The 121896-nt window shown below is 38.3% G+C and overlaps 2 protein-coding genes across 4 annotated transcripts in view; both read right to left on the reverse strand.

Annotated features, from left to right (window-relative positions):
* Positions 1 to 29854, reverse strand: part of MYO6 (myosin VI) — a 119173-nt gene extending 89319 nt beyond the window's left edge. For both annotated transcript variants that reach the window (XM_082047896.1, XM_082047895.1), the window contains exon 1: positions 29767 to 29854. The gene's annotated coding sequence lies outside the window, so the exon portion shown is untranslated. The remainder of the gene's footprint in view (positions 1 to 29766) is intronic.
* A 12484-nt stretch (positions 29855 to 42338) lies between these two features.
* SENP6 (SUMO specific peptidase 6) lies at positions 42339 to 117753 on the reverse strand. Of its 2 annotated transcripts, XM_082047576.1 has the most exons (24): positions 117040 to 117753; positions 100299 to 100392; positions 94332 to 94395; positions 93743 to 93885; positions 87435 to 87536; positions 82680 to 82700; positions 75786 to 75856; positions 74084 to 74226; positions 72466 to 72871; positions 71348 to 71580; positions 68672 to 68842; positions 67737 to 67779; positions 66274 to 66453; positions 63267 to 63493; positions 62601 to 62707; positions 62396 to 62512; positions 61835 to 61957; positions 61489 to 61581; positions 55835 to 56268; positions 52843 to 52946; positions 50612 to 50700; positions 48119 to 48187; positions 47877 to 48027; positions 42339 to 44942 (listed from the first exon to the last, which is right to left on the reverse strand). In XM_082047576.1, the coding sequence occupies exons 1-24, from the start codon at positions 117089 to 117091 to the stop codon at positions 44733 to 44735; spliced, it is 3447 nt and encodes a 1148-aa protein (XP_081903702.1). In that variant the 5' UTR covers positions 117092 to 117753; the 3' UTR covers positions 42339 to 44732. The 2 variants fall into 2 exon arrangements, with proteins under 2 accessions (XP_081903702.1, XP_081903703.1); XM_082047577.1 differs by lacking the exon at positions 82680 to 82700 and having other exon boundaries at positions 117040 to 117752.
* Positions 117754 to 121896: the final 4143 nt, after the last annotated feature.

Genomic DNA, 121896 nt, shown 5'->3' on the forward strand with positions numbered 1-121896 from the left:
TTGTTGTTGGTTTTTTTTAAGCTAGAACTAACCTCTGAGTACAAGTGTCCTTGTGGGCACAGTTGCTAAACAGCTGAGTTTATTTCTGGATATAACCAGGCCTTCATTTCTTCACAAGCCTATTATTTGCTTTTGAAATGCTAGTTCAAATTAGTACTTAAGTGATAAGTCACACAACCACTAAAACACAGCTCTCTTTTACATCCCAAGTAGCATGGCGAGGGCTCCAACTAACCATGTCACACAAGAAACAAACCCTGAAATTACTGCCAAAATTTCTGCCAAAAGGTAGAATCTGACCAACCCAATTAGCGTCCAGAGGCTTCTGTTTTGCTTACTGACATGGACTTTTGCATTCTTAGGTTTGCATTCTTAAGCCTACTTCATGATTTATTAATAAATTACAATAGGGGAGCGTCATGAGCTACAAAAATGCTCTTGAAGGAGAGCAGTGATTGAATTCAGCCACCACCAGGAAATGCATGTTTAAGAAAAATACCTGAGGCTTTGCAAGCATCTAAGAAGCCATTGGGTGAAAGCATCTAAATACAAGTGTAGTAGCTACTCACAGGACAATTACTTTTAATAAATACAGTCTTCTGAGAAGCAACACAAAACCAGTTGTAACATTTTGGTTTTGGCACCACTCCATCTGTCAGCTGGATCCTGACAAGCAGCACATTAAAACTGGCTACCAAAACCTATCAGGTCATACCTGCTCTATTATTTACCTCTTCAGCTGGAGTATATGCCATTGCCCTTGAGACAGATGCATGAATCTATTTCTGAACCAGCTCTTGAATAAGTGGTTTCCAGCCTAGCATTTTAAGGTAAATAAAAAAACCCTGAAAGTTCAGCTACCTAATATAAATCCTTTAGAAAAAGAAAACAATATTTTTTCAAAACATGAAACTATGTTTTACTGATGAAAACATACATATCACAGAATACAAACTAAGAAAAACATAGATTTGGATGGAGAACCTACAGATCATATTTTCCCTATTAAAAAAACAGCCCTAGTCTGGTTATTCAGTAATATTATTCAGTAATAGCTATCAGTGGGAACAGGTTTTTTTTTTTCCCATGTGCATCCATCCAAATCAAATCTACATGCAGCCAACCTCACTATACTGCTGAAAAAGCACACCATTTCTGAAAACTATGAAAGCAGAAAGACACATATCCAGGCTAAAAGCACTAAGGCAACAAATTTGAGAGCCACAGCACCAAACACAAGGAGTCACCTGAATGGTGCTTTCAAAGGTTGTATGTATGTCCTAAATATATATTAAAGTAGTTGATTGCAAATTGCTAAGTCATTTTGGTCTCCACAATTAAGACATCTTCTAACACAAAGGAGAGAACTCACCAAGGTTACACTTGTAACAGGAAAGCCAGACACCTTTTTTCTACAGTCAATAGAAAAAGAGACCAGGAACCCCGTACTGGAGTTGGTTTCTCCTGTCGGTCAGGAGAGGGACAGGAATAAAACAAGCCTTCGTCTGAAGCTGGTAAACTTAATACCTATTCCTTCAAATGTCAAATTTTATATTTTTATAATTGGCAAGCGGTGAAAGACCTTGCCTTTATTATCAGTAACAGTATTCAACACATCCAGCACTGGCTAAACACCAGTAGCCAGCAGTTTGAACAGCTTGCCAGACAAAACTATACTGCATTCCCCAGACTACAATAGCAAGAAAAACACCTGCTAGATCTTCTTTAATTTTTTCTGTACTATAATTCCCTCTTTTAGAGAATGTTTAATGATAATGTTTCTCAAAAAAAAAAAAAATCTAAGTAAAATATTGAGTATAGGAAACAACTAAGAATTCCTCAGTCGAAAGTTGGTACATAACTATTACTGATTTTAAAATAATGTCATACAACTACATTTTGGGTTTGTAGAACATTCAATAGGAAATCAAACAGAACCATGAAGTGAAAGAATTCTAGGAAGGCAAAATATAGTAATGCAATGTTAAGCTTGTTACCAGAGTCCAAAGGCACGTATTTCCATGACCTGACTCTATTTACTATCCTATGAACAGATGACTATACTAGGACACTGTACTAATTGCTGAATTAACTAATTAAAACAAATAAAAAATTTAAACTTCATCAAACAATTGATGGTATCTCATTAGATTGGCTGAATCCAAGGAAAATAAATTAGTCAGAATAGGTACAGTAGCTAATTATTGCAGGAGAATTACATAGATTATTTTATATTTAAAAAAAAAAAAATCTACCATTTGGTGTTTACAAGTTGCTCAAAATTCTGTAGGTTACACTAAGCACATGAGAATGCTTTGGGAAAGGTCCCGTGAGCATAGAGGACAGATCAGATAGAGGAAAACATCGATACGTGGTGGTAGCTTACTGACAGTCAAGTTACCTTTTCAGCCTTAGTTCACTGTTTAACTGAAACTTTAACAAATCAAAGCTCTACTGCAGGTGACATAATTTTTCAAAGGAACTGAAATACAGGACAGAGATTATTTTATTTCTGAGCTAAATACAATTCAGTCAAAACCGCACTGTTTAACTGAATATCAATCCCATTCAATCTTTATTTCTTATTTACTTTTTCAATTAAATATAAAACTTCTTTGCACTAAACCACTCCAGTTTTTTTCATTTTACTTGCCATAACATCAGTAAGGTAACAGTGTCAAGCTGAGACTTCTGCCAATCCAGAAAAGAAGAAAACAGGCTAGAATACAGCATGGCAGAAATGCATCTTCAAAAACAATTTGCCTCGAAAATGTTAATGCTGACATGTTAATTTCCAATATATTTTGTAGATGCATGCAAGTAAAACAAAAGGATAGAGTTCACACATCTGAGAACTACTAGATAAAAGCTTATTTTAAAGCTACATGCTCTGACTGCCAGGGACAATCTGAACACAACAACTGATGGAATCATTCTCATGACATGTTCATTTTCCTGCATATTTGCAGGTATTTGCATGTTTTCGATACTGAGCAGCTAGAAACTGTTTACTGTAGTGCTTCTGTAAGCATCACTCTTTTGTATTTGTATGTACTTCATATCCAACATTCACCTACGAAATACCTAGTCTGCTGTGGTGTTTACTGCTGAAAAAGTTTTTGAAAAGACAAGCCAATCCAATCCCTCATGTTTAAATCAGAGGAGAAACGTCATTTTATTTTCTCCACATTAAATGTGGCAATTCCCAATTACAAAAAACTTCAGGACTTTAGTAACACAAGCCTGCAACACTCCATATCTTTTCTCAAACGCCTTCGCCTGGAACATCCACACTCCTGGAATAACAAATTTTAAGAAGAAGTAGAGGTGGTGTGGTAGGGAGAGGATTAACGAAAGACCTGTACAGTTTCCCCTAATCCATCTCACGTTCCTGTGTCTCTCCTGCTTGCTGGAGGCATTTTGCCCCAGCCGTGCTCCTGGTTTTGCTCCCTGCTCCTGCCTCTTCCCCTCCTGGACACCTTGAGAAATGCTGACGAGGGGCAGGAGATGATCTGAGTAAAAGCACGTACTTTGCAAAAATACACAACTACTTTGTCTGCAAATATTTAAAGGACTGTTGCATCCAAATAAGTTCCTAAAAAGAACAGATACGTTAACTCATCTAATGGTAAGAAATTTCCTTCACAGGAACTGAATGTTTCATATTTATCACTATTCTGAAAATGAGGTGTTACATGCGTCACACTGTACACAAGTACTCTTCCAGTTTTGAAATACATTTGTTCCATGCTTTTTCAAATGCGTCATGTTTAATCAATTATCACTTTTGTATGCATACGTACCTTTCACATAACAAAAATTAAAAAAGGATGAGATCATAAAAAAGCAGCTACCATAGGAAGCTTATCTAACATAATTCGTACTTTAACTGAACATACTTCTAAAAGGTCAAGTGTTTTTCCAATGTTGTTTACTAAGTGCCAAGGGCCTCAGTACCACCTAAGAAACAAAAATAAATACTGTGTGGCCATGAAATCTGCCATGGGAGGTTACAGTGAAGCTCCAAGAAAACCAAAGGAAGGACAGTTTGGGCAATTGCAACAAACACACCAGCTCTGTGGGTTTGGTGGAAGAAACGAGTATGCAACAGGAGACAGAGACAAAAGGATGGTGTATTACATGCAAGCAAAGGAGAAGCAGCAAATGCTCTCACAAACTGTCCTGTGTGAGAAGACGAGGAGTGGAGAAGACAGAAGGTCGAAAGAGACTTAGCAAAGACAGCAACACGTGTTTTAGATTGCCTTGCAGATTGGTAGTGCCTTGTATTAAATCCTGAGGTAATCCTGATGGTGTTTACACTTGGCCTGGGGTACTTCCATGATGAAGCACCAAGGAATACATGAAAGGAAAAAAAGGAAAAGTTAGTTTCTATAAACCTAAAAGAATAAACTGAAGGGAACAAGGAGCTTTGATCTGTCACCAATGTCAATACATTTAGCTCTCAGCAAGCTGTAGTATGGAAAGATTTGCTTAGACCTTTAAAAGAAAAAGCCATTGCCTTATGTGAAATTTCATTAGAGGACCCTACGCAAATGTAACAGTAGTTCTAGCTAGAAGAATTTCAAATCTACCATAAAGCAACATCTCACTTTTCCTAAGCCTAATCAAAACCATGAGAGGCAAAAACCTTGGTGGAAAGTCTTCCCGTCTGCCAACAACGGGCACTGCAGGAATGAGTCATTATGGAGAAGCTTTCCAGGGGGTGTCTGTTTTTTTGGAAATGCACCCCTCACCAGACCCCGTGAGCACCAAAGATCCTTGTGGCACCTGATGTCACTGTGCCTGTGTGCACTGTGCCCACCTGCACTCCCCACAGCACGTACTGACTGGATCCATCAAGATGTGGCTTATGCAGTAGCATCCTACTGCAGTAACAACAAAAAAATCCTCAATACCGTGAAAGCCAGGCTGAAACAGCTCGTGTTTGCAGCAACATAGTTCTAATTAATTTCTTAATAATTTCTAGCTAGTTTTAAAATTCCATTGAAATTTAGTACCTGTTTTCATTAGCCAGTATTTGTCCAACTGCAATCACTGTTAGACAAGACTGAGATTAATTTTGTACAACTCCAAGCTTGTAAAACTCTGATCAGAGAGGTTGTGGTCTTTGACTGTGACACTGGGAAGTTAAACTTGATTCATATTAGGATCAACAACATCTGATGATTTCCTCTGTGATTCTTGGTCTTCTGCCAGCTTTTTAAGCTACTGTTCTCTCAAGAACATTGTTTGTATTTTAGTTCCTACTAACAAAATACAGGGGTTTCTGTCTCAATTCTTTTTAATTACAATAACCTGAGTGGAGCATCCTGACAGACCAAGGAAGAAGTATGCACATGCATTTTTGACAAACAGCAATACCTAAGCCAGTAATAGCAAGAAGCAGAAAGAGGAAAAGAAGCAAAACTCAAAACACAATGTCAAATTGCAGCAAGACCAAAAAAAAAAAAAAATCTGAAGTTAAAATTAAAGAAAGAACTCCTCAGTTGTGGTCTGGACACTACTGCAGAAGCTTTACTGAACAGAAGAGAGGACCAGAAAAAACAGATATGGCTAAAAGACAAAGTCTGACAGAGGTTTTTCCAACCAACCAAACCCTCAGACTGTGCAAGTCGGCCCTAGTGAAACCAGAGGGCAGTGAGAAGGGAAGGGAGGAAGTATAAGGCAAACTCAGCAAATAGACAAAGGCACCAAAGCACAATCAGAGGCATCTTAAGCCATCTCATGATGAAGTATAAAGAACACCTAGAAGCAGACAGACATGCTCTCTCGTAGATCTAGCTGGAATAGTTCAAGCTAACGAGGTGAACCCAGGGGTTAACTACCCCGACAGCTGAGTCAACTGTGTGACCACTGCCAGCAGCACTTCAGCACGCTGCCTTCAACCAGGCCAAACCAAGAGCCTCAGCAAGGGCAGGTAACTTCAAACCCCTTCAGCTAGTACTTCAATGGAGCATTTGCTTACACTTTCCCAAGTATTAAGAACAAATACTTATTGAAGGTTGAGGGTGACTCTCCCTAAGCTAACGAAGTTTAAATTCTCCTCCTGTTATGCTATTTTCCAGCCTCTCCTTCCCATTCATCTTGTATATCTCATACTCTCCAAAACAGAGTGCCCTGTTTCCCCACCCATTGCACCCTGCTGCCAAGCTATTGCTCATCTTCAGGTGACCTAATACTAAGAACTGATGTGTTTATTCTCTTTTAAGACTATGCACCCATTGGTTTCTCTTTGAGCTCTGTATATAAGATAAAACAAAAGCTACCAATCGGCCTCAAGTCTGCCAAACAAAAGGGACCTCAGCTCCAGCACAAAAAAGTAGAAAATCAGATTATGCAAATGAAAAAAAAACAACAGTAATGCAAGCATATATTGCATTTTACATCAGCTTTTGCCAAGCTGATGCAGAAAGGTAGAGGTAGACTGAATCCCAGTATTCTAACTTCTATGAACATAGATAAACCCAAGAAAGTTAATCCCCTCAAAAGAAAATCAGAGGCACATTCCAAACCACCAATTTAAGAAAAAAAAACAAAATGAAACTCTTTTGAGTGCTTTTGAATTTTTGGTAATTCACCAGCAATTCAAGAACTCTCCACAACTTAACTAATTTTTCAGAAAAATACTTAAAGAAGAAAGCCTACACTGAATCGTGACAATAACATACATTTAGTCCTTTTAGGTGAATCATGCTTAGTCCCTGAAGTTCAGGCAACCCTGCAATTTCAACAGAGAAAGTCAAGAACTGAATGGTAGGTAACCTTAAGCCTATAAGTAACTGGCTGCACTTGTGAATGCTTTAGAAATACTCTGGGGACACCCAAGGGGTGACCAGTTCACAGCTTGGCCCCTTCCCTGAACTCATTTGTCTTGTTGAGTTTTGAACTTAAGCTATATAAGTTTCTTGCTGCAGTGTAATAAAGCAAAACTAAGAAGTAATACAGAGATAAATGAGAAAGCAACCTGCACTGAGTTTTATCACTTTTATAAATACATACATGTATGAATAGCAGAACAGGGAGACACATTTGCATGATAATTTGATTTTAAAGTCCAGCAGTAAGAAAACATTGCCAGACACCACTTCCTGGTACATATCAGAGTGAAAATGGAACTGATATTTTTGAAAAATTAAAAATATATACTCAGCCAGGATCCAAAGTCAAATCAAACAAACGAAGCACTGCAGATGGCAGCATCAAAGGCCGCTGGAGGGTCTGCAGGAAACCTCAGATGCTTGACCTCAGGCCACTGCAGAGAGGCTGGACTGGAAAAAAATATAATCGTACTTCTGTCTTACTACCAGAATAACAAATAGCAAGTAAATCAAAGGTTTCCACATAGTACTAACTTTGATTTGGCCACTTTATTAAAGAAGAAAATACTAGAAACTAATGACAATCAGAATCTGCAGATTAACAGATGAAATCCAGGAACTGTTTATTGCCAGCCATCTCTGTACAGACACCACAATTCTTTCAGAGACAGAATTAGTTCCTAAAAATGCTTACAGTACCAGTTTCAATTACCTTTTCACCTCTCTGTATAAGCTTGTACTTCTTACAAAAAGTACAGGTGTCATTTATAGGCAATGGGCTGAAATACAGATAATCCTCTATAGACCACAGTGAACTCAGGAGAAACTCCCCTTTCAGAAACAGGTAACTCAATCTCGCCTATGAAAAAAAGACAAAAATCTGTTGCCAAGTTCACAGATGTCATTGATAAAGCAATTCTGAGAAATGAGACTGAAAGCTTTCTCTTAACATAAAAGAGCATAAGAGCTATTTAAGATAGTCTAACAGCCAAGGACAAAAAAAGCTACCCAAAGTGACACAGAACACATTTTGTCAGCAAATTCGTTGGTTTTCTTGGGAAGATGAGTAGAATGTTACTATGATGCAAGAAAATAGTAATTACAATGAAAGACAGTAATTGCAAAGAGATCATATACACTATCTCAACCTCAAAAAGATCTGGAATATATGCTTTAAGAATAAAATCCACCTAAAACCTACAAAAGTGGCGAGAGGGATGGGAACACCTCTCCTATGAAGAAAGGCTGAGAGAGTTGGGGTTGTTATGCCTGAAGAAAAGAAGACTCCAGAAAGACATTATTGCAGCCTTTCCATATATAAATGAGGCTTATAAGATGGAAAGAGACTTTCTACCAAGGCCTATAGTAACAGGACAGGTTTAAACTGAAATAGGGTAGATTTGGATTTGACATAAGAAATTCTTTACGAAGAGGGTGGTGGGACACTGGAACAGGCTGCTCAGAGAAGTTGTGGATACCCCATCCCTGGAAACATTCAAAGTCAGGTTGGATGGAGCTTTGAGCAACCTGATCCAGTGACAGATGTCCCTGCCCACAGCAGAGGGGTTGGATTAGATGATCTTCAAAGGCCTCTTCCAAACCAAACCATTCTGTGACGTTAAAATAACCTTTAATTCTTATACTATTCCAGATGAGATCGTATTTTCACAAAAGGCAACGTGCTGTAAAGCCTAAGCATCTGAACAGCAGAAATCAGAAAATATCTGTTCTTAGCTTAGCAGGGAAAACTGCAGACCATAACTTCCACAATCACCACATCCTGACCACAGCTCAACTTTCTCAATTTTTGGCAAGACACTAGCTCTCTGCAAGGTTTAGAGAAAGTCTCGGGCTTCCCCCAACCTTGGTACAGTCACACAGCTTATGGACTCTGGACCACAGCTAATCTTTGCTCAGATTTAGCCACAGCCTAAGACAAAGGTACTCCTGCCAGACAAGCTGTTTTGCTTATCGCTAACTCAGTGTCTCCGGGAGCTGCAGAAAGTGACTGACACAGCTCCCATAGCTCCACACTTTTACAGAACACAAGCGGTAGGAATCCAGCTCAAGAACAACACATTCAATTCTTGTTCAGAAAATGGTTAGAAGATCTAAGGAAAAAGATTGAGATCAAAGTTCAATTGTCTTTTACAGACTCATTTAAAAGCCTCAGATACATCATCTGAACACTACTCCCTGTCACATATAAAATGTTATTTATTAATTTAACAGGAATGTTGCAAGAAAGCACATTCCTTGAGCAAGAAAGCTCAAGAGATTCTGCTAAAGTCAACAGTGACTAGAAATTGACAACCAGCATTACCACAAAAAGAAGTTATCAATTTTCTGTCCAACAGTTACAAGATCTATACAAGAGACCAGGCTTGGCCAAACCCATCTTTCAGAAGAAATCTGGGGTAGCTTTAGGGCTTTCAATAGCAAGTCCCATGGTGCAGGCAATACAGTGAATGCACTGTCTCTTCACAGACAAGAGAACCATCCCTGAGGCTGGGAACCATACTCAAACACAGCAACCACAGTCGCACGTGGTCTCAATAAATCTGATATGAAATTAAACTGAAAATAACACATGCGGAACCACGGCTACCAGGACCAACCCTTAAGCATAATTACAAATTCTGTACAGAAGCTCATGCAGAGGACAAACCACCACAGTCACATGCTAAGAACAAGCCTATTTATTTTGGCAAGGAGGCCTGAAGTGGAGTCAAGGAAAGCTTTTAGTCAGGTTGTAAATTCAGCCACAAAATATGGCTCAGGTGTTTTTAAATTCAAAACTTCCTGAGCAATTACAGCTGGAAAAAAAATCCTGGGAGAATGAGCATTTTCATGCTACCACTGCCAGTTCCCAAATGGACTCGGCAGCTCAAAGATAAAAGAATCTATCCATGGGCCTTGAGCCTTCATTTCAGACTATGCAAAGTACTTTATACAAAGAGCACACCTCCAGAGGTTAAGAAACTTGTCTAAGGAACACCAGGTCACCAAGTTCTGCCCCCACACAGCCTTCATTTAGATCAAATGGAATAGTGTCAATCTAGATGTCCAAGACACATCCACCCAATGATAATCTGATGGTTAGACACTTCTAAGGGGATAGCGGATCTAAGATCAGATGACAGAGTGAAGCTGCCTCTCTGCTTCATAAAAAGATATGGGAATCATCATGACCACTTTTTCCACTTTTCCTCCTTCAGTTACATGAATACTTAGCTTCCATTTCATTTTCCTTTCTTTAACACATACTCCAGAATGTAACATCACTGTGGGGCTAGGATCTTACTACATCAGCTCTGAGTAACACATTTCTTACATTTTGTTGCTTTTTAACTCTTCCTGCAATATTCTGAATTAAACTGCACACATTGTAGAGTAAAACAAATTAAAGTATTATGTTTTCAAAACCAAAGATGTCTTATAGAAGTCCTGTATGGTCAGTTTTAGATATTTCTGGTTTGGATTTTTTTTTTTTTTTAACATTTTTGCACTAACTGTAAATATTTGAATAATCTCCTTTATCTCAGTATTTCAGAAATGAAGGGTATATTATTCACAGGTTTTTTTCCAAGTCATTATTTGTCCTGACACAAATTTGAAACATAAAGGTTAAACTCAATGGGTACATCTATGTTAGCAAGTAGCACAGTACAACAGAAGCAAATCTGTACAGCAAACCGGAAGCACTGAGGGGCTGGTGCCCATACTACACACATTTTGAGGGTTTTACTAATTCTACTCTGTACCAATTATCTCTACTCTGGTCCCTCAGACTGAATATGAATTCAGAGCTGGAGAACATCAGGTGCTTTTCTGAGTAGCATCTTCCACCCTGGTTTCAACCAAACGGGATCCAGTTTGGTGTCTGGACCTACAGTGCAGTAAGTGCAGACAACCAGTGGGTTCACCACAAGAACAAGCTCCTGAGATGAACTCAAACACTATCGGAGATCAACCTCTACTCATTCTTCACCCAGCTGCTGATGGTTCCTGGCACAGGAAAAGACAGAAATTGCAGACAGTCGCTCTAAAAGCCACAGGCCAGGTTAGGGCACTTTTTCCCCTTTTTTACCTGCACCTTATCTTCAACTTTATCACCATTTTAACCTAAGTTTTATTCTTTAATACTGAGCGTTAGTGATCATATAACATATAGCTATCAACCATACAGCATTACTTAACCAGCAAAAAAAGGGCATTAAAACAATGCAAAGACAGTTTCTCATGACTTTTTTTTAATAATTTAAGCTAAGTTATTTTTCCTTCTTCCCTCCCCAAAGACAGACTATCGCTACTACAATACAAAGATTTTGCTTTAGATCTCCAAAGTTCAAGACTTCAAATGTTTGCTTCTTTTAAAAAAAGGAGTTCAAACACCAGCTAAACCAAGATTCCCCCTTCAGAGCTTATCTAATTGTAGTGATCTCGCTCCCTAAAAGCAAAGCATGACTAAAAGTACCTTTAGTTCCCTCTAAATTGCCCCAAGACCTCTCCCCAGCCCCGCCATGGGCACTCACAGGCAGACCTCGCCCCGTCTGCGGGGGGGGACACCCAAAAGTATCGGCATCTCATCAGATATCAGGTCTGTCTCAAAGCGAAATGTTGCTTATAGGCTCAGCTGGTAACTTAGCACCAGCTCCCCGTCAGATGATGCTACTGACTGGAAACCTGGAAGCAGCAGCTATAGGAATGTGAGTAATTCCTGTTCCTGCATGTTCCAACATATAACCCTGTTCAGCTCTCCCGAACAAAGGCTTGCGCTTATTCAACCTGAAAACAATTTTAATCATCGTGTTGTGTCTAAAACTGGGGTATGGATTCCTCTCTCTGGAGAAGATTAATCTTCCCAATGCTTGTCAGACAGGAGAGATTTGAAATAAGGCTTTAAGCCAAAAGCACAGCTAACATTTGCACTTGTGCAGATCTAATCATGTATCAAAATTTCTGCTCCTGTTCCAACATCACAGTATAAAAAGTAAACTTTTCTTTCATTTATGGGCAATACATAAAATGTAAATCCAAATTGTTTTAAAAACACGCTGAAAGACATTATTAAAAATACCCTTGAGGAGAGCATACAAGGCTCCTACACTGGAGTTTAAAATTCCAGTACACAAGATCAGTGAAATGTTACTCTTCCCCACAAACCACAGATCCCCCCAAAAAAAACACCAAAACCAGCCTCTTTCTCCTCTGTCAGGACAGCTCAGCCCCCTTACTCACTGTGTAAAGCTCCACTCACAATCAACTAGGAAACTATCAAGAAGTATCCAGAACATTTCGTGACTTAGAGAAGAGCTTCCAAAAAAAACACCCCCAAAAAAGCAGGGTGGGTAATTAACAGCTCACTGCCCCAAGGACAAAAGTCGTGTTTCCTGTTTCTCCATCCCCTCCTCCCCTCTCAGGCAGTACCAGCCCTGGCGCCCGCAGAAAAACATCTCTGCCAAGTGCGTAGTTTAATCCACTTAAGTAATTCCTCCCAGTTCAAAAAGAGGATGGGCGAGGTCCACTGACAGCATAAGGTAGAAGTATAAGGTATTATCCGTAATATATCCATGAGAAAACAGAGGCGAGAGCAGAAACTCCTCCTTGAGGCAACAGCAAGTTGTTATGTTGGCTCTTCAGATCCCTGAAAATACGTGCATAGATGTGAAGAATCCAGTCCAAAAGAAAGAATATAGACCAAATGTCTATGGCACAGAAATGAGTCCACGTGTAATTCACAGTTCAAGTAGACTAACTTTATTCGTTTTTAACATACAATCCTATATTATACATAGAAGTTTCCTTTTACTAAAAGCAAAATATTAGATGCAAAAATAGAGAATACCTGAAACATTAACTCATGGTATTTTCTTAATGACTCAGGTTAAAAACTCAGACCTTCCTAAACCTAATGGTTTTCCCACAGCTTTGAAGATTTTCTTCAATATTTCTAAAAAGTCAGCAGGTTTTCTCATCTCCCCCAGCTGATGTTACCTGCACCATTTAGCAAAAAATCTCAAAATGCATACAAGTATGGCCTCAGCATGGCCTGAACTCAGCTCGAGTTCAGGTGAGCGGAGCTTCTGGAATTAATTACCAGCATTTCTTTGAGCTATTTGATGTCAAGGATGGTTGACATCACATTCCCAACTGTAAAAGTCAGCACTTCATGGGGATCACAGAGATCTGGCCAATATGACCTTGAGGATTTAAGTAACAGTCTTGTAGAACAGTTATTTTTAACTGCTGGTTTGGGAGTCCCCAAAAAGGGATTAAGAAAAAATAGTATTCCAAAGACCACATAGATGTCAAATTTCTGACAGAACCCAGACACCCCACGGAGACTTCAGGGGTCCAGAAATCAAAATGACTAAATTATTTTTACAAAGTAACGAGCAAAACTGATGTCACAGCTGACATCACAGGTTCAAACTATGTATCAGCTACACATCTACACATACAAAGTGCAGTCGATGTGCTCGATATGGAGACCATCAAGAAAGGCAATCAAATGGAATTGCCTAAATGAGTGAGAAAGACCAGGTGTAGGTGGAGCAGAAATGCACTGAACAGCCATTTGCACTTTGTACTTTTATTAAATTAATATTCTTGAAGAAATTTCTAATTTTCCCAACACCATTGCCAAGAAACAGGTTCAACCAAATTTAATTTAATTCAACCCGCTATATATTATTAGGATGCACCCAGGTGAGACAAGAGGAAAAAACAAACTTAATTAGATCAATTTAGATCAGTTGCTATAAAATCCATGGGTTTTGTTATTTGGCACATTTAAACCTATTATCCAGTTAATCAATTAGAGAAGAGGATAATGTGAAATAATTCTTAAGCGTGCTTCAAAGATACTTAAATCTTCTTATACTTTTTTCTTTTAATTCAAACACCTGTGATCACGAGCAGCACCTTTAAAGCCTTCCTCCAATTCTAGGCCAATCTAACTGAATAGTTTCAAAATCCTCCATATTTAAAAATAGATTATTGCTAATTTCTAAGCTTGGAGACACATTCCCTTGTTCTTCCAATGCCAAGGCAAAACATTTTATTCTTGCACATCATTACAATCTTCCTTTATATACTGAATACCAGCCACACAGAAATTGCTTGAAGTCTTAAACAAACCCTTTTCCAAACAAAAAAGGATAAGGATTACATAATCACAGGATAAATATGTACAATATTTATATTGAAAACTGACTACGGAATTATTCAATCTAGCAGAAAAAGCTGTAATACACAAGCACTGGAAACAGAGGCTACACAGACTATAAACAGGCATTATTCTAAACACAAAGGCAATCATTTTGAAAATATTGTGTAGAATTACCTCTAACCAATAACACAGATTTTAAATTAAGGCTACTTATTTTTTCCTTCCCAGTTCAATATTTCTCAGCCTGATTTGCAAGATATCACACCCGGTCTGCAGAGCAGCTGTCTTGTTTATTTATTTTTCAGCACATATACTGACATAGCCAAGGTAAGTGCTTGTGCCTTTTGCCAGAAACACTTGAGAGTCAGTTCCTGACTGGTTTCAGCATTTGCAGATATTGCAAGTACTCAATTAACATCAACAATGTTAATCAAAAGGCCTGGGAGACAGTTCAAAAAGTCCCAATGACAGAAACATTTAATTAATGCATTTGTGATCACAAGACCCTCAGTGCTCATTGTCAAACAGTAAACCACAAGAGAGTCTGATTTTTTTGCAGGAAAACTAACGTGCTGCTAGTTTCAAAGGACGAAAAACACAATTCTAAACCAAACCGACTCATCAAAAATACAGAAGAGGCTGTGCTGCTATTGAAAGAAAGACTGTGTGATCTTATGGAACTCATTATTAATGGACTCACAGGAAAAGAACCTGATGATTCCCTTGTGCAGGGCTTTTCAAAGTATCTTCCTCAGCTTTCTGGACTTCTGCTCTACAATGTTCCAGCTCTATTTCACTCAAGCACTCTATTTGGGACTCCAGTCTGGAGGTCTTCAGCACTTCCTACATTGCAGCAAATATATTTTCTGTTGTACAAGCACATAGCCAATATATCTTCTTTGTATATTCATACAAAATCTGAGCTCCATAGGAGCTTAAATTATAGTGATCAGGAAATTCTACAGGAAGGTCAGATAGATCAATGCAAACTCCTCCTTGTGAATAGAAATATTTCAAATCTCTCATGATGGATGTATCTTCACACTGTTGAAGGATCTGAGCATCCTCCTGGAGGCGTGTTATACCAAACTCCTCATAGGTTTCCTATTTTTTCTCTTTGAGGTAAAAATCTTCCTCAGATATGAGGTTTTGGTTTGGAATTATTCACAGGAACTACAAAACTAAACACTTGTGAGTATAGTTGTCTTACAATATCATATTATTAGAGATCTTCTAAGATTATCTTAGAAGCGATTCAAAACACAGAGTAAGAAAAAAATCATGTGTAGAATAGAGATAAATCTGACTAACTCAGAAGGTTAGTTCAAGTCAGGCACTTCCTCAGGAATACAGAAAAGCCCAATTCCTTTGTTTGATGACAAGACAGAGAACACAATAAATACAGGCGGTTCATTCACCTTCTACAGACCCACATGAAGTCTTGAGGAAAGAACTCAAGAATAATCAAGTTTAAAAATAGTAAGATGGTAGTACAAAGCAGTCCATTGATACAACTCATAACCCGTTGAACTGAAAACAAAACAAAACAAAACAAACCCAACCCACAGACCCATTTTGCAAAATGCATCAACAGATGAATCAGTACCTTTGTCACACCATGTTACTGGAGACTCCACCTCTCTTGAGGAAGACTCATGTTCCACCCTCCGCAATAGCATACAATTACAGGGACATACACATTTCCTTTTATTGACTGAAAGACACAAGGTCTGAAGAATTATCTTATTATTTATATTAAAATAATAGAGGATATTTAAAAGAAGCACTAGACTATTATTCAGAAGACTATATTTAAACCTGTAGTGCATTTTTGCCGCAGTATACCCCAAAAAAACAAAATCAGACAATATTTCTTTCTTGCTAAAGAGAAAGAAAATTACTAATATTAAACATCAACCTGACATTGTATTTCGGTATCAATGCTCTGTTAAAAGGAAATTCACATCTTCCACAGTTCCTGCTTTATTTTGGTAACTAATAAAAAGAACTTGTTAGCTATAATGATTTATCCTGATGAACTTAAAGAAAATACGTATGCTTCTTGAATAACTCAAATAACTCGGGAATAAGAATTGTCAAATGTCTTCTCAAATGCCTGCACAACCAGCAATAGCTGGTTCCTGCATTCCCCTCGCAGACAAGGGGGGACCATGCTGGTTAACCTCCCAGTGTTACGACCTGTGAAGGATACAAATCTAATTTTGCTAAAAGAAAAATACCACTGCATCTGGTCTATTAAGAGATAACAATTTTTTTTTTTTAGAAGTGACGAGTTAGCAAAATCTGCTGACGTCCAAGTTTAAATGCAGAACAGAGAAGCACAAGCATATTTCAAAGTTTATTCAAAAAGTATTTGTTCTTTCAGCTTCTACTCTATAAAACTCATTCAAGTTTTACGGGATGCTGTAATTTAGCTAATTTATTCACGTATTCAGCAGCTTGTGCTGTTTGATGACCCCTCGCTGATACAGAAGCTTCTGACATCATTCTGGAATCGTACCCAGAGCATCCCCTGTGATACCAGCATAGAAAACACTAATATACCAGGTGGAGCTTTGGAGACAAATACTGAGGCACTGGTGCTCTAAAAGGCTGCAGGTCTCTTGAAAGAGTTTTATACTGAAAAAACATAAGAGAAGGGAGGTTTAGGACAGAGGACTTATTTTTTTGCCTGGCCTGCCCTTCTATTGCAGCAATGCGACAAAAGATGGGCCTTGCTACAGTGAATTATTTTCAACTTCTTTGGCAGTTTCCTCCATTTCTCTAGGTATCTCACAGTTTATCTCTTCTCCCAGCTCTAAATTGCTTTTTTGCTCTCTGAAGATAAACTCTAAAGTTTCTCTTTGCTTTCTAAAGAGAAACTCACATCTGTTGTTAAAACTGTCAGATATCAGCAAGTCAAAAAACACAGACATGGCAGGATCACTGAAGATATTTAAGGGAAAACGTGCCAGTAGAAAATGTGACATCCTAGAAAATCACAAGTGATGCCACTACAGGTAAGAAAAACTCATTTAAATGCTCTGGACTGCATTTGATTTTGGGGAACACCAGGAGCTTCCCATCGTGCCCGGGAACTGTGCTGGTCCTGCACCGTGGTTTTGTCTCTGAGCCCAGCCTGGAAGGTGAATCACATCTTCTCAGTCTCTGTTGTTCAGTGTGTCTGCAGCTCAGCAAAGCCACTGTTCCAGATCCTGCTTTCCCTACATCACGTGGCTGCCTCTGCCGACATCACCCTGGTCAGCACCAGCATTAATAATTTTGTACCTCTGGTACTGCTCTAAACTTCCTCCCCCTTACACATTAAACTACAGCTAAAATTAGCTTCTAAAGTAGATCTACAGCTCAACACAGCAGTATTCCCCTCAGTTCTGTTCTTCCCAAGGCAGGAAAACAGATTGCTGCTCCAGTCTAGGAATTTAGTGAATTCACACAGACTGTGGGCAGCAAAAGGCATAGGGATTTCTCTGTTAGGATGCTCTTGGCATGGTGACAAAGTGCTTCTGCTCACCCAGAACAATATCAGTGTGATATCATCCAGTGCAAGGATGGCTGTGAGTATTCAAAGGAGTCCTCAGTGGAGCAGCAACCCACAGTAGTCTACAACAACAAAAAATGTTCCTTCCTGCTGATTTGGATGGGGAGCAAGCACGTTCCACTGCAGGGCTTCCCAGGCTGTGCTGGGCACACGTGAGCAAAGCCTGCCTGAGAGAAGCGTTTCCCACAGCAAATGTGTCCTCCACGTCACTCTCCCAACCTCAAGCTGATGAGCATGGGTAATTGTAGGGTGACAGCTTCCAAGTAATGACAGCCACCCCCAATCCAGCATTTACTGGTATGACATTGGTCATCCTCAACAAGACAGAGTAGAGAAATATATGGATTTTGATTAAAACTCTCTTCCCAATCCTAAAGTTCTGCTTCTATCAGACATTCTGCTCTGCATCTCTCCACTACCCTTCTCACTAGACACCAAGCCTGGCTGCCAAGTAAAACAAAAACCAGCATCTCTTTCATCCTCAGAAAACCGTCCTGATGCAGCCAGTTTTACTTGCTCTATTGTACAAACGCCATTTGCAATCTATCTTGTCCATGAAGAGCATGAGAAGCTGCGTGCTTATTTGTAAGGCTGACGCCATGCAAATCCTTCTCATTTCCAGCAAGTTGCAAAACACAAAAGGCAGGATATCCTGGAAGTAGTACAGTAAAAGAAAAAAAGGGGAAAAAGGCACAAAAGGCCTGGGAATAGCGCTTACTCAGGGCTTCTTTAAGGGCAGCAGCTAATCCTGAAAACAGAAGTCTGATTCAGAGGGAGCCACCTTGTGAAGCTGCCCACAAATACCTGCACTCAAGCACCAAGGATCCAGACCACACCTCCGCTGCAGCCTGGATCTCAGAGTGATCCAGGCAGATGAACGATGGGCAAGACACAATGCAATCCAGGAAGCCAATCCAGGTGACACAGTAACAACATCTACTAGAGTATTCATTATGTTTTACGCTCTGATGAACTCCAAATGAATGCTATCACATGTATCTGGGTCGAAATTTGACTGCCATTACATTCAACAGTGCAAAGAGGTGGTATCAGCTATCACGGAACCAAGGTCTGCATCCCACATATGACTCACTATAGCCTGAAGGACCTGAGCTCCACACCAAGCTATTCCTGTCCCAGCTGGGTGGGGGCCCTCGAACAAGAGCCCTGGTACCCGAAAAAGTGGAAATCCTTCCTAAGCTGCAGGAAGATCTTTTTAAAAAACCTTCATTCTTTTCCCACCTTTTCTTCTTGTTAGTACTGAAATACATGTGAAGACCTTGACAGAGATACAATTACAGAGAAGGTGCTTCAGCTATTCTAAGTTCCTAGGTACCAGTATAAGCTTTTAGCTTATATTACAAGTTGAGAATAGTCCAAACATTTGCAGGAGATGCTTAAATGAAGTGGTGATGTGGTAGAAAAAAAAGGAAAAAAATCCCACCTTATTTTTCAACAGTAGTAACTTGAAGACTGCTAAGACACAAGTCTCAAAAATTAGCAGTCCTCCATACCAATGACCAAACTTTGCTGATATGCTTGCTAAGATCACTAGTCTAATTCCTCACAACTTAAAATTATTTTGCCTGCAAATGTTGCTACTATTTCATCTGTGACTTGATTCTCCTGTATCTCCAGGTGTGTGATAGTTACACAGCTTTTCCTTAAGCAAAGGCCTGACAAAAAAGTAAAATTAAGTACCTGAAAAAAAAATCCTGTATTTATCACACAGATGTGCTTACCTCACTGTCAGACTGGCGACTACTGGTTAGAGTTCTGTGGGTTTGCCTGCCTGTAAGATGTTCGTCACAAACTCAGGCCATGAATTTAAAATGGAGCAGCTGATCAAACTTAACAAAACAAACCACACGAGCCTCATGTATAGCTGTATCTTGCCTGTTAAAATTTCTCCATAAAGTATGTACAGTGGAGAAGGCTTTGAGAAGTCTTCTCCTTTTGAGAAGGCTGCTGTCTTACCTGGATCCTCTCAGAACTCCTTGGCCATTTCCAACAAGATGACTAATGGAAATAACAGAGGCTGCTAGAGAGAACGCATCAAATTCCAGGAAAACATGAGCCAATTAGCTTTCATTAATTGCCACTAACCACACCTCAGCACGCCTTCAGATGTTACTCCAAAACCTTTGCCTGTCTTGGGGTGAAATACTTAGCCTGAATTGTGAGGCCCTGTGGTCTTGTGACACCCCCGGCAGGCACAGCCGAGGTCAGTGCCTGGGCATGTTGAGGATCAGGTGGCATCTTGCGGTCGAGGATGAAAACATGGCTTTAAAGTCCAGCCCAGGCATGGCAGAAAGGGCAACTCCTGATGCTAACCTATTTTGCCTTAAAGCAGTCAAACCAGCATTTTTCTTCCACTACAATCTTCAAGCCGCTGGGGTCCCTTTCGTCCTCTCAGCTCCTCAGCTTTTGCCACCTTGGCATCATCCTTCAGCCTTCATGTGTTCCTCAAGAAGCAGCTCACCTCAAGCTACTCCTCCTCCTCCTGCTAGTTTCTCTCTCCCCTGCTTCTACCTCCTCCCTGGGGCTGAAGCAGCAGAGTCACTCAGCAAACACGCCAGCGGCATAAAGTGGCCTTTGTCCGCCCTCTTCCCTCCCACAGGGATTCATAAAGAAACCAGGATTCATGCAGAAAACAACCCATCTCAAACAGCCAGTTGCTTTGAAACCATACGAATTTCCACTTCTATCTGATGCACTCAAGCAGTCAGTACTTACTACACATTCGAATTCCCAATATTTTACTAAAATTTTTTTTTAATAAATAACAAAATAATAGAACTGCATTTTTTTAAGGGATAAAAAAAAGTTAACCTTCTACAGAGCTCAGTAACAGTTCTAGGACCGTAAAAGAAAGGTTTGCAACAGGAGCTGCAAGGGGCAATTCAAAAAAAGAAGTCTATGAACCAGCTTAATATCTTAAAACCCCTGCTAGGCTGATTACTACATGAACAGAGAAAAAACTCTGTATCAACAAAGAAGCTGAACACCAACACTTTTTTTTTTTTTTAATTTTAAAAAGTACTTTTAGTTCCAAGTTAAAAGAAACCTGATACAATATTCTAAAAAAATACATATATGTATGAAAAATTCAGAAAGGCTGCAGGGATTAAAATTGAAAGAGAATAATCCATAAGAGTATATGGTCAACCTTATTTATTTATATTTATCATTGCTGCTTTGTTGTTGAATATATATATAAATATAATTTAGCATGTAACATAGAAATACCCATAGCATCAGATGCCATATCATGAAAAGACTATATTTTCATTTACAATAGGAAACACTGTTACAGTCTCAAGAAAAGCAGCTACTTAGTCCACTGCACTGCAAAAAACATGTTCTGTGGGTGTTGACCTTTGAGCAAGACATGACTTGTACAGTGTGATAACAGGATAAGGGACTTCATGTCTAAGACTCCTCTGCTAGGTTAGTAAGAAACAATCTTCTTCTTTGAAAGGATGGAGAACTTCAAAGCAAAACATAAAACAAGATCGAAGATTTGTTTCAGATTACCACTAGAATGATACAAAACATATTTGAAAATGCATCCTTCTCCTAACCAAAGCTCAAAATTTGTTATTGTATAAATAATCTAAAGAAATACTAAGTTGTTACACTACTTTTCCAAAAGCCCAGAATCATCAAATCATTTTGGTTGGAAAAGACATTTAAGATCATCAAGTGCAACTATTAACCTAGCACTGTCAAGTCCACCTCCAAACCATGTTTTTAAGAACCTCAAATACACATCTCCAAACACCCCAAGAAAAAATATTTTAATATATGACATTCATGCAGTGAACCGAACACTATCTCAAGGTCCACATAATTGGAGATCGAGTGTCTGACCGTGACTAATTTCAGATGCTTGAGAAGATGCAACAGTACCCTAATGCCATGACAACTAAAGATAAAGATCATCACACCATCTCTGAAATTTCTGCTTCTTCTGTACAGTTGCAGTTAAATGCTTTGTTCCTAACAGTTTCAATTCAAGACAACAACAGACAAGCCTATTTCCCTTCTGTCTCTCAAAAGCTTTGAAATTTGAAGCAACGTTCTTAACCACGGCCACAAGAAGATCAGCTACTGAAACATGTAAAAAACATTACAGTCTCCAAGAAATAGCTTGACCCCAGAAAAGAATAAATAAGGACAATAAAGTGATGATGCAACATACACATGTATTCCAACCAATGAAGACACACCTGGCAGGTCTATTTTTGGAAAAAAATTAAAAGAGGAGGAAAAAACGGGCCTGGCAGCATGCTCATCAAAAGGCAACCCAACACGTACAAAAGGAGAAACATGCACCCTGTAGCATCCACATAAAAACCACCCCATGTACTTAAACCAAGCGTTCTTATCTTTACACAGTAATAAAAGTCCACACTATGGCCCTCTGAAGCCTGTGATCTTCTACAGTCCTTTCCAATCCTACTGCTATGACTGAAATTCCCTTGTACGCTCTTTTTGTCCACATTTCTCTCTGCAACAGGGCTATTGGAGGCATTTGTGTACCTTTTGGTAGAAGCAACGAAGGGTTACACAAGTCTAAGAAACTGCAAAAAACAAGGGTAAGCTGAAGGAGTAACAGCTTACCACCCTGAGAAGGGGGAACCCCTCATTTGCCTCCCCTTGTTTCTGCTCCTCGCTATGTGCTCCCGCTGCCTCATTGCATCAGCTCTGAAATACGTGATATCCCGCTCCAGAAGGGACATCGAGATGGGAAAGGTGATGGGTTTGCTGCTCTCTGCAGAGCCAGCAGTTTGCACTGAGGTGTGGAGGAGCCCAGAGGCCATTTGTGCTGCTTGGAAGGAAGCAGAAAGGAAAGATTTCCTCCTTTTGAGGGGCTGGCAGGCAGTTACATCAGCCCAACTACCCATAAAACTGCAAACCTAGAGAATCATTAAAATTGAAGTTATTAAAAATATTTGTTAGCCTCTTCATTCCTGAATGCTTTGATCCTTGTCCTAGACACCTTGCAGCACATAAATAGGGCAAACAGCACAGGACATTACCACACACCATTAAACCTTGAACCAGCAGAGCAGCTCCAGAGCATCCTGTTCCCAAAACTCCCCAGTGCGTCGCCTCAAACAAGCAGAGGCCAGGGTGGGCAGGTTCAGCCCGCCTGCACACAGCGCTCACCCAGCTGAGAAAAAGGAAGGTGCAACAAAATAGCCAAGCTTTGCCACCCAGGATTTCGTGAAAGATTTTTATTGCTGTCACCTCCACCTCTATAAAGCACGTGTGAATGGGCTGCGCTTGTATAAATCATGAAAGAGCAAAGCGTGGATGAAGACTCAGAAGGTGATGTCCTCACGCTGCCACAGGCATGGCCTCACTCATGGGTCATGCCAGAGGACTGGAGAAGGACACACTGTGGTCCCACGGGCAGCTTCTTCTGAAACACGGCTTTTACAGTATCTTCTTTTAGTCAGATTGCTTTGGATCCAGGGCACTAAGAACGAACCTCAGATGACCAAAACCATAACAAAGAGAGCACAGCAGATGCAAGAGACCAAATTGTGGACCACACAGATCACAAGCTGGACTTGCTGAAAATACAAAACATAACAATACTTACACGACATCAGATGAGGCCTGAAGGATCCGTAAAAACACATATAATTCAGGAAGCTATTGCTACCAATATAGACACAGATCTTGCTGATATCAGAGAGATTTTTGTAAACCACTGATTTTATTACATTCCCTGCTTCTCATTTTTTTCCCCTGAATTTCAAATCAGTCCGCTAAACATTGTTCATTACAAAGAAAAGAAGTTTGTTCAAGAAACTGAAAAATTACACAATATGTAAATAATACTGTTAATTTAATTGTCCATTTAACTACCTGTTCAAAATATATTCAGCAAGCTCATTCAAGTTAGGTTGCTTCAAAAAGCAAAGATAAGTTTTCTTTTATTTGAAGTCAAAAAAGTTATTTTGCTGAGTATTTACAAATCCATAGTTCACTCAGACTTCCATGGAAGAGCCTGGGAATTTCTCTACCGAATTTTCTGAGCACAGGCTGGTCCCTGGAAGATGCGCATCCAGATGCAGCCACACCAGCTCTAGCAGCACTCACGACAGCTCCGTTCAGCACTGCTGGGGATGGATCCCGGTTTGGAGATTGGCACCGTTCTGCCTTTACCACTGTGGCCAGGCAAACACAGCAGCAGCAGCACACATGGAAAATAAGGTTTAACTGCAGGTGCCTCATCGTCCTCTCATTCCTCAAAGCAAGCAGGCACTACACTTTATCCACCCACTTGCAGAGTGAGGGGAATCATTCAGCTGACAAGACCCCCCTGGCTTGGCAGAAGAGCTTCACAAGTTGCATAAACTCTGGGTATGACCCACAACATGGTCACGGCAGCGCAGACACCATCCCACAGCAGCCAAACATTTGTGCATGCCGTGCTACTGCCAGAGGTGCAGCTGAGCTGGTAGCGCTGCAGCCAGCACCGTGTCTGCGGGGCAAACACCGCGCGGCTGAAACTCACCCCCTGGGTACTCGGAAAAAACTCATGGTGCTGCGGGAGCTCCCAAATCACCCTCATGAGGCCACGCCCGGTGGTCCTTGGGTGGCAAGAGGGTTTGGTTTTGAGTTGCGGCATGTAGCACAGAGACAGGACCCAACCAAACCAGCCCTCCCTGCCCCATCACACTTCACTCCACTTACAGAATCATAGAATCAGTTTGGTTGGAAGAGACCCTCAGGATCATCAAGCCCAACCATAACCTAACTCCAGCACTAAACCGCGTCCCTAAGAACCTTGTCTAAACGACTTCTAAACACCTCCAGCGATGGTGACTCCACCACTTCCCAGCGCAGCCTGTTCCAATGCCTGACAACCCTTTCCAGGAAGAATTTTTTTCCTAATATCCAATCTAAACCTCCCCTGGACAACTTGAGGACATCTCCTCTTGTCCTATCACTTGCTGTTTGAGAGAAAAGACCAACACCCTCCATGCTACAACCTCCTTTCAGGTAGTTGTAGACAGCAATAAGGTCTCCCTCTCCCTTTTCTTCAGGCTAAATAGCCCCAGTTCCATCAGCCACTCCTTGTTAGACTTGTGCATGCTGCTCAACAAAAGAAAAAGCAAGAACTCACTTTGGCAAGATAATTTTTTTTCAGTTGCTATGCTAAGATAGAACTATGCTAAGACAGAACTAGGGTGCTCTTTCCAATAAAATACATACTATTAAATACGTATGGTCATTACTTACAGAAATCGTTCTGTCAGAGATTAAAGAACCCACAGATTTATCTGTCTTTTTCTTGCCATCAAAACCTTAGGAAAAACTATGAAGGATGCTGATACTCCACATTTAGCTTTGCAAAACTGATATTTGGGGAAAACAAAAAACAAAACATGGCTTCATCCACAGACATTCAAAAAACTCTATCTTTTCCATGTGTTTTTTTGTATTATTATAGTGTCTACCCATATTTCAGAAACATAAGTCTCAGTGACCAGTATTTACCACAAACACAACACAGTCATTCCAACCAAAAATATAAATAGATGGTATGCTGTGTTAAAATGTTACATCATTTTTATCTGCCCAGGCATACTTCAAAAAACTGGTTCAAAATTAGGGTACCTATAGAAACATTCACTACTTAACAAGTCTGAGACATCTCATTTCTTCATAAACAGGATGTCAGTTCTTTAAAACCAATTCAGAAGATGCTGCAACATTTGGACATAGGTTATAAAGCCACACACAGTATATACTATAGTAGATGATGAATACTTCAGGTTTTATCCCTCTGATTTTCCTGGTTTAAATCACAGTATGATCCTACACTTACATTTCCTATGGGATTATGGGCTACACTCCTAAACCACAACATATAGCTGTCGAATGCAATAGTTTGGCTCAACACTAACTATTTAAAAAGCAAACACAGCAAGCTGTAACATCAGATGGCCAGCAATACTGAAACATTCTAGGTCTCGAAAGCTGAATTTCTTTTGAGACCTAGAATGTTTCAGTTTTGCCAGTCATTTTATTTCTCTTGAGCACTAAAATTACTTTTTCCACATAAACTCCAGCCAGAACACAGAAAGCACCTGAAGAAACAAAGTGCAACACCCTGCACGAAAACAAGTAAAATAGTTGTGAGCAAAAGTCTTTAATATATCCTTAACACAAGTCCTATCTGACTTTCAAAAACCTTCACAAAAAGGAGATTGCTGAACCTCAGCTTGTTCCAGTTTCCACAAAGCATAACAGATTTTATGAACTACATAAAATCTTCAGTACAAGCTAGTTTCATCTTTTTAAATACTGTCACTAATGGAAGGACAGACTACTTCTCACTAATTTTAAGACTGTGGCATCTTCTTGTCCCCTCATCCCAATCCTCTTTCTGCTGGAACTGAGCTCGTCTAGTCTTTGTAGACCACACTTTCCAAACACACGTTGTCTCTGTAGATGATGCTTTCCAAATCATTCCCAAGCCTCAAAGACCATTTCTGCCAGATTGAAATGTTTGCATTTATCTTTTTTAAAGGGCTATAACCAAAACTGAACACTTTATTCTGATAAGCTTCACTAGTACAAAAAGTTAAATGATAAGTTTCAACAGTACTGCATCCCATTGCTTATCGTGATCCTCCATAACCTTCAGATGTGCTTCCATGGCACTGCTGCCAAGTTGACTTTACCTATCTGTATTATGGGATCTCCTTCCTGAAAATCATAACTTGGACTTGAATACAGCCATCCAATTTATCAAAAACCTCTTCTCCACAACACAGCATCAAAAATAAGGCCTGAAACCCCTACTCAGACTCCTTCAGACTTTGTGATAATTCTGTTGATCAAAGACATAAATGACAACACCAAAGTGCAAAGGTGCCGGAACTTGACGTCAACAGCAAGTCGAACATGAGCCAACAGTGTGGCCTGACAGCCAAGAGGGCCAACCGTGTCCTGGGTGCATCAAGCACAGCACGGCCAGCCGGGCAGGGAGGTGATTGTCCTGCTCTGCTCTGCAGCCTCACCTGGAGCACTGTGTGCAGTTCTGGGTGCCACAGCATAAAAAAGATATTAAGCTACTGGAGGGTGTCCAGAAGAGGGCTGCGAAGTTGGTGAAGGGTTTGGAGAGGAATCCGTACAAGGAGCTGCTAAAGTCACTAGGGAGGGTGGTGGAGCACTGGAACAGGCTCCCCAGGGAGGTGTCATGGTCCCAAGCCCGACAGTGTTCAAGAAGAGACTGGACAACACCCTCAGACACATGGTGTGAACTGTGGGGTTGTCCTATGCAGGGACAGGAGTTAGACTTGATGATCCTTGTGCATCCCTTCCAAATTAGGACATTCTATGAGTTTAACTGCCCCCCAGCATCACTTAAGCTGACTTCCCAGTTTGATGACAACTCATAATCACTCAGAGTTGCCATCTCTAGACCTGGTCCCTTTGGCTCAGCTGCTCCCAAACACTTCAGACAAATAAATAATTTTTCTAAGAGCAGCCTTAGTGGGTCAGACAGCAGGCCTATTGTCTCCAGTAAGCAACCTGCAGTAGTGAATGCCTCACATGAATATAAAAATTTGGTAAATGACATCCCAGCATACTCTCCCAGGCTCCACGTGCAGCTCAGTGACTCCCTGAGCTACAGGAGGTACCCTGTACACACCAGCATTAGTAAATTTCTCTTCCATTAATTTGTCCAGTTGCTTTTCAAGTCCCTGTAAACTTTCAATATCCACACGCTTCAGAAAGGATTTCCAAGGCTTAACTAACTACACATTGGGTCAAAACCAAAACACAACCCTTTTGTTTGTTTTGAACCTGTCAGCTTAATCTCAGGCTTCCCTATTTTGTACTGAAAGTGACAATAAATTGTTACTTCCTACTCACCTTTACCACACCACTCACAAAATAGTCAAAATGCCTAAAACCTCAAAGTTTTCCTCAGACAATCGTTATCAAATACCAAGAGAATATGAAGGTTATGTTGGGTCACAGAGCCTTCTCCACCCCTGCAGACCAGGCACAAGGAAGTACTACTTCACCTTCCTAATGAGAACATTATGATTAATAGGTCAAGATACTGAACCAGTATCACAACAAAGGCCCAATGGCGATCCCAGATCCTGAAGGACACAGTGCTTAGTGCAGATTATACATGAACACCCGCTCAGGCTAAAAATATGGGGGTGGGGAAATCAGTTCAACTTACTTACGATTTCTGCAAGCTAATACTGACATGGTTTTAATTCAGAAAGCTATTAAGCCTTGCAGCAAACTTTACTGCCTTTACGTTCGCTCTGCTGGCTTTGTAGTTTCACACTCAAAGGCATAACTACACCATCACTAAACAATTTATTAACTTATACACATTAAAAATACATCCACTAAAAATACAATCAAGCTAAATCCTGATTTCTAAGTAATAACAATGCAACAGTTTCTGACTTTTGCTCTAACAATTTTGATATTTAGTCTTCTACCTCAACTAAACACTCAGACCTTTTTTACAGTTATTTTATAACCATATACTTCATAGTTAAATTGTACATTAGCACAGCTTTATGATATTTAAGCAAACACTGCAAGAACACATTCACTTTTAAATTTGCACGACAATAAACTGAATCATTGAATCACTTCTATTGTTAATAGGCTTTTTTCCTAGCATTTCCCTCGATCTTGAAAAGAAAAATCGTAGATGACTTTTAACTTTGGAGTTCATCCCTACCCTCTGTTAATTTGTCACATTCGTAACAGAAGGAAGACTCAGCACGGTTGCCAACCTTTGTACTCTGGTGGCTGCAAACCCAGTTCATGGGCCGCTCCACAGCCTGGCGATGCCAACTGAACTGTAAGAAATTAGATCACCTCAAAGGTCTTTTCCTTCTGGGAGCAGGACAGGAAGTCAGGCATGACAAACTACTTCTCTCCACCTCTGTAAAAAAAGGCTAGCAATCAGCAATATTTAGATGAAGTAACAGGTTGCAACCATCCATTTATGCAACCTGTAATCTATTAATTTAGTTATCTCAATCTTAAAGGCCTCTGGTGGCATTAGGATTTACTAGTTAGGAATCTGAGGCAAAGTTATCAGACAAGCACCAACAACAAATACGCCGCATTTCAAGATGTATTCAAGGGATGGCCCATTAAGGGGACAAACCTTTTTAACTTTTCCTAATCAGTAAAGAATAAAAGTTACATGAATTGGGGATCAGCTTTTGGTAGCACATCATGCTTACACACACTGCTCTCCAAAAACACAGCCTGCAAAAGCACTTCAATGAGGGACACGCCAAGAGAGGCTGTATTTTAATTGCACTACCAGCCACACTGTGTTGGGCCGGTCAAGGATGTAAAAAACTTTTCCGTGACAAGGACAATGCTATCAGCACGGAAACGTGAAATGAGAAACAAGAAGAGGAGCTCAGCTGTAACTCAGCAGGAACAGCATCTTACAGAGGATGATACTAAAGGGGAGGAAAAAAAAAAAAAGTATATAAATAAAAAAGAATTAAAAAAAAAAAAAGAAGGAAAAAGAAAAGAAAACAAACAAACAAAAAAACAAAACACCACCAAACAGGAAAGAAATTCCCATGACAGTTCATTTAAGGAAGTAACGAAGCGGCACTTGGGACTGCAGCTGCACGGAACCGGGAAGGTGTGGGCACCCCACCAACAGGTCGCTGACCCGCAGCCCCCGGCCCGGCCCGAGCCCCCAGATCCCGAGGCCGACGCCAGGACGCATCCGCCGTCCTCCTGGCCCGACGGCGGTCACGTTCCATTCGTTACCGAGACCTGTAAGGTGACAGCGACCGGGCGGAACAGCCGCCGCTGCCTCCCCGGCGTCCCCGCTGCCCCGTCCTGTCCCCCAGCAGCCCTTAGAGAAGTAGCCACCGCTGTCCGTGCCGCTGCAGCCCGCGTTTCTGTCCCCGCGAAGCCCCGCTCCCCTCGACGATGCCACTGGCGAACGCCGCGCCGGGGACCGATCGCACCTGCCGGCGGGCCGGGCCGCACCGCACCGGGGCCGGGCGGGAGGCGCCGGGGCAGCACGGCGCAGCCAGGCCGGAGCGCCGGCGCTTCCCCGTCGGGTGGGGGGAAGATGTAGAGGGGCGGCGGGAGGGGGCGAGGGGGCCACGGGCCTGCGGTCTCGCCCGGCGCCGCGTCCTTACCTGCTGCTGCCGCTGCGCTCGGCGCCCCACTGCCAGCCCGGCCGCCGCAGCTGCTGCGCTGCTCTGCGCCGCCCTGCGCCGCCCGGCACGGCCCGGCCGCCCGGGACGTCAGCGCCACAGGGGCAGGCCGGGGGCGGGGGCTGCGCCGGCGAGGGCGGCGGGAGCGGGGGGAGGAGGAGGTGGCTGGAGCCGGGAAGCCGGGGCCGGGGCCGCCGGCCTGAGCTCCGCACCGGCGTCGTCTGACGGGGAGCCCCGGCCTGCCGCCCGCCCCGGGACTCCCCGCGGCTGCCCCGGGCAGAGCAGCCCGACCCCGCGGTCTCGCCCTCTCGCAGCAGAGCTGTTGTTCAGGGGCTGTTTTGGGGACACTCCTTGCTCGGAGCTGGCTCGTGGTTGTTCTGGTTGGGTTTTTTTCGTTTTTCTTTGGTCAATGCACTGACTCAAGGGTCAGTTTTTGTGTTGTCTGTGTTTCAATTAACCATTAACCCATGAAGAAAGGTCCAGGGTAGGTGGCAGCTGTGCTGCTGTGAACTTGGGAGTCAGAAATTGTTGAACCCCCAATTCCTTCCCCTGAGATCCCCCAGGCCCTGGTGTGTCCGTGCCCTCGCAGCCCCATCCCCAGGCACCTGCCTTGGCAGATTTCACACGGGCAGGAGCGGCGATGGTCGTACCCGCTGCTCAATGGCAGAACAGCGTCCACCTGCCCCAGCCCTGTCCACCCGGATCCTGCAGGTCTCGTGAGGCAGCACAGGCACAGGCACTGCCGTCCCACCTTCTCCCCAGATGCTCCGCTGGACTTCACCTGCCCGCACCCGGCTGTTCATCCCCACAGCTGGTGTGACTCGGGAGAGCGGTCCCACTGGGGAGCGTTGCATCATGCTCAGCCACAGTGTCACACCACCGACAACACCTACAACCACCACTCCCTGACCAGCCATGCTGGAGTTTTGTGTCACCTCCCCGTCCTACAGCTTTACAAGCATTCATTCCTAGCATCGCCACCTGGTTTGTCAGCTTTCCTGTAAACACTTTGCTTCTCTTCACGTAATACTTCATGAGTGGCTCAATGACCCTGACTATATGCACAAAAGCCTCTTTGCTCTCCACCTGATGGCTGTAAAATTCCTGTGTATTTTGCTGACAGAGGGAAACAAACCAGTTCACACTTCAAAAAATCTCTTTTTTCCTTAATCATGAAGCCCTAACTACCTTTCCTTAGGCAGAGTGTGCTTCACTGCATCCTTTTTGAGTGTTTGGATAACACCAGGGACATTGTAAGTATAGCCGCTAGCTAATAAATACTTTAAACAAAATATTTTCTTCCAGCCATATCAACCCCTGTAGATACGATAGTCAAAACAATGCCTTGGCCTCTTCTAGGGCATAAAGAGAAAGCTCAGGGCATCTCCAGGGAAAGGCTTCTGTCAAGGATCAGTGTGGCTGTACACGTGGAAAGGAAAATGGGAGTACGCAAAGCGCCTGACTAATCCTGCATCCTGGGCAGAGCACGGGTGGAGTTAAATCCTGTGTCCCGATTAACATTCCTACAGCTCATGAAACATCCCATGAGCTTGTTTTGGTTTTCAGAATGCCCAACATGCCTGTGAAGCAACAAGGTGAATTTGACAGTTGCATCTTCACTTGAAGTAATTCAGGAATATTTCAGAATTTGGACAAATCAAAATACTGTATAACTTCAAGAGAATGGGAGTTTTTCTTTGGCATTACCATTAAGGGCAGGACTTTGTATGCTCAGCCTCACTTTTATTTATAAAAGACAGATAAGGATAATTACTATGTGGGGAAAAAAAATGACTGGACAACTAAATGAAAGTGTAAATTTGCTGACTGGATAAAACCACCTCTGTTAGCAAAACAGGATATAATGTCAGGAAATGGTCAACAAAATATTTTCAGTGTAAACAAGCCAGTCAGTTCCCTGGTGCTGGGGAAGCCAAGCAGCGCTGAGCACTATCTCACCATCTGACAGTCCACCCCCTCATCAGTAGGAATGGGTCTCTACTCTCCCACCCCTTTTTTCTCCCTGGGAAATCCAAAAGTAACCCAAGATGCAGCAGTGTCTATTCTGTAAATCTTCTGGGAAAATACAGGAAAACTCACAAGTAAAATCTGAGTGTCAGAACTTGAACCTAAGCAAAGGGGGAGGGAAAAGATGGAAAGAGAAAACAAGGCAAAACATATTCTACTGTACCCATTGTCTGTATATAAGGAGGCAGGCATCCATGCCTAGGAAAGTTTGACCAACCTTTGTAATTGTAGTTTAGCCGAGACTTTTCAGACCACCAGGAACAGCATGTCCAGGCTGGAGACACCAATCGATTTTTGTTCAATAGCTGTATGATGGACAGACACGGTTGGGGGCTGGGAGGAAGAGCCTTGAGCATCCCCCTATTCCTCCCACACCTCCGCGTGCCACGCGGGGGAATCAGCAGCGGAGGAGCATCCCTTCCCAGGGGCAACGCTCAGGTGAGGTTTGTTGGCATAGCTGTCACTCAGGCAGGTTCACACTGTACCCATCAGACCACAAGGGGCTGTTGTGATGAGCATCTTAAACAAGAAATACATATTAGCACCATCTTAAATGTGCAAATGCAACATTCTGGACAGCCTCCCAGGAATCCTGTGAGCACAGCAAAGGCAGAAGGATCCCTGAGACAAGGCAGCGCGGCATTTTAACAAAGGCTATTGATGTGCACACGTGCCTCTTTCCTGTAGCCCTGCTGCAAAAAACTGACAATATTCCAGATGTCAAAGGTGTTTTCGTTCACCTAGATCTTAAAATTGCATATTTTAATATGAATTCAGGTTGTTACAGGATAGTAAAGAGTTTCTGTCATTAAAGTTCCCACATATTTAAAAAAAAAATGTATGTTAATTGTATGAGCCACCGTATTTTATCAGAGCTGCTGAATGGTGGTTTGGAAGGATGAGCAGGTAAAGGACTCCAGGTGACTTCTCAGAAAACCCTGGGAGAATATTATGGATGTTTTAATTGCAAATAATTCCATACAATGTCCTGGCTATTTAAATTTCTATGAAAGTGAATTCTTATGTATAATTCAGTCACTCAAGATTTAGACCATCCAATATAAATACCAAAGGTTAAAGGTGCTCACACTTGCACAGCTAGAAGTTTCACTCCCAAGATGGTTGTTCTCACGTGATTAGTATTGCAAGTGCTAAGTTTCACTCCCCAGACTTCATGATGAGATATTAAATGCAAAAATCAGGTTTGACATCGACTACAAGGCTTTACTGTATGCACCTCTTCAGATGGAAAGCTTGTGTTTAAATCATGCTGGTATTAGCAGGGTTTCCCCTGTGGATTACACGTAGCTACAACTGTTTTACACATCACATGTAATGGGTAGTGTTGGGCCTGTAAAAATGTCCATGGGCGCTGACTTAAGTCACAGCCAATGACTTAATGAGGCCAGAAGTTCATTTGCTTTACATTGCTTTGTTGGCATTCTCTAAATATATATGAATGTGATGTAATTACACTGTATCTGTGTAATGTGGTCGTGTTAAAATACCTCACAGCTTGTCAGCATCAACTCTTGGAGCTTCCTGACTCTTACGTATTTCAGTTTAGTGCCTTGATACTCCCTAAAATGACTTTATAGTTTTGCAATTAATTTCCAAAAACCTAAAACTGAACTCACTGGTTTTAAAAGCATTTCAGATTTACCCGTGCGGTTTCCCAATGCAGCTATTGTAGCTGCCAGCACAATTTACCTCTTATTGTCTGGATAAAGACTAGTTTGCTCCTATGTTTGCAAAAGAACATTTCTAACTGGCTCAAGGCTTAGCAGTTTATGTTCAGAGACAGGGAAAGAACCAGCAAACTTCCTGGGACTTTTTGCAGGAAAATGCTTACCGATGCCAAGATGACGTTCCTTTCAAAATCAACCTTTGGTTTCTTTCCAAGGAGGCTTACTCTAGATAAGAGCCATTCATTTTCTTATCATGTGAATTATTTACTGGAAAGTCTTATTTTATCTGCTCCCTTTCACTTAGTTTTATGTGTACATACATAATGCTCTGATTTTAACAGCTGTGAAATGATGCTTTTTTTCCTCTTTCTTCCCAGTAGACTTTATGTGAACCCCTATTTAAACCACACCTAATTTTTCAAATATTCTGATGTTTCTACAGACCTGTACTCCGAACTGCCTTGTTCAAGTTACAAAAAAAATTAGACCTTATGTTTTGAGGCAAGAGCTCCTATTTAAATGTTTCATTTCAATTGGTAAGTAGTTTCTTCTGTTGTGTTATCAGACAACATGTTAGTTAAGGAAGGCTGATGGTTTTGCATTTCCACCTCTAGCAACCTGTGACCGGTTTCTGAAGCTGTTTTTTGACTGGGAGCAGGTCTCCTGGACTGGTCTCATTTTTGTATTTCCTCTCCTTAAAGAATAATTCAATTATGCAAACAGATATATTTGGGTAGCTCCATAGAAATAAGCTTGCATAAATAAGAGCATGAAAAGAGTCAAGAAGAATCCCTAACTTGTCAACTCATACTCCTCCTGAGGTCCATCACTTTTCATTTCACTTTTGTGAGCAGATTCATTCTATAAACCCAAATGGCAAGGACAGGAAAATGAGATTACAGCGCCCCAGAGTAGCCGGAAGATATTCCTGGAGTCATCCCAGTATTTAGGGACAGATGGATTCCATTCCTGGTGCAACACACCCCATTTCTCTTTGGCAAGGATTTGCTTTTGTTTATGCGGAAGCTTCTCTCTGGCAGCAATATCATAGGCCCACTCTCACGCATATTGAATGTCAAATGGGCCCCACTGGTTTACATGTTTCATCTGGAGGACAGGGAGGAGCTGTAGTATAGGAATGAGAAGCCAGTAAAAGCCACACAGATAACACACAAAAACAATTACCATAAGGTTTATTTTAATTTTTGCTTCCCCCTCCCCCCACCGTTCCCCCCAGCTTTGATCACCTATATGCGTTTCCTTTTTGGTGACGAACAGCAATTGTGGATAAAATAACTGCAGGCTCATCTGAAAAACAAAAGTAGGCTGCAGTAAATGGGTAACCTATAGATTTCAGGCATAGGGCTGCTCTTCCTTCATGGAGCAGAAGCTACTCTCCCGCAGTTAAACGAACTTCAGAATGGATTAGTTGGTCATGGTATTGACAGCTACTCACACTTCTTAGGGAAGTGGAGACTTAGTGAATTCTGGGAGGATAATTAACTAATTTTTAAATGTTTCTGTGAAGGCCGCTGCTCATCTAGCATGTTCCCAAATGACTGTGTCCTGTTAAACATACTGCGAGGACTTTTCTTCCATTCTATTTCAGACATTTCATTTTAGGCAGTTTTAGCTTTTGAGCCTGACCTAAGAAAATCTGAAGAGGAATGAGTGATCCACTTAAAATTCTAACGCACCTTTGGGCAGGGACAAGAGGAGGTCTAGCAGTCATCTAATTCACAGAATAAGGGGGTCCAGCTGTGGCTCTCCTACACTTCACATTGATGAAAGAAGAAAAAAAATATAGTCTCAATTATAAAGCAGCATGAGGAACATGCTGCTACGCTGAAAAGGAAGATCACTAATGCTGCTAAGACAAGAATTAAATTCTGCAAATCTCTTGCAGGCGTCTTGTTCCTGTCTAGTCCTCAGGTATCACTGTGGGGTTATTATACATGACAGAGACAGTTTAATTTACATTGCTCATTGAATAAATCCACTCTCAAAGATGTACATCTTGTTCTTGATATCCATCTGGGCAAACCACTCAACAAACTTGCCTGGGGACCACTGTTGCATGAAGGAATCTCAGAGTATCTCAGATTGGAAGGAGCCCATAAGGATCATCAAGTCCAACTCCCTGCTCCTTGCAGGACTACCTAAAACTAAACTATGTGACCAAGAGCATCGTCAAGATAGAAGAATAATACTTGGTCAGAAAAGCAGGCTGCCAAAGCAACACATTTCAGCATCTCCCTCTCTTCCTTTTCAATGCGGTTACTTGAATTCTGCCAAAAGCATAAACAGGCTACAGGTGCCTTAACTAACTAGATAACCTCAAACCTCAGCCTGAGTGCTTTCCTACTGGTGAATGGCCCCTGAGCTGAGTTTTACACCCACACTTAAATTCCATCACCAGCTCTTCAGCCCCTTGTGGTAAGACTTACAGAAGAAGATAAGGCAAACCTCACTGCGGTGTTAAACACCCACCGCAGCATGGCGTTCTCTCCTGGCATGCTTCTTCGGCCCAGGGAATGCCAAATTGTACAGTTCTGATTCAGTTACTAAATCTGCTGATAATCTGAATAATTTATCTGTTCACAGACGGTTCTAGTAATGGGACTCAGGTGGGAAAGACTAAAGATAGCCTGTTAACTTAGTTAATTCCTTGTGAAACCACATATCTGAAACATGCAGAACGACATCTCGAGCATAGACATTAAATGCAAATACTAGCAAGTGGGGTTTTTTTTTTTGCATAAATAATCAAACCTTGTGGATTCAGAATGCTGTAGCAGCTCTTCTTAGTATGGTCAGCTTCCCAGAAAAATGAGGATAAACCTTGTGGGTAAAAATAAGTTTGAAATCAAAATATATTTCCTTCAATTCCCTGAATGCAGGGGGTTTCTGACTATATAAAGAGGCTGATGATCACAGTAATTCAGTGTCACATCGGCCGAAAAATGGGAGGACTGTGGACAGAGTTTGGTATAGCAGTAGACTATGTAGGACACAGACTGAACGTCCTATATGCAAAAAGCAGCAATAATTCATAAATCACAAAATTTAATGTATTTGACAGGTTCTACTTAAAAGCATATCTACCTTGTGTGTTTCCCTAGGAGTAGCTCAGCTAAGTCATATTTCTCTTTTAAAGGTAAAGTCACTGATTCCTGGTGAGAGTAATTATGACACTTTCTAGCCACTTTATAAAGATTTTTACAAGACACTAAAGTTGCCTACTTAATTAGTTTTTAAAGCTATTAATTGAAAGACCTCACTGCTGAACAGAATACACAAATTATTCTAGATAAATAGCAGGTATCAAAAATTGCTGAGTTTCACTTTCATTTGCTGATAATAGCTTTACTAACTTTCAGCTGCTTGGTTTAAAAATTTCCAAATCATCTATTTGCTTCAAACTGAATGCTAGCTAAAGTGGTTCTGCTCATAATTATCTTAAAGAACAGTAATGCTGATTAAGCTTTGTAAGAAAGTTTCCCACAGACTTGTAGCATAGATTTAAATTTGGCAAGCAATTTCTAGCTGTGCCAGAGATGTGCCTTTTGACGTTGGTCTGACAAGGCAACCAAATTCAGCTAAGCTATGAACTTCTGATGAGCGTTACCTGCGGGCTGGCCATGATCTCCATAGCTTCGTGCTCAGAATGGCACACCTGTATCCGCAGCATGGCCCAGGATGTCCTTTGCAGCCACCTTGCACCTGCCAGGGTTGTTACACCAAGTACAGGAACTGAGAGCAAGCTCACAGAATGACAGAGCGGTTAGGGTGAAAGGGGCTTCAGGACATCATCTGGTCCAGGCCTCTGCTCAAGCAGGGCCACCTAGAGCCAGCTGCCCAGGACAATGTCCAGATGGCTTCTGAATATCTCCAAGGATGGAGACTTCACAGCCTCCTTGGGCAACCTGTGCCCATGCTCAGTCACCCTCACAGTGAAAAAGTGTTTCCTGATGTTCAGATGGAGCCTCTTGTATTTAATTGTGTGGCCACTGCCTCTGGTCCTGTCACTGGGCACCACTGAACAGGACCTGTTTCTGTCTTGTTTGCAGCCTCCCCTCAGGTATTTATACACATTAATTATATCCACCCTGAACCTTCTGTTCTGCACAGCCCCAGCTCTCGCAGCCTTTCCTCACAGGAGAGATGCTCCAGTCCTTTCATCAAATTAGTGGCCTTTTGCTGGACCATCTCCAGTATGTCCCTCTCTCTCTCTTGTACTGGGGAGCCCAGGCCTCCACACAGCACTTCAGGTGTGGCCACACCAGTGCTGAGTAGAGGGGAAGAATCACATCCCTCAACCTCCTGGTGGCTCTTCAAGTGCAGCCCAGGACACCATCAGCCTTCTTTGCCACAAGGACACATTGCTGGCTCTTGTTCAACTTGATGCCCAGTCCCTTTTTTACAAAGCTACTTTCCAGCCAATTGGCCCCCAGCATGTGCTGGTGCATGGCATTGTAACCCATCGATGGCTGGATTTTGCATTTGTTTTTGTTGAAGGTCCCTGTCAGCCCTTTTCTCCAGCCTGTCAAGGTCCCTCTGGATGGCAACACAACTCTTTGGTGTACCAGCCACTCCTCCCAGTTTTGTGTTGCTTGACAACTTGCTGAGGGTACACTCTGCCCCATCATCCAGATCATTAAGAAAGATATTGACCAGGGCTGAAGCCAGTACTGACCCCTGGGGTACATCGCTATTTACTGGCCTCCAACCAGACTTCGTGATCACCATGCTCTGGGCCCAGCGACTAAGCCGGTACTTGATCCACCTGTCTACTCATCCAGTCCATGCTGCAACAGCTTCTCTACTGATAAAGCTTCCTTGGCAACACAGGAACATGGAGGAGAAAGACAACAGTGGCCATTTCCCTGAATGTAGATTGAAGAACTGAGCTTTGAGACGTGATAAAAGATTAACAGATGTAGAGCCAAGAGAAACTGGGAGAAGAACCAGTGCAGAAAGGGAGTCACCTGGGGTACGGAAAGAAAGAAAACAGCAAGGGACAAGTGGCGCTGAGGCAAAATCTGTAACCACTAAAACAGGTTTTCCCCAGAACAAAACTAAGGTTGACGTGCATCAGCATTCCTCTGCTGTCGGCAAACAATTGGAAAAGTCAGGGGGATTTGTGCACCATATTTACTCCAGAGGGCAAGAAAATGACAACAAACTGTAACTGCTTACAGACCAACAAAAAAAAAAAAAAAAAATCAGTGTTGTGGAATTCGTCCTACTAGTGGCCATTGTATACCAGTGATGGGAGACAGGAAAACCCATATGCAAAACACAGATTAAAAGAGACAGTTTCAAACAGAGGCACTCAAAATGTAGGAAACATTAAAAAATATTAAATTGTCCAAGGAACCTTAATTTAGTCCATTTGCATGTACAAACATCTACATAATCACATGTAATGTTTTCTCCAGATACCACTTCTCAATGGATGCTAAGTCTAGTATTTATGGAACTTCAAATTTCATAGTAAAGACGACTATGAGCTGTATGATTCCTGTTGTTCCATGAAAAGGTATAAGAAAATGAAAGAACAAGTTCTCATCATTAAGCCAACTACATGCTGTATTTCAGACGTGCACACGACTCATTGCTACAGGAAAATTATCCAATATTTGGCAAGTTACTTAAAAGTATTTTTCAGTTGTCATTAGCTATGTTCTTGTTTTCAGTTGCTTAACTTGAGATGCTTCAGGTCAGATCTGCAGGAGTATTTGCAAAACCAAAAAATCAAATGACAGCTCAATACAAGTACTGTAAAAAGCACTCACCTGTGTAAAGATCAGAGCAAACACCGGAACACAGAATTAAACACTGACTTCAATGCTGGTTTCTGATAATCTCAGGTCAACCAAATTTCAGTCTAGGCAAACAGTCCTCCTAACCACAACATTCTCTCTTCAAGTAGCTAAGTAAACAGCAAGCGTCTTTTTAAGCTTACATTTCAAGCCCCACAAGTAAGAACAGCTGGAGTGTGAATTTCAGCAGGTTAGTTAAGGGTAGCTTACCTTAGTTAAACCAAAATGATTTTAACCTCTTTCCCTGAACTTCAGTGCTCAATTTTCAAAATGGAGATAATGATATCAAGCAACTTGGACTGCGGACAAGATAGTGAAGCCAAGTTCACCTTGTCTAGCTCCTAACTGGCCTGAAAAAGTTAATCTCTAAATAAAAGCATTTGAATTAGGCAATGTCACTATGAAAAAGGGAACCTCCTTTGACTCAGAACTAACTTACTTGCTTTAGACAGATGACTGAGATGCAGAGATGCAAGTTAGATACTGAAATCAGGCTGACTACACTGCATCCAAAGTCATTAACTGTAAATGAAAGACTAATTGAGAGTAGCATGAAAAACTCCCCAAAAAATTACTCTACAGGATGGTGTTGAGGAAAAAAAATAACAATTAAATTCATTCAGGGAACACTGCTTTTGCAAAACAAAGCCCTGGCTTCCCTAGGGAAAAAAAAGTGCTGTATCACTTTCTAATTGAATATCTTATCATATCATAAGCCATCCATACAAACACGTTCAATGCATTAATCCAGACATTTGTTGGAAACATGTTGCCGATTCTGGAACCCAAACATTCATTTACAGTGGAAGGAGTCAGTAAAAATTTTGTTTGAAGACTAGAAACTTCAGTGATCTTGTACGATGGGCAGAAGCTGTGCAGCTTCTCACGGCCTTTCATTGCCCTTTTGTAACACAGACAGATATTATTACCATATTGTTTACAAAGCAGTTTAGCTCTCAGAACCAAGGAACATTTAAGTAAGAAACATATTCCATTTGTTTGCATTCCAGCACAACTTAAGTCCTACTTAGTTTCAATTTTTGCTATAAAGCTTGTCATGCTTTCGTTAGTGCTGGTTTGGGCTTAGCCTGACTGTCTTGTATTACAGAACCCACACACATTACTGATGTATAGTTTGAAATAAATTTCCAGGCCTGAAGCTATGGAATATGAAGTTCTCTGGAGCTAAAATAATTGCTCTGTTTTCAGCCTGCTGCATAGTGAGCTCATCCTAGAGCTTTAAGTTGCTAACCAATTATTTCCTGAGAGTTCCTACAATTAATGTCATAGGTTTGGTTCAATATATACTCATGTCCCTATCCAGACTACCACTGCATTCTATCTTACATACACGTAAAGATGAGGGAAACAAGTTAAAAGATATGCAGCATGCATCACAACTAGCGCTGTTTACTCTCCCCCAAGAACATCAACTAGGACACTTTGGAAAAAAAATTAAAAATGGATCTAGTAAAGAAACAGCCTGGTTGTTTGAATCTAGGCTGCGGCTAGCAATTACTCGCACGACTGAATAAAGAATGCCTAAGGTATGGTGGACATGAGCAAGTTTCCTTTTGTAACCACAGGTCTGCATGAGTCCACATGCAAATTTGTTACAAGCAAGCAAAATCTACCCTGTCAGAAAACTACAACAGACCACAACAGAGACAACAGTCCCTTTCCAAATTACATCCTCACTTAACCAGGCAGGAGCCTACAAACCAGACATCTTTCATCACATCTTTGCGCAGGCATGACTTATGCAGAAAGGATTTGGTTTAAAAATAAAGGGGTGAAGGATAAGCAAAATGGCTGTTACCTCACTCCTACTGTTTCAAAGTTGTAGTTTGTAACATCAGCTCCCCTTTGATTTCCAGAAGTATACAGAAAGAGTCAAAAGACTTGGAGACATGAAGTACCTTTGTGAACCCAAGTCACTGCACAGCAGTTCTTCAGGGGTATAAAAAGTGTGACACCAAAACAAAATTAAATACTTTGTCCAGGCTCCATTACCTCTCATCATTGTGGCCCCAAGAATGAGGACTTCAAAGAACAAGCACCTTTACAGCTACTTCTACTGCTCACATGCTAAAACACAAGTATCATTACTAAGGGTAATGCAAAGCTTTAACCAGTGACTGGAACCACGTTCTATTTAAAAATCTGAGTAAAGAATTACAGTGGATTGGTTAAGTAAGGAAACTGCTGCAGCTTGTTAATCAGAAAAGTCTAGTAGTTCACTCCAATTTCCAGAGGAACTATGTTAACAGGAGTTAAAAGTCATACATGCAAAAGCTGCTGCTTCTGCTTTACTCATTTGCTATGCAGAACATTAAAAAAAATCAGTGTGGTTTTCTCATAATGGTGGAAAGTTTGCTTGATTTTTCAACTCTTTCTTTACTGAATGTTTTAGAAGTTAGATTATTCCAAAATGAGAATGCAGTGCAACCTCAAAAATCGCCACCGCAGTTCTTCTGTTTGAAGTCTCCGGTCTTTAAAGAGTGTGTTCAGTTTCTTAAGCAAGAAAAATAGGAATGTCACAAGGGACTACTTAGATCTCTCTTCTGCGTTTGCAGCTATCCTGCAAACGTGCACCAGAAGTACATGCATTTTTTATGCTGAGTAATCTAAAACTTTTATAAGAATTCTTAACTGTTATTCCACCTGATGTGAAAAACAATACAAACAAATACATTTAATTAGGTAGCCATCTGATACCTTACACTGCAAATACAGTCATGCTGTTCTTAAAGCGTTTGCGGTCTTAAATCTTATAAGGAAATATACAACAACTTTTACTTTCCTCAGTGTAGGTGTTGTCATGTTCTCACTCCACTACCTTCCACTGAATAAATCCGATTCCGAGAATTCACTGGTGAAACAGTGAATTGTGAAACACTGTAGCATAGTTGGACCATTACGTTAAGAACAAATACCTAACAAGTACATGCGGTAGTGAGCTTTTCAAATCAAGTCAGTAAGGTTTTAAATAACTCATTCTTAATTCTGTGGGTTTTTTTCTATTAACATCACATTTTATTAAAAAAATAACTTTCCTATATTTGACATGTGTATTAGCTTGCTGTTTACGACTGAAAATCTCAAGACCTTTAACATTAAATGATAATAAAACACTTTCTTCACAGCTTTGAAAAAGGGGAGAGAGGAAGAAGGGGGGGACAGGAAAGAGGACGGAACAGGAGGAAGCACCAGGTCATTCCTAGCAAGAGAACCAAATAGTTCCAAATAGTTCTACAGCATCAAATTATGAACCTGCATCACAAACGTTAGAAAAAAGAAAACTATTATATTGATCAAATTTGGATATATTCCATATAATTAGAACATACCATTGGGAAAGACTAGACTGGGAAGGAATACATTCTATTTGCAATTGTCTCGTCTATGTATTTCCAAGAAATTATTTTCCTTCTCTACAAGCCATCACTGATTTACTTGCATTTGTATAAACTACTATTCCAGTATGTCAGTTGCACTAAAGCCAGATACACAAGACCCTTCAGGAAAACAATTCAAAAATACTTCTTCACAGATTTTCCCCAACAACGGCAAGAATACTGGATAAACTTGACGGAGGAAACAGCTTGGAGGTGTGAGCATTTCATATTTAATTTGTAGTCCAGAAGATACCCCCATGTACTTCCAGCAAGAAACCTGTATAGGAGTTACCTCTAACATAAAATAACATATATATATATATGGTGCTTACATATTCTCCATGGGGCCCAGGGTCAATGCAAGAATAAAGAGATGAGGGAATGAACAACTCCCCCAAATCCCTGGGGTTACCTACGCAAAAGATGAGCAGCTCATGGTTGTGTTCTTCTATGTGCAATCACTGCCTTGGTGAGTGAACCCCCTCCTAAACAGAGGGTTTCACAGCCAGAGTCATCGGTGCAGAAATGCCCTGGCAGTAACGTCATTAGCAGCCACGTCTTCAGGGTTTGGCAACAATGAACCTGAAGTACTGGGTTAGACTTGATCTGGTGTATAAAAACTGATCTCTGGGGACACAGAGGTCAGCTCATTAATTCTCTGCTGCTTCTCTTTGGGAGGTGGGAATGGCAAATGACATTTTCAGCAGAAAAGTCAGGAGAGAAAATATTATCTGCAAGTAGGGATAAAAGGTCTTTCTTTTCCCCACAAGATTCCTTCCTGGGAAAGACAGTTCTGGTTCCCTTCAAAGATATCTATATTAGAAGACTGGAGATATATATATCCTTGCACAAAACATCTCTTACTTTCCTCATTTGACTACCAAAGCCTTTGTGCAACAAGGCAAAAAGGCTACATTTGCAGTTTAAGCAATAATGGCATTTTAGATTGTTGTGAAATCAAAATACACTGGAGATATCTAAACAAATCCCAACATTAGTCTGATGCTACCTAAAGCCAAGAACAAACAAGCAAGCAATGAACACTGGTATTTTGGTTTTTTGCGTGAATATTACAAAAAATAGTAATCATACACTTTTTTCTTTTTAAATGTTCATTACTTAGATAAAGCACATATGAATGTAACATTCAGAATTGTAACATAGAAAATGTAACGTGGGCAATCTGCTATTCCAAGTACACTTACCAAAATACAATTTTATAATGAAGAAAGTCTCAAAATACACCTGTACAACAACTGGGATCCACAAAATATGATTTAATAGTATCACTCAAGATCACTTCATTGAAACCACTGTTATAATATTGGTTGAATAGTAATCTCTGGTCAAAGAGCATTCTCCCCCTTTTCCTAGCCTGTCCCACTAAAGCAAGGGTGGAATTTTAATTGCAACGCATATCTTTTAAAACCCCAAATCTGAAGCAGTCCTATTAACTATTACACTGCTTACACTTAGATACTGGGAGGATGGGAATCACCCTCTCTGAGGCCACGGTACATTGAGACACCCATTTTATTTTTTGTAGCGCAAGCAGAATAATCTTGTAAAGGGGCAACTAAATAGGGTCAAAAGATGAATTATCACACTACCAAATCATTTCCTATGTGTTACTTAAGCCTGTGACATTATAACTTTACTGAAAAAGAAAAAGTTAACCATTTTATCCTATAAATATTTCTTTATTTGCTTTATGTTTAGAAGTTGCTATTTAAGTTCTATTAACAGAAATACATAACAAAAGCTCCCTAACAAGTGGAAAAAAAGTAATTACAAATGCTGAAAAAGTTGGCCTCATTAACATATGTACAGACTTGCTTACTTAATACACATCTTTGTGGGAATTAAATCATTTTATGACACACATTTATACAGGCATTAAACATTCCCAAGGAACTTTGAGCAGAGAATACGCCAAATCTTTAGTCTGGGCAGACAAAAATGTATATTTTAGTTTTGACTGTGGAGCTAACATGCAACAGATACAACATTCACTCTGAGCTGCTGTTGAGAAGTTGTTCTGTTTTTTCCTGCAAAGATCTTTCAACTGAACTTGGGTCCTTTTGTCCCTTCTTTTCCTTGTTCTGCTGTTCCTGCAGCTTCAGGATTATTTTTTGTATTTCTTCTCTTTTGGTTTTCATTCTTGGGCGCGGAAACCAGTCTGTTAAGTTCATTGGTAGCTCAAAGCTCAGAATGGGATTCTGAAAAGAAAGGTCATTTGGATATTACAGTAAGGAGTTATAACCTAAAAGACAGGAGACAACTGTAGTGGGGTAAAGCACATTCTTCCTCACCTCATTCCATCAGTATGGAACAAAATGTCTACCATCTGTGTGTTTTGTAATTAAGGTAAAAATCGAACTTCATTCAGTATGCTATTGAGTAACATTCATTCAGATCAGTTTGGTTATAAAAGTGCCCAAATAATCTACTCTGTTTGCTACATCTTTTAGACAAAGCATTTGACTGCATAAACATATAAAATTGTTCTAATTTAAAAAAAAAAAAAGAGAGAAAATTATAAAACTATTGTAATGATATAATATTTCTTAAGGATGACTAGCACGAAAATCTAGAGCTGATTAGGAATCCATTGCTAAATACTCTTGTTCTTATAAATACCTTTAGGACTACAGCCAACTAGAAAAGTCAGGTTTTTTTACATTTCACCCTAAAAAACAGGGCCTGTGAAAAGTCCCTGGCTACTGCCAGCCCTTTTTATACTTACATTCTGTTCTCTTGCTAGAGGTCATTTCTCCAAAGAATTAAGAGAATTATTATTATGAGACATTATCTATGCCACTTCTGTGACACTCTAAAACAATTTCACCCTCACCAAGCAATTATTTGTGGAATAGTGTTTTCTTTGAAATTTCTCTTTTTGTGTATTCCAGTTTACATCATTAACAGGGTTATTTAAGAGTAAATTACATTAATCCATTGAGCTAGCACTATCAAGGCTACATGGGAAAAAATAGTGACATTTGACACAGGAACATGTCAATGCCTGATGCTGCAGTAGCAACATTACTCCACATCCAAACAGAACATCAACTAGGTAATATGGCAATTAAAAAAACCCAAGTTGAACTGACTTTGCCAATGAAGCTACCCAAGAGCAGCAGTAGGTAGGTTTCAGAAGAATGACACCAAAGATGCTGAACACCTTAAACAAAATCTGAATATGTTTTCCACAGTTATAAAATAGGCCAGACAAAGGAGTAAGAACACTAATTAGTGTGGTTACCAACAATAGAAAGATATTTCAAATTAACCTGAACATAGCCTTAAGTGGGGCTTTTTGTTGTTCAGTTTGGGGAAGAAGAAAAGCAGGGACATGGGTGGGAAGCCAGTTGTGCTTGTATCCTGTTGCCTCGGAGCTTCCTTCTTGCTTTGCAAGTTCTTTCACCGCCAAGTGACAGCACCATCAGTACCCCAGTTCCCGCTGTAGAGGCTTTTAAGAGGTTGGGCGGCCGTGTCCCCGGTCAGAGCCCACCGGTGTCCGCGGTCGGATCCTGCCCGAGGGCCGCCCGGCCCGGCAGCGCCGCAGGCGGCACCACGGCGGCCCCTGGCGGTGGCAGCCGCGGCCCGGGCAGCCCGGATAACCCGGCCCCCACAAGACCCCCAAGGGAAACTGGGGGCCACGCATTTTGCAGCTCAGAGTTGTCCCTCATGGGCCGAAGGGCAACTCTGAACAGGCACGGTGTTAAGGGAGGACTGAAGAAGTGCTTGCTGTGACAACTGACAGGTATGCACCTTATTACACTACCTAGCCTGTCAAATGAGTCTTGGTTCTAAAAAATACACATCATGATTTCAACCCTTCTTATTAAAAAGAAGATATTTGAAATAAATCCACAAAGAAGAAAAAGATCTGCCTGAATAGTCCACTAAAATCAAATTAAGCACCCCTCCCCATGCACTCCCCATTCAGTTTGTACAGCTGCTGAAAACAGTGAGACTTTGTACATTTCTCTAATACATTAGCAGCTGAAATTAGTAGCTCAATAGCTGTAAGACAGTCAAGTACTGCACAGCCAGTACAGGTTTTCCTTTTCCACTAGTGTTACTTCTGAGCATACTCTGTGATTTGCCCTCTGACATTTCTACGTGTCAGCCCTGTTCCTCGGCAGACAAAGCTGCTCCATAGTGCAAGACCAGGCAGGAGAAGGGATTCAGCCTGATGTAATTCAGCAGTTTGCAAAAAGGAGGGGCCAAGATTATTAAAACTTGGTTTCTCCTCATATCCCCTGTGTGCAAAACAAGAAGTACTCAAGGATGGTTTTAAGCTCTCAAGGGCTCATTAATAAAGCAAAAGCATATCATGTGTTTGGGCTTTATTTTGCATAAATGCACTCTGCTAAAGCCTAAATGCTCTCATACAAAGTATGAACAAGGGGAGGGAGGAGAAATGGAGAAGAAACCAGCAGCTTTCTCAGGAAAGGTTTGTTACAGGAGAATTTAGGAGCAGTGCTCTAAAGCACTATGGACTGTAAACAGAGTCAGTGTCCCGTGCAGGCAAGCAGTATCTTATTTGACTATTTCTTCTCCCAACCCAAACTTGAGGGTGCTACTCCTTCTGCTTGTGAAAGGAACTGTAACTTGAAGGCTACGGCAGTTAAAGTAGGCATTTAACCAATTTCTTCCATGGAATCAAGATTTGACCTTTAGTTGTAATGACTCCACTTCCATGTTTTCATGCAAGTAAAAAAAGTTTAAGCTAGTGGTGGTGTAATGATGAGTATATCCCGAGTCACAGTTCTTAGAGAAAAAGAACAAGCTTTTTGTAAAACATCTTTAGTTTACATTTAGAACTCAATTCTTACCAGGTAATTTTAAAGGGTATGCTCTGTAAGAACATACAGGAAGATTTTAAATATATTTTCTTAACATTTTCTCAGAAAATTCCATGGCTTCCGATTTCTGGTACATATGTGTAGATAATAATGATAATTCGTTCATTTTCCAAAAAGTATTCATTATTATGTAAGTCAATGTTTAAATTAATTTAGAATGCATGATCTAATAAATAGCTATAAGAGCTACACTAGACAGACTTTTATAACTAATAATTCTAATAGCCCATATTTGACTGCCACGGGAGACAAAACAGTTACACAAGCAGGCATACATACCTCAAAAAAGCTCTCCACATACTGCAGTATGTACACTCCGCAATCACTGAAGTTGTTCTGTTGTGGCACTTTAGGGTTGGAACCTTTCATGACTTCTTTGGAAAAGCTTCTTTTGTTGCCTTTCCTGACTTCCCATTCCACCTCTAAATACCTATGATTAAAGACCATGCAAATTAAAACTTTTGTTTTCTTGCAGAATTTTGAAAAAAAAACCCACCCCAAACCCCAGATGTGAAACTTACTCCCTTAGTGTTTTCACAACATTTGAGCGGGAAGGGCCTCTCAGTGAGTCCATAAGCAAAATGCAGGGCCTAAGAGAGAACACAGTTTTTAAACACACAATATTTTTGCAGCAGCTTCGAAAACACAATGTTACACAGCTAGCTAGCTGTGAAGTAATTTGTGGCATGACACTGAACAAAACTAGATCAATATTATGACATTTTGACAGCACTGCTATAATCCTCTAATTGGGATAGCAAAATGCAAAGTTATCTTTAGATTTAAGCATATACCAAGTACAGAGAACTTAGGAAAGCACTTATAGTACTGTCAGACTGAAAGCATTTTTTATAGGCAAAGTCTAATTGCCTAAAGCCCCCTCAGGTGTGTAGTGTAGCACAAGGTGTCTGGGACACTGGCAAGAGACTAAAAAGTAAGGCTAAGAACCCATAAACATCCTTCTGGAGGGGCAGCCTGAGGACAGACGGGACAGTCCACAGTACCCAAGCCAACGCTAGGTATGCATGTTCCAGAAGCGATTCCAGCCAATCAATCTGAAATCTACCTGACGGTTATCCACAAAACACACACCTACCCTATTTGATATACTTTAAAAAATAACGTATCCATACACACACATTTTCTGAAGAACCAAGTCTGCATGAACACTGCTGCACACCTCAGATGCTTACATCCTATCACTTGATCTAGAGCAGGGGTGTCAAACTCATTTTCACCAGGGGCCACATCAGCCTCGCGGTTGCCTTCCAAAGGCCCAATGTAGTTTTAGGACCATATAAATGTAGGACTCCAAAAATTACATTCGGCCCTTGGAAGGCAGCTGCAAGGCTGATGTGGCCCCTGGTGAAAATGAGTTTGACACCCCTGCTCTAGACGATACCACCAGTTTTGCAGTACTTATAACCATAATGATCCTATCAGCCACCTTATATACAACAGCTGGATTTATACAGTAAAGCGAGTTCAGAAACTCAGCATTAGATGCATGATGTATTTTGAGGGATAAATAGGCAGCAAATTACTTTTCACAAAGCTCTGCTTTCTCTTTCCTACCAATAACACATATGCGTTCATCGCACAAGGCATCCTTTATAGAAACTGCAGACTAGGAAAATCAGACAAAATATCTGTAAGCATTTAGGTATAGACTTAAATTTTTAAAATTATTTTACATGTATGCAATTTTTCTCGCATAAGCATATAATCACTTCAATAATGCTTGCTTTTAATTCTACTTTCTCTGATTTCTGATAAAATAATTCTTTATATAGGCAATGCTCTTTAAAAATGCACAATCCAGTACTTTAGGAGGGTGGGTGACAAGTGAAAGTTTTTACAAGGTCATCTTCTTTTTCATGTAGAAATAATTTAAAAATATGCTAATAATAAAGTATTTAAGTGCCCTCAATGACTTCTGATGCCTAAGTGTCAAATATCTCATAAAATTTCATGTTTGGATTAAAATATAGTCTGATGGAACGTATTATGTACAGATAATCCATTACCAGAATGGGACAAATTTAGACAAGGTATAATCAGGAGCTCATAACTCTTCTTAAAATTCACAACACAGATGGATTTTTACCCCTTCATGAAAACGTAGTAAGAATAATTCATACAGATTCCCTATAACATAAAACCATATAATTTTATTCTGCACCATAAGATTGTATTGTGAAAGCCTTCACCTTTGTAGTAACCATTATATTCACAAAGAAGGAAATATAAAAATGGATAAACAGTTCATGAAAAAATACAAAGGAAACTGTCAAGACAGCAATACTAGTAACGGTATTTCTGGATTTGGAATCATACATTTCTGTCACACCAAAATACAAAAAACTGCAGTCAATGACTATTAAGAAATAATTTCAGGGTTTCAAACAACAACAACAAAAATTTTAAGTTTTCAAATATAAGCCAGGTAAAAAATTTAAAAAAAGTAACAGTTTAGCACTGTGGAACACTCTATTAGAGAAAAAAAGAGTAATACTAAGAACAGAAAGAGACAATAAAGAGAAACAGCTAGAACACTTTCAGTAAAAAATGAGGGCAGCTAATAATGATTCTCATTTTCCTGTACTAATTTGAGTGGTGACAAAGGTTTTCTTTAGTATTAGTTTAATTATTTTCAGTTAGGACATTAATCTGCTTTTTAATACAGAAGGATACATTTGAACATGCTTCTGTACCTTCTTTTTGCAGGAATCTAAGTGCAAGATATCAAAGAACACCCTTATTTAAAGAAACAACCTTCATCTACCTGAAGCAGCATACAGGCTTAAGAGGAAACAAAAGCTATTATTTCACTAGTAGTTTCATTCATTAAATTTTCTGCTCACTGAAGATGATACTACAAAGTATAAAGTTCTCAAACACTAATAACCTGCTGATTAAGGTGTTTGAAGATCAATCTATGGCCCTTTCCCATAATTACTTTCACATTTCATACACCTTTATGAAATCTCCATTTTAACTGTTTTAATACTTACTGTTTGCAGATAGTAGGCTTCAGGTGCCACTGTCCCATTTCTGAATTACAGTTATCATCTACAAGGCCACCATCATCACTACTGTCATCCTACAGAAGCAACATGTTTACAGGTATTTAAAAGCTAACACTGTTTTTCAAACAGATGCAAAATAAATTATTGCTATACTTACCATTTTTATTCAAAACCAATAACATAGGTTTAATAAAGAAGTGTTAGCTTTAATCTGAAACTATTCATTATTTGTAAAGTTTGCATTACCAACTTCTAGTCACACGGCTTCTCAAATCCATGCTGGAACAACACGGAGTGAATGGTGCTATTTACTTAACGACGGCTGAAACTAGAAAAAAGCTGCAACTGACATTTTTAAAGCATTGCTGGCTTAAAAGAGGTGCATCTCCAGTATTTAGTTACAATCCATATTATTGATACTTTCCTTTCCTAATTATTACTATAAAGTTGTTGGCTGTTTCACGTATGTTATCTTGTAGATGAAATGAGACAAAATCTGCAATGAACTCAGACGTAAAATTTGAACTTTGCTTCAGAATGCACCAAATTGGTTCTTAGGGCAAGGGAAATTAAACTGCCATGATGTTATGTATCATGGGCTGCAGAAACAGTCATGCCACACATCTAGGAATATCCTTTAACCTTTTGATTTCAATATTGATTGCTGTGAAGGATATGGAAGTCTTATAAACAAAACCACTAGGTTATTGTATCTAAAAATATCAGAGAGATCCACTGTTTCTTATCCTTCTTCTGAATTCACTATCGCTACCACAGACCATTGCATTACAGGGAAAGAGATGCTTTCCAAAAATGGGAACCCCCGTATAAGCATGATTTGTGAAATATTTGATAAAGAATTATGTACACTTCACTAACATTCAGGATCCTATGAACAAAACCCTCATTCTACACCATGAAGATGTTATCATATTAGAAACTGCTACCTAGTTGCTAATACACTTGTTTCTGTTGCAGCCTCAACTCCATTTTTGGCAGATGTGAAGGTGCACTCAGCTTGTCATGGTCTAGCATTTCTATACTTGCTTTATCCATTGTAGAAGATATCGGCAACAGCTTCAGCCTGAGTAAAGTTCTAAGCTACACTGCAACCAGGGAACTCGGCATCTTCTCCTCTTCTCAAGGACCATAGCTGGTCATGTGCTTTCTTCCCTGCCTCATGCCACGCACTTCAGATTGGAAACACTCTACTACTCATTCTTCATCTTCAGGGAACTCTACTGCTACCAAACAGACAGAAAGGCACTTCCATCAGGTGAGAATCACAGAACGTTTGGGCAAGTGTCATGACAGGAGAGGTGGGCTGAGTCTGTGTGAAAAGCATAGTTATGTTTCAACATAAACTGGAGCTTTTATAGGTGTGTGCACATATACATACTATTTGGAAGACCTCACAAATAGCTGCAGACTTTGGAAAACAACTGTTTGTTCTAGACTCAAAGGTGAAAAATAGCTAATTCCTAGAATTTGATAGGCTCAGATTCTTTATTTCGACAACTTGGAGTCATCTACCTGGAACATGAACAGGAGTTCTGATTAGGAAGAGTAAATGTGTAACTCCAGTTTGCTCACATTGAATTTACACTGTAGAAGCAACAGGGCTATGGAATAATGCCCACATACCCAGTACTGAGTCAGTAAAGGACATTTTAATGATCAGTCTTTCCACAGCTCTAAAATCTAAACGTCTTCCACTCTGAACAAGAACACCACTTGATTATAAATCCATACTGTTTAAATTTGATTTGGAGAACCACCAATGAAACAAAACAGCAGAATAGAACCTACTTATATAAAGGTGTCTGCTTATGTCTAGGAAATGCAGCTGAAAGGAGAGTAACTTGTTCCTGGGTCTGGTAGATAAATATGGGGCTGGGGGAGAACAGAGACAGAAATGTGTTTACCTTCAGAGTTTCCACTAAAATAGTTGTGCAATACTTTTACTATGCAAAAGGCTCACAAAATGAAATGCAGGACCAGTACAGCAGTTTCCTATTAAACAACTGAATGAACAAATGGACAATCCTCTCCTGAGAGCTAATTTGCAAATTTTTATAGGTATCCAGTGCTTTGGATTTGACAATTGAAAAGATAACTAGCTTTAGATAATGCACATTTACACTGCTTTTAAGCTGCCCATTCAAAATACAACACAACAGTTCATATTTCCTAAATACAATTGCTGAATTATTTACCTGGTTATCTTGGTCTTCAGAAAAATCTATAAGCTCATCTTCATTTAGTTTACTGCCATCAGCTGAGTCTTCGCTGTAGTTTAGCCTGATTTTGTGCAATCCATCTGTATCAATCAGACAGCAGTATATTTAAACATCAAATACTATGTCATCATTGAAACCAAACTCATTTTAAATATTTTAGATTGCCTCAGGATTGCTCAGAATAACTGTGATACAGCTGCCATATAGTATTTTATTCATGCATATAAACAGAAGTGAAAAGTTTTTTCTAAGTAACATAGCAGAAACTGTTCCTTATTCTGTGAAAGGCCTAAAAAAAATCTAGAGACCCAAACTAAAACCCACCATGAAATTATGCTGTAGTTTCATTAAACCTTTACAACAGTATAAATTAGTACTGCTGCCAAAAGGGACAGTCTTATTTGATCCCTAATATAAGCACTCATTCCCATCCTCAGCTAGTCCTTTCCATGTCACCAAATACATCCACACACAGAGGACCAGACTGAGAACTTTTTTTAAACTTGAACATTTTATTTAACTTGAATAATTTCCTTGATCAGATTCACTGTGAAGTTATATGAAGACTCATGCTGGTAAAAGGGAAAAAAGCAGCTTGGGAACACGTTGCTAGGGATGGTAGAATGCAGGATCAGCCCTCCTGGGAGCAGCAGCCTAGAGATGCCTGTGAAACTTCACTGTTAGCTACACAAAAGAGTATCTGTAAACTCACTCTCTCACTCCTCTACTTATTTAATCACTAGGCAAACAGCATTGGAAGAAACCATGCAAGACTTCAGAACAGACTTTGAAGGGAAAAAATAATAAGCTATGCGGAAATAAGTGAAAAATTAATATCTCATGCCAGCAAAACCTGAAATCTTCATCAGAAAACTTTTCCTAGTAAAGGGCTATTTATCTAAACAATGACAAAAATAAAAGCATTGGTTATGGTGTCACTGTAGGACTTATTACTTATGAAAGAAAAACAGATTTTTATAAGAACATTAAAGAGGGCAATGAACTAGCTAATGGAAAAAACAGAGAAGACTTGCATTCAAGAGTGCTTCAGCAGAGAAGCTGAAGTAACTGGAAAGAGGTTATCAGTGGAGTTCCACAGGGACAAACTTGGGAATTAGTTTTGCTCAGTATCTTTGAAAAGACCTTAGCACAAGAAGTAGGCCATATATTAATATGATTTATTGCCGACAGATCCATACATTAGGTAATATTTAAATTAATTAAAGGGATTTTTTCTTCAAAGATATTTAGGTATCAACTCCTACTGAGTTACAAGTCCAAAACCAGGATTTAGTTGGAGATCAAGACATCTAAGTTTAGGCTCACATGTATAGTAGGCATCTAGGGTTTCACAACATTAAGTGGAGACCGTAATAAGAGCAGAGAACTACTCAACTGAACAGCTACTCTATATCTGCTTTAGGATGAGAAAAGGAGGTCTCTTGGTTTTACTGACTATACTATCAAAGAGGCACCTGCAGTCTTTTGAGATATCCTAGGATATCCAGGACATACGTATGGATTTGGCAGAGTCAAGACCCACACCCTTCTGGAGCAACAGCTGAAGGCTGGCATGAAAACCTAAGGACTACATCCTCATTTTCCATCGGGTTGAAATGGAAGTTTAGATACACAATACAACTCCATTACTCTGCCTAAACATAGGTTTAGTGTCAATCTCAAATTGAATCTCACCCTTAAACCAGGACTGTGACCTGTAAGAACATCTGCATTAATGAAAGGGTGCATCATCTGCAACAGCTAAGCAAGAGAGTCCGAGTGCTTTAGTCAGCAATAGAATGACCATGCGGCCATAAAAACATATGTAATCCTAGCAAAAACATGTCATAAAGTACATTCTGACTAATTACAGACAAATAACAGTAGCAGCATCCAAGACATGAGACCATATCATACAGCAGCAATATCATAAAAAGTAAAAAATCACACATAAAATGAAAAATAAATTTGAACAAGAGGAAACCTATGCACACCCCCTGCTCCCCCAAGACCTTATAGGAAAAGTGACAATGTTATCACAAATGAATAAATTTAGATTAGAAACTAGGAAGTGTTTATACCCACAAAGATGTTAAAGTTGTACTGGTCCAAAATATACAGATTAGATCATAGGACTGATAAGCTTTTCAGATCTTGTACTATAAGCTATGCAATTACTCTTGTGTAAATTAAGTTAGTAGGAATACTATCAGTGACTAAATGCTTTTTGCATGAACAGATGTTTTTTGCATGAACACATATTTTGTACTCTATGCATCAAGGGGATCCAAAACTTGCAGTAAGCAGAGAAAATAATCTTTTCCTAATTCCTTCATCTGCCTTTAAAGGTATGCCAGTTCCTTTGTTCACTTTGGTACAAACACTGTTCCAGACACTGAAATCAGCCTCCACAGCAGCGATGCATGGAGAAAACCCCCCTAAATGTAAGATGGAGGTCGAGAGAATTTTTTTTTATTATTATTTTCTCCTTACTCTTTTTACATACCTTCTATCAGGACATTAAAGAACTTAATGGTGTTGAAGCAAAACCTCAAATATTAGAAGACACTGGAATTATAGTTGCTCACACAATCTTAATTCAGTCCTCCCATGTACATGCATTATGAGGATCCATGGCCAACTACTATTCTTTTCTTAGCAACTGCAGTCTTAAGTGATGCAAAGTGCTATCTACAAAATGAATTTGTGTGAAAAAAGCTCACACAACTGAAAAATTAATCTGATTTAGGAAAAGTGTTTTATCTCCAGCCCTTTGCCATGAGAGTTATAGCCATACCTACAAAATCATTTTATACGCAATGGCTATAAACTACTTATATTGCAAGCACTCAGCTTGAACCATGTACTAAAATTTTCAAGTATGAAATTTACACAGCTACAAAAGTAGCAACGGATGTGAAAACTCCAAATTTTTCATTAAAATGTGCATATTTTTACAATTACATACCCATAGATTGGCTAGCAGCTGTGAATTCACCCTGTATACCGTTTTCATCTGAAGTCCGATGGTCTAGTGTATGGCATGCTGATTCCACAGTGTGAGGTTCTTCCACATCACTGTCCATTTGATTTAGTTTTTTGAAAGCACTTTTTCCCTTACAAGGACTTCTTCTACAACATGAAGACTCACTGTCTTCAGTTTCAGCGTTTGGGTCTATTAAAGCTGTATTATACTTTTTGGTCAACGTCTTCTTTGCTGTGTACTTGGAAGGCGAGTTCTGTGCATCTAAATCATTTGGCAAAGGAGATGGTGTGTTGCTCTCTCTATCTGAAGAGGAGGACTTTATTGGTAGTGTAGCATTTTCATGATAGAGGGGATTTGGTTCATATTTGGGTTTTTCTAAACCAGGAAAACAGATGACAGCCAAAAACCAGTGGGCACTGCAAAGGAAAAAAAACCCTTAAAAACTGGCAATTACATTAATGATCACGATTAAACCTGAAGCTGGTAAAAATCAAACAAAACACGGAGTGTGCACATACTAACAAAAAACCCACCCCCATGGTTAGCAAAGATAGATTATAATAGCTGTTCACTTTTCTGAGCAGGTTTTACTCAAGCCCTCACAGTCCTCTCTGAAGCAAAGATCACTCCATGCAAGGAGTCACCAACAACGTTAATATCTTGCAGTTAGTTGAAAGCAGGTGATATCGAATTTATTTCAATTTGTTCATACTTCAATATATGCTTTTCCTTCTTTGAATTAAAGCTTATTTATTTTTTAACACTTTCTTTATCACTGCATGAATTACTTATTGTCAAGTTAATGTTTTATCACTGCATCAAGTTTTCTAGTAGTTCAGCACTAGCAACACAACTAGTCAGATCTAACAGTATAGCTGAATTGCCCATATTCTTCTGCCTATGAGATCTTCCAATCATAGATGACACTTCACATTTTTAAAGAAATCTTGTCAACAGAGAATTAAAAAAGGGGAGAAAAGTGTGTTCATAATGCCATCACCGTGACTGCTGTCTTACTCACCCTTCACAGAAACGTCATTTCAAGCCTTTCAGGATCAAAAATCATTATATTCCCCAATACAAAGTAAATTTTGCCCCAGTTTCCTCCTGCTGTCCTTGCCTCTTGAGACGTTACTAACCTGCCACTCAATAAGAAATGGAGGAGCAGCAGCAAAGTCAGAGATTGAGGCATTGCAAGTAAATACTGACTAATCTGATTTAGAAATTTTCTGAAGGTTCTCTGATTCTCTACAGCAAATAACAAAACAGAATCTATTTATGTATTAGGCAGGTGAAACCATACTTTAATACGTTTTAGAAAAAAGAAAAAGTAGTAACTAAAAATGTATGTCTGAGATATTAAAAAATTAATTAGATTATTATGAATCCTAAATTCTATCAAAACTCAATGGCAGTTAAAGTGGCCCTTGAAAGCAGCAAGTGAAGCATGGAGCCATTTTATCTTCAATGATTCACCACACCTAGTCAGTGAATATATTAAGTATTGCCAAACCCTGGAATTTGTGCGTGCTCTGTTAATACAGGCTTTATGTATCAATTATGTAAATACATTAATGTGGGTCTAAAAAGAAAATAGCTCACAACGTTGAAAAGAATAACCTGTTTCCACTGGAGGCTGGAGCAAAAAGGACTGTACTGCCAAAGGACACTGATGCAGTAATGGTTAAATCTGCCATATTGTTCCAAAGTTAATTCTCCCCTAGATTCATCCTGCCCACCTGCAGTTACTGCAGTTTGACAACTTGTTAGATGATGAGCCCACATTCCCTAAACTAGTGGTTATGGGAGAGTCTGGAATGACTTTCTGGAAGTAGGTACTGAAGTTTGGCAACTCCGAAGCAATTATTTCTAGAATATACTTTTACACTAGATGTCAGAATAAACAGCTGAGTCCTGAAAGACAAAAAAGCATCATTCTAGGCAGCACAGGACAAGCATTATCAGAAGCAACCATTAGCAGCATTCATTCCTGTAACGTGAGAGAAGTGCTCAGGTTTCCTCCAATCCTAGAATAACTTGTTTCACATAGTACTTAATTCAAGACACAAAGAAGAAAAAGAAACTCTGAAATTGGTTCTCAACCAGACTGATTTTGCCACAGATCAAGGTTTGAGACCTTTTAGAAGTAGTAATGAATGTCGATCTCTCACTGGAACCAAAAAAACTGTTCCCCACCTTTGATCCACTATTGTATCACATAGAGAAAATTTCTGTTACAAGGGCTAATGACCAGTATCAAACCAGGTGGCAAATTCCTGAAAAATACTTAGAGTGCTGCAATGTACCAAGTTGCAAACAGTGGGAGTCATAACAACTCAAGGCTGTACATGAGTTATATGATCATACAGAAGACCCAGACAAGGAACAAACTGACAGAAGAAAACTGGGTGATGACAGCCTTATTACACTATATTAGGTTGCACATACAGATGTTCACACAAAGGCATGCTGAAAAAATTCTGAAAAACAGGTTCTCCAAAACCTGCACAGAATGGCATGTATTTTACTCTCTATGCACACCAGGCATTAACTGGCTGTCCCTCTTCACCATTGATTCTCCTTGTGTTTTCAGCAATCCCTTGAAGTTACAAGGCAATGCCTCAATTACAAAAACAAACAAAAAAATCCCTACACAGCTAAACACCAAGTAGTTGGAAGTTATATTCTACTGAACATACAGCATCTCCACATGTCCATTCTTGTCAACACAAAGTGTGACAGTCCTCAACTTGCAAGTGAGAAACAGAAGTGTGGAGAAATTTTGGGAAATTACATGACACAAAGGGCAGCACACAAGGGAGTTTCTGAAAAAGCTGCAACGTACTACAGAGGCTAGGTCCCAGCACACAGCCTTCATCATAAAACCTGAATATCCAAAATACTCACTACAGATTAAGAAGCCAACTAATATACAAATCAGCACCACAAATATATACATTTGGCACAGAAGCAAGGTTTCACATTCCTATTAACAAACAAAGTCCAGGGACTATATATTTCATAACACAATAAATACACAGGTACAGAATGTAACAAGAAGCTGTAACTTACACAAACAGGATCTATACTGTACTTGCTAACCAGAGAAAAAAAATCCTTCTTAGTATTTTGCCATTAATGAACAAAAATCACCAGTGATACCTATTGTCTCTTTTTGTCAGCAACACGTTTAGTTCTAAAAAGAAAACTTTCTGGTTCTATATCAAAGAGGCTAAGCAGCACTTGAAGTGGTACTGTAGTGAAGTTAACTAAAATAAAACAGGATTTACATGTCAGTTCAACATAAATAGCTACATATCAAAGTAAGAGAGATAACTTGCAATAAAGTAACTTTTCTGACTGAAAAAAGTTAAGATTATTCCAGTTCTCTGCTCTTGACCCATTTTGAAACACAAGAACACATGAAAAAGAGGGGTCAGATATATATTAACCTCGTAAAACCTGATATTCTTCTGTGCCATGGCAATATAAGGAAGGAAGAGACACTTCACAAGTGACAACTGTGCTAATAGCTTAGAGGCCTAGAAGTCTCATACTTGCTGGCTTTTGTGTTCTTTCCCAGGGAGCTCCCCAGCCTCCTCTCTGTCCTGTGATATGAATTACTCCTCATAATGGGAGTATTTCATTGTCAAGTCACTATTCCTTCTTAAGTATGTTAGCATCTCCCCCTAAAAACTTCAGGTTTTTGTTCCTCAAAACTGAAAGGGTTCCAGGCGATGGAAGAAGTGACATATTTCATGGGAAACAGAATAGCAAGGTGCAGCCAAGAAAAATGCTAGCAACTAATAACAATAAATTAAAAAACAAGAAAGAAAAAGAAAAAAAAAAGAGAAAGAGGTTCTATTTTATACTTTCTTTGGCAGAATGCAGGTCAAAAACAACAATATAAAGCAAACCCACTCTCCCTGCCCCCTCTCCACCCCTTCATCAAACCAGCACTTTCTTATCTCCCTGGATACTCGTTTTTTTACTGCTCTGCAATATTTTATTGCACACATCAAGAAACCACTTTTGCAAATGAATGTCCTACTATCACCACTTACCAGGTTTGAGTCCACAGTACAGTTCCAAAAAGTATGAACAGGATAATTCCAGATGAAAGATGCACACCAAGAGTACATTTTTCCTGCTCTGATCACTACTGGATGGGTACATGAGACCACGGTAGTCCAAAGCAAAATCTCCAACCCACACATGGTGTGAACATCCTGCCCTCAGTACAAACTGTTGTGCTCTGCAAATTCACTCCTACTGAGCTGCACTGTTTGCTAAGGTAGACATTGCTTTAGTTCCTTATCAGTAAATGAACAGACAGTGAAAACTACTTTGTGTTAAGTTACCAGTAAGACAACTAATTCTTGTAATGCCACAGAACTATTTCATTTTCAGGTGACTTCTAAGTCATGCTGTCTGGTATTTGCAGCATTATCAGTATCATTTCTCCTATGCATAACCCATGTAAATGGTAATGACATAAGATAGGATGGTGGGAAGTAAACTATATAACAAGCTCTAAGACAACTAAAATTTAAGTGACAGACTTCCAGGTTCTTTCTGGTACTTCAAGCTTCAAGAGAGAGGGATAGCAAGGATGAAGTCTGAAGTGGACAGGAGGAGTAATTTTTTTTCACTTAAGTACTGGCTGTGTTCTCATGGCTGCACAAAGGTCATAGTATCTCAAAATCTAATGTCAGTGCTTGTGAACAGCTTTCTCAGGGGTTTACTTACGACTTTATAACAAAGACAGATCTATGGTCAGCTAGCCTGAGAACTCAGATGGGGAGCAAGTGGGAAAAGAGAAGATTCAGAAGTTTTGCTCCTGCTGCAAAATGGCATGGTATCTAGATAGGTTTCTTTGAAGAGCTTTTAATTTTAAAAAACCCAATGAACTAATATTTGAATTTTTAAATGATCAGTTAGGTATGCCTATGATAAGTTAGTTACAATTCTCCTGTCTCTCTGTCCTTTATTTATGTTTTTATTGTATATTTTTTAAAATGCAGCAGTTTAACATTCCTAAATATTTTGGCTTAAGGACTGCTTAAATTCTTCTTTTTTGAAATGCAGAAATGTGTTTGTGACAACTTGCTCTGAACTTAAGGAAAGCAGGCATCATTAAAAGTCCTTAACAACCATTAGAATGCTAACAGTCTGCTGCCTGACCTAAGGAAAATACCAGGATAAAGGGATATGAAGAAAAAGCATAGAGCTCCCAATATAAGGCAATAGAGATTTTCAGGTGTATTTTCTTCCAGTAAAGTTTTATTCCAACCAAAGAATGACCTCATCTATACCAAAGAGATCTCATTAGAAGAAAAAGGACTAAAAAAGGTAAATCCAATGACAACACCTTAGAAGAAAGAACTCCAGAGAACCAGGTAAAACTTAGAAAAAGTACTCAGAAAAGTTCACTTTTGCGCAGTCTTTATATTGTCTGGTACTTCTTAAACTACAACAATGCACTTAAAAGGTCTTACATTACTATTTTGTTTTTATCACCTGGAAAAAGATGTTTTGTCTCCTAATTTTTAACTTCAATTCACGCTATAACGTTTAATTTTAGAATTGTGAAGCTTAAGCCTTTGCCAAATGCAATAAAAGGTATGTTTACTTACGCTTCATTAAGAGGAACGAAAATGAAATCTTTCTCAAAAATGTCAACATGCCGTGTCCATGTTTTCACTCGCCCATGTCGTTTTTGTTGTATTCTGCAAGAAGTAACCAACACAGGATTTGTAAGGTGATGTATTTTAATTGGAAGACTACTTTTCAGATATTTTCACCTTAACAGCTTCTTAAGATTTCTCAAGGCATATTCTATGTGTGTTACAGGTCTGGATGCTTCCTAGAGTTCTGTTGGTATCATAACATTGCTCGTAAGTGTTTTCATTTCTGTAAAGCATCTGTTCTGGTAGCCTTCACTGTACTTAGCTCTTAGTTAAACTGACTTATAAGACTTACGAAAGGTTTGAAGTTTCAGGAATATTTCTTCTTTCTCTTTGATTAAGGCGTTTATAGAAGAATGAACTGAACACATGTATTCTATCAGCATCTTCCTTTTTCAGTTTTTCAAGCACCAAATACCTAATGAGTTAAAAAAGGGGAAAAATTAATGGAGATATTAACTCAAAGCATTCATGACCAAAGTAAAAAGGACAGTGCTACCTCCCCACCAAATTGTTGCAGCCTCTCACAAAATAGCTATAAGAATATTAAAGCTAACTAACCACAGGAACTAATTAATGCAAAATCTGTGTCAATATTTCAGGGTATTAAGTGCTCTGAATTTCTGAGGCTAAGAAATTTTAAAGAACATTTTTTCCAAGTGACAACAATGTCACCAGAAAGCAGGATAGGAGAGGAACCAAAATTTCTTGCAAAGATGCAAAACAACCTTTAAAATCAGAGCTATACATAATTGGAGAGCAACAGTTATCAGCTGACCTATGAGTTTCTAATGTCAGAACTTTTCCAGCTTCAAAGTAAAAGATGAGTAAAAACTGATTTGAAAGAAAAACTTACTTTAAATAAAAATCAATGATAACATCATTTAAAAATTCTCCTTCATTTAGGCAATGGAGGTCTTCATTGGTCACAGAAATACCACCTTTAGCTGGAGGAGGTGGATAAACTATCAACCTGAAAAGAAAAATACATTCAAAAATAAATATGAAATGCCAAAAAGAAACTCAAGAGAACTGTTACAGGGCAAAGATAAGTATCTTACTTTTCTATAGGACCAATAAATACTTTATGTGAATCTCCAATTTCTTCATCATCATCAAAATATGGTAACTGTTTATTTCGCTGCTGCATTTTGGACTCAGGAGCAACCTTAAAAGAATAAAGTCAATATTAATTTGCATACTGTGCTCAAATTTACCAAAAGGTAATCAAGTCCAGTAGTGTAATATCCACTGTTTTTGAGAAGGACTTCAAGTTTATTTCTTTTCCTTTCCTAGTTTACTTATTATACTTCAGTCTGTACTCATTTATTGCACAGCCACAAAACTTTCAAATTTTTTAAGATGCAGTTTTGTTTTAAAAAACAATTCATTACATTTAACTACAACACTGCAACTTAATTTCTTGTTTAAAATATTCCAATTGCACCAGTAGATGAATTTGGAAACATTTATGTTGTCTGACTCTGGTACAAATTTCTTGTCCCTTAATGATTTTTAAATGACAACATTACATTGTACAATCTTATGATCAAACTAAACACACTAAAAATATTGTAAATGCACAGACTATTTCCCAGAGTTTCATAACCCACCGCAGACCAGCAGAAGTTGGGACTTTTTTTGGTCTAGTGATCAACAAACTACTTTCAGTGTATTTGTAAACCCAGTAATATAATGACTTTGTTCTGAAACAAAAACATAATTACATTTTTAATTTTGTTTTCTCTGTGAGATGGGCTTCCTTTGGAATTCTCTTCCAAGCACTTAGTAAATGCAACAAGCCTGCCATTGGCTTCTTCAAAGGAAATTTTCACAAAGAAGTCAGAAATATTATTTCTAATACCAATGTCAGTAATTATTTTTTCAAATATTGAATTTGCATGAGGATCAAGACCAGTTTCAAAAATCAAAATGATGTACTGTTCTTCTTGACCTACAAAAAATTAGAGAGAAAATTATTCATTTAGACACAAAATATGTTGCAATTATAAACAGATTTCAAAGATATGTGGGCCAACAGGTGCACACTGGTGACAATACATACAAGCAGTAAAACACATGTATGTAGATGACAGAAAGATGAACTACCAAACCCTTCTAACTATATACGCAAAGACAGTGCATTCAGTTTCAGCCTTAATCCAGAAATGTTAATTATTATACCTCCTACGTTTTTAAGAAACTGAATGCAAAGCCAAAATTTATTTTAAAGTAACAGCTTCTCTGCTTACTGACACTAAGAGTACATAATCAATACTTTATCTTTTTCTTACTACAGTGCCTATCCTATTGTTTCAATACAATTTCAGAAATGACATATACAGCACAATTTCCTCTCTTTACAGGGAAACACCACACCCTAATTTCTCCCAGGTCAGCACTAAGAAATCCAGAGCAGCTCTCTCAAAAATCAATCATGATACATCCACCTGTGGAAATTTCCTAGAAAAGCCGAACTGTATTAGGAATGTAGATGGGCTTTTGTGGTCTCAATTTTTATTATACAAAGGGCTTTCATCGACTTAACTCCTTCAAAATCGACATGGTATTCCATTTTAAAAATTTCATTCTGCTTTTCTCCTACTTTCAAATAGATGTGATTGCAAAAAGGGAAGGAAGAAAAAAATAGAGAACTAAGACAACATATAGCAACTTCAAAAAGAAACAGTATATGATACCCCATGATTCAGGTAGATTCATGGTCTGTCCTGATGCTAGAAGGCTACAGTACAAAACATTATTGCTTTTTGAAAATTTTACATATTCAAGTCACTACAGTATATAAGCCCAAAGATCCCCAGCCTTTTAGCTGAAAAAGTCTGTAAGAACCACTTTTACATGGATATACAGCACTGACATCTGTATGGCAACTCTTTCAGCCAACAGAGATTCTCAGAAACAGCGACAGGTTGAAAAAATACTACTTTAATTTGGGGGAGCTAGCAAGTGGGACACAAAACTTAAACCACTGCTTAGAAACCAAACTGAATACAATACTGATGGACTGAATTTCAAGCCCACTGTTTCCACTCTTCAATGGGAACATAAGCACGATCCTTTTTTAAAAAGTGGATAGAAACAGTATACCATGTATTAGAAGAACAAATTTCTAAGAAAACTACTCTTACTTATTCTGGGCACTTGTTGGGTACAAAAGTGCAATGGTAATTTCACGAAAGAAACAGTTATTTTTCTCTGATCAGATTTCTGTTACCATAGAAACAGAAATCTCTTCAAGATTGCCGATCTACTGGCAAGAAGTTTTCATTTCCAAGTAGTATGCATCTGAACAAGAAAAGGAATTTTAAATGTCACAGTAAAAAAAAAAAAAAAAAATCTTCATCTCCTCACACAGACAAAGGGATCTCATCATCTAGAAGCGCAAAGTCCTGCTTTCAGGTCCTGTGACATAAACAAAACCAAACCCCCTTTGCCTCTGTGAACATTCTGTGAATAGAATACAGACAGGAGCGCTCTCATGCTTACTCTTGCTAGCCCTAGTAAATCCTGTATTTCTTTTGGTACAGTGGCTTAGCTTCAACAGGTCAGCCTACACCTTAACTAAAAGTTGGAGAAAGTGAGTTAGATCAATCAGATATTATATAAATACCATCTGCTTACAGCATTTGAAAAATAAAAAAGCAGTAAGTTGCACTAAGAGGAATTTTCTAGGCAGAGACACACAATTGCTTACACAGCTGAAGATGTGGGCTTAAAGCAATTTCCTTGCTCACAAAGCAAATAGCAACTGTGTCATCACAAAGCCCTCAGAAGTATAAAACCAGCCCAGAGTCACAGCCTCAGAGGGAAAAGCTGGGGGAGAAAGGCTGAGAGAGACACGGAAAGGGAAGGATTTCTCACCAGACAACTCAGGAGGCTTTCCCTTTTTTCATGTGTGAACACCTGTGTTCATGTGGGATCTAATGCCTGTTCCCACGATTGTCTATAGCTCCCCTGCACGCCCTCCAACTACTTTTGTAACTATAATATTCCTTACAGCTCACACTTTTTATAGGAGCTGGATGATACTAATATAACAGTATTATCTGTTGGAAGCACACAATTCTGAGATTGTTGAAAGGATTCTTCCTCCATTTGAATGCATCACATATCTACGAGGGCGAGTACAGGTACAAATAACCACAAAATTTAACCTGGATAAAAGCCTATTTAAGGGAAAGAGGGCTACGCTAACTTAAAAAACAGTGTTGCAATTAAACTTAATTTTAAGAAACAGAAGACAATCCACTTGTTTTCCAAGCAGATATTTGTCTATATCACATCACTACAAGCATATGGAGGAAAAATACCCAAGCCAACCCACACAACAGTTTCTACTGAAACTAAAGCCTTTAAGCAGAACAGCACAAAAAGCAGAAGTCAGTATGCCAAAAGTTGTCATACAAATGTAAAGGTCCCATATACTGAAGTTTAACAAACCAACTTGCTCTCAGATAGTACAAACATTAGTGAAAAAGGTTACGCTAAACTGACTAGATGTTGTAATTGTATGTGTTTGCATAGACAGAAGACTACAGTTTTGCCAAGCTGTTCCGAACTGTCCTTCCCTCTTGGGAAGGTGATAGTTCCTGGAAAAATATTAATACTACACCTGCCTCAGCCAATGATGCCAGTTCTATTCCTTAGTGCACTCAGTCACAATCCAAAACATTCAAATTCAAGTTAATAGTAGACTAAAATTGTTTTACTTACTGTCTCCTTTACATTCGTACCAGACATTATCTTTACTCATTTTCAGTTGGTCTCTCAGGCTACTACATGTTGACGGTACTGTTTGTAGGAAAACTACTGGTAATTTTCGGACACTACACCATTCACATTTGGTAAGTTCTGAAGTTTTCAGGTTAATATCTCGGACATCATTTTCTGATTCTAGAAGAAAATAATGACATTATATTAAATTATAGTAAAAATATGCAGGTTTCCCTTACACCTTCCCCCTTGATTTTAATAAGAAATCAGTATCTGACCATTAACTTTTAAGAAAGCTTTTCAAAAAAGTTTGAAATTAACATGTATCCAGGAGGGGTTGTCTGTTAATATCTTAAAAGATGAACTGAACTCTACTGTCACCTGTCGGGAAAGTAATCATAAACCAACTGTTTTTTTCTGGCCAAGTTTTACCTAGTTTTTATTGCACAGAAAAACCACCATTTCCAGTGATTTGCAACTATTACTACGACATATTTTACAATACGTTTGTAAAACCTTCTTTGTAGATTGATCTTTGACCAAGTTCCCTCATGAAAAACAACTTTACAATGAAGAGGCAAATAAACACATGCACAGAAAATATCTGATTGCCTGAGGAAACTATGGTACTGCTCTAAATTTACTACTGAAGAGAACTGTCAGCAACATGGAAAATTTTAAACACTACATCTGATGCTGCCATGTCCCATGTTGAGTTCTTAACAGCTTTTACTGAATTATAGAAATGGAAGGAAAAATGTTAGAAGTCAAAGTTCTTCGACTCAGTGAAAAGACCCAAAGTTCAATGCCAGTAATTAATTCTAGACCAGAAAAACGGTTAATGGTAGGCACTTAAAGCTTTAGTTAGGGGCAGCCTCCACCAGAAGAACTATAGCCCCTTATGTAAAGAACAAGACAGGATAGAAGTAGAAATGCATACAACATAAAGTCCTTCTAATAAAAATATCATTTTCAAAACAACCTCTACAGCTCTTCAGCCAGGATGAAGGCGAAGAACTAATGACTCAGTTGCACACCCACCACAAATTGCTCATTTCTACTATCTGCAAATCTTCTGTCAGTACAATCATTTCGCTTGGAAGAGACCCTCAAGATCATAGAGTCCAACTGTTAACGTGACACTAAACCACGTCCCTAAGAACTTAATCTATGCATCTTTTAAACGCCTCCAGGCATGGCGATTCAAGGCAGAAATAATGCAAAAACATTTTGGTTTTTATTCACCAGGCAGTTCAGGTCAAAATTATACTCTCAATTTTTTTTCCTGACTACAGGCATCCAATATAATTTATTACATACATAACAAAACCAGAATCATTATGATTTACCTGTTAATTCCTTTGACAAAGTTACTTCATTCAAAATACATATATATGTATATATCCAGAGAGAGAGAGAGAGAGAGAGAGAATGTATTAACATAAAAGGAAAGATGTACTCACCTTCTTGACTGTCTAGGCGTATTTTTATATAATCCAGGCAAAACTGTGAAAGACAACACAATAATAAGATTACACTTCTTTAAACCAAACAAAAATTGACTTAATGCCTTTTAACTGTTAGTAAAAATATTTCAATTGGCTAAGTACTTAAATAATGAAAATTTTAAAATAAAAATGTCGTCTTCTTTTTTTTAAGTGGACATTTTACCACAACTTAAGGAAGCAAGTATATTCTTTACTCTTCGTTGTCACTTTGGTCCTATTGACTGTTGAAACTTGAGAACGCTCCTAAGTGCCTTGTTTTCAGAAAAAGATTTAGAATACTCTGAAACATACCACAAATTACAGCGAGAAAAAAAAAAATCTTCAAAACATTATGTTTTCTATCAATATTTAAGCAAATCAAATAATAGGGTTTTGCAGAGAGTTGGAAAGAACAAGTAACACCTCTCTGCTATTTACGTGCTTACACCAGGAAGAAGTATGCATTCAATCTGGTTCACTGCATACAAATAACATTCAATGTCTCCTTGAAAGTCTTCATGTAACTTAGAAGGTAAACAAAAAAATTGTTCTACAGAAGCAAAACTATCCACCTGCAGACATGTTTCTTACTCTTACCTATTAATATCCATTTTTTTGGTAACTGTTGCCTTCAATTTTCTTAACAAATGCATGCTAATCCATAAGCCCCCACAACCAAGTAAAGAGAGTTGTCAAGGGTTTTGCAGGCACGATGTTTCTATCAAACATGAGAACTACATTGTATGTGCTAGTACTTAATAGTACTTTGGGATTCTTTGGGAATCACAGCCTCTGAAATTAGAGACAAACTTACTGTTCACAGACTAAGGCAAAATATTACATTGTTCAAAAATGAAAACAATGTCCATCACAAACTGAAAGGAGATTTGTGAAATATTAAGTTTACTTACAATCACAGGTTCCACTACCATTCTTCGTAGCGTTCCTATTCGTATACTTCGACAGTTCAGAATGACACTTTCACAGGAATTTTGATAATTTAGAGGTACAGTCTCAGTTACAATCTCTTGAGAAATAATTTTACGCCGTTTTACTGGAGTGTTGGACACAACGTTCCCAAACTGAAAAGCAATTTTCAAGGTTTCAGAATGTCTCACTAAGATTTATTGCTAAAAAAAGCTAATAAACTAGTGACTAAATTTTCAGCTACTTTTCTGTTGGTCAACAGTATCTACCTCAATCATATACAGAAGGCAGAAATTTCCTAAAGGACTTTTTGGAACACCTGAAGATGATAATATTGCTAGATTCAAGAAAAAAAAGTTGACAATTACAGATATTTTGTTAACATTTCCAAATCACAACTAGTGCTTCTGAAATTGCCAAAACCAATCTAGTTTTCACCATTTTGAAACACTGTGCATTCTGGCAAAACAAGGTTATTTTTAGTATATTTTGTTTATGTATATTAAAACACTAATGCTGTAAAATCACCACAATGTTGTTGGTGGTTCTGTTGGTTTTTGTTCTGGTTGGTTTGTTTGTTCTTATCTTCAGTTTTTATTAGTCCAAGCTTTTGGTGACTGAAAACACTGTGTCATTACTGAAGCACAGTGCACCACCATATTAGCATGAGTAGAATCTTCAAGAAATACAAATAAATAAGCCCTATAGAAATTCCTTAAAGCAACTCTGCAGAACTATTAAGATGTTTTTAGGACAGATTCCAGGGTCAGAAGACTAAACACTGAAAAGCGGCCACGTGGAGTTTGGCTCCAGTTCAAGAAAGTCTCTAGAAGCCGACTGAAGCCGTAATCTCAATGAAGGCTCCTGTTTCCCAACAGAACAATCTTACCAAAAGCTATTAAAATGAAAGCTGACTGATAGCCATCAGACTAACATATTTATTTATTGTATTGCTTATATTACTTCATTGAAAGATTTTCTGTACGTTAGTCTTTGGTATTTATATTGTTTCATAAAGCTGTCCATTAATAAACATACTTTTGGGTTACAAAATACAATTAAACTCCCACAGAAAAACATTTTAAGGGATTCAATATTTCTATTAGGACTAAATCTCGACAATTATTTCCATGTCCCTAATCACTAGCCTATCTTGACCATAATTCAAAATATATTACGGGATGCTTCATTTAAATGCAGTGGAGAAGGCAGAGATTCTAAATCCCTGTAATTAAAATATTTTCCTGGGACTCTTATTGAAGGCAGCTTTCTTTTTTGTCTGCTGGACTGGCTAAATATTATTAAGAGCTCAAAACTCAAATCACAAACAGTAAAACTGTAAACATTAAAGTGGTGCTATGTTCAAGGAGCTGCTTCCATCATATCTGACAAAAACACTGTGATCAACAGTAAGAATTCTTGGTAGCTTCATTGAAACAATGCAAAAATTGCATTTAATTTTACAAAAAAAAAAAAAAATCTGCTTCCCTTGCTTTCAAAAGCAAGCTCTTTTCTACTTTTTTTTCTAAAACATGCAGTTAATTTCCAATGTTACAACTGGTTCTTAATCACCAGTGAACAGGAACATATGGATACACAAAGGAAAACATATGTGTTTCGTATGAGTTTCAGAAGTCTGAGACACCAGTGCCTTCACAATGCAATGCTTTCAATTAATCGAGCACATAACGCCAGAATAAGTGAAATTCAAAACTATTACCATCCAAGCTTTCAGCCACACAGCTTTATGTAGGCTAAAGGTTCACAGCTTTATATTGACAGTGGTGACTAATTATACACCAAATTATAAACATCCATAATTTCATCAATTACAGCACTAGAATGTTGGCTTCTGAATCTCAACGTAGCACATAGGTTTTGTCATCATTACTTAAGTGTTCTAACTCGGAAAATACACAGGATTTGAGATTGCAAGTGGAAATCTGATCAGACACTCTTGTTGAACCAAAGTCACAATAGTGAAATGGGACAAGTGACCCAAGAATTGTTTTAATCAGCACTATTAATTCAACACCAGTTGCCACAGGGAATTTATTCTTCTTAATGGCTCGCTATTGAGGCGGTTAAGTTTCTAATATACCATGAAAGCTGTCCCCTTTGACAGCACTTATGGAGTCTGCTCACGGTGCGTTTTTTGTCTTTGTTTATCCAATTCTTGCAGTGGTATTGAACTAAAAAACAAAAGCCCCACGATGAAATCCTTCAAATAAGTGCTATTAATTGGGGCAGTTGTCAAAGTATTTTCATTCTAAAGAGCCACTATTCTTCCCAGTGTCTCTTTTCATGTTTAACTTTGAATGTCCCAAGTATTACCAGGCAACGGCTGGTACTGACATTCTTCTGCAAACTAAGTACGCTCTTGAGTCTCAGAGGATACCCTGCCAGTCTCAAAGAGTATACATTCAACACAGAAGCATCTATGCTAAAAGCATAATTCAAATAATTATGAATGCCTGTAAAAATATAATGAACATATTTTCTTGTTTCCAGTATTATCTAAGCAGAGATACTACTCGATGACCTGCTAAGTAAGAAAAACAATCAAATATAGTAAATTTCTGACAATGCCAAGAAAAGCCTTGACATTTTCCACTTAAGATTTGATTTTTTTTTTTTTTTAAACAAAGTTAAATTAGTACCTGATCTTTCATTCTTGCTTTTCTTGGTAGTGTGACTGCAATTTCTGTATCTGTTGTTATACTACCTATTCTCTGTTCTATTCCACAACTGTTTTCCTTTAATGCTGCTTCCACCTTTCCTGTAGAAGGAGCTGGGGAGGAGCGGGCTGAATCTGCAGGACGAGGTGAAATGCTTTCCATTCTCCTAGTGCTGCCACTATCCTCCTCATCATCATCATCACTAGACAAAACAACTAAACAGAAAATATTAAATTCTCAACCACTAAATTTTTCTACAAAAGAAATTTCTTTTCAAGCAATAGCTTCAAAGTAATTTATGTAAGTGTCCTGCAGTGCCAAAAGAAGTCCACATTTATCATTACATTATGTTTTTATTAATGTTTATTTGCAATCTGCTCACAGGCACTCTCTCTTTTTATTTTCCACAACTAGCTATACGAGAAACAGGTATTGTTAAACCACCTCTAAACACAGAAGTAAAGGCATACATTTCATGGTTCAATAAAGAATTGACAGTGAATAATACAACTTACAAAAAAATCAACGAAAAATGATGACTGAAATTGTTCAAATCAGTAAGACAACATGGTCTAGTAAACTAAGCATGAAACTAGAAACAGTTTTCCAAACTCCAGTTCCTTCAAGCTTATAAATTAATTAGAGCTTACACAAAGAAAGTAAAAAAAATAACATTTAGCAAATTATGAAATTTAAATAAATTAGAAAATCTTGATAGTGTTCAGATGTGTAGCTCAAAAGGAAAAATGGAAAAAATATAAAAGAAAAATCAAAAGACTCTTTCCCTTTGGGAGAACGAATGATGCAATTCTGCTGAGAATGTGGCTTTTTTTAACTATAAAGTGCGAGTTTTTCTAAAAAGGAATAAATAAAAAGAAGATGCATGAAATGCTTTTTGTTCTCCCCAGTGTTCACTTTTATCAGATGGTACCTCGGTGTATGAAAAGGAAATTATAAAAAGGTCTGTCCCCCTTCCCCATGAACACACCCACAAAAAAATTCAATGCAAAATCAGTAATGTAAACCTGAAAGGACAGTTCCTTCATTACATGACATTTTGAGTTTCCAGTTTACGACTATATTCATAAAAAGGTACTTACTTGGATCATTTAGTTCAGATGGTCTTGCACTCCTCTGTCTTAAGCTTCCTGTAATTTTAGGATTTTTTGTCCCAGTTATAAGACCAACTTTTCCATTCTGTCGTAACATAGAATGTCCTACAACTTCATTATTACTCAGTAGAATATCCGTTGGGCCCTTCCCAACAGCAGAACTATAAAACTTCTTTGTGTTGAACCCTGTACCTGAAGATTTTTGCCCTGTTGAATTCTGATGTATTGAAGAACGTGATAAAGGTCCCACAGGTTCACTTAATGTCACAGTTTGTCTGGGGACTCGTTGCAAATCCTTTTGAGAAGCACTTTCACAATGTCGGCATTTGGTCTGATTTTCAATTGCCCGCCCACAATTTGGACAATCAGTCAAATAATCACTTTGTTCCAAAAGCTAGAGGGGACACACACACACAAAATCAGTAACTGTATAAAGATACTATTTCCAAATCTTGCATTTAATTTCTGTTCAGAATTAACAACACCGTATTAGCAATTACAGTAAACAGAGAAAGAAAACATTAAAATACAGTTTGATTTTTTTCATTTAAGAAAATGAAAATGTTCTAAGAGGAACAAATGCCATTTGTAGACATTTTTAAAAAGTGATTGGTGTTGGACAATTCAGATTTTCCTTCTTGCCTTTTTTCTTCCCATTTGTAAAAGGCTGCACACTGTTCAGATATACACACATATATATAAATCAGCAAGAAGCCCCAGTTACATCATTTCTACAAAAATAGTTTCATTGGATGAAAATAAAGTAACCTAAGGATCCATAGAACAATGCTGAGTAGGAAAAGAGGCAATCTCCTAGTTCATAAAGTTCCTTAGTCCTCCTAAGATATCTTCTAATAGTCTGGGGCAAAGCATACAGAAAAATCATTCCTCAAAACAACAATAACAAAAAAAGGGGAGAGAGAGGGAAAAAAAAGAAAAGGAAATACGTTGTTCTAGAATCCCGTATCTCAGAGAAGTAAATGAGACCTGAGGAAAAGGAGTTCTCCAAACTCTCCAGGGGCTACAAAGGAAAATATATCCTATCACTGCAAAGACAGATGTGTGTTCTGTTTCCTCATATGTACTAGGTCTCACTTAACTAAGTATCACAAGTGCAGAACTTGGACTTATAAGTCTAAGGCATTCAATACTAACACATAAGCTACTGAATGTGTACTGAGTTGAATATGAGACACCTCTACAACTGAAATTTAATCTACGTTATTATGTCATTTGAGGTCAGTGCTCCAGGAGACAACCAATGTACTGTGAACTACTGAAAAAAAAAAAAAAAACCACATCCCACCAAAAACTTTTTTACTCTATTTTCAAAATATAGCTACTACAATTTGCACTTCCCACCCTCAGCCATGAACACCTTTCCAAAAGAGAACTACTTAAGTAGATGAGCTCTACCTAAATGTATCTGCCTTATAACTTGTATAATGCAGCATTTTTTTAAAACTTTGAAATCTGCAAAATACAAATACTCTGTCCTATCTCTAAAACAACATCAATTTATTGTACAACTGAATGCCTATTTCCAAAATATGCATCAACTTTTATAGTTAAACAGAAGTTTCCATGTTTTTAAAATCTAACCCACCTTTAACTGAGTTAAGCATTTTTTTGTAGAAGACGGAGTCGAGTCAGACTGATATGAATTGCAGTGACGTTTCTGTTGCACCTTTCTCTTAATTTCAGATTCTGATTCTGATTCTGACTCTTCTGTGTTTTCCATTGTACTGTCTAGGAAGGAAAAAGTGCAAAAATGTTAATATGAAATGTCTACTAATACGCCATTAAAATTACAATCAACTCATTTCTTCACATGCACTAACTTGAACTAAACATAAACACCTTTTTAAACACCCAAAAAGCTACACTGATTCAAGCACCTCACGATTTGTTGTATGAATAAGAAAAAATTCCCCAAATTAACTTTGAAAATGTTGTTTTATCAATACTATTTCAGTGTCTCTTGGTGGCAATTTGTACCTTAATATATTTGGAGGAGGCTTTGGACTCTGAAATCTATACTAAACTTCACTAAAACTAGAATGGAGCATCTGCTATGGAAAGTAGAGGGGGATATGATAGATGATGCTGATGGTAATTTTCAGTAAACGACTGCTTTTAGAATAACTGGAAATGTTCAGTGTAATAAGGGTTTATTCCTTCAACAGAAGACTCAGCAGTACAGTGAACTATCTTGCCATATCCTGTTTTATTCTGGCTCACTCATTGAAATACTGGAAGACTGTAAGAGGAAATAAATCCATAATCTACTTTAAACCTAACAATGTACAGACTGAGATCTTCTCAGAGTGAGATTTTATTTTAAGAAGTACAAGAATGATGTAATTCAGTTCAATGTTAAGGTGCTATTTACATTCCCTAGTTTAGTTGCAGTCTCCATACTGGAATTTTTTTAAGCCTGTATTTTTTAACAGATATAAAGGCGTTTTCAATATAGATACTAATAGTCTCACAAACATTCTACTATTAGAAGACACCTCAAAACTAAAGAACCACTTGTTTCCAAAAAAGAAACAATACTAAGTGAGCTTTTTCTAAGTTCTACTTAACATTAACCTAAAAAGTCACAGCAGAATACCTGGCCGGTGTAGATGGCTGAGCAGCTGACTAGCATGTTTACAGTATGTATATCCTTACTGACACAGCTCAACCAAACACAGTGATTTTCATTTTCCAAATTCCACAATTTCCACATCTCAAGGCAAATTGTATTTTCCCTCTTGCATCTCCATCAATACCCCCTAAGCAATAATAAAAAAGCATACTGGAACTGAGCTACAGGGCCGTGCTGATTCTGACTCTTCTACTCACTACCTCAGTGCGTGAACATGCTTCATACCAAGTGTTATTTAGCATGTTACATTTTGCACATAGTAACAGCGCTAAACAGCATTAAGTAACAGTTCCTTGTCCCTTGTCAATAGTTCACAAACATGCTGGGGGCTCGACCTCAGACTTTATGATCTCCAGAGATCTGTTCCAGCTCCAACAGTTCTGTGATTCTAAATTTTCCCAATTTCATTTGTTTTTAAAACAGCTGAAGCCTAATTTAAATGTAATTATAACATGACTGAGGAGGTTGCAGAAATATGTCAAAAAGAGCAAAATCCTCCCTTCATGCACAAACTTGTATAAATCTAGAATAACATGATATAAGGATACAAACAGATATGCTGAAGGTTACACCAAGTTTGGCAACACACCCGCCCAAAGCAGGTATTCAAAACCTATCCCGCTTAAAAGATATGAAAACTCCAAAGATAACTTACCCAGTCCTTGAGACTGTGGTAACCTAATGTGGTCTGCTTCTACTTTCTGAAGCTGAGGAGGGTATTCTTTTCTGGAAAATAAATCAGATATACAGTTGTTCTTTTGACAGACACTATTTTAATTTAGCCATAGTTATACATGAACAAAATAGATCTGAAATGTATCTGAAAGGTACGGGTAAATAACTTCTCCTATTACATGCTATTTTTACACTTAAAATTACCAGACTGCCAGGAACAGCTACAGTACAGGTCTTTGAAATATTTCTGATCTAAATGCCCTTTGATAGTAATCAATAGTTCAGGGGTCTCTCACAGCCTGCATCTTCTCTTCCTCTTCATTCATGAAGTATAAGATAGGTACTTTCAAAATCCAAACCCAGCAACAACTATTATTTTAATATTAAAGCAGATTCCACAAGTTCCACAACTTAAAACAAACAAACCAACCAATCAACAAAACAAAAATAAACAAACAAAAAAAGGCAAGAAGATGCAAAACAGAGGAAAGAGAGCTGATGTCAAAAATTGTTGTGGCCAAAAAAAAAAAGAACAAGGCAAGAGAAGATATAGTTTCTCTATATTAGTTTTAAAAATATAATAATATAGACAAATTAATGGATAATAAAACTTTTGTTGGTATAATTTGCATAATACGCATTTCACAGTTTTTTGTGCAAGCTAATGCAATATAAATCATTATAGTGAGATTTTTTGAGTCTCTTGAAACATATTTTCCATTTACACACAAGCATGTCAAATCGTGCTACTGTGAAGTTAAGATTCCTGAAGCTCACTGCATCTCAGTCACTGCTTGTAGCAGTTCTCCTCCTCAGCTGCCTGATCCTGCTCTACAGCTGGAGATAATTGCCCCTGTTATAACGCACCTGAAACACAGGAGGCCTTGCCAACAACTTCAGCAGAAACTGCCTTTATTGGCAAGTTGAACCGGTGCACTGGGCTGCAAATGGGTCACACCATCCCATACAGCTTCTGCTGATTACAAGGACATCAACCGACAGCAAGGGGGCAAACAGAACAGCTGCAGGTGCTAACATCTCAAACCAGCAGCTACATTTTGAGGATCCACCTGACAAAAATTTGGCTATGGCTAAAGTAGACTTGAGCACTATGCAGAAGTTTTCATTTCTTTCAGCACAGCATTTTCTAATGCACCAAATTATAAAACCTTTGAGTTGTCTTCATTGAATTTTCTTCACATTTCTCAGAGTTTTCCCATATTTTATTATTAACTAATATATTTGGAACAAGATTAATCTACAGTGCCCTTTGGTACATTTCTTAACAAATCTGGCCCTCTGAATGTACTTAGGCCGCTACTAAACCCAAATATGCTTGATTGTGTTGAGGGGCTGCAGCATGAAGGAAAACTCAGGCAGAAAGGACGGGCTGGTTACAACATAGATGTCACAGTACTTCACCATGAGTGCCCGCAACCACATCACAGATGACAGATTAAATAGTTTATTTGTGTCAAACATGTTTCAAACAATCCTGCTTAAAACATTTTGTTTTAAAATTCAAATCACTAGGTATTACTTTAAAGGCAGAGCTCAAACTAATCATTACATAATGAGAAGCTGTTACTATCAAAACCAACCTTAATGACATTCTAAAGGATAAATACCCTGTAACATCATTATAGGAGATCTGAATAATATAAACTTTGCAGCAAGGATATGTGAGCTTTTGTCAGACATGCTATAGTTATCTTCTGGTTGTATTTCAGTAAGTCTTGAACATAACCATTGCTAGAAATCTTTTTCTCTAAATATTTTGAATATTAAACATTTAATTAATAATATTAAAACTATTTGGCATTTATCTGAAAACAATATGGTAGATTTAGAATACTAAAATTAATTTTAAAAATTAGTTTGACAATTCAAATTCTCTGGACATTTGTAAATTACAATTTTTTTTCTAAAAATCATACAGGTTAGTATGATGTTTGTAACATGCAAAAGGTATTTTTTTTTTTTAGATAACAAATTCAACACTTACCATATATTGCTAAATAATTTTTTAACAATAAATTGGAATACAATAGCATTATTTACCCCGTCTGAATAATGTGTTATCAGGATAGATTCGATACTTATTAAAAACACTTGCAAGAATATGCAAGGGCCAGCATAAAACAAATGTCTCTGTTCTCCCACAGGTAAGACTTTTGCTCACAATGAACCAGTAACACCCTAACCTAAGTTACGAAAAACAGCTCCAAGCCAACTGAGGCCACCTAACACTGTTTTAGTTGGGTGGAAATTCAAGGTTGGGTTTGAAGTTGCTTTGAGTTAGAAATGAAAGCGAAGACAATTTTAAACACTACCTAGTTGTAGATTTAATCTGAAAAAAAATGCTTTCTTGGAGATAGTAACAGCCCTCCCACACGAGGGCAGCAACTCAAAGCACCTCCTCTTAGTTTCCTATCCTGAAAAACTCACATGCAAACAAACAGGCAGAGCTCACCACCACAAAATTTGGATAGATGACAAAACTAAGCCCCCTCCCAGCTCAGCCCAGTGTTTGTCACCCTTTGAACAGCTGCAGATCTATTGCAGATCTTAGTACACCGAATGCTTTAATTGTAAGGGCAGAAATAGAATGGAAACTATAGTTTTGTTTTGTTGGTCTTTTTTTTAATTGAACATGACACCAGGATGATTTGAATAACACAAAAGTTTTTATAAGAGATTAAAAAACATAAAGCACTGAAACCTAAATGCATTCTTGCTAAACACATCAAGATACAAGACTATCTATATACTGTGTCTAATAGAAAAAACAAGAAATACAATACTGTTCCTGTCATCCTAGTAAATATTAAAAATACACTCTTTTTTCTTCCTGTTAGGTTTCCAAAAATATTTCTTAAGAGATTCAGACTTTGCTTGAAGAACAAAGCTCCATGCTCAGAGATAAATCATTTTAGGCATCTCATTTATCTCACCCATTATAAGCAGTTATGATTTTAATACCTTTAAGTACAAGGGAGGTAGGCCAGTATTTGATAAAAGCGACCTTAGGAACTAGGAAAGCTTCAAACAGCAAAACATGAATTACAAGACCAAGAAAGATCAGGCTCTTCCTGCAACACACATGATAAAAAGGCTGAGGCAGTCTGGACTGCAGACAGTCCAGAACTTTTGACACATCTTAAAAGTTAAATGGTACAGCATTCTTGACTAAACATGTTTTGCCCACACAGACCGGTGCCATTGATTTAATATTTTCAGCACGCATTCAAGATTATTGCCATATTCCTTTGCGGATGGAATTGGACCTTACTGTCTTCACCTTGGGCTGGTAGACAGCCCTCTGCGACACCCTCCCGCCAAAATGAAATTTTCTTATTAAAATTTCTTCTATAGAAAAAAAAAGGGGGCGGAGGGGGAGAGTGGGCTGGGAGGAGACAACTCAAGAGATGGGGACAATGTCTGTCTAGGCCAGAAATTAATAAACCTAAAGAAACATCTGGATCTGGTCACTTAGGATACAGTGCTGTCTTAAGAGCTTTCCGAACTACTCACAGTATGGTATAAGCCACATTGAACCCACTATGTATTGTATATGTATTGCAGAATCATCATAGAATCACAGAATAACAGGTTGGACAGGACTTCAAGGATCATCTGGTCCAACCTTTCTTGGCAAAGGCACATTCTAGACATCCCCCTATCTCCATGATTTCTCAGAGGTTATGAAGACCAGCCATACAATACCAGCCAGCTCTCTTAACCCCCTCGAGTGGACAATGTCAGGGTGCATGGATGCACAGGGGTCAAGCTCCTGTAACAGCTCACATCCCACCTCTTCCTTCACTGACAGTGGGTCTGTGTTTGCATCAACCTGGATTTCTGTTCCCAAGGCCTGGGGCCCAACACTGCTGGTGAAGAAAATGTCGAGAACCTCTGCCTTTTCAGCATTGTTGGTGACTACTTCACCTCTCCTGTTTAACAGCGTGCCAACATTTTCCTTCTGTTTCTGTTTGTTGTTTAAATACCTGAAGAACCCTTTCTTGTGGTTTCTGACATCCCTGGCCAATTTCAATTTGAGTTGAGCTTTTGCTTTTCTAACTGCATCTCTGCACACCCTGGCAATGTCCTTGTAGTTCTCAACAGTTATTCATCTGCTTTTCCACCTCTGGTATGCTTCTCTTTTGGTTTTGAGCAAACACAGAAGCTCAAAGTCTCCTGCTCCACCTACTTCCCTGACTTTTAAAGGGGATTAACTGTTTCTCTGTGCTTCCAGGAGAGTGTTCTTGAAAAACTCCAAGCACTCGTTATCTCCTTTATCATCCATGTAAACTTTCCACAGAATCCCTCCCAACTGAGCTCTGAGTGAGCTGAAGTTTGTCCTTCTGACACCTAAAACCTTTGTCTTAGTAATAACCTCCAGTGTGCTCAGCAGGAACTCCACAATATTGTGACCACTGCAGTCAAGGCTATCGCTAACCAAAATATTACAAAGCAGGTTTTCTTAGTTTGTGAGTAGCAAGCCCAGCATTGCCATTCCTTGTTGGCGCATCTAACACTTGTGTGAGGAAGTTGTCCTCTATGCATTCCAGAAACTTGATGGATAACATGTGAGCTGTTGTATCGTTCTTCTAACATGTCTGGATAGTTGAAGTCATCCATAAGAACCAGGTTCTGTTGATCTAAAGCTTGCTTAAGGGACCCAAGTACTGCTTCATTGGCCTTAGCTACTGACCTGCAGACAAAGGTGATAAGTTTCCCCCTGGAGATGACCTCTCTGATCTTGAACCAGAGGCATTCAATCGGGCTTCCAGAATCACCGTAGTTGACTTGTATACGTTCAAGGTTCTTCTTAACATAGAAGGTGACTACTCCTCTTCTTCTTCCCTCCCTGTCCTTATGAAACAGCCTATAGCCTCCAGTCATGTGAGTTGTCCCACCATATTTCAGTTATTCCTATAATATCGTAACTTTCCAACTCGATACAGAGCTCCTGGTATATATACACCTAAGGTGTATATACGCTGAGGTTGGTCATTCTGGTTCTCCTTTTGGGAGGCAGGTAAGGAACATTTGTCACTGCTTTGGTTGGCCTGGCTTATTCCCCAGCTGGATGCAATGGAGTGAGTGTTGACACTTCAGAACCCATCCCACAGGTCTTTCTGTTTAAAGCCCACCTCATCAAGTTGGCCAGCCTGCTGCGAAAGTTCGCCTTGCCTCTCCTAGACAGCTGGATCCCATTCTTCCCTAACAGGCTATGATCATCAAAGAGGCTGCACCAACTGCAAACTTTGTTGAGGTGTAGGCTCACACAAAAGCTGTGTTTAATATGAAGTTTGGCTCTTTGAGTGGCTGCCTTATTCAACCCTTCCTCACCCTGCTTCGCTATACTGCTACCTGCAGGTACACCACCACGGGCAGGCTGTTGGTTTCTATATCATTACCCAAAAAAAAGACCAAAGCATGATAAGAAGTACCAAGCTGCTGAGGTGAGATTTACCTTCAGTGTGTCTTATAGGAAAAGCAGAGTACAAAAGTCAAAGGCTGAAAGAGAGAAGCAGCAGCACAGGGAATTGAGTTTTCAGTATGCACGTCAGTAGACCCATTTGGCCCAGAAAGTCAGCTGCGCTTATCATGATGGTAATGATTAAAACTAAACTTAGCAGCTCCTGCCTAAAAATCATCCTGCTAGGACAGCAACATGAAGCAGGGAAGGAAAACAGAACATACTTCTGTACTGGATTAAGAAGCAGCAGGTGACCCCAAGGGAAAACTACAATCGCCAGCATGTAGTTCAACCATAGTCTTCTGCTACATGTAGTGCCAAATTAAAAACATTAATAGCCAAATAGTTAACTAATAGCATAGATTCAGCACAAAGAAAAACAAGAAAAAAAATACTGGAACTCAAAGCCCAGGCAGCAAGAGGATGATCAGATCCCTTCTTAAAGAGCCAAAACTAACTGGTGAGTATCTCTTTGAAATTTAAGAAATAACAAAAGGCTGTAAAACAGAAAGGCTTGATTTTACTACTGAATCAGAAATGAATCTAGAAAATCCTGAATTCACAAAGAACAGATCTACACTAGATTTCTGTGTTATTTATATCATTATTGGTTAAACATTATATACACTGTTTAAATAATTCAACTTGATATCAAGTCTGTACTGCCAAGAAACACCTACAAAGACAGGACATTTACAAAAGCTCAATTAATTCATTACTACCAACATTTCCACCAACATATAAATTTAAGCTATACAGAAAGAAAAACAAATGTATGGTATTTCATATTGCTAACAAAATATTAAGAGCAGTAAACCAGATGCAAAATAAGTGAGAAATGAGCCTGAAATGACCAATGGAAAACCAGTGTGCCTGGTTTTGCTATATGTTTTCTGTTAATTGTTTTAACATACACACTTCATGAACAGAATGTACATACTAATGCAATAAAAACCTTTAATGCTATTCAAACCAAGCTGAGATGACAGAGTAAAAGCTTTTAAACACCTTACTTAGATATGCTTCAGAACCATTCTATTACACAAACTTGCTGCTGTACAAAAAGAATTAGCAGTGAATTCTTAGACAAATCATAACTTTCTCTGGAATTTATTTTCACGTTGGATATATAAATAGGTAATTGCCAGTGGAAATGTACCCGAAGTACACATTAACATGGCATTATTGAGAGGTGGATGTAAAGGTCGTTTTTTTGGTCAAAGGGACTAAGCGAACCACAAAACCAGAACAAAAACAATCAAGCCGCCTCATATATGAGCAGATACGATTGGTGGATTGAATATTCTTTAACTAGCATTGATAAAGCACTCATTCAGTTAATTTTCTTTATGCTCATTGTCATGCTCATTTAATCAACAGTGAGCTTACCTTTCCTTTCGGTCCAGATTGCTTAAAATATGAAAAAAGAAAAAAAAACATAAGATGCAAAGCCCCACATGAGTTGCACATCACTATATTAAAAAATTATTAAATATGAACTATAACTGTTTCATTGTCTCTTGCATTCACTGGACTAGTTTTCAAATGAGCATTATTATTTTTCACAGCATTTTTGTAACAGTAATTATAAATGCATAAACAAATGTTACTTCACAGACAGCAACAGTCAGTGGTCCAAATACTACTCTTTTTCCATCTGTAAATTTAATTAATTCTGAACTCAATCTGGTCGTCTCAACTCACTGCAATGTAGAACCTGACATGACAGAATCCTAACACATGAATTAAGATCAAGCCTCATTTCCAATCCCCAATTGCCATGCAAAAAAAGATAAAACAAATTTACATAACAACTCATTTCCAACTATTCAAAAATACTGAAGTGTTTAAATTGAGAAAAAAAAAACCAGAAAGCACTACTTAAATATTTAGGAGACCACATGCAATCACCTACTGGATAGAGAAGGATAAACAGAAGCAACCAGCCAAGAATCTATAAAAATCTTTAAGAATTAGGGACAAATTTTCAGAAGTATCTCCTTTAACATTAAGGAATGTAGCTGGTGCTCACAACTCAGGTCTTTTGTATACCAAGACTGATCTAAAAATAGATATAACTAAGACCAGCATGACAACAACTCGAAAACAGTATCTCTCCTGCCTTCTCAAAACTCATAATATAGAATGCTGTAAGCTTTTAATGTGCGTGGCTACTCCTCCCAAATATCAAAAACCTAACAAACTTATGTCATATACACATTACACTAACATTATGCTAAACCAGAACAAATTCAAACTGTTTCCTGTTTTACTTCAGTCAAATGAAACATAGTAATAATATTACAGAGTAATATAAACACACTGTCCTTTTCTCAGAACGCTCACAGGAATAGAGCAAACTAACTCTCTGTTATCCAGAGGAATGGCAGGATTGAAAGTAAACCAGGTAAGAAGGTAATCCTGATAATCCTAGAGAGTGCAGTATGAAAATACACTCAGTCTCCAAGGTGCTCTGGGTTCTGGGGAGACAGTAAAAGGAATTCCAAACTGAATGTGACCATTGTCTCTCAGACTAGGGTGGGGGCAATCATTCAGTGCTAAACTCCATGTCTGTGTGAGTCACATCTGAGTTTATAACTCCAGCCAGATCCAAACCATGTCCGTATGGAGCCACATCCAGTATCTTCATATCCTTGGCACAGTTAATATGTAACTTGGATTAACTGTTTACAGGTGCTGTAAAGAGGCCAACTGTTAAGAAGTGTGAACTTTAATGCTAAGGAAACTTAAAGGCAGAGAAAAAAAATCCAGAATGCCTGATACTGTACATTGTCATTACAAGAGATGCCTCACTTGCTTGTTTTAAAATCCCGTATTAACAAAATCCATGGAAAAGAAATCTCACTTTTGCATCTCAGAAAGGTTAAGAAATGAGAATCCTGGACAGATCCAGGAAAGATAATGAGCAGTGTCCCTACAAATTGCTTCATGCAACTCATGCGTAAGATTTGTTAGACATGCTGTACATACATGCTATTCCAATGCCAAGCATTAGAGAAACATCAGTCAAAAGCATAAGACAGAACTATGCATCCATTAAATCAAGCAAAATAGTTTGAAACAACTACAACAATAGGCTAAGCAATAAATGAGAATCTGTTGTATCAGACGTGAATGAATTTTAATTTCATCCTCAGATTCCACTAGAAAAAAACATGGATAATATTTATCAAAATACTATTTTGAAATGCCAATTTTGTCTGGAAACTTGTATTTTAAATATAAGTGCAACAGATATTCACCCAGAATTTAACTTAACATGCACATGCAAAAAAGCAGAGAAAGAAATGAGAAATAAAGTACACAACACAAGCTCCAAATTCAACTTGATAGAGATTACAACTGAGTTTCATAATTAGTTTGCCCCACATGATACCATCCTCACTCAAAGAACGTAGTATAAATAACAGAATCTGTAATGCCAGTGCCAGAAACTCAATCTGCTCAGAACTAGTTTAATCATGTTTTTATTTTTGGTTATCCTTTCAATAATCTGCTATAGATTTAAGAACGATATGTTAGGTTAGTTCAGACTATTTTCCCTATGTTGTTACTGATCACCATACCATAAAACAATTCTACGAATGCATATAATGTAAAAGAACATAACTTTGTTTTGTCTGTAAATTAGTACAGGAAAAAAACCCAACACCTTAGAAATAAAGTTCCCTGCTACCAGCTTTTCTTTGTCATGATATCTACATTGAATTTTATTCTTGGTTTGCCACCCGCATTTTCTGCATATACTCCTTTCTGAGGAAACACCACCAGAATTTCCTTTTAAACTCAGCTATTTTCTAAAGATAGTAAAAACTAGCAAAAAAAAAAAAAAATCCCAAACAACTAAAAATATATGATAAAAAAATTACCAACTCTATATGCACTGGAATTTTGTAATATGAACAGTTTTAAATAGTCCTCTTTTAGTTTATTTTTTTTTCGTAACACCTATTCTCATCTCATTCATAAACCTCCATTCCCCATATCAAATAGTCTTGAGATCACCCTTTTTTGTTCATTAAAAAAAAAAAAGTAGTATTACAGAAGGTTGTGTCCTATTAATTTTCAATTTTTAAACTTACAAGCAGATTTAGAAGCTTTTACAAAGTAGCCAGTTGGCAAAAAAGATACTAAAATTCAATATCCTTTGCACAGTTTCTCTGAAGTACACCCTCAGTCAATGAGGTCATGTTCATTCTGACATCTTCCAGTAGTAAAACATGGCTCGGAATTGTTATAACTATTTTCTGCCTTTGAAACTCCTAAAATATTCTTAGCATAGGAGTTATTTGTCTGTTGTTCGTGTAAATGAACTACAATAACAACCGAAAAGAAAACATATTTAGAAACATTCAAGATGACTACTATCCAATTACTTCATGCAATATTCAGCTTGCTTGTATTATGCATTAGCTTGCTTTCTGCATGTCACACATACAAAGAAGTCACTACTTTTTTTTTTTCCACATTTCATTGTAATCTTATAAAGAAGCAAGTCCCATAGCTGAGAAAGACACGCAGGCAAATCTAACATCCCCTCAAAATTAAGTTATCTCCGGAGCAGACTCTTGCATGCTGAAGAAGCCTATGGCACTTAACTAGGTGAATCCATGTTGACTGGCTGTTTCAAACAACCATCTTACAGCTTAATCAATACACTAACATTATTAAGGTGAACATTCAGTGATACAAGAAGCAGCAGTCTCACATGGTTTTGCTTATTTCAAGTCATTTTAATCAGCACTGCAGATCAAGATTTTATCCCTCAGAATTACAAATAAAAAAAGTGAAAGACAAGGGCATGAACGCTTAGATATACCCTATGCTTTCCTCAATGGAACATCAAACAAAAATATTCTAAAAAGGACTGCATGTAAGAAGAAAAGAGCACAGGTGGTTCATCGTAAGCCACACTGGCAGCACAATCCTCATCTTTCAGTTTAGTTCACGGGAAAAGTTCCACGAATCCTCCTTAGTCATCTCTCCTTGCAGTGGTGGGAATAAACGTAAAGAGAGATCTCCACTGCATCCAGTGTTACTAAGGGGAAGGAAATGTCCATGCTATTTTCCAGTTACCGCTGACAGAACAGTTTGAAATGGAAGGAAGCAACAATGGTGTAGGTCCTCAGGGACATGAAAATAGAATCAACTTTTCAGTGTGTTTCTTTGACATCAGATTACCTTAATGCACATTTGGATCACATCATTCATTTACATTAGTATATGGGCTTTGTTTTTCCGAAAGTAGCAAATGGAAGTGAGGGAAGTACGAAGAAAAAGAGAATGATGCCTACATATGATCCCACCACCCCAAAAAATCTACACTAAAAAACAGAGAGGAAAGAAGGAGGCAGAAGAAGGAGGCTTCAAATTGCTAACAGGATGAAGCACTCACATGGGCTGGTGGAAATCCATGAAATTTACAGACAAAAAGAGCTTTGAATGGGCAAATTTTGAAAGAAAATTCCTTAAAGCAATGGTTAGCTCATATGTTTGTGACACATGTTGCATGTGAAAAGCCTGTAAAAAAACTTGAAAACCCTGCACTTTATAGAAGTCTGATGTAATTTAAGTTTTCAAAACAATTACGTTTAATTCAGAATAGCTGAGTAAGATTCCCCACTTTCCAGTCATCCACTCTAACAGCTATTTATATAAATGCAAAACTTTGCTTCTGTGAGATGTCCCAGTTTGTATGTTTTATGCTTTATTTACAGAATATATATGATCAACTGATTGATAACCATCCTTACACAAGCTGGAGTTTCTGTGAATTAGTATTTGATGACCATATTGTCAGTTATGTGAATTTCTACTGCATACCATGTTTGTCCATTTCAAAGTATCTTTTAAATATATTTACATTGGCAGGTGCCCTCCTATTGAATATGTGTCATAGTGTACTTTAAAATTAGTAAATTCTAATATTATATAAATAATAAGTCCTAAATTGTAAGTTTTATTAAACTTCAGTAATTAAGATCAAAGCTCATGATCAAGAATGCACTGTGCAGTTACTTATGTTTCCTTAAAACACTTCATAGCATAAGGAAAACCATTACGTACAAAACCAGAAATGACTTTTTACAATGGGAACATCTGGAGAAACAAGTGTAGTCTTACCTTTGGGCTGCTGTTTTTACTACTGGTGTTTGTGCATGTGCATGATGAAAACGTCTACCATGTACCACAGTTACGGGACAAGACATATTTTGAGTATTTTCACTGTAAACATAAAGAAAAATTGTTTAAGAAAAGACTCATGTATTTGTACACTTTCTCAGCTAAAAATTGTGGTGTCCTGCTCTTACAATAACAGCCATACAAAACCAAAAATCAACAGAGTATTTCTGAATCAGTAATACAACTTGTTGGGATCATCTGATAGGCATAAAATCATTAATTCCTATAATAAAATAGACATAGAAGAATACACAATTTTATTATTTTTCCTGGAAGAAAAGGTAAAGATTTTTAATAATTTTATCACAATCCAAAACACTGAACTAGCTCTCCTTTACTCAACCCCAGCAGTGCAGAAAGACATTGCCTTTTTTAATGAATTATAGCTATCTATTATTAATATTATAATTCCTCCTATACATTTTAATAATACAGAATATTAACTTATTTAATACAACTTAAAGGACACAATACGTGAACAGACTGAAGGGCACATTCAGGAATTTTCCTCACCTTATTACTCACATGGGAAAATAAAACTAGCAAATTTATGGATGTAAGATGGCTGGTAACTCAACACATCTCAAAAAGAAAAGACAAGGATTCTCAGGTGCTCTCAGCAAGACTCTGCACAAAGACAGTATATTCACCAATGTCTTTTAGCATTTCTTTGGTTTCTTCATTTGTTGCCTTTTGACACTTTAATGTCATTACTATGTAAAACAAGTAATTATTCAGAGAACATTACTTGCCATTATCCTCTCTAGTGAAAGCTGATTCAAAATCCAGTAGATCAATAATACAGTACTGCTTCAAAGATCGTTAGACCCTAACAATTATCCTGCATTCTTCCGTGACAGGACACACAATACTACATTTGAAATGTTCAAAGAACATGCAACTTTTAAGAGATAGCATTTTGATAATGCAAAATGTTTGAAATTATGGATATACAATACTTAAACTTTCCTTGTAAAATTGCAGGGAAATTTTAATTGCACTAAATAAAATGATGCAAAAAAGCTGATTGATTTAAAATATTTCTCAGAATTAATCAGCAGAAATTTTGCTCCTGCCGTTTGTGCTGTTATGAACAATGAAAAAAACTCAAGTACCAAAATTCTCCAAAAAGCTGACATGCAATTCCTATTCCTTCCTTTACATTCCTCCAAAAGATGAAAGTGAGCCAACTGCTTGCTTGCTTAAATTTCTCTTAAGTTTAGCACTACAAACTCTTTCGAGAGTGTTATATCAAGTATCATAAGTCAAAATTAGAAGCTGTCAGAGTATATCTGACTGATCGCAAGATGACAGTTACGACCTGAACGTGACATAATCATGCACATAACAGAACAAGACCTATCAAAACCAACCAAACAGTAAGACTCTTTTCTAGGATATGAAGTTTAGAAATATCATAAATGTTCTGGGTTAACAGTTCAACCTCCTCCAAAACTAACCTAATAGTGTCCCATTCAATCACCAACCTCTTGAAAGTAAATAAACTCATCTCCCATGATTCCAAACCAAGCCTATGCAACTATAGCGGGTCAGTCATCATCCAGGCCAAATTACAATGGACCTTCTGTTTAATGTTGTCACCTGAGAAATAAAAAGCTGAAAAACACTTGCCCTAAATACTTTAGGGTGTCTCAAACCCTCTCTGGCTTCCAGTTCAATGTCTTTGAAAGAGATACTAGAAAAGAAGGAATGCCTTCTCAAATGTTTAAGACTTAAAGAGTTTAAATAAGCAAGCAAGTCTATAAATATACCTGTCTCATGTGTTGTAATTTTATTTGTTGAATCTGAGCTTTGCCAAACTGTCATGATAGGGAAACTCTAAGTCTTGTGCTCCCACAGCACAAAAAACTGTTAAGCAACGGTTCTGCTTTCTGCCTCACACTCAAATAGTGAGAAACTCCAGTAAGTGCTGGAATAGAATATCGCAGCCTGCTGGGTGATCAGATTTGAATCAAAGCAGACTGTTCTAGATGGCACACTTAACTAGTTCATATGGCATCAGATATGCTTCCAAGTAGGCCAGCTGTAAAATACAATCTGCTCCATTATCCTGCTCTTTGAATAGAACATACTCAGTACAGACAGAATCACCAGAAAGTTTAATCATAAAGTTCTAGAAAGTTGCAAAATGGGCACAACCAAACTGAAATCTGGGTTTGCAAGTTTCTACACAGTTTCAAGAAAATTAACATACAACACTAAAACTAGGGTAATGGTCAGAAAGTTCATTGAAAGAAGAAATGTTGTAGAAGTCTCAAAGACTTACAATATATTAACAATATATGTCTCGTCTCCTTAACCTGATCTTAGAAGCCACAGAACCATTTAAAGTCTAGGCTCTGATGAAAACAAGGTTACACTATCTCATTCTGTCAGTTGATCCTAGAAAACTTCTTAACACCACAGATTCAAAACGCAAAGGACAGAGAAATCTTGCACTGGACAAAGAGATGGATCTAGAAGCAATGGAAGCATGACAGTTCAGGAACACAGGACACAACTACAGACTACATTAATTCTGCTGTTCATCAAATAACGTTTTTTAATGAACTATTAAAAAAAAATCTAAGAGGGATATAATAATGTGATAAAATTTTATATAACTTACTGAAAACTAGCGAAGATAAAAGCAATTTAAAGTAAGACCTCATGATTAAAAAACCAAAACCAAACCAAACAATCCCAAACCAAACCAACCACCCACAAAGCTATTAAGTTAAAGTTTGATACTGGATTTCCTTAACCAGATAACAGATGGTAACTTATTAGTTGGTTTAAAATTTTGTACACGCAAGTGGAGATGTAGAGGGAAAATTTCTTCTCACCATCCTTACCCATCCCTTCTTCCTGTCATTCATTCCCTGAATTTTAGGGAGTATTGTAGTACAATAACACTAATTTGAATCAAGCCTCACTGATCTGAGAGATTTTAATCCCTATTCTGCAGACAAAGTCACCATGAACAGCTCAAGTATCTCACCTTCCTATACTGAATCTAGCAGCTTAACTGCATGATCAACCTTCAGAATTTTCTCTAGTTGAAGAATCCAGCTATTGCAAGGATAATTATTAAGCACTGTCGAAGTGAACACACCACCAATCTTCACTACAGACAGTGACCAGATAACAAATCTTTATTGATTTGGGGATTTCGTTGTAACATATGTGCTATGAAATACATAACACTGTCACAATTAAGGTATTAAATCAAGATAATCACATTTCCAAGCAGACTTAGTGATCAAAACCTGAAAGGAGTTTAATAATGTTGGTAGTGTTTCAATCAAACATTAAGTGTTTACAGCAGTCACCCTGGCCCACACACATTCATTATTCCTCACAAAATTCCTTCATTAATGACAATTTACTAAGAAGAAGGTGGCTACTTATATTTTCCATTTAAATTCAGTATGAGCTCAGTACTAGTCAGAAGGTGGATGCCTGCTTTCAAAGTAGAAGATGTGACCTTTAAGTAAGGTAATACACATGCAACAGATTTTATGTCTTTTTAGTTCAATTTTCTAAATCATACTAAGTCTTAGGTTTATAATGCAGTATTTGTCAATAGAATTAAATGTTTACACTGTCTAAAAAAACCCTCAGCAATTATTTACCTTAAAAACAAAATAAACCCACATACCTTTCCGGAACTTAAGAAAAACACAAATACGATCAAGTCAAGACTGCTTTAACAGAACAGGGACAAAAATTATGCAGTAAGGTTGGATTTCAGTACAAATCCCACAGCCAGATAGGAAAAAATTCTAGTTTCCAGAGGATTAGAGGAATCATATTTTAAATGGTTAGGTTACTCAAACAACAAATACAAGTACATGCATGGGCTTCTTCACTACAAAAACAGAGCAAAGAAGTCCTGACAGATATATAACAGACATTTCTGTCTTTATGTCTGCATCCATGAACAGAATCCTAAAGAATGGAAGTAACCAGAATGATTCCATGAGAACTGGCCAATTTGAAAAGAAGGAAGCCAGAAACTTGTATTTAATCTTATAAATCTGCTGTGTGTACTAAAAATTAAATACTGAAACACAAAACATCATTTGTAGGGCATAAATCAAGGCTAATGAAGTACTGTGTTAATTTGTGTAAAAATAATTAAATAAAAGGATGGAAGTACTCGTATTCAGAGATCGCAAGAACTAACAAGGAAGTGCTTGAATGGGTTGAAAAATAACAGACGCCTGTGCAATGACTAAATTCTAACCTATGAAAAAAAAAAATACCTGCCATTATTAAATCTATTTTATTTTAAAAAACCTTTTAAGTTCCAAATAACATCCTATCAGTCTTCCTCAAAAAACAAGACACAGTATAGGTGCACTCTCATCAAAAAGCTCAGTGAAATAGTTCTTGTAAATGTCTGATTTGTGGATCTGATAAGGTTTGAAACACCTGTAGAGAGAATGCAGAGTTTGCTTTTATGTTTCATTGGACTTTGGGAAGTCAATGATTTTGGTTTAGGTTTACAGGAACAAACCCTATGCAACAAAACTCCATGGCCAGAGGTGAATTTTTAGACAGTGATGAGATGGGAGAGATTAATACTTTTATGTAAGTTTACAAGTCTTTTTTTGTCTTTACTAATGTAACATTTAGCTAGAAAACATTCATCTCAGACAAGTTCATTATTGAGAACTTAACAAAATGTACAAAAAATAAAGTATTAAAGACAAACACTTAACCTTATTCAGAATACCCTACTATATAATATTTATTATTCTGTAGTTACTGTTCCAAACATACATTACATAATAATGGCATGTCGTTTATAAGAACAGTAACTTGAACTATTACAAGTACAGAATTTTACTCATCAGTGAAAGTTCCACTGTTTTTTGTCAAAATGAAGCCACTAGAAAAAGAATGCAGGATAAGAATAGCCATCATTCACCTAGCATGCTAAACTATTGTTTATGTGGTCCTTACAGAAGTATCCCTAACAAGGAAATGTTCATAGCTGGTATTCTTTCATCAGAAAATACAGGATCTGTGGGGGTTAGTTTTGTTCTGGGTTGGTTGTTTGTTTTGTTTTGTGGGGTTTTTGGTTGCTGTTGCTTTGGTTTTGTGTTTTTTGTTTTCTTTTATGGAGTTTTTTTTGTTTGCTTTGTTTTAAGAGCATGCATTAATTTAAGACCATCCAGAAGCTACAGAAAAACTAAATTAGACTGCTACGGATCACATTTGGTTAAGATAGCGGATGAAGGGTCATCCAGGTTTTGAAATGCAATGAGATAAATATGTGGGAATAGGTTATATTTACAACATAAAGGCAAGAAGAATTCTTATTTTGACTGAAGTATGTACAATTCTTGTAGTAGTTCTTCTCTATCAAACTGATGGACCACCAGTCCAGACTGGAAATTCTGGATTTGTTCCCTGTACACCAGGTTCAAAGATCAGAACAGCAGGAGAGGGGACACATCACATAGAACTTCAAGAACTTATTTTCTCAAGTAACTCTGATAAGACAGTTCTACTAACCAACAACGCCCTACGGATCAGCATACATAAATGAATACGAGGACATCCCTCACACAGCTATGTATAGGTTAGATATTCAATGACTGGCCCAACTAGAGTTACCTATCTTATGAACTTTTCCTTCCTGCAAAGGCAACCAAATTGAGTGCACTTTACCAATATGAAACACTCCCAGGGAAAGTTACATGAACATATCACTTTTTATTACACACTAAATAAAGAGATCACTCTGTTACAAGCTAGGGTCAATAGTAGCAAACAAGTACAGCACTGAATGCTTAAACACTGTTCTTGTCAGCTCTACATGCAACTGACAGTCTCAAGCTACCATGTAGGAGTACAGGTATTTGCTGAATGTTTTAAAGGAATAGCCCATGACTCATAAATCAAATGGTATCTTGCAGTAAAGAAAACAGAAAATGCAGCCTGAGTTAACCTTGGCAATTCATAATCACGGAAAAACAAATTCTTGATGGCGATCTTAGAAATATTCTTCTACCTGCTAGCACTCTATAGAGGAAACAAGAGCACATGCAAACAACATTGGCAATGCACTGACAAGTATGCCAGTGAATGCTCTATTTTAATAATCTTCCGGTATTTTAATAATGTGCTATTTAACATTTTGGAAGAGGAAAGACCTTAACGATCTAGTTCTGTTTATTTAGTACTGATTTATATCAATGATCAAGTAGGTAAGTAAACAAAATTAAATGTAGTACCTCAGTTTCTTGCTATTTCCCATCATGTTGAGGCCAATTGAGTTCCCTCTAAAAAGTCTCAAGCCTCCAGCTTTGCCTCGCCTAGCATATGGTTTTAGGGAATCACCACTGGTGCCAACAGCTCCAGGCCGACAACGAAGTGACTGTAACAAGAAAATTCATGTATATTAAAATAGTTGTATAAAATTTAAAAGGAAAATACAAATTACAAAAAATTTACGTGTTACTTAAGCTTCATTTTCAGACTGCTTTTATATGAGACTTCATGTAAAATACACCCCATCTACACCCTTACTCACAAGGATTCCTTACTAACCAAAATATTAATGTTTTCAAACTATTTTGAAGCATCTTGCAGTAGTAAGCTATTTCAGTATATATCAAAAACCACAAAAAGCATGGCTTTTGCCTATGACAGGAGTTAGAGGAACACACACATTAAGGGTAGACAGATAAACAGTTTGAACATATGTTGCTATATCAACACAAACTTTCATTTTGTAATACCACACAGATGACTATGCAACATTGTTTAAGAATCTAGCAAGCTTTAAAGATACATTTTCACCACAAGATAAACAGTACTTACCTTTCTTTCTTCACTGAGACTGAAAGATCCATCACTGTCAGTTAAGCTGAGCAGATTTGCCTCACTGTATGGGAGAGAAAAGTAGATACACTGTAATGCAGCAGAGCACCAGCAAAACATTTTAAACACAAAAAGGGCTTTTTTTTCCCCTTCCCTCTCTAAGTTTAAATGTATCACATACACATATATATATATATATATATATCTGCCCAAAACAACAGGGATACAAAGTGTGCAACATAGTGATTCAGATGTATTATGTGAACTTGAAGCATACGTCAAACTATTTCACAAAAGGCAAAATTAGAACGATGTTATTAATTCAAAATATAGAATACTACTGAACCTTCAATACTGTTATGGCAACATTACAGATAACATGAAAGATCCTATGCAATCCTATGCATAAATCGAGTCAGATATCAAATTAACCTATAAACTATAGTTTTAGTTTGTTCAAACATATTAATATTCAAGTATGAAGTTTAAAACCGCAAACTTCATAATGATTTAGGAGAAGAACTCACATATAACTTAATTTTACCCTATAGCAATTACTGCCAAAATATGTCTTACTAAAAATACTGTATTCAGTTTGGCTTAACTGCTCATTAAAATGTGTTTCTTCACTGCTTCTGTCTATTATGTTCAACTATTATAATGGGGAAGAAGATTAAAAAAAAAGAAACCCACCCCATGATATTGTGAAAATGTACTCTTTTCAGTAATAGGCAATTATCCTCAAATAATCTTGAGTATTTACATTAAAACCCCCATTCTATATTTATGCTGATAGAAACGAGATTAGGCTAACACATTCTTGCTTCCAGGAAGCAACCTGCAGATAATCCCATCTCATTAATTCAGATATGGTTACTCCTCTCTTGGCTGCAACAAAATAATACAACTTTTAGCCAACTTGTAATTGCATGTATTTTAGGGCTTTTAGTTAAGATCATTCAGGCAGAAATTACTTAAAAATACATGCAATTATGCCAGGAGTTCCAAGGAACTACAGAACAGAAACAATGATGGGGATGAAGGTGGAATATTTCTTAGGTGCAGGTACGACATGTTGACTGCAATATATGTAGTGACTTCAGTTCTCTATATATAAGGTCACCACTCAGGACTCAACCCCTCCCAATTTCCTAAAACCTTCTTCCATGCACAAGATTTCCCTTAATGTTACGATTTATTCCTCCATCTTATGCAATACAGATATTTCTTCTGCAAAATAAAATTTAAAAGTTTTTGACTCGTAGGGCCAAAACTGCAGACCCTGAAAGTTGAGGAGATAATACTGCGCGCACAGTTGGTTTTGATATGGGAAGAATTTTGTGAATGTTAACGCTTTGCCAGCGGCGCTGTTGTATTTTCATTTCGTTTAAAGACCACAACAATTCTAGGTGCAGAATGGTAAAACAAAGAGTGTAGTGAATCATGACTAATTTCCAGGGTAAAGTGTCACAAACCCAAAAGAGTATAGTTGTACTTCTGTACAGACTATCCATGGATATTGACATTTTAAAATATTGTAATATTTTTTTAAAGTCTCTTTCAGGACAGATTATTCTTTCAAGGGAGGCCCACTGAGCTTTCTCAACCCTTCATCAGAAGACAATGAGTTTAACAATTTCAGAAATTTTCCAGATCCTATAAGAATAAATAAAACATTGCAGCACAAACATAAACAGCCGCTTATGGCACATGGAGCTGTGTTGGCCTAGTGAGATCTTTTCATCTCTAGATACTTTTTCCTTCTTCAGCTCCAGCTCATACAAAAATCATGATGATTTTCAAAATGCCCTTGTACACTTCTAGGGCTTCAAGATGCCACCATAAAGCAACCATTTTAACAAAGGCGTTTTGGGTCAGTGAAAGAGAAGGTAACAGACTACAAATAAAGAAACACAGAAAAAAATCCTTAAACCAAACTGAACAAGTTTCATGATGCAACTAAGATGACATGACTAGAAAAATATTTGGGAATTGGATGTTTTTAAAGAACCAGTATTTTTAGATTTTAACGAATGCAAAGTATATGCACCAGTACCAAAAAGGCTGTTTTTTCAGACAGCAGGATACATAGCAACTGAATAATGTCTATTTGCTCATGCATCACATGCTTACAGTTCTCTGCTTGAAATATGCAATTTATATAGACAGGGAAAAAACCCACTATACCGAACTCCCACATACCAGACAATACCATATTAACAGTATTGAAATGAAACCTCAGTAGTTTTGCTGGGAGAAGGTGATGCCTGCACACTTTGCCACTTTTAGCCAAGGAACCGGAGAAAGAGATTTTCACATCAGAACAATAACTTCTAACTTTTCAATATTTTAATTAAAATTTTATAACAAATGAAAGTTAAGTCCTTACTAAAATTAAGAAAAAAAAAAACAGAAGTAATTTAGGTAAGCAGAGTTCTTTGCAAAGGGCAATTCATAATTACTTTTTCAAAGCAACCCAAACTTTAAACTTCTGTTGATCACTAAGGTTACACTCCAATGAGCTGCAAGCATTCTTCTCTCAACTACCAACTGATGCAGTCATGTTTCAAACATAATTGGAATTTACTTCTGAAAACCCTCACAGATAAAACCAGGCAGCTGACATATTTCCCCTCACAGCGCACTGTGTACATTCTTTATTTTACATTACATGGTGGTAGGCAGCACATTAAAAAAAGCCCTGGTATCAGAGGTATAAAAGAAGCAGTGATATTATTCAAATCATGCACAATGCCACTCTATCAAAAATAACCTTAGCTAAAACAGCTAAAAATTAAGAACTGAAGCTCTGAACAGAAAGTTTTTTATCAATTTAAAGGTTATAGTGCCTTACTAACCAGGTCAAAAGAGAAGCATAAACCAGCTATGTATATATGGGACGTTTCTTGAGAAAGGAATAAAAAGAAAAAAGGAATTGAAAAAAAGGTAAACAGAAATTTAGAAAAAACCCAACTTATAATTGTTTTCCCAGTCAGGAATACAAGTGAACAAGCAGCTTATCCCCCTAAATAAAATTAAACAAAAATGTAAACTTTTTGAAAGAAAATGTTATTTAAGAAATTATACCACAATGCAAGTAAATTAGACAGATGCATTTATTTGTATCCAGTTTTTTGACAAGGCTACTCTTGAACACGTCTCAGTGGAAGTCCCAAGTCTGGGCTATTTAAAAAAAAAAAACAGTATGACAGACAAGACAAACTGAGCCCATCAGTTTACAAAACCACTATGGGGCATATATTGAGACATATTTCAAACACATTTACTGAGCTATTACAAAGGAAGTAAATATAAACTGGTCTTTTTTTCTACTGTTCTACATAAAGGTTCCTCTCCTCCTGTGTGATCTCCAAGTACAAAGCAAGAAAAAGTCTTAAGTCACTTGCTATCACCTTGATTGTTATCTTAAGTAGATCAAATCTTGTAAATCATCAATAATGTTACTTTTACTCCTTCAAGTGGACTGACAAGCATCTGCAAGCATTTACTTTGGGATAAGATACTTGTCAGTTCCCATTTTGAATTTCCATAACTCATGCTGAGTATCAACTCCAGCAGTACTCAAAGAAATATATATTGTGTTGGGTGATAATTTATTTTTCCAAATCTTCTTCAGTTTACAGAAGTTCTTTACTCTTCTTGTGTTCATTACTTCACATGTTACCATTACCAGATGGCTCATCTAACTCCCCAAATCAGTTAAACAACGCATTTCTTTTAAAATAAACTACCTCCTCTAAAAATGCTTTGGTAGGAAGTCATCAGCCACATATTTTTTGCTCATCTCACTGTGGAAAGATAGTCCAAACAGACATCCAGTATTGACCAACAACATTAGCACAGATCTCATGGGACAATACAAGAACACAGCTAATCATTTAAGCACTGGAATGTTATTCTTGGGCCAGTTCAAAACAAACTATTGTGTGTCTGCCATTAGGAGGGTAAAAAGCTGTGATAAGGTCAGACACTAAAATACTGGTGCCTCAACAACAAGCATGAGATGCATCCATATGTTTGCTTCAGATTTACAGCTCTCTCCATGCAGAAATGCACTAAGTTCCAAGCATTGCTTGTAAATATCAGCACACCATAACAAATAAGAATGACATACAAAAAAAATTGCCAGAATGCATACTTATCGCATAGTATACTCAAAATATTTGTGGGACACAAAGCTTTATGCTGGAACAATTCCATGAACTAAAGCTGATAATCTTTGAAATGTTCTGCTAAGGATAAAGGGAGTTCAGAAAGACAAGCACAATTTGCTGTCAAATCATCTGTTTTCACAAGATTTCTTTCTGTCAGTATTTTGTTACACAAAGCAAAAACGTATCAGAAAAGTAAAATAGACACGTTATTTGAAAATGCTCAAAGCTTACAAGGCAATCGAGACAAAAAAACCCCTGGTGTTACCAGAAGTAAATATGTGGGCAGCTTAAAACATAAAGCAGTCTGGAGGGAAGGAGAAGTTGCCTGAAATGGCATCAGAGGACGGGGAAGCAAAAAAGGCAGGATCTCCAGTTTAAGCCAATTTTCAACTACTCTTTTATCTATACTTCCAAATAAGATTCTGCATAATTCATAGGTACAAAGACTAATTACTGATGTGAGGAGGTAATAAAATTTCAATACTGGCTAAGGCAAAATTGTTCATTGTACAGAATGTCTGAAAGGAATGAAAAATCACTCAGAAATACCATCTTAAAATCAGATACAATTATATAAAACATATGGTCCATAATCATTTTTTAAACTGTTTTTTTAGCATCACTACACTATGCATATCTCATCTGTGTTCTTAAGTCAACATCAGCTGCAGACAGATGGAAAACAGCAGTGAATTACTACAAGAAAAAAAGCTGCTATGCTTACAAATGTGAGTTATTTTTATTTCTCAAGTATAATGCAAATACTAACTCTATTGTATGTACTGCCACTACCTTTAGAACATATTACTGTGCACCAGAAATAGATGTAAAATTGCTAAGAAAAAAGCAAGTTTAATTTTAGAAAACCGAAACGCCCCTAGTTTGAGAACCTTTTAAAAATTGGTTTTATCTTCTGATACAGTTCTGTTTAATGTTTACCTCACACTTCAATGAACTCCTGAACTCATGTTTTAATGACGAAAACATCACATTTCTTAATGTTTTTTTAAGATTACAGCATAGCCCGCTGCTGCAGCTTAGGTGGTTATGTGTCTACGAATATTTTCCATTCTCCCTTCCAGCACACAATATTTGGCAGAATATTACAAGATAAAAGTTCATATAAGAATTATTTTTGAACTTGAACTAAAGGATTCTGTTTCTCTTTATCAGAGATCCATAGCATCCTTTTAAAACTTGCAGGTCCTAGTCTCTAAATATCTAAGAAAAACAAATAAAGCTAACATGCATTCTTCATGTATGAAATGTTGTTCTTTTAAGAATTCTTTAGTCTTTTTTGGAATAAATGCATTAATATTGAGAAAGCATATTAGTAACAATAAAATGTCACAAGGACAAGTATGTATTCAAACAACACACATGGGGTTTAAGCATCAGTCAAAATCCAAACATACGAAGAAATAAATGATCTGAGAACAAAACCAGCCACAACTCTACCCAGTGAAATAAGTACAAGGGAGAAAAACCTAGAATCTTTTAAGCTCAGTTTAACTTGATGTAGGCCTACAGCTATTGAAGTACCTTAATCATAAATGTGAAGTACTGATTAGCATCACCACTAAAAGGAAAAGTTGAAGCTCCATGTTCACAATTAAATTTACATTATAATGCATTTTTATATGGCAATACCATTTAAAATATTTGAAAACATTTTTCTCAATCACTGACATTGTCAAGATATTATATATTGTTTCTTATTAATAAATTACAAATTTTTTTATTTATAAATAGACACTTCTACTTTCAATAGCCTAGATAAAAGCATTCTTACTCTTTCTCTGCATCTCCTTCACTTTCTTCAGCATGATCAAAGCTCCAACTATTTTTAAAACCTCCATCTCTCTTGGACTGTGATCTATCCAAAGCTGAAATGAGAACAAGTTAAGGTAAGTCTTAATTTCAAGCTGAGTAATTAGTTAACACAAACTAGAGGAGTAAACCCGATGTATATTTTTTCCACAAGTATTTATTTTGTTGACGTCAATGTTTATCATTTGACAAAATGAGTTCATCAATGAAGTGGTGATTCATTTTCCTAAATAAATAAAAGTATCTCTCAACACCTTGATTACTAATGCAACAAAAGTTAGCAAGTTATTAAAAATGATGACATGAGGTAGTTTACAAGGATTTCAACTGTTTTACTTACACCTGTAAAGTTAAGGGCTCCTTCTCTGATATTAACTATATGCCACGCAGAGAAAGGGTCCTCACATTTATGATTGAAATGTGTAATATCCAAGCACATCATTAACTTTTCCAAATAAAAGCAACTGCCCCAAGTAAAATTTCAACATTTTTTTCCTTTTTTTTTTTTTTTTTTTTTTTTTTTAATTCAACATCTGACACTGACCTGAACCCTGGCTGAAATTTCAGTGTTAGCATAAACTAAGTGAAAACCTGGACACTCTGATGTCATACTACATCAAATTTCAGTCTGATCTACTGCAATATCTAACAGTATGGACATTTTCAGAAAATATGATAGCACTCATAAAAGCACAGCACTGTTCATCCCATGACCTAATTCTTGTGGCTAAGAGCTCTCTCACAAGAATTCTGTATGACACACTATGCATCAGCTTTGATTTTGGTATAATTTAAATGTATCTTTTCCTAATATGTTTTTCTTTACATAGTTGGAAATGCATTTAGAATAATGAAACTCTATGTTTTGATAGAAAAGAAAAACAAACAAACAACACAGCCAACAACAGATGTCTAGGGTAAAGTATAAACAGTGTACGCAAAAACATTTATTGCATATTCAGCCTCTGCTTCCAGCTACTTGCATCTACTGAGGACTTCTTAAATCACGGGTGATATTTTTGTGTTTAACAGCCTTTGCTAGCCTGTTTTTTCTCCCCTCTTGCTTTTTTAAATCAACCCTACTTTATAGAATCAACATCATCTTGCAGCAGATAGTACCCCAGCTTAGTTACACATTATATGAGTAAGTATCTACTTTTGTTTGTCCTGATCCAACCTGGCATCTTCTGCTCCTACTTAGTACTCCACTTCTCCAGTTCCTCTACTTTGGAACATAGTAATAAGTTATCCTTCCCTATCCACTCACGACTGCATAGATCTATGTTGTGTTCTTTTACCATCATACTCTTCCCAGGCAGAAAAAGAAAAAAACTGAGTCTTTCTACTTTAAAATTTTTCTTCACATAAAAGTGGTTTCACGTCCTTAAATGACTCTCAATGCTTTTCTCTGAACCTGTCTACTGTACCCTTTTTGAGATGCGGATACCAACACTATGAGGAATATTCAAGATACATACATGCCATGAATTTCTACAGATGCAGCATGATGCTTCCTTTTCACTCTTTACTCCTTTCCTAATAAGCCTTAACACTGGATTTGCTGTTTTCCTTGCTATGGAGTACTGCATTCATCTTTACGTACTAGAAAATTCCATCTTTCACTCACAACTGGTAAGAACTGGTTCAGAGACAATTATTATGTACAAAAATTCTCTTTCCTACTTCTCATTCACTTAGATTACTTGGCATTTATCTACACTGAATTTCACATAACCCAAAAAGTGAGCATCTGCAATTTTCTATAAATAGCTAGCCATCACACTAAGTCAAGTAGAGTCTGCAACATCTTTGTCACCCCTCTAACAAACCCTTTTCCTTTTATCTGTGCACCAACCTGAACACAGAACCTTGTGGAATTCAATGGGTTACTCCTTCTATTACCAAAATGAACCAGTTTTGCCCTCTCTTTCCATCTCTTGTTAGTTCTTCCTTATACAACTATTCATTTTATCCAGAGGCAACTCTGCCTCCCCAACAGCCTTTGGTAATGGACTCTACAGAGAGAACGATGAAATTAATGCCGGTCATTACCATTTCTACAAATTTAGGTTCTATGGTCACAAAGCTCATAGATGTAAAGTTCCTCAAACACCTCCACTGCCTTTTTAAAAAGCTGCTATCACATTAGCTACCTTCTTCAGTTGTAGCAGAAAGACGATACTTAACACTCCACAGTCATTAGCTCCTTTATCCCCGAGTTCCTCTTACAACACTGGGATGAATGCCATTTGATCCTGCTGCCTCGTTCACTGTTTACTTAATGTACTGCAATTTCTTCCACTGATGTTTCACTTTGAGTCATATATTCTATCATGTTCCATCTTAAGAAACATTCTGGCACGACAAACTCCGTAAGTGTTGTCAAAGCGAGTGCAAGCAATTCCATTTTTCAGCTATGACCCTATATTCTCCAAAGCCACCTTTTACAACTTGGTTGTCTACTGATCCTACAGATACTTGAGAAACCTTTCTGCTGAGTTTGAAGACAAACTTAACAACAGGTTTTATGACTGTTAATCAATTTTTTGTCTACCTCATTATAATCACAGGTTTAATCTACCAGCTTTTATATTATTTCTACTTCCCTCACTCCAGACAGAAGTTTAGATTGAAGATGGATGATGTTTTATTTCAGACATCTCTCATTACCCTGCCATGCCACCACTTGGGGGGCCTTTTGAAGTCTATTTAAATAAGCAGTATATATTTGCTGTAAGCCTCCAAGATGGTGTCTTTAAAAAACTCCCAAGCTGTCCGCAAATACTTTACACTCCAACTGCATCTTTTAGTTCCCTTTCAAAAAGCTTATTAGGATTTTCTGTAGTCCTTTTTTTGAATTAAGCATTTCTGCATTGGATGGTTTGCCTAACGCTAGAGACCAGCTCAGTTGCCCATGGAAGAAGAGTCTTAGTATCCTAGCTCTGCTCACTCAGCCCTGCATCAATTTTTACTCTCTCCAGCATTCCTGGTCCTGCCAAAATGCAAATCTAGAAGTTTACCATCATGTTAGACAGACTGTTCACTTAACAGAGTTACTTGTTCTGAATGGTCACTTGGAATCCAATTCTATACAGGACTGTTTTTTTTAAACAGGGATAAGAAAGCATCTGTCACACAGGCAAACTTTCTAACTATTTTGTAGTAAGACTTGTATTTGGAAACTCCATGTTGCAATTTTTACTATGTACTATCAAGGCCATTTTAATCAGCAAGACACTTTCAGAGCCAGAATGAAATATTTAAATAAGAAATATTTAAATAAGCAGGTACTGAGTCAACAGAAGCCCATTTCTACAGCTCTGCCCAAGAAAGGCATCATGCTGGAGCAGATTTCACTAGCAATGACAAATCATTTTTTCTCCCACTACAAGCTCCCTTTGGTGCTGTTATATCAAGGGTGATAAGCAATTCTGGGCCTGAGATATTAGATGGAATTTAAATGGACATCTAAAACACGTGTACCTAACATATTTCACTGCTTTTTTTAAACAACTGTGATCAGTATCAGTTATAAGTAATTTTTTAAAAAGCCAATTAAAAAAACATGCTGAAAAAATATTTTGTATTTTAGTTTTTATAAGGACCTTTATGGCATTATCAACTATATCCTGAAGCCAGCCTTTTAAAAATCCCCATATAGTCTATTTGTGTAAAACCAATTAACAACTTTTGGATTACAAAACAAGGTATGTTTACAGGAAGAATGGCAGAAAGTAGATTAACGCTTTTAAATTACTGTGTGTGGGCACTGTTTTGTAAACTCCTTAGCAGGAGTTACTATCATTCAGCAGTGTCATCAAGCAATCCCTAAATGGAAGGAAAAAAGTTCACAGTGAATCTCCAGGGAAAAAAAGAGCAAAGTTGTGCATCTGAAAAAAAAAAAGTATCCTTTAAAATGAAGCCTGCCTAAAACACTGAAGTGAGGAGTAACATATACAGCACTTAGTAAAGTGCTGGTGTCCAACAGAAGATAACATCTTAAGATTTTTTTGCATGTCTTGTACCTAGTGCTCTACCACAAATCATTCCCAGAAAAACATACTGATTTCTTTTTATGGTTTTGGATATGATGCTGTATTGAGTTTGCGTGGCAAGGTTTTGGTACTGGGTGGTTGCAGGGGTGGCTTCTGTGAGAAGATGCCAGGAGCTGCCTCCCACTGTGTGACAGAGCTGGTTCCAGCTGGCTCCCAGATGGACCCACCACTGACCAAGGCCAAGACCATCAGCGATGGTGGTAGCACCTCTGGGACGATTCATTTATGAAGCGGGAAAACACTGCTGTGCAACAACAATCAGTAGAGAGGAGACAGAATATGTGAGAGAAACAACTCTGCAGGCACCAAGGTCACTGCAGAAGGAGGGGCAGGAGCTGCTCCAGCCATGGGAGCAGAGACTCCCCTGCAGCCCGTGGTACAGATCATGGTGAGGCCGGCTGTCCCCCTGCTGCCCATGGAGGTGGAGCAGATACCCACCTGCAGCCCAGAAAGGTTCCAACACCAAGGTAGGTGGATGGCCTGGACGAGGCTGTGACCCTGTGGGAAGCAGGATCAGGCTCCTGGCAGGACCTGTAGCCGCTTGGAGAGCAGAGCCCAGGTTGGCGCAGGTTTGCTGGCAGGACCTGTGACCCCACAGGGGACCCACACTGGAGCAGTTCATGAAGAACTGCAGCCCATGGGAAGAACTCATGTTGGAGAAGTACATGGAGGATCGTTTCCTGAGGGAGAGACCCCACACTAGAGCAGGGAAGAGTGTTAGGAGTCCTGCCCTGAGGAGGACGGAGTGGCAGAGACAACGGTGTGACTACGTGACCACAACCCCCATTCCTTGTCCTTCTGCACTGCTCAGGGGAGAAGGCAGAGAAATCAGGAGTGAAGCTGATCTCATAAAAAAAGAGAGAGGTGGAGAGAAGGTGTTTTTACATTTGTTCTTACTTCTCATTACCCTACTTTGATTTGATTGGTAATAAATTAATTTCCCCAAGTCAAATCTGCTTTGCCCATGACAGGCTTTGCCAAGTGATCTCCTGGTCCTTAAGACCAGAAGCCTTTCATCATATTTTCTCTCTCCTGCCCAGTGAGGTGAGGGAATGACAGAGGGGCTTGGTGGGCACCTGGCAACCAGTCAAGGTCAACCGACCACAGATGTCAAATGCATTTACCAACTTTTCTAGGAAAGTAACATTTTCAGATGTATCACTGAATTGTCAGAACTCCCCACCACCCCTGGAATACAACTTTAAGATTTCTATTACAACACACAGAAGGTTTTACAAGTCTTTCATTTGCTGAGATCACATTTCTTTCCGTGTCTCCAAGATCCACCTTAAACGTGAAACCTAAATCAAACAAAGGCTTGGTTCAGGACCAAGGAGTTTTAACAGGAGGACATGAAGTTTACATTATTCTTCCTCAGTTACCCTAGTCTGGATAAAAGAAATAATACAAGCCTCACCTTGCAAATGCTTAGGCCGTCACAACTGCAACCAATTTATTAGATATCACAGTATCACAGTATGTTTGGGATTGGAAGGGACCTCAGAAGATCATCTAGTCCAATCCCCCTGCTGGAGCAGGAACACCTAGGTGAGGTCACACAGGAACATGTCCAGGCGGGTTTTGAATGTCTCCAGAGAAGAAACAAACAGGTAATTTTTTCATCTCTAGCCTTATGAACCCATGTAATTCTCTACTTACATAAGACTTTTATTACTAGACTGGAGAGATACTAAAAATTCAGAAAGTAAGAAGCAAGTTAGTACTTTTATAAGGAAAGATAGATATAGGAGAGATATCTTCCTATTTTATAGGAAAAATTGGAGGATAAAAGGTTAGGATAGGCTAGGGACAATTTCTGAACTGCCAATTTACTCTTAAAATGTGAAAAGTATATAAAGCTAACCAGCCATTTCAAGGAAGATGACACTTGAATTGGAATTCCAGAGTACGATTTCTGTGGCAGATCAGTATGTGATGTTAATCATATATAATCTCAAATTCTAAACACTGGAAGAATTTTATAGAATAAGCAAAATACAGCACGAAACCTTATGTTATGCATCTGATTTGCACACTTCTGATTTTAGACTTAGTTACACACTGTGGGATCCATTTGCATTAAAAAAATGTAACCTTGTGCAACTGAGAATATAGCAGCACTAAACAAACAGCAATCTGTTTTTAGAAAGTGCTGAAGGCAGTTACATACAGAATAAGATTAATAACCTAGCCTAAGTACCTGGAAATTAGGCAAGCAACACTTTGAGAAGGTTTCCAGGTTTGCTGCAATAATTGGAACATCAGGTTGAAATAAAGCACTGTATCTATATACCAAGAGAAAAAAAAAATCAAGAAGTTGTATTATTTAATATTCCTGGATTTATCCTGCAAACTTTCAAAGACAGTGTCGGATAGATATTATCTCCGCTATAAAAACATACAGAAATTAAAGTCCAGAAAGGTTCCATGCCTTCTACAAGAAAATAACTTGCAAATGTAGGACAGAAGAAGAAACTCTAAAATGTTGTTAAAAATTCACCTGAATTGGACAGCATAAAAAGCACACAAAAAGAGAACACTCAAAACCAAGAAAACCTCAATAATTTGGTCAAATGAAAAAGGCACATCTCAGAAAAATATGAATACAGAAAAGGCGAGAGGAAGATGAAAGAGTTAGTTAAACTCTAAGCTGTGAGAAAAATTTGCATGCACCTTTCTGTAAAGGCCAAAGACCTGGTTTCTTTCCTCATTCTTAGTGACACCGGCAAGCTTTCAGACCCATATAAGAGGGCAGTCAGCTCGATTAGATTGTTGATATGGCTGAAAAGGAACATAGACCAGTTCCACTAACACTTCCGCAGCCCCGGATTAGTTTTCTGCCAATTTGGTTCCTTCAGCTAACTCGCCATGAAGCCAGAGAAGTGCCAGTGTTGACCCAAGCAAAGCTGTGAGCACCCTGTCTCTGGGAGGGCTGGCAGGATAGTCGCTCCGAGCAGCCCAGGGCAGAGAGATACTGGCTGTGTTGTACATTGCTGGCAAAATTACATGCATGTCCATACAATATGGCCCCACACGGGGCTCCCCTGCAAATACATATGCAGTTAAAAATAAAGGAAATAATGTCTGCTTATAAAACAAATAAATGGAATCAGAGAAACGCAACACAAACACCGGCAACAGCCTCCTGCTCGCTTTAGATAAACTATATATTATACTTCAAATCCCTTTACAATTAGATATCATCAATGCAGTGAGGCATTGATGCAATGCAACTGCATTACTGCATTAAAAACACAGAAATCTCTGTAATTACAAACTTCACTAGACGTAGCGAGTTTATGGAACATTGACAACTGCTAACTAAACCACAGTATGCTAAAATTCTCTAAGCAGGCTTTATTTAAAAAGCTAAAAATTAACTTTAGTGTCACTGGAAATATAAGCATTTTATCATTAATAACTTGTAAAGGCAGTGAAGATGAGGAAGTGCAATCGATCAACTAATTTTAAAAAACAAAATAACGCATGCCAGCTCACTAATTGCACCCAGTTATCAACTTAGTTTTCAAGAAATGTAATTCAAAAGACAGCCTGAAGCAAAACATCCAGCTTCTTAAGATACCATCCTGTGACTGAAGTTTCAGTCATCTTCATCCAAATATGTGGTTACATGCTTATCTTGATCTATCAGTTCTTTCTATCACTGAGCTCAGGGTACATCTTTCTTCCAAATAAGGAACAGAGTCTTTTCCATCTAACAAAGGCTTTTCTATATGACAAACAACCTCTTTACTACATTAGTGGCAGGCTTTTTTTTGTTCGTTTTTATGATATTCACCCGTTAAAGATTCAGCGGCAATATATTTGCCTTATGGCAGAACTAGTAATCTCTAGTTAAAGGTTTACTGTCCCACTGTGTCAGGTATATGCAACCATAATAACCTGAACCAGAGTAGGCCAGGAGTTCATTTTTGAAGGTTTATTCACAACCGTAAAGGCTAACTTGAGCAGTTAGCCTTGGTAGAAATAGTTTCAATGGACTCTACTAAGTGTTTCTAACAGAAGTAAGCCTCAAAAATTACAAAGACAATTGTAAATACAAAACCTAACATCTACTGCATAGTTCAAATTCTCATCTAATGGGCTTTTGAATAATCCTTCTGTTACACTGTTGTATTAGATTCTGTCATCAGCAGGATAGTCATATTTTGGTAAATGAGCCATAAAAATTGGACATGCCAAACAAACACAACACTATATCCTACAAAATTAATGAAAATACATCAGTAGAATGAATTTTAGTACAAGTCAAACAACTGTATGGCACTGGATTAAAAAAAATGGTCATGAAAATAACAAATATTTTTGCAACTGTTTCTTACAGACATAAATATTTAAGATTACGTGATATTCATCATGTTATATAGTATTATGTTCTGCCACACCAGCAAAACATTATTGGTATTTATCACTCCTAAAACATCATTGTGGGAAGTCTTATTTTAAAAAACCCAAACAAAGAGACTTTGCTACAGCTACAGCATAAATAGTCTGAAAACAAATAAACAAAACCCCAGGAAGGCTTCTCACAGAGTTTATGAATCATCACTGTTCTTTATTTATAATCATTCAAGATTTAGTCAGAGAAAGATATCCCAAATTCAATGTCTTTCAATCCAAATTATTCTTTCATAGGAACTACTGGGACATGCATTCAGAAATATTTCCTTGCCTCACGCAGCACTTGGAGCACTTGCCCGTTAACAAAACCATTTTAACGGCCTGCCGACCAACCTGGAAAGAATAACCACAGCCTGTTAATTTATTCCCTCCAGTCTCCAGCCTTCACCATAAACTTGTTCTGCGCAGAAGTTAAGCTGTTATTTAAAATAATTGAATTTCCCTGGCCAGAATAAAGCTGCTGTTACACAACAATATTTATTCTAAAGTTTAAACTATATAATACACCTCAACCTGACTTAACAGCTCACCAGAGAGAGACGAAAGGGGGAACGTCCTACACTCCTCTCACATGCAGAGTCTGTCTGCTCTCCCCGATGCAAGCCATTGTCCTGCCGCTCATAATCCCCCTTCGATGAGTAAATTCAACAGGGGTTTGGCAAAGAGCCAGTCTGGCAAAACACTACACAGCAAGTTCAATCTCTCTGGCAATAAACTGATAAGTCTCGGTGGTGGTGGACAGCCACAAGACAAACCACAAGGCTGGAATGCATAGGTGGCAAAGGGGGAAGAGTAGCAGATCTCCCCCTCTTTCCCACCTGCAGCAGCAAGCACTAAGAGCAGCACAGCTGCAACACAGAACTCGCTCTAATCAGTTAATAATGTTCTGTTGCTCCCTATGCCCAAACCAGTTAATAATTTTTAGCCTTGCAAAGAAAACCAATAAATAGCTGGCATGCAGCTTTACATCCAAAATGGAGTCGCAGCACGATAAAAGCAGCAACGCCACAGTTCACTGCTTTAGAGAATCCACACACCAAATTTATTATTCCCCTGTATGAGACAATAGCAGTGCAGCTTAATCATTTTACTATTCTTTGGACAGTTTATTTTGAAAGAATTACTTTAAAATTTAATATCCATGCTACAAATTTCTAGCGTACATTAGCTACAAGATATACATACTTATGCATTTATTACAATCCTTTTAATAATCAACTATCCCCATATAGTAGAACATAATTCCTTCCACACATTACTTAGAAAAAAGTTACTGAAACAACAGCACTGCAAACCCACTCTTTCTTTAACTCATAGCGGACATTACACCATAAATAAAAACAAAACAACTTCTCAAAAGTTATTTGCCCTTGTTAGCCACAGTGACCAAATAACCATTAGCCATTCTGTATTCTAATTTATACTAGACTGTAATTCAGAGATTGAATTCCATTTGGCACAATTCCCAGTTCTGTACAGGGAGACTACAGCACAAAAGAAAATCAAATAAGTTTTTGGTACTTTTATGACATTGCACTGAAAGTACTTAAAAGACATCTCACAAATGTGTCTATGTACTAATGAACTACTAAGCTCTTCTTACAACGTAACAGCAGTTCTCAAAAATGCTTCCAACCTAAACATGTGTCACTGAATTAGGCAGTGATTTAATGCCTAAAAGACAACATTTGGTTTTAACTCATTATTTTAAAACCAGTTATCTTTTCCACATTTACTAAAAGAAATGAAATTTTGTGGCCTTGGCAGCAGAAAAGAATATTTTTTACCTTACATTTGTGAAGGATCAGGGAAATAAGGATTACCAGGTAATTTGTTTTGCATCAATACATCTGTCAACAAAGGCTGCGGAGCACCCACTATGGAAGTGCCATTTACTCCCGTGAATATGACTTTCATAAGCAACTGACTCGACCAGCATGACACATCAACTTTGACTTCATTGCAGCTTAAGATCAGCTTCACCTGAAAATATTACAAATGCTAGGCTGTTAAATACAGTAATAGGAAGCTTAAGAACACATACTTTAAAAAATTCAATATGCAAGATAAAATTACCACCAGGTTTAATTCTATATATTGAATAAGAATTGTAATATTTTTACCAGTGCTTTAATATTCTTATTTTTAAGCAAGAAGTAATCATGTGGGGAGCATCAGACAGATTTCAACCTATGTAAGAAGATCCCTACCTTAAAAACCTCCAAATTGAAACCAAATAGGTGCAAAAACATGGGCCCAAAGAAAGGAACTTTCCAAATCTGCTTTCCCCACCCCAGCCCCAATGGAAGTACCTTTCAGAACAACCAAGAGAAGAACTACATTTGCCCTTTTACCCCCAAAAATATTTTGTTTCCTGTATCTCTAAAGCCTGCCCCACCACAACAGCTCCATTTTTATCTTCTTGTCCCAGCCTCCTGCAGTATCTTAAGCTACCCTGTACACTCCTCCACTCCTTTCTGGAGTGTGCACACACACACAGAGCCATTCCCTGCCCTGGGTACCAAGTCCTCTAGCTGCCCTGAGCCCCAACTGCTCAGTCAGTGCATGTAGGGACACCAAGCAGCACCAAACCCAACCTTGCTGAGCCAACACTGAAACCTTCACTTGAGTGACACTAATTTTGACTTCTCTGTTTTATGGAATTGGGCAAGTTCCACAAAATTTCTAGCTATTTACTTTTGAGATCCCTATAAATCTACAAATAAAAGGATTTAATAGTTGTTAGTGGGAAGGGAGTAGACAAAATAATGAGAGAGACCTCAAACCATTTCATCTTCTTATAAAGCAATATTTAAAAGTGGCAAGTTTGGTGATTAGTCTCACATTAGAGGACCAGATACAACACAGAACAGCTAGACACCCCTCAGTTATGTCATTTAAGAGACACAGCTAAAACTCTATAGAAAAGGTAAAGTCTGATACTGCACTGAAATGCATGCATAGTCTTCAAGACATAATGGTAATGAAAGCCAAAGTTGTTGAAACTATTATAATAAATAATCCATTATGTTTTATCCTTGTACATAAAACAAGAAGCAGAGGACTAGAATAGCCAGACAGGCTCATCATAAAAGTATCTGTGCAAGCAAGACATTTGCAAAATGTTGGTTTATGCTTGCTATCAAGCCACATATTGATGTTATTACTTCCATTATTACTATTACTTTTGTATTTATACTTACATAAAGAGTGCAAGGATCTCTTCAGGAACATTCTCCATTTTTTTTTTGGCCATTAAAAAACAGTAAAATTTCTGTGCTTTTTCTGAGAAAACAGTAGTGCTTTACTACTAAATCCAAGAGCCAGAAAACAACAGATGAGGCATCCCATAGAAGACAGTTACTCTTACACCTGAAGCTTCTATGTCCCACTTCGCGCAAACTTATCCTAGCAGCAGCTACTTGAGAAAAACACCAAATAATAAATGCCTCCAGAATGATAACCAGAAAATTGCACACAGATGCTTTCCAATTAACAAAGCTGAGGAAAAGCCTGAATCTTACCTGTCAAAATTAAACAGAAGGTGATAATGCGGAAGAGGACTTGGACACAAGCTATTACTATGCAATGCGCTACCGAGCATATTACAACATATGTTATAGAGCATTAATAAACAAGTGAAATTTCTAGTATCATTCTATATGCTTTAAGAAGCAGCCTTTCTTTTTATTTCATGCTACCTATCACCCAAGCTAGATTGGTACATACAAATAACGAGACAGAAGATAGTTTCAATTTGACTTTGCTGAGAAATAGTTCTCAACAAGTGGGTTGTAATCCTAGAAACTAATCTGTCATTGAAGTCAATGAGAAAGTTTCTTATTCTTGAACTCACTGGATAGGACAGCTGAACAAAGGTTGAGAAGACAGATATACAGTGCTAGAAAGAAATTCTGGATGGGTCGGAGGACTGAGAGACGTAACCAAGCCATGGAAAAGTCACAAATTTCCCACTTTCAGACAGAAAACTACTCTCAAGAAAAACAGAAGAAAGGAACAGAATATGTCTGGGTATTGATGAGACTGATATAAACCACAGAAGAATTCAGCAGCATAAAGCACGAATTTGGATTATGATAAAGGTACACAAGAAGGTGGATGATACGTGAAAGATCCCTTCCCCTCATTTTCAAGCTAATACCTCATTCCAGTAGGTCATAAACAAAGCATCAGAGACTGCTTCAATTAAAACTATTAATAATTAAATTTCACTATTAAAAGAAAAATCAAGAGTCATAAGAGGTAGAAAATTTTAAGTGTTCTATCTGAATATAAACTCCACTCTGCCCTCCTAATTTGTCTTACCCCATCAGAGACTTCTCAATATGATAAAGGAAAAAAAAAAAAAAAAAAAACACAAAACAAACAGAGAAGGCTGACCACCTCTTCAAATGGTAGCTCTATGTCTACACACTAATATACAAAAGCTGTGTGTTTCTGCAGCATTCCAGAATCTCAGCTACCTTTAATAAAATACACAAGTCTAAAACCCTTTCCTTGGTGCAGGCAATTCTTCACATGCAAGCTGAATGAAAAACAAAGCAGAGTCCTCTGGCAGACAACAGCGAAGTTTCTTCTGCTGTCGCTAATGTGTAGTCCATACTTCTCTACTGCTATTAGGAAACCTGTTCCCAAGAAAATGGAATGAAAATTGAGCAAATTCCCATCATGATTGCACTGAAATCTCTCAGCAGTTCTGAAGGTAGTGACTGGCAACATTCCTTAGAAAGGAGGTCCTCAAAAATTAACTTCAGTATTGGTTACCAGTATAACTACTGTAACCACCAGGAGACTGAAAAATACAACAGGAAGGAACAAAACGTTTCTTTCTTCTGGAAAATACCTGCATTTAGGAATACTTTGAAGTATGCTTGCTATTTACTGCACAAACACAGGGAAACTTTACATTTAAGGCTGGAAAAGAGAAATTACAATTTCCTTGCAACTCAGTAATATCCAAGGAGGCAGATATAACACAAGTTCCCAACATTTTTCTCTAGGAGTAATGATGAACAGTACTCTCTATTCCAACACATGGATCATCCCCCTATTCTAAATCCAAACAGATTTGCCTGTCATTGCTTTGCATTTTAGGTGTGACTATCAATTAAAAAACACGGGAATTCCTGCAGATGGAAATATACTAAAATTTAGGCCTCCAAATCCGGAAAGAATTCCCACTTTGTTAGTGTTAATTTTCTGCATATTCTGCCCATAACTTTGAAACCTTACCATAGGAAAGTAAATTCAAAAAATTAGGGAAAGGTTTTACTAATTCCACTTGCCAACTAGCTTAAATAACAAAAATAAGGTACTTGCCACACTTCTGAATTCTAACAGTTCTAACATTTCAAGAAAAGTAATCACACAGGTCAGGTATATCAATGTATATGATGTGTATCAACCATTAGCACTGCTCCAGAATTATAAAAAACGATGCTTTAAAAAGAGTCAAATATTAGAGTTCTAGGGATCTTTTTCACATTTTGCATAAAACAGTCTATGCAACATAGCATAAAAAATGATGACACATTAGATATGCAAAACTAGACAAAAAACATGTACTAGTATGAATCACTGTGTTCAAGAACAGCATTACAGGCAACAGATAAAACACTCAAGGAACATGCTTCCGGAATGACCATTTTGTTTTTATTGGAGAATAAAATAAAAATATTAAAAGGAAGCACTTTAACAGCACCATGACAGTCATATTTCTTTATTGCAACATCTGTTACACTAAATGAGAGAAAAGCAGTATCTTATTGGACATGTGGAATCAAAACTAAAATTCTGAACTTAAAAGCAATTAATTTCATGTAACTGTATACCGATCTTAAATCTGACTGATAGTTAACCTAAGCATGACAGCATGACAAGTTTCTGTGTGTGTATATATACACACACACACACACACACACACACATATAGGTACATATTTAAACAGCACAGTTTCCATTACACCAAGTTCAATTAGTAATACACCTAACATACATCTGGCACACAATTAATTGTTTTGCGGAGATGGTGAGAGAAGTCCTCCCCTTCCTTTCTACCAGCCTTTAATATAACACTGCCAAAAACATGAAGTAAACGGTTTCTAGTTGTTGCTTATGCAGATTCCAACAGAATCCATGAAATATATACAGCTCAGCCTGGTTATAACTCCAGGTTCATGTATTAAGCATCATCTTGCAACAGAAGTTGCCATATTTCCTTCTCTATACACCGCTATTCCTGGTTTTGTCCACCTTACAGTTGTTTCAAAAGTCTGGCACCCTCGTGCTTGTCTAGTGTTTGGATAATGGTGGTTCTTAACATCATTAGGTTGATCTAACATGCTGCTGCATGTTTCCACATTACAGATTCCCAAAAGCCCCATATATATATTCATACACATACATACTATGCCTTTACCTTTTCCTATAAAATCAACTTCCCTAAGAAGAACAACTCAAATAACATCTGAAAGCCTTCTTTTTCCTTTGCTTCAAATTAATACAAAGTTTACCAGCTCTTACTAGATCTGCTACAGTACTAGCATTCCATTTGAACTTGGGCCACCCTCAGAAATTTTTTGCCAACATCATCCACATTAGGTTTTCCTCAGACGTGTGTGCACACTCTTTACGATTAATGATGTGATAGAAACCCTAAATTAACACATACCCAAAAAATAGAGAAACACAAAAACAGCTGATAACTTGGTTCACCAATCCAGGAATACTGAAGCTTTGAAGGGGGATGCTATCCAGTGTCATATTGGCCCTGCTCTTGGAAAAAGATCTCAGAAGTAAAAAATGTGTGAGTGTTGCACATGAAATCTGTCTTTTCTTAGCCACCTGTCCAAACCCTAAGTAGCCAAGGTGCACACAGAAGACAGTGACTAGTCATCAGTCTAGTTGTCTGGACAAACCACACTATACTCTGTGGAGAGAGTTTGGGAAAAAAACTGGGTGTCTGCATTTCACCACCAAACACTTTACAGGTAGGAGGGAAGGAACATGACAGTGGTTATTTATCAGAAAGAGTTTCTGAATATCATATTAATTTTTCAAAACAACAAGCAGTATTTTGTTCATACAGCACTTCTATTTCAGAACCTCTAGTAATATAAAACTCAACGTACTGTAGCAAGAGAAAATCTGCAAGATATATGTTCTGCTTAACACAGGTACTACAAAATCTTCAATGCTAAACTTATCCTTGACTTGAAAAACTCTACTTATGAGAAGTAATTTAATTCATTAACATATATTTTTCTTCGTTATCGTCACAGTAATTTAGCAGAATGTAACAGACTATTGGCCTATGTCATCAGTATATGTGCTTAAAGTAATTTTGCAAGACTTCAATAGCAGGTTGGTGGAGTCTTTCTTATATATATGTTTATTTTTAATTGTGAAATTGTAAAGGCTCAACAGTTAAATATATTCGAATTTCAGGAGACTTCTTCCATTAAAATCAAAGGCTTTACGGTGATAAAAAACCCCCACCAAACTCGCACATCAAAAACATTACTCAAGGCTTTATAAGGCTAAAGGTTTCTTTCAGTTGCGGCTGATAGATCATCATCATCTTCGTATCACAAATGTAATATGTGATGTGATCCCCCTTACAAAATTAACCTTCCTTCCAGACCTTTAAAATAGCATTTTAGAAGCATGCGAGACTCATTTTACGGTTGGGGGGAAAAGTCCGGGCTAGGCCGGGGCCTGGGAGCAGAGGAAGGCAGGGCAATGCAGCGGGAGGCGGCAGAGCCACCCCCGCTTCCCCTCCTCACCTAGCGCTAACCTTGCCCGGCCGCCCACCCCACAGCAGATTCCTCCCGCTGCAAAACCGGCCCTGGCGCACCGAGCTCGGGCTGCTCTCACTGCTCTGCCTCTACAAAGAAAACACTGCACTTCCAAAGCCTCCGAAAATTAAAAGAAAGAAAAAGAAATCAAATCGCCTTCACCAACCGCTCCCTCAAAAGCAGGTCTTTTTACACCAAACCACCCCTTACGGCACTCACCCTTCCCCCACCACGAAGCCACCTCTCATTGTCGTCGTCCCCCAAAGGGGACCCATTCTTCTTCCCCCCCCGCCCGATGCACACACACGCCCGCCTCCCCCATTCCCCAGTCTCTACCGTGCCCCTTCCTGGTTGCCAGAAGAGAAACGCAGCCCATGGGCCACATTCCCCCCTCTCAGCCGTGCACGCACCTTCCAGAAACAAGCTGTCTCTACAGCCGTCGCCGCCGCCGCCACCGGCCATCTTCCTGCTGCCGAGCCTGGCTCCCTCACTCCATCGCCCAGAGAGGCGGCGGGGCCTGGCCCTTCCCCCGGCCTGCGCGCTCCGCCGCCCACCCCCACTGCGGAAGGCTGGGTGACCCGCAGCGGCGGCGCCGAGGCCCGGCCCTCTCCCGCTCCCTAGTCCGCGCGCACGGCGGGCCGGGCCGCGCTGCCTTTCGGCCCCGTGCAAGAGGAAGCGGCGGCAGCGCGCCCGCTCCTCCCTCACCGTGTCCGCCACCAGCTGCTCCCCGAGCAGTTGCCAGCCGGGCCTGGCCTGGCAGCCGCCGACGGCGCCCGGCGGGGTAGACAGGCCCGGCTGGAGCTCCGCCTGAGGCTCCTACGAGCACGCGGGGAGGACGCGGAAACGGTGCGCGCCGCGCGGCCGCTCCTCTCCTCCATGAACGGTGCGGCGGGGCCTCAGCAGCGCTCCCCTGCCGAGACCCCCGGCTCGCCCGCCACCCGCAGAGAGGGCCGCCGGCTTCCCCGGCCCCTAGACGATAAAATGGCCGCAGCAGGGCTGCGCCTGGTAATGCTTCGGGCTCTGCCGCTCCCCCCTTGCTCAGCTCGGAGGCAGCAGCTTCGGGGAGGCGAGGAAGTGGCTCGGCCTGCGCCAAATGAATGAACTTTGAGGAGAGCTGGCGTCCATGGCGCAGGACTGCGGCCCGCCGGCCTCACCTCCTCAGTCTCGGGCAAAAGGCCACCAAGGCTTTGCGAATTCTTAGCAATCATGAACAACTCTGCGGCCCTGTCACGGCGTATTTAAATCCAAAACTTGGATTCTGCAAAACATACAGCGTTGCACGGCCAACTGTACAGAAATCGCATGTCATGACCTCAGGTGTGTTTGACTTTTAAAATTAAAAAAATCCTTGTTTAGCGTGTAAGGTTTTAGATTTTAAAAAGCTTTCTTGTGAACCACAAGTACCTAAGTACCAAAACCATACATCCATTAAAAACCAGAATGTAAACTATGACAGTTTAGAGTTAGGGAAAGCCAGATACTCTTTTCTTGGACAGGTTCCTTCATCTAAAATTCTACTGACCCCACTGTAATAAGTAATGGTCAAAATTGTTATTGTTGAACAAATCGAGTGGAACTCAGTTATATTATGCATGTTGTTGTGAGCAGTAACTGTGTTTGTGCAAGTTTGGTTATGTTTTGTAGAACTTTGTAGTGGCAGTTAAACCAAGGCCTGAATGCCTGGATAAGGCAGCAAGGTCAAATAGGACAAGCACCCCCCCAGTGACTCAGCTTCTCAAAGCCAGAAACCAGCGGCGTCCAGTTTCTCAAAAGGCAACATCTTCCACAGCAAATTCTCCCACAGCAACACCTTCCACCAATCTGGAGAGCTGCTGGATGCCCGCGAACAGCATCAACCAATGCATGAACACATGTAAAACTTATATAAGCACCCACGAAGAGTGGAGGGTGTGCCCGTTGGCGGAACCGAGTTCCCCCGGTCACCCAGCGCTGTTTTGCCTAATTCCCGCTTGCTTTAAATTCGCTTGCTCAATAAAATTGATTAATTGGCTTAAAAACTTGTCTTCATTTATAACACCACTGACACTGCAAAATTGTGGAATTTTTATGTTTAATTTGAAGTACCTAGTTTCTGAAATTACGAATCACTGAAAAGTGAGCTTCCAAAAATGCTTGAGCCTAAGTGTTTTTAGACTAAAGTCCTAAATTAGGTAAGTTGAAGACCTAGTGTATATGAAAATTAAAAGCTAAAGAGGGGAAAAGTCTTAGTTTTCCTTTTAAGTCTTCTAAATTTGTTACTTTCATTCCTGAATTTTCTGTATTGACACCAACAGTATGCATAAACTAATGTGTTTTAAAATACTTAGTGAGTGTGCTTAGTTTTTACACAAATAGTAGGTAAAAAGAAGCAAAGAAGAGCTCAGAGCTGGCCTGGAACAAGACACAGGAGACATCAGACTGCTCCTTGAATGCTGTGTCACACCACTAGAGCTATCAAGCAATTAGAATTCCAAAAGCTGGAACAGTGTTGGCAAACCTACATATCTCAATCTTAAAAATCTCCTTGGAAATCTCTAAAAAACAGTTTGCTGAAAGAGGGATCTTAAAAAGTCATTTCATTAGTAATAAAATTAACAGGAAACTATTAGGAAAAATCGGTGCAAGCTACTTATACAGAAACCAGAAGACCGTATATTTAATAGAGATCTGGTATTAAAAAAAAAAAAAAAAAAAAAAAAAAGGAAAAAAAGAAGAAACAAGTAAATTTAGAATCTAATTTTTAAAGAATATTTTATAGTATCTAAGAAGGGCATAGTCTAGACAGAGGGTTTACTGTGCAGGTTACAGCATCAATCCACAGAAATAAGTTCCTATTCACAGTTGAGACCAGACTGGTCCAGGTCTACTTAATTCTTCACAAGTTTTTAAAAACTAAGGGTTATGAGTTACAATCATGAGTTATTTGAAAAAGTGTTTGATAACACAGTAGTGTGCTTTTGTTGATCAAGTCAAGGCATGAAATACAGCTTCATGGTCTGATTTTTAGTGAACTGAGTCAAGTAGATTAAAATACCTTTTAAAGTAGAAATAAGGGGAAGAAGTTGCCAATATTCATCTGGATGCATGGTTGATTTTAGACTTTTTGATTCATAATTTAACATTTTTTTTTTATGGAGAAGAGCTGCCCCAAAATTACATCTCACTGCGGTGTTCTTTTTCCCTTTATTTTAAAGCTCTTGAAGGATGCAAGAGAATAATATGTAGTCAAATCTCTTGGGGTTTTTTCATTAAGCTTTTATTAGTAGTCCATTCTCAGCCTTAGAGTGTTGGGTTGTGTTTTGTTTTGTTTTTAATTTGAGAAGTATTTGTGAGGGAATGTAATAGTGATGACACTCAAGTCTTACAATATCTTTTCAGCATCCTCTTAACTTTGCTTAGAACCAGATGGCTGAGCGATCAATGAGAAAGGGAAAATTACCATTCCCCTTCCTGCCTGGGGAAATCATAGAGAATTTACTGAGTTTTCTTGTCAGCCAAATGTTAATTGTATTCACAGAGTAAGAGTCCAGGGATGAGATGCATCTGATCGTTACTTCTTGACTGTCAACAATCACCAGAAGTTGCCTAGTCGCACTATGGATAGTTGACAATCACAGGAGACAATCTACGATCCTGAATTAACAGACACTTGCATGTGCACAGCTCTGTTGGCCTAGCTCTGCATAGAATTGCAGAGCTGATTACTTCATTAGGCAATGATGAAGAATTTTTGTTTCACCTTAGGAATCTGATTTTCCTTCTCACAATGAGAAAACTGTTATTAGTGAATGTGACTTAGATGATTTAGTACTGAAATGATGGAAAAAATAAGTCTTTTTTACTTTGTCTTTCTGATTCCTTCTAATTACTTTGTTTCCTCTATGTTTTGTAACGTTAACCAACAAAATGGGGGTGGCTACTCCTTACTTAAGGAATAAAATTGAATTGGGATTGCAGTTTTGCAGCTTCTGTAGTTGTGGTAGTATATATTAGTTTTCTTTACTGTTACTGGAATTACATATAGAAGTTTAAGGGAATTTATAGGCACCTTGAATATTTTTTTTTGTTATTTACAGCCCATGAACCCATGCGACAGACTATAAATCAATGCTTTAATGGTTATGGGTTGAATTATTTTTCACTGTTTTCCACTGTTGTGCTCAGAACTGTTCCTTGAATGTATTAATGATGCAGAATCTGTGTCCTTTGTTAAAAAAAAATAGTTTTGTTGCTGTCCTCCTGACTTGGTGCCTGTTTTTCCTCTGTGCATTTTTCAAGCAAAAACAGATTTATTTCTTGTGCTTGCTATGTCTTCTTCTTGCTATTAAAGCTAGTGTCTTAATTTTAGGGTTTTTTTTACCTGATATTATTCCAGGATAGCTGACATACTGTAGTTACCTCTTCAGGAACATTCCCAAATGGAAGAGCACCATTTGTCTATGGGCTGGGATTTTTAATGGTACATCAGGATGTGAAAAAAATTTTGTTACGTCTTGGTATCGAAGATAGCTAGCTTGTTGAGTAAGTAGTACATAACCACAGACTGCTTAAGATCACCGGGACTTTGACTAGAATGTTTTCTTAATTCTTCCTTGAAGGAGACCTGTTTTTTAAATCTGATCAGCCTACTTCAAAACACACTATTGTGTTGCTAGAGAGTAACCATAATAAACAAATACCTGTTAGGTTTCCTACTACTATCGTAAACATTTCAAAAATAAAAATCCCATTATTCACTGCTGTGGCTGTTGCTTAAATATCTGCTGCACTGTCTTAACCATTCGATCGAGCAACTGTGTTGGGCTAAAAAACTTGTGACTTATTAAGCCTCAAAGTGAGATTTATAGATCTAAAAGTGGTTGAGAAATGCATCAGCTTTGTTAGCCACATCACAGCATTAGATATTACTTTTGGAAAGAAACGTTTCTTCTTTTCAGGGAATGGGCTACGCCTAGAAGGCTATTTTTTCTAGAAGAAAAATGTAACAGAATTTGATGCACAGCCCAGAACCAATATATCAGTGATCTCTTCTAAACAGAATTATGGTTGTCAGAAAAAGTGAAACTTTATAAAAGAGAATAATTCAAAATTTATGCATGGAATCAAAGAAGAAATGGCCAATTATAAATCAAGTATAAAATATTCCATCTGAAAAAATTGGGATAATCTCCTATATTTTTAATTATTCCTTAATAATGTATGTTGGGTAATTATGACACATTTTGAAGCGAAGATTGATCTTTACCTAAATAAAACAAAAGTGTTGA

This window comes from Streptopelia decaocto, assembly GCF_964273445.1.
Source record: "Streptopelia decaocto genome assembly, chromosome: 3".
NCBI lineage: Eukaryota > Metazoa > Chordata > Aves > Columbiformes > Columbidae > Streptopelia > Streptopelia decaocto.

What these genes read in the sequence shown, in the direction of transcription:
- SENP6 (XM_082047576.1), bottom strand. Translation starts at nt 117,091, where the DNA reads ATGGCCGGTGGCGGCGGCGGCGACGGCTGTAGAGACAGCTTGTTTCTG. An exon ending in ACGCCTAGACAGTCAAGAAG is followed by an intron (nt 66,454 to 67,736) that starts GTGAGTACATCT and finishes ATTTTCTTCTAG; the next exon opens with AATCAGAAAATGATGTCCGA. An exon ending in GTTGTGAAAACACTAAGGGA is followed by an intron (nt 48,028 to 48,118) that starts GTAAGTTTCACA and finishes CTTTAATCATAG; the next exon opens with GTATTTAGAGGTGGAATGGG.